We start from the raw sequence: 121,896 nt of genomic DNA on the forward strand, positions 1-121,896 counted from the left end.
TCCCTTAAGTGTGACTTGAGGAAGAATCAGTATCTGAGACACTGGGAAACAAGGTGACCAAAAACCTAAAACTTTAGAATTAGCAACGATATTGGGCAAGAAATGAAAGCTACAACTTTAAGTGCATAGTCACAGATTAGGTTCATGAGTTGAGTGGAGTCAGGACTCAGATTAAATAGATAAATTTCAAAAGAGGATACACTGGCTTACTAACTGGGAGCTCCAAAGGGATGAACTGACTTCAGACACAGCTGGATCCAAGCTCTCAAACAATGTGATTAGCAATCTGTTTCTTCTCATCTCAGATCTTTCCCTCTCCACGTTATCTTCATTTTCAGGTGTGTTCTTCCCTTTTGGTAACAAAGATGGCTACCACCATGTGGCCTTACATTGCTAGAAAGTTAGTTTCAGCTAAATTTCCCAAAATGATTCTGATTCATCTGGCTTAGGTCATGAGCCTATCCTTAAATCAATCCTTGCAGATAAAGAATGTGAGGTATTCCTATTGCTAGACCTACGAGTACCAATCTCTGAAGCAGGGTACTTGAGTTCTGAGGAGAAGTCAACCATAGCAAAGCAGAGAAAAAGGGAATTTGCCATGAAAAATAGAGTTCTGAGACTCTGTTATTTACAGAAGATAAAGCATGAAGGGCAGGTAAAAATGCAACACCAAAGATGATTATGTATGTTTTTTAGAAAATCTTTCACCACCTTGTTTTTGCTACACTGAGTCTCTGCTCAGTGATTCAAGGATCACAAAATGACACACACTTTCTCTTAAGTCTATCATATTTCTTATTAGAAGTTAACACTGAGTAGCCATAGTTTTCTTATAAGGGTGTATCAATAAAAATTTTTCTTCTCCAGATAGACTGTAGCCTGAATTTGTTTTCTACCTTAACAATCACCAGCCCTCCTCTTTGCTTTGCTTTCTGTACAAGTACCCTATATCTTACACAGAAATAAACTTAGAAGGATTACTGGATGTAACTGCAGTCCTTATGTGAGCCACTCAATTGGCAATTTGTTTTTTCTGCTATTTTCTGGACACTTTCAAACACACAGACGAGACTGTGAGAAGCACTTACTTTCCTTTCTCTTAGCTAGTTGCTGAGCTGCTTCTTGTTTCTACATTAATGTGGCGTTATCGTTGGAAAGTTTTCGTTTTGATTATCACTGGTGGCATCGCTGCCATTCTCCATGGCTGCTCAGCAAAGTGTTCTGGAATGCCCTGTTATAATCAAAAAAGTAAAGTAACTTCGGCATTCCTTATAATCCAACTTACCAAGGTACTTTCAGTTTGGCAGATTCTTAACGCTATAACCATTTGCAGGATTGAAAGAAGACATTCATTATTCAATTTTATACTTGTGTCTCAACACTGGATCACAATACCTGAAGCGCCTGTAATTAATAATATTCTTATAATGACGTTGCAAGTAACATAACTCTACTAGATTGTACTATATGCAAGGTCATTACAAGATCATATGTGTATTAATGGCATTTAGATCAATGTAAATAAAACTATCAATTTCATCACTGTGATTAGCCTTTCTTCATTTTTATTAACATTTTTTAATAATTTAAGATTTTCAGCAACTTGTCAAGTAGGGAGAGTGCATATTTGCACTCATGAAGTTTCATGACATCCTGCCCTATAGGCAAGGGCTCAGAGTTGTAAAGTTTGATACAGACCTACAGGATGGAGATGACAGGACCCTGAAATAGAGACCAGATGATGTCTCTCAGTCCTCAGAAGCCAGGTGGACTCAATTTTACAGTGAGTGGCAAGGTCAGGAGTGAAAGGACAGACCTGGAGATAACTAATGGAACATGATGTCCCCAAATATACAGGGAAACAACAAGGGTACAAATCTACATGCATTATGAAAAGAAATCAAAGATGAATGGTCAGGAAGTTGAAGGTAGTTACATCTGTCTGTCATTTTTCAGACAGACCTACTGACAGAAGATGTGGCCAGTTCCTTGGGAGGAGAAAGCTAACAAAACCATGGGAAGTATGTATTATAATAATTTTCCCAGTTATTCCTCAAAGAGATATATGGTCATTTACTCAAGGAAGTGTGCCTTTAGGGAAGACAACTACCCTCTCATTTTGAGTATTGTTGGATACAGGTTTCAAAACAATATTCACATATGCATGCACGCATAAGCTCACATCTGAACCCAGGCAGCCTTACTCCAGAAAGTCTTTGCTCTTAACCATTCCCCTACATGGTGCTCTGCCAAATGAAGGAAGAAACCACTTTTTCTGCTCTTTTTTCTCCCTCTTGTTCTCTCTCCTTCCCAAGAAATACCTTCTTTTTTAGCATCTTCCTGTCATTCTATTTGATCCTGGTTATGTGCAGAGGTAGGGACACTAGCAGTCTTCAGTAGTGATTTTAGTTTAAGCATTATGCTAAGTCTTTTGCATACATTTTATTACTTAAACATCTTAACTTACTGAGCTATAGATTTTCTCCATTGCATGAAGACTGCATACAAGAGCGATTAAGGGTTGAGAGCTTCTACAGGCAGGCTGCCTAGGCTCAGACCTCAGCACTGAACCTTTTTATCCTCATGGAACAAACAGCCCCAAGGACTGGACATCTTTGGATTCCTTATGCACATTTTTTAAGTTTTGGGTTTTTCTAAATATGTCATTCATTCTAAATGCTTCATTATTAACAAGGGAGATTGAAAAGTTGCTCTTCCACTGCTTTGCCCAGACCAGCGGCAATCAGTAACAACAGGGGATCCTTGAAGCAAAAGTGTGTTGTCCTTCTTAGTTCAAACTGTGTGAAAGGCAGAGAATGGCCACCAAAAGGTCCCAATTCTTGGAAACTGTGACTCTTATCCGACATATTCACATTTCTCAATGTAATTAAGGGTACAGAATCTATCCAGGTGGGCCAGTCTAAATCCTGAAAAGCACAGAACCTTTCCTGGCTGAGTCAGAGCAGTGAGACACTGCTGCAGTTGAACATGGAAGAAGAGGACCGCGAGCCAAGGAAAGCAGGTGGTCTCTAGACGCTGGAAAAGGCAAGGAAATGAATTCTCCATGAGCCTCCAGGAAAAAAAGCAGCCATACAGATGCCTTGATTTTACTCCAGGGAGACTCACGTTGGATTTCTAACTAACTTACAGAACTCTAAGAAAACAGACAAGTGCTGCTTTACGTCACTAAATTTGTGCTAATTTGTTCTAGGAGCAATAGAAAAATAACAGTGTTAAAAGAAAAGATACAACTTCTGAGTTCACAGCATTGCTAGCAGTCCTTATAGGGAGAAAAATCTTGACATTTTTTGTTTACTTTTAAAGATAAAATCTTACCAGGTGAGAATGGGTGTTATCTGCATCCATTTTTATCTGTGTATTTACTGCCCTTGAATTCAGTTGTGGAGAAGAATCAATTTCATACTATATATCTTTTGCTTAACTTGTTTGGAAAAAAGTGTTCCACTATCATGATCTTTTAAATTTGACAAGGTGTGGATGTGTAAAACATGGAAGCAGTCTTCCTTAAAACAATTTTTAAAATAAGAAACATCAAAGTTCATTTTAAAACTAACTTTAACAGCTGCTTACCAATTATATAAAGCTGCTTACCATATATATATATAAAATACACCAAGAGTACCAGGCAGAACTGTGATATGCATGGAGACATTTATTAGCTATTTACCATTATTCTAGTTTGCGCTGAACTCTGATCCTTTCAGGTTTAATAGCCTTCTGCTGTCCTGATAGGACTGTATCCAACTGTACAGACACAGAATGTCTCAGGTCATTAAAGGGAGAAGCATTTACTCTAGCAAATTTTAGTGTGCTCTGCACTCCTTTTCAAGTAAAGCTAAAGAATATGCATAAACACAATTTTGTTCTTTATGGGAGCTGTTTTATTATCATTATTAAGGTCTCTGGTTATAACCTCCTTAGGCTCTGTCATCTCTTTTAAAAAAAAATTCCCTTCCCCGATTGGTGTGTGTTATTGTTATAACAACTTGAAAATAAATCATGACACAATGTACAATCTCCCTTCTGTTAATTAAAAAACAAACCAGTTTCATGAAAACAGCTTTTCTCTGAAAAGAAAAAAACCTCATCCAGTATTTATACTAATTATCCTTTCTTTTAGAACTAGAGAAAAATCAAATGCAAGACCAAAAGTTTTTTTCCCATTTTTCCTTTTTATGTTTTTAAATTATTTCAAAATGTTAGAATAAACTTTTATTTACAGCATAGAAGATACTTCTTCCTCCAAGATTTCTCCTAATTTTAAAATTTGTTTTGAAGATGGAGACGAGAAAATTGCAGAAAACTGCTTAAAAAATAGATGACTATGTTAAGAGTTGCTACTTACTGGTTACCTACTTTGTTCCAGTATTGCTATTTGCTTTTGTCCTATTATTTCATTGTACTTTTTTTTAAGAACACTAAAAGTTAGGTGAAATTATATCCATTTTACAAATTAGGAAACTGAGGTTATGATAAGAGACTATGCAAGACCACTAACTGATTATTTGAATTGGACATACAAGATGCAAAGATTTAATCCAGACCTATCTGACAGCAAAGACAATGTTTTTTTCACCAGTAAACATGAGATCATCTGTGACCAGTTTATAGTTATTTTCTATTTGGGGGCAAGAAATGGGCATTGTGCAATAGTGCTGCAAAGTCTCCCTTTAAATAAATATTTTAAAAGATAAAAGTCTATTTTATAAAAAAAAAGATATAAAGTAAACATGAAATGGTAAGTTGCTATCAGGTGATATGCAGTATGGTCAAAATGTTGATGGCAATGCAGGAAGTTTGGGTTATACTTCAGAAGAGAACACTGACACTCTGTTCTACAGTAACCACAGTTAGTTAAAGCCTAACATCCCGCCTGGCCTCTGATGATGAGGCGCTTCAGCATCACAGCCAACTCACCTACATCATTAACTCCTGACTCTCCCTCACAGAAGTCTCAAAAACTGAATATGCCCTAAGTTTATAAATTATTGTTCAGGCTGCTACCACAGATGTTCAAAGAGATCAAACTCTGTCCTATCATTTGGTGTTTCTATGGACTCTGAAATTTTAAGCACTTTTTGAAGACCCAGCATTCAGAAAATAGACACTACATTAATTCTGTGATTCAATTGTGTTGTGAATCATGGAATCCAGAGATTGTGGACTTTAGAGCACTGATTTCATCATGAGAAACCTAAGAAAAACCGATGTTTTTTTTTTTTTTCCTTGATGAGTAAGAGAGAGTGAGCTGTTTTGATAAGTATAACACCAATGTATCAGCAGACCTCAACATAAGACCACTGAGGATCAAGTGTTAGTGTGTATCACCTACTCAAAAAGTCAAAGTCAGTCTTCCGGCTTTCCTAAGGCTACTCGGTTTCTACAATAGTTTTTTCACAAAATCTAAAAACTGCTGGGCCTTTCACTGCCCACTGGGGGAATACACCCTGGCTCTGAATGCCACCAACATGAGGCACTTTCTCAAAAGTGAAGTGAAAGTGGCTTTTAGTGTGAAGTTTTGCGTAACAAGCAGAGACTCAGCTACTACCTAGGGCATGCTTGTAGAGTTCCTAAAGAACCACTTGTGCAAGTCAGGTCTCTCAGCCTGGATATTTGCACCTAAATGTCACCTCAAAGGGTTCCTTAGTCACAAACTGGTCTGGGATATTGATAATTCAATCCTATATTATACGCTTAAATTACAACTCCAGGTATCTTGGATCATTTCAAAAGAACTCTTACCTATAACCAAAGGACATCAAAAATGGAAATAATCTAGTATCCAATTCACTCTTTCTTTCTCCCTCCCTCCCTCTCTCTCTCGCACACATACCTGCACACACTCCTGGGAGAAACAGCTTCCAACGACCAAGAAAAGCAAGTCTGATCCCTGGGCAACCACGGTTCAGACGGCTTATTTCTAGAGCTTAAGCACTTGACACCACTTAGTAAAGTACTACACCCAAGTTTTAAATGGTGTCTTCAGATTCAGAGAGGCAGTAAATTGACAAAACACAGTACTTCCCCCTTATCTAATGGCACAGCTATACAATGTGCCATCCCTGAGGCATACCTGACTGTGTTACACGTGAGTTTCTGAAACCTCTGAAAAGATCACAGGGAAATAGGTGATGTAATCTAGGAAAATAAAGTAATTTCAGTCTCTAAGTGACGGTTCTTTTAATAACTTGGTAAGAGTACTATTAAGATCTTAAGTGGATCAGATAACCTTTTTCTATCTTATTTGCCTTATTTCACAAGTCCTCCATGATTAAATCTGAGTAACAGGTGGAGACAGACATGCCACTGGTATTTGGGAAAGACTGAAAAATAAAGATGTTCATCATTCAAGAATTAAATTTGTCATTTATAACAACAATCTTAATACAACAAAACACGTTCAAGTCAAATTTTCAATAAATTTCCATAGTCCCACCATTGTCGTAAAATATTTGAATCACTTTAGATGTAATATGAATGTAATATAGTTTCATGATTTCTGGGAACTTACTATCTTGAATCTCAAATCTGTAAAGCCTAATTTTTTTCTCATTAAATGATCTCTGAAAAGTCTTTAACCAAAGTTAATCATTGGTCTAATTGAATGCACCAATCTCTTTATTACAGCAAAAACAAGATACAGAATGTAAACTGCAATTAAAACTCTAAAAAGCATTTCTTTAAAACAAACAAACTCAACTCCAACAGAGAATTTAAGAAAACCTCAAAAATGTTTACACTATTTGAGTCTCAGCTGTGGACATGGTGCTACACTTCCCCCAAATACTTGAGTGGGTTCCTTACAAATGAAGGCCATCTTCTATGTAATCCAATATGAAAACTGAAGAAAGGAAATCAGTATTTACACATTACTGATTCTGTGTCCTTTATTTTGCATCCTATCAGGAGTCTCAGGATTTAAACTTGTCCCATTATCGATAATGTTCACTTTGATCACTTGACCAGAGTAATGTTAACCAGGCTTCGTCACTAAGAAGTCACCCTCTTCCCTTTTGTAATGAACACGTATTTTGTTGGAAGTTATTTTGAGGCTCTGCAAAAATTCCATTTCTAATAATAAACTGAATTTATTTGTTTGCTTATATAAATATGAATATAAGGATACCTACTTTATTCAATGAGTCAAGATCCATTTTTTCAGATTTAACCCTTGGAAACCCCATCAAAGCTGGCTCCTATTTACTTTCAACATATCCCCATCATTCATGAACACTTCTTTACTTTGTATTTCAAAAAGGAGTTCCAGTCTCGTCTGGTATGTTCCCTATCCCAGCCCAGGCATTTCTTCATGGATGGAACCCTGGTTCCTTTTGGTGGACAAATGTTCAGAGATCAAAGGCTCTATGTCGCTAACTGCTATTGAGATGAGCTGTTTCCACTCAATCTCAGGGGAGAGAGCTAGGGACTATGTTTAAGTGAAGATATACATGCACACACAGATGTGTGCAAATGTTTACAAATACACTTTTGTCTATTTATTTCCATATCCCATCTTTTGTGCTACTGCTGTCCTTGCTTTTACATATGCTATAAAACCAAAGAGCATTGATGCTTTTGGGGTTTTTTGCTTTTGGTTGATTTTTTTTTTTTTTTTTGGTTTTTGGTTTTTAATTGCTCTAAAAGGTAAGTAAATCAAAACCAAAGATAATTATTTTTTCTTGTTTTTCTGCATCATTGCCAGCAGTTAGTATTATCAGATTTGGGGGTTTTGCCACATAAATAAGTGCATAACAGCATCTCACTGCTGTTTTAATTTGAATTTCTGTAATGATAAATAATGTTTAGCATCTTTTAATATGCATACTCGCCATACATACATCTTCTTTTAAGTATGAGTTTGAACCTTTTACCCATTTTCTTGTGTTTATTTTCTTACTTTTGAGTTTTAACAATTCTTGATATAACTGTTTTGACTCCTTTAACAGGTAAGTAGATTGCAAGTATTTCCTCAGTCTGTTGTTAGTCATTGCATTCTCTTTAAAAATGTCCTTTTCAGAGCAAATGTTTTTAATTTTGATAAAATCCAATCACCTTTTTTTCTCCTTCTCAGAGGTAACATATTTTTTGTGTCTAAAATGAAACTTGAATTGTGCCCTGGGGGCCACGGGGCTTGCTGCTTTCCTCTCCGAAACTAAGGCTTTCCTTTCACAAGGGAGTGAGGCCCCTAGAGCCCCTGCCCCGGGGGCCACCCCTCCTCCCAGGACTCCACCTCCAGCCAGGCTTCCCATCTCCCGCCTGGCCTCCCATCTTTCCTGTGAGGACCCTTTGGAGGTTCGTGGAGAAAAGCCTGTGAATGGGTGCAAATTCCCTTCTGTCCTTGGCAAGATAGAGAGGTTATCCTCTCACTGGAATTCATGCTCAGCCTCTAGGAAGTGGTTACAAAGTTAAACGGATTCTTGCCCGTGTGCCATCCTGCCATATCCTGCACAGTTGTGTCTGATACCCTTAGAGGGACCTGTTTTTCACTAGAAATCAGGTAACTTGCTTGTCCTGTGACTTCAGCTCTCTAGTAGGTACAAAAAAAAGTTTTAATTTTTGGTTTATTTAGTTTGAGAGTGACATACTTTTTGCAACTTTCTATATGCCAGGTAGAAGGAGAACTCTGGATAACCTCTTAAGTTGTTTTACGTTCAAAACTCAGTAATAGTAAATTCTTCAAATAATTAACCAAACATGCTATGCATGCATTTGTGCACATACAGATACATGAAAGTGAAGAGAGGCAAGTTTTCACTTTATTCTAATAAGTAAAGTTACAAAGAGGTTAATGAAGAATTTCAAAAACACTAAAGTGTGACACAATTTATTGTACAATTTAGGCCAATTTCATAGTTGATTTACACACTGGCATTTTTTTATTAGACTGCCAGCGAGCATGAGATATCAAACTATGGGCCCGCATGAAGCCTGTAAAGAGGACAGGAATATATATCAAATGTAAGTTACTACTGGAAGGAATTGCTGATTACCTGTCCTTTACCCTCAATTATTAAAGATTAATGTTTTACAGCACAATCTGAGGGAAGCACAGCCTGGGAATCCCATCTCTGCTCTCTCTACACTGTAGATGAACAAATACCAATACCTTATGAATTCTGCTCTTCAAATAGTCCAGAGTGCTTTTGGTATTTTGCCTCGTAGCATTAGTTTTATGGCTTTGCCCAAGCCAACTACTGAAATAAATGTCTCCTTCAAAAACAAATACTTCAAAAAATAAGTCAAAACCCCTAAAGAAATCAAAAGTAACCATCAAAATTACGGTGTCATCACACCAAAAATGCAGCCAATGATACCATCAACATCACATGGGCTGCAGACAGTCCACCAGCAACAGGGTGGCTGCAAACGACTAACCCGCGCAGTAGAAAACCTGCTGAGAAAGACTGAACCATGCGAACAGGAGGAGGGAAAAGCTGAAGAACAGTGTGAGTGCTCGGCTCCCGGTGTTAGAGCAGGCAGATAGCTAGATATGAGCAGAGAAAGGGGGACACAGACCAAATGGTAGGAATTGGGCAGAAAGGAGGCGCACAGGCCAAATGCAGGAAACCACACATCGTGTAAACAGCAGGGATCCTTGGGCAGAGAAAGAAAAGCAGGAACCTTGGGGCTGATAAGGGATCATGCCTTTTGGGATGACAAGTGGCCTGAAGAAGAACAAAGAAAGGTGAGAAAAGGCAGGAATTTCTAGTGTCTGAATGTAACCTTTTGCTCATTATGCCCTCATTTCAATAAAATTAGCCTTGCAGATCAGAAGTACCCATCATGCACCAACGCCATGACACTTCCGATCCAGACTAAATTAGGACAAAAGTCCCTCCTCCCTTTGGGAAGGTGGAGAGTGGATGATAATCAGGGAATGTGACCCCAAACCCTTCCCTCCCCAATGAATATTCCGCCCATTCATTTTTACACCCTATGTAGCTAACTTGCCAAAGAAACTCAGGGCAGCCGCTCACCTGAGCCTTCCCGCTCTCCCCTTGAGAGTGTACTATCCATCCTTTAATAAATCCTCACTTTACCTTTTTTTAATCTCTAAGTCTTGTCTCTGAATTCTTTCTGGGATGGGACAAGAACCTGGAACACCGGCTGCATCTAACGGCAACACTGGTGCACAGAATACACCAGGGAAAGGGATGCTCATGGTGCCTGGCATCATTCCTCACTCTGGGGACTGGGATTTAAGCCCTTGTTACAGTGACAGCCTGGGGTAATGCATTCCTCTCGCTAAAATAAGTTTCTCATCAGACCTATTCTAAGAGCTTACAACTCTTCACTGCGAGTATCTCTATACTGGAGGAAACGCTCAGTTTATATCATTTAAACAAAGCCCCCTACAACTGAGTTCCCTTACTGAGGTTATGATTCACCTCTCCATCTAAAACTATTCCTTTGTTTGTCTCCTCTGACCTGAATCCCTTTCTTGTCCCCTCTGACCTCAATCCTGTGCTAACTGAACACTAAACCATAGTCAGATGACTAAGACAACTGTTATTGATGACATCAGTGTACTAACATCGCTTTGTAGATATCATTAACATACAGACTCAGGTTTTCCCCCTAGGGCCAGGTGAGTTCACAGAACCACGAACCATGGACCACCCTCACAAAGAATCGTAAACTGGAGACATCCTGACTCCAGATACCACGGTTAGGCAATGTCACAAAAAAAGTCACAAGATGATGATTTTCTTTCACAGTTTCTTGTTCTTCCCCTTTAAAACATCCCTAACTCAAAGATCAAGATGAAGGTGATCTGAGATTTGTCTCCCACTCCCTTACTTGGTGCTCTGCAAAAAAAAAAAAAAAAAACAAAAAACAAAAAACCGTCCTTCCCTGCAAACACCTACTTGTCAGAGTTTAGCTTTCTGTGTCACAGGCAACCCTTGCTTGATAACGTCATGAGAGAAAAGCAAGCATCCTGCATAGTCACCAAGAACTTTAAACTTCAAATCACATCAACAGCATAGAGAGTATTCTGACTGATTAGGATGGAGCAGCAATATATCCAGGACAATGTAAAGCCATGCACAAAACTCAAACTCACACACATACACAAAAGGAATTCATTTTTTTCCCATACAGAATTTATGAAATTCGCCCTTTGTTTTTTCACTTTGATTCCTATCAATCCTATTTCTCCCTCCCTCCCTTTCTCAAAAACTTTCCCATGATGAAAAACTCCTTCTTGTCCAACTCCATTATCTTTTCTAAACGCTGCCACATTTCAATCCCTCTTTACAGTCTATCAGTAAACTCATCATTAACCGTGGAATTAATCTTTCTTTGCCCAATATATACATACTCCCCTTTCCACTACTGTCTTCTTCCATTTTTCTTCCTTTTTTTCAAAGTGAGACTTTCTTTTTTTTTTTCTTTCCAGCTCCACAGATTCTCAATCATCTGCCTCTTTCACATGTCTACCCACAGACACTGATGTTTAAAAACTGGAATGAAATGCTGTCTGTATTACTGCTGAGTCATTCTTAGTGAAAACTTTCCTAGAAGTTAAAGCATCAAAAGGGAAAAGTAGCAGTTGTGAAGACCAAGACTCAGTGACTCAGTTTACTCTAGCTGAACAATCACTACTAGATGTATTCTGCTCAGTCCAAGTGATCTCAGCGTTTTCACCCTATTTGTTAATGAAATAAAACTATTCAAAAGGATAGTACTGACTCATCAGGCTACTGTGGCTTCAAATTCAACATGCAGAGAAAATCCTAGGGTATTATTACAACTGGTTTACAGAGTCTAGGGAGTAGCTTTATTTTCCTACAAACACTGTCTTTAAACACACTCTGCTCAATCGCTGCTCCCATTTTACACATATCACATGACTTCTGAGTCATTCTAAAGGATCAAAATCCATGGTCAGTAAGATTCACCTTCAGGTATTGAAGAACTTCACTGATTTTAAATCAAAACTTCCATCTCCTTTCCAACCCAAAGCTCTCCTCCTCCAGTACGAGCCTGAACCATGGAGCTATAGTGGGAGAGGTAACACCTGCTCTTTCACTTCCACTTGACCTCTTTCCCTGCAATTTTCCAGCTTCTTCTTGAGCCTGCGAGAAGTTTAGAGAAAGCAGATGAAATTTTATATTCACATTTCTCTCTTGCTGACTCACACTGGGTGACCTCTGGCATTCCTCTGCACAGCAGGCACGTGGCCTTTTGAAGGTGCAGCACAGGTGGAGTTCCCTGGAGGTCCTGTGAGGACTTTGGCCTTCTGCATTTTCTAGAATGGGCTATTACAGTCTTGGGATCCACCCGTGCTCACATCCTACCCCCCCCCCACCCCCGAAGCATGCGATCCAGTCTTTTACTTCTGAATTCTCCTTGCCCCAACATGCTATGATATTGCTTTTAACTTACTATCTCTGCCAGTCAGAGTGGAGGACAGAGGCAGTCCTTTTCCATTATGTCGCCTGATTCCAGTGGCTTTCCTGTTTTTAAACTTCATGGTAGTTCTTTGTTTATTAATGTTTTTCCCATGTAAATAAAGTATACTACAGATGAAGGACTGATACTCCCCACAACACTGGCACATATGCTCAACAAGTAAAAGCTGGTATTCTCAGACATACCACTGCAGAGCTGATCAGACTCTGCTTTTCTTTTCTTTATGAAAGCACTTTATTAATGTCCATTTGGAAGGTATCTGGAAGTAAGATTAATGTCTTTGACTCCTTATAATCATAAATCTATCCTTCCAGGATACAGAGAATGCTACCAACGTTGTGACGCTTCTTTTTTGACAATATCAAAGGTAAACACACAACCATAAATTCACCTTACCTAAGGAATCTGACTCTGCTTGTCATTTAAAAGTCTTTTACAACCAAGAACCTGAATGTCAGGTCTATTCAGAATAATGAATTTGAAATTGCCGGTGACAAAACCTCCAACTGTCAGCTTCTATTTATACAGGAAAAAGAACAGAGGGCAGTGGATTTTACAGATTTGACACTGAAGCGTTTCATCACTGCAGACCTCAAACAGTGTCGAAAGCAAAAATGCCACATAATTCACACGTAGGCCAACACAGGCCACAGCATTCAACTTTTTTCCTTTTAAATGCTCCTTTATACAAGTTGGAGTTTGCTTAAAATGCCAGGCTCCACAGCACCAGTTACATATACCTAAACGCCATTTGCATAGGACACTGAATACACCAGGAACAAATATTTAGCTTTGTGTCTCCTATTTGTTTAGAGAATACCTGTCTAGTTCAAAGAGAAGGCTCTTTTGAAGAAGGGGATGTGGTCCAGGGCTGCCTCCAAGGCAGAACTGACACGGGGAAAACCACGGTACACTAACCCCTTTCTCCTGGGCTCCTTGTGGGTGAGGCCACGCTGAGACAAACACTGCATACAGTCTTGAAAGGATGAACACCTGCACACACACCCATGGGGGAAAGCATGAGAGTTTCCTGACATTCTCTACCTTTTGTTTGCTCCTCCCCGTTAATTCTCCAAAATTCTGCACCTTTTGCTCCAGGATGAGGACCTGAACAGAAAATACCACAGATCCCCATGCCTTCTGCCCTTCCGTGTGGCTGAGTCACCTGAGAGCCCAGCAGGCTATTGGAGGGAAAGACAGAGCAGAATTCTCCAGCTCCGGCTGTGAAAGTGCCCTTGGATTGGCAGTACCCTCTACCCCAGTGAAGGTCACGGTTTCTCCCAAGGTAGCTGCTCTCCACACAGCTGTCTTCTTTCAGGTTATAAAAACCACTCCCTTCCCTTGTTTCTTCAGATCAAGAGTATTTACAGCTGTTACCAGCCCCAGGCTACAACCTTCCACCACTTTAAAAACCATTCCCTTTATTGAGTCATCCTTGAATTTCGGAATTTGGAGTGTGTCACTGCTTCCTGCTGGAACCCTGGCTGACCTGAGGGTGGACAAGACCTGCTTCATCCCCCACCACTCACTGAGTAGCTTGATTGATGCATGGCCAGGACACATAATAAACCTTTAATTCATGAATGAATGAAAAAGGAAGGAAAGGAGGAGGAAAAAAATTGCTTACAGGACTGGTTATTTTAAATTAACAGTGGCTTTCACGTTCCCTCCTTTGGTGATGACACCAAAGGGACATTTAGATCAATTATAGTGAGTCTCTGCCTTCCATCTCCCCTCCAACATCTCACCTAGACTCTGAAAATTGCTTTGACTCTCTCCATTTTGATTTTAGATCTCCTACAGTTCACTTCCTGTATAGCAGTCAGGTTGATTTTCCTAAAGACGCGTATCAACCCTGTAGCTCCCAAGGTCCTCACAAGTTTGTAGATCAGATCACCTGACATAAAATTCTCTTTTGTTAGTTTCTTCCATCATCCTTAGATTCATCTGTCAAATCCTTCATGTAAACCTTCAAACCTCATTCCAGCCACACTGAACCACTTCGTTTTCCCAAAGGTATCGTGTTTTTTCTTGTGATCCTGCCCGCATGCTTTTGTTCTTTTTCCCTTCACTCATTCTTTGCCAGAATACTTCCTATAAATTCGTCCAGACCCAAAACAAGCATCATCTAATCCCACAATTTGAGGGCCCTTTCAGGATCCCCCTGAGCTTCCACAGCACCCCATGCTTTCTTACCTCTAGGTACTGCAACGTGCTCTTTATTTCACTATCTCCTTCCAATATCCATTATCTGTCTGGCACACAAACAGTGCACGATGTTTGTCCAGTGGATGAAGGAACCAGTCAAGATGATCGGTATGAGCATAACTGCTACTTGATTCAAACCCTACTCCCCCATCCTGCTCACTCACTCATATATCCTAAAGGCCCTACACTCTGACAATCATCTGGCACGTATTCTCCAGAATAAAGAACTTCTTGTGCAGTGGAGACATGTTCTTGGGTCAAATAAATTATGAACGCACATAAGGAGAAAATATTAGTGATCATGGAGGAAAATGAGTAAGAAATTTATCAAGTGACAAAGTGTAAAACTCCTTGTCTTTACAACACTTAAGGTAAAATAGTTCCTTATTTTATAGTCCCTTGAGGAATGTAACATTTGACATTTTCACGTACTATTAAGGTTTTGAATCAGTCAGAGATTTTGTTTTCATCACTTCAGTATCAAGTGGTTGGCTAACACAATTGAAAAGAGAATTTATTAGAAAATTATCTGGCTACTCATAGCATCAGTGAGAGTAACAGAAGATCAAAAACTGAGTAGAAGGAGGAAAGCAGGGACACCCCTGAGGTCACGGCCACCGGAGCTGCTGAGCAGCCTCAGGAGGCTGCCACCCCTGGAATGCGTGAACTCCACTGTTCTGTTCTCTGTCCCTGAACTCCGTGCAGAGCACCTGGATATACACTGAGATTCTGACACCAGGGGAGGCAAAGATCTCTAAAAGGAAATCAAAAGCCATTACCAACAGAATGGCAACTAGGAATGCTGAGGTAAAAATACAAAGCCACTATGTGAAACAACAAATATCCAGTGAAATTAGGTTTAGTTATTTTTTTAACTTTTAGAAAATTTTTAAAACTTAAAAACACACATTAGTTAATAAGAGAGGTAATGGTGGACTTAGGGAGTTCAAAATGCAGGCCACAGAAATAAGTCTGGTGAAGGACTAAAAGAAAATCATTTTTAAATGTGTTTTACAGAAACAAACTCACAGAAATAGTAGACAAACCTACAGTTACCAGGTGGAAAAGCGGGGGGAAGGGATACACTGAGAGTTCAAGAATTGCTAATATTAACTACTATATATAAAATTGATTTTAAAAAACCAAATTTATTCTGTATAGCACAGGGAACTATATTCAATATCTTGTAGAAAACTATAATGAAAAAGAATATAAAAACAAATGTATGTATATGTGTGACTGAAACATTATGCTGTACACCAGAAACTGACACAACGTAACTGGCTATACTTTAACAAATAATAATTAAAAAAATACTTAGTCAATATCAAAAAAGTGTTCTGTATCATAAAATTCCATTAATCCAGATCTAAGTTACTATACAAAAACTAAAGTAAAAACTCTTCTAAGTATTTTATTATTTAAAGATTTGTTTGTAATATAAAGGCATTTAGTTTTTAAAGGATTTTTCTTCTATTTAAATATCTCAGATTATTTTCCTTTTTCTTTTTTCCCCGGTTTCAGTAGAAGAATATGGCTAATCCAAGGGCAACTGCAGTGGAATAAAGACATCTGATGCACCAAAGAAATATGGAGTGATAGGAACTGTTCAGAAAAGGAGTTTATCAATCAAGCAGGATGTTCTTATTCTGTGTTGTGCCAATCGTGATGCGCAAATCAAACACTGTGCTTTCTGTTGCTGTTGCTGTTTCACATAGCTTGCAGAACATAATTATAGAATTACAGGCTGTCTACCCAGGATGGATGTCTCATCTCAAAATAAACTGATCACACATAGCTTGTCCCATTTGTTTTGGTCCCTTTAACATCAATTACAATGGCTGTCAGTTTGACACAATTTTAGGACAAAAATAAGATTATACCTGGTTATGTATCACCCATGGAAGGAAAATTCAATGTTTCTCAGCTCTATCATACTAGCCTTTTCCATCTACCTTCAACCTCTATGGTCTTCTCAGGAAAGGAGGCATCAGAGTGACAAGGGCCTAGCAGTGAGCTCCAAGACAACACTGACACGTTTTCATGCACACAAGCCTCATCTCTTCGTTACTCTGAGGACTCTCTGGACTATAAACCAACTCACACAAACCTAAGTCAAAAGGCAGTTGTTTATGTGACCAAATGGTAAATGTGACTCTGCATTTTGTCAGAGGTGACTAGGACCTCAAATGAAAAACAGAGACTTTAAACAGTCCCCATTAAGAAGAGTACCCCAACTGTTAGTGAACATTACAGGTTAAAGTTACTGGAAAGCAGACTCTGAGACAGTTTAGGGTTAAGATACTGATAACGGAGCATCAGTTAAATCAACAATCCTGGAAGGGCAGGAATCAGAATTGAGCAGAGGAAGAGGCCAAACTGCTGTAAGGTCTGACAGCCTCACCAGAGCTGAACTGACCCTTTGGAGTGGACCTGCTTTGGAACAAAACAAATGAGCCTTTATACCTTGGCCTCCATCAGTCATTGGATGTGAAATGACCCTGAGAGGACAAGACTTTGTATGAGATGGCTGTGCCACTGAGACATCATTCAATAGGTGAAGACTATTTGCTGCAGCACCTGAGGTAACAAGTCCTCCCCTCAAGAGGGATCTGGTGGTCCACAGTCCTACTACAAAGACTCCCTGTGCACCACTGAGAGTCCTACCTGCCTATATCCTCAAGGAACAGCATCTTCAGAAATCTAGAAGCCTCACTTCTTGAGAGAAATGTAAAAGAAGCTTTGAGAGTGAAACTGCTGTCCAGTCCACAACCGACACTGATTTGCACCTTCTTCCACTACCTCTGCAGGATTCCCCGACTCTCAGCTCCCACCGCTTCTGGTCTCAGGGCTTATTTGGTGACATGATCCAAACTCTGATCCCGGAGAGGACTGGGTCCCCATTTGGCATGCTATTCTCAGGCTGGGGTTGCTATAACTGTTCATTTATAGAATAAAATGGACAAGAGGAATGTCTTACTCTGTTCAGGCTGCCCTAACAGAATACACAGACTAACAGACATTTATCTCCTCACAGTTCTGGAGGCGGAAGTCTAAGACCAAGGTCCAACAGAGTTGATTTATGGTTAGGCCCCTCTTCCTAGCATACAGATGGCCACCTTCCTACCATGCCCTCTCACAGCCTTTCCTCTACACATGCAGGGAGATCTGTGAGCTCTGGTTTCTCTTCCTCTTTTCTAAGTTTACCAGTCTTGTTGGATTAGGGCTCCTCCCTTATAACCTCATTGAACCTTAATTCCCTCTTTAAGTGCCCCATCTCCAAATGTAGTCACACTAGGGGTTAACACTTCAACACATCAATTTGGAGGAGGGGACACAATTCAGTCCATAAGGAGCACCACGGGTACCTAAACAGTCCACTTTGGTTAAGTATCACTCCCAACCCAACTGTGTATCAGAAGTCCTCATCCTCTTGATGTTCAGCATCAATTATTCCTGCCAAGATGGTGTCTGCACCTGCCTGTCAGTCTCTGTAAACAAGGAATTCAAAGTGCCTAGTTGACTGACGTAGATGGTAATCTACAAGGACCCTGGCAAAAGTGCACTCTGAGGGACCACGACATTTAACCCTCAGGGTCCAGAGTTGCAGGGGCAAGAGGCATCCAGCCCCACTCAGATCACTATGAGTGACAGTAACTGAGATCACAGTTGCTTTTCTCCTATGGTTCTGTCAAAGATAAACACAGCTGAGCATTGGTTAAAGTGGCGAAAACATTTTATTCAGTAATTCTTGACAATAGGGGAAAGAGCTGAGCTGTTCTGAGCAATCTAAAAGGAAGAATGAGGGAGGAGGCAGAAATGATGCATATAAATCACACATTTTAAAGTTCTAGTCAACAAGAATTAGCTATTAATATTTTGATTGCATTTTCAAATCAGCTAATCGGCTTAGCTGTGGCTTTGTGACAGAACAAAGCTAACTGGTTCCCACAAGTAACTGCCAATGTAACATCAACTATGAACGTGACAACAAAAAAAAACAGTAATAACATAATAACTAACATTTGTTGTATGATGTCCATGTACCACGTGTTTTACATGGATTATTTCCTTAATCTTCGCAAATTTTCTATTAGTAGTTACTAAATACTTTTAAATTCTAGGTCACATGGAAAGAAACATGGCCTGGACATCCCCAAAAACACACACACACACTCGCATATTTCAAACTGCATGGTCCCAAAATACATGAAACAGTTCTGTATAATGAATCAAGTACCCAAATAATTACAAAGTAAGGCTCATCATATAGCCTCTCCCTGAGAAAAACAAGAGATTCTGAAGAATTGTTAAATGACTTAACTATCAAAGAGTAGGATTTATTGTCCTACAAAAGCTAACTTTTTGGATGGAATTTACTCTGTTCATCTCCCAGGAAGAAAAACAAAATCAAAGTGTCTGCTACTGTCCTCCAGGGACAGACAATGTCATTTGAAACCTTCTCATCACTCTGTCAAGGCTGAAGCCTTGCACCAACCACTATACCTGAGCACATCAGAGTAGAGAAGGAAAAGGCAAGAGGTGTGCTTGCACCTATAGAACCGTATCCTGTTCCATGCGGCATCACTGACTGGGGGTCAGCCATCTCATGAACCACAGCACAGTCAGTCATCCTTCGTGGGATATGGTTCCCAGTCCAACTTAAGTAGTTGCTAAAAGTGGAGTCTACTGTCTTTAAAATTCCCTGAACGAAATAAAACAAAGCCCGAGAACTTTTGGTTTTATTTAAATTGTCACATCGCCATCTTGTGGCTGCAGTTGGTAGAAGAGGAAACATGATCCCTGCGAGGCCCTGGTGTGTCTCCCTCTGCTTTGTCCTTGGGTTCAAACTTTGAACTCATGTTGGGAGAGCGTGATCTCATCTCAAATGTCCAAGCAAGTCAACTGAGGCTAAAAATGCTCTGTTGCTATGACTGGCAGCTATTGGATCTGACAGAGGAGAACCCAACCTCTATATGAGGATATGATTGCTGAAAAAGAAAAGGCACCTCTAAATTAAGTATAAAATAAATAAAAATTCAATTAAAATCTGAAAAGGTCTTGGTATGAAGCATCATGTAATGCTCCAGTGAAGGACAATGAGGTCAGATATTCTCGGAAGCATCTACTATTTTCTTTAACTCAGACAATTACAGAATGAGTGCTTTTCAACAGCATAACAGATGGATTATAGATGGATTATGGATTCAACTGCATTCAATTCATGCAGCTACAGGTAAATTTAAAGTAGAAGCTGCTCGAAGCAGTGTCTCCCTATTTAGCTGATTTGAGAGCTCCACTAAGGACTGCATCAAGACAAATTTTCATGCCCATTTCGTTGATTAAATTTCCAACCCTATTTTACTTTATTTGAAACACGAATGGGATGGCCTAGTATGGCTGCATATTAACATCTGATTATATCTGTTGCGGATTCATTAATTCACCCAAATTTGTCAACTTTAGTATCAGGTCAAACAGGAAAATTATGAATTTTGTCAAGTGGAAGTTATTTTTCTAATATATTCCAGAACAGGGAAATTTTCAAGAGAAAGATGATGCATCTGCGTCACCAACTAGGCTAAGTCAGCTGGAAAAGAGGGGGGTGAATAGTGGTCCAGGGAGCCTGGGAGGAGGAAAGGGGAACAAAAGGCTGAGCAGGTCAGTTAAAGAAAAGTTAGGTGATGTGGAAGATGGTATTTATTTATTCTGCCTTAGTGTGAGACTGCTCCAAAACCTATGACTGACAACTATCTCTATTATACACCAAGAACCTTGAGAGAGAACTAGGGGCAGTTCCCAAGAAGCTGGCACCACGGCCAGAATGAGACATCACAAGGCTTAACAGACTCCAAGACCTCCAGCCTAGCTGGGAGAGGTCTTCCGCAAGCGAGCTGTCCAAAAACACAATTAGCTGCTCCACAGATACATCATCGTTTCCAAAACTCTATTCATCGTGGGAGAAGTCCACTGATGGGTAACTTCAAGGCAAGAAAGAGTTCTTAGCTCCTTCACCTTGCTCCAGCCTGACATCAAACTGTGGCAAAGACCTAAACTGTTTATTAGGTTTGAAGTGACATTTGTCACTTCCTTTAAATCCCTAAATTCCACTAATTCTTAAAATGTATTTTCTTACTATGGTCTCCCATTGACTCAAGATATGCTGACTTTTATAACCAGTAGAAATATATCACTCTATCTCCACTTCAATAAATGATTTCTACCTCCTCTATTTATTGCCTATTGTTAAGAGATATATAGTCCAGATTATAACGTGGAGAACATTCACTGTCCTTAAACGCATGGGTGCTCACTTCAGAAGTTAGCAGACCTATCTATCACTCCATCTCAGATAATGGCCTACCCTTTGATCACTATGATAATTGCTTGACAGTGGTCAGCAGATCACTAGAGACATTTAGAAATTAAATTACTTGCTCTTGAAATAGAAGGAAACAATGAAGAGAAATCATTTTCATAGGAATAGGAATTCTACTCATCTCAAATATGAATCCTCTGATGAGCATTTGTATTACGGATTCAGATAAATACTATTATAGGACTTTCTGCCTTAAGGAAATGGAAAATAATCTATAAAGAGGAGATACTCTGGGAAATTGAAACACTGGCTTGTTTCAAAGGACATCTTTGTTCAGGTACAATAGTTGCTCAAAAGGATAAAGTCCAGAAAGGGTGAATTATCATTTTTACATTGCAAGATTAACAAAATACCAACTTAGGTCAAACTTGTGTGTATTTCTGTTACTGTGTTGAGTCCACCTTGTGTTCCTCCCTGGGAATCAGTTGGCCAGAGGTGGGCAGTCAGGTAAATTTTGTGGGCTGAGCTGATCTCCATGAGAGAAATGGATGCATGAAGTCCTGGCCTCCCCCTAGACTGGAATCTGAGCCACTGGTAAGTGGGGCTACAAGCATATATACTTGAGCCATATTCATGACATACTATGTTTGGTTCTAGTCTTTAAGAAAATATAAGCTTGAATCAGAAAATCAACATTCTCCCCAGTCCTAAACACTCAGCACAGCTGTAGGGGCTGCAGCACCCATCACTTTGGGTCCCAACTTTGTGACTATCAGAACCTAGGTTAAGGCACTGACAATGGCATTGTCGAGGTGGGCATCAGCCACAGTGACAGACACACACCCATGCTTTTCACAGCCAGCAGCCATCATGGGGAGGGCCGGCTCTGCAGAGAGGAATATGGGAGATGTTCACAAGGTTAACCAAAGAGACACAAGCCTTTTACCTCTGGATTTTCACCTTGTTACAAAGTCATATCTGAGCCCCTCCCAGCTGCCTCATAAATGTGTAGAACAGTATCAGTGCCCTTACTCCCTGGAAGCCTTGATGAAGAAAGTGAGTACTGCAAAGACTAGCCCTTTGTGTTCTGATCTCCCTTATGCATCAGTGTAATTGCAAACTTATTCAGACTGCAGAATTTTTATTGTTGGTGATGTGTATGAATTTGAAAAGCATGCATCCTAATTTTGTGATTGTCAGTTGAGCTCACAGGGCAGGCTCTGAAAAAGTTACCCATTTGGTCTGACAGTACAACTGATATGAAAATCCTAATTGGTTAATGAACATAGAACCCTTGGATAACATTCATCTTTCTGACTACTTTCATGGGTCTTCTTCAACTAGTTTTACTCTCATCACATACACCTTTTCATTTTTTAACGTTCCTTTACTGAAACAGCCAAATATTGACACCAACTTGAATAAGCCTCAGAGTAAAAGAAAGGTACATGTCTACAGCTGCCCTGGACAACAACGAGCATGGAGCCGCGGGTATTCTGGCTCCACTCAGGGTCTTATTACCGACAAGTGACACTAAGTCACCAGATACAGAGACCTGAAAAAGAAAGTCACTTTGTCTATTCTTGAGCTGGCTCAGGGAATTCTATAAGTACACGAGCGTCTTCCTCTAAACCTGGTGTCTTGCTTATCCTCTCTTGTTGCCTTTCCCTCAGCAGAAGCCTGAATTGGGCTGGTGAGAAAAGCACCAAGTATAAGATGAAGAATAAAGCCAGAACTATAGGACACTGATGAAAGAAACTGAAGATAACAAAAACAGACAGAAAGCTATGTTGCTTATTAATATTGTGAAAATGACCACACTACCCAAAGCAACCTACAGCTTCAATGCCATCTCTATGGAAATACCAACGGCATTATTCACAGAACTAGAACAAGTAATTCTAAAATTTGTATGGAAACACAAAAGACCCAAGAACTGCCAAAATAATCTAAAGAACAAAGCTGGAGATATCATGCTCCCTAATTTCAAACTAAAGCTACAGTCATCGAAGCATTATGATACTGGCACAAAAATCGACACACAGATTAATGAAACAGAACAGAGAGCCTAGAAATGAACCCACCTTTTTATAAGTGATTAATCTATGACAAAGGAGGCAAGAATACATAATGGGGAAAAGACAGACTCTTCAATACATGGTATTGGGAAAGCTGGACAGCTCCATGCAAAACAATCAAACTGGACTAGTGTCTCACATCATATACAAAAATAAATTCAAAATGTATTAAAAATTTACATATAAGACCTGAGACCACAAAGCTTCTGGAAGAAAACATAGGCAGTACACTCTTTGACATATTAGTAGTATTTTTTGGATTTGTCTCCTCAGGCAAAAGAAACAAAAGCAGAAATAAACAAATGGGACCTAATCAAACCAGAAAACTTCTGCACAGTGAAGGGGAACTATTAACAAAATAAAAAGGCTGCCCATTGAATGCGAGAAGACATTTGCAAATGACATAGCCAATAATGGTTACTGTCCAAGATATACAAAGAACTCATGCAACTCAACATTAAACACACAAACAATCCAAGTAAAAAAAACTACCATACAATCCAGAAATTCCACTCATGGTTATTTGTCCAAAAAATATGATATATGTACCCCAGTGTTCACTACAGCATTATTTACAATAGACAAGATATGGAAGCAACCGAAGTGCCCATCAATAGACGAATGAATAAACAAGATGTCTATATATACAATGAAACAATTCTCAGCCATGAAAAAAGAATAAAATCTTGCCATTCGTGACAACATGGATGGATCTAGAGGATGTTATGAATGGTGAAGTCAGACAGAAAGACAAATACTGTATGACTTCACTTACATGGGGGATCTAAAAAACAAAAATGAACAAATAGAACAAAGCTGAAACAGAGTCATGGATACAGAGAACAAACAGATGGATGCCTGAGGTGAGGGAGGGAGGGGGAGAAGAGATTTATAAGATATAAGTAACTTTGTTTTCCTTTTTATTGTGTTTCATAAAAAAATTACAGATTTTATACAAATCTCCAGTGAAAATCTTCATTGCAGTGTATTTTTTTTAATTTACTGGCGATGGAAAGTGGTACTTTTATATGATTATCAAAAATATATTTTAACTCACGCTGGCCATCTGGAACGATCTTGGGAAATATTAAAATAAGGACCAGAATTCCTTTAATCAGCGCCATCATCTTTCCCCATGTGTTTAGCAGAGTTTCTTGATTTTTTTGGTTTATATTTTACATTAATTTTTTTTAAACATTTATTGAACTTTTTGTGGTCTAGTATGTAATATTTGGCATTGGGGGAAAACATCCCATGAATATATGGAAAACTACTGACTACACCATATAAAATACAACATACATCTATTGGTTCTACTTATTTACTGAAGTATTTATATCAATTTAATTAAAGATTATTTTGGTGCTTATTATACGGCAGGTTCTCATTTAAATTTTATCTACCTCATCAGTCACAGATTCAATTTTTTTTTTTTTACTCTCCAAATACAATACACTTTTATAAATTCTTTTGCTTACAGAAATTTGTTTTTTACATTTTGGTTTTATATTATTCAGCATTAAGACTTCTATTTGTCATCACATAATGATTATTGTTATTGTATTTTATTATTTGTTATCCATGCTTTCCTTTAATTGAATTCAATTCACTGTATCTTTCATTGTTACCTAATGTTTTTCCAAGATCTCTAGCTTGCAAATGCTATGTTGTTGAATTACACTGGTTTTCAACAGTCAAACCTGAGACTCTTTGCTATCAAGAAAAAGTTTGCATCACTTACTCTCATTATTATACTTATTAGGATTGATTTCAGTTGTCCTCTTTAATTCTTTTCACATCCATGTTGACACTTAAAAAAAATTGTGCTCGCTGTATGAACTAGAATATATTTATATTTGTTTTTATTATTTACAAAGCAAATAGTCTAGATATCTTTCCTAGGGATAATTTTTGGGGTTTTTTTCATGATGTTTAATTCTAATTTTTAATTGATGTGTAGTCAATTTACAATGTTAGTTTCAGGTATATAGCAAAGGGATTTGGCTATACATTATATATATATATATATATATACATATATATAATTTTTCAGGTTTTTTTCCATTACAGCTCATAATAAGAAATTGAATATAGTTTCCTGTTCTATATGGTAGGCCTCTGTTTATGTATTTCATGTATCATAATGTGTATCTGTTAATCCCAAATAACACACAATTTTCATAAGTTGTATATTTGTGATAATACAGTAAGAAAAATGACTTTTAATTTACTTTTATTACAAGCCACTATAAAGAACTGTCCTGTTACATATTGTAAAAGAAAGGTCATGAGAAATACAGTGTTGAATTTGCGCTAACTAAATTTAAGAGGGTGTGATCTGCATCACTATTGATCTTTAGCCTAAGAAAACAATTCCATTTCAATGAGGCGGGAAGCCCCATAAAAAGACTGGCAGGACCCCTACGCACGGCCGCTGCTCTCCTCCCACTAGCTTCCGGTTCCCTGGCCCAGAGGCTCTATCTCACTTTTTGCCTCTAAAGCAGCTAACTTACACCTAGAATTCTATTGGTTTCCTGAGCTCACTTTCCTCCACTCCTCATTGGTTATTACTCTCACTCCTGATTGGTTATTACTCTCACTTCTGACTGGTTATTACTCTCACTTCTGATTGGTCCATTTGTAGTACTTCATTTGCATGGACCTCACTCCTGATTGGCCTATTTCTACAAAGCTTGTTCCTGGTTGGTCAACTTCTGTTGTACTTTATTTGCATATGATGTTGCAAAGTGTAAAACTGGCAGCCTATAAAAGGCCTGTGTAAACCTACAGACGGGGTCCAGAGCTTGAAGTGTTAACTCCTCTGGGCCCAGTGGTGTAATAAATCTGAGTTCTCCAACTCTCCAAGTGCTGCTTGGTCTCTCTCCCTGATTCAGGTTGCTGTCACAACTGAGCTGTAACACATTTTTCTGCAACATCAATAGTAAAAAAACATAAGCATTAGCACTGTAAAGAACTCTGCTTTCCCCTTTCCTTGTGTTTACTGTGGTTCCTGATGTCTAAGTTCACTTAGTCATGAAGTTGGACACAAATCCATGGCTTCATCTCGATTCCCTGCATATATGCTATTTCTCTCTCACAACAATGATTGCCATGTTCCTGTTACGGCTCTATTTCTATCTTGATTAGGCAGCTGTTGCAAAATTATGTTAATTCTCGCTTTCATCTTACACAAAGGAAATCAAAGGTGCTTTGAACTTTTTTTTGAAGCAGTTTATATCATTTATACTCTTATGAAGTAGACGGTTACCTTTTCCAAAAGTGCAAATAATCTTTCCACTGTTAAAACAAAAAACAAACAAGACCAGCCTGGAAAATTCCCTGAGCAGACAAAACCAGTTTGCTATGAACAGAGCTTAATTTAGCTGATTTTGCAAGAGTACCTTCAGCTGGGCCATTTCTTGTTTGTGCCTCTGGAAATCATAAGCAAAATTAAGTCACGGCCTTCTCACTATACAAGTTGCTTTATAACAATATACCCCAGAGCCTCATTCCACGTTTTGGTTTGAGTGCTCCTGGTTCACAGACTATCTTTTGGTGTGTGCAAAATGAGCTTTTACTAATTACTACTTCAGCAATTCATTGGTTTTCATTTTTTCTGAGCTTCTGACACCGCCTCTTCCAAAATTTATGTTTTAAAAATATCAGTGAGGGACTTTTCTGCCTCTAACTCCAGAGGATTAAACTGTATCAGATCAACCTTCCTAGTAAGAACAAAGAGAATAAATAAAAATGATTAAAATATTTTTTACATCAAAGGCCCACCATGGCAGGCAAGGCCTGGCATTCTAAGATATTCACGAGAGACTATTTCAGAAATGCCTCGCCACCCTTTTCCCTCTTCCCATTTGTACCCACTCCCTTTGCAATTTGACTTCGTTGATCCTCCCATTTTAAAAAGGGTGGCATCTGGCCCCACACCCCTGTGTACACAGGTGGATGTGGAACTTGCCTTTAGCCAATAGAATGCAACTGAAGACTGTGCTGTGCCAATTCCATGCCTGAGCCTCAAGAAACCTGGGAAGTTTTCCTTTCTCTTCTGGATCCCTACCTCTGCCACGTGAACCGGTCTAGCACGGGAGACGCACGCAGAAGACTAGACACGCGAGCAGCGAAGGCGCCCAGGCTCATAGCCAACCAACTCACAAAGCACAACTACCCAGGCACTTGTAACTGACTTCACATAAACGAGGAAACCCCGCTGAAACAAAGCAAGTCCGCGCAGAGTCCTGCCTGACTTGCACACCTACAGAACCACAGTGAAATAGACGCTTGCTATTTTAAACTGCTGATTTGTGAAGCAGTTTGTTTCCCAGCAGTTGCTACTACCGGAATCCTGACAGAAAGCAAAGTACGAAAGCTGAGGTCCACCGAAACTATCTTTCAACAAGAAAGGAGAAATAAAGACGTTCTCCGACAAAGTAAGAGTGAAAAAGAGTTTGTCACTAGAAGCCCGACTATTAAAGACGGGCTGGGCTGCCCTGGCGCCGCTCTCCTCGCCTCGGCCTCTCCGGCCTCACCGCGCGCGGCCCCTGAGCCCGCTCCCCCCAGCTCGGAGCACCGCCCGCGCCGCCTCCCCTACCTCCAGGCCGGTCCTCTCCTCTCTCCAGGGCCGACAGAGTCGCTGTCCCGCTGCAACGTGGTTTCTCCATCGTCAGCAACTAGGCCTCGCAGCTCCACTGGGCCTCACCTGCCGCCGCGTCTGTCCGGTTGGAACTGAGCTTGGCGGCTTCCCCACGGACCGGAACCGGAACTCAACCGCCCGCCTCAACCCGCAGCAGCTGCGCGGCCCCCGCCCACGCCGCCCACGCCCCACGAGAAGTTGCGCCAGCTGGAGACTCGGAACATTTAAAGTGGTCTCAGAGAAAACCGCCCAGAAAGGGGAAGGTTTTAAAGACATATTGGAGGAGGCAGTAATACGTACTAAGAAACCGGAGAAATTCCAATATAGAAGAAAGCACCATTTCTAAGTCAAAAAATATAATTCTGTTGCTTGAAACAGTTACTGCTTAAAACATAATGTTACACGTTTGACTTGTTAAACAGCCTGTTGCTGAACCAAAACACCTGTCACCACTATAAATGTCAAGGTTTCAGTCTCATTTACCGTTGAATACTTATTTTCTCTAATAAGAAAACCACACCCCAGATTGGAGCAAACTGCAGTCCTAGAGTGATCGCAGAGCAGTTGCTAAGAATACAGCTTTCTCCCCTAAAGCTCGGCCTTCACAGCAATGGATGTTTCAGGTTCGAGGGAAGCCCAAACTTAAGTGCTATATCTGTCATCATCATCGTTTGCTGTCAATTGAAATGAAAACCTTTGTTCACGCACTATACTCAGCTCTCACTCAGCTGTATCATCTCACTGCCAAGGATAAGTCAATGGTCCACACCTGACGCCCTTCTGATAGAACTAGTTCCAAATGATAGGTGTTTGTTGGATGGACACTTTCCCTCCCACCCCTGCCTTATGTTCCATATATCCCTTTCTAACACTCAGGAAAATAAACAGACTAGTGTAGTATTAGGAGAGGAAACTACTTTATTAAGAGTGGAGATTTTCACCTTAACTTTAAAAGCACAATAATAGTTACCCACACTGTAATTAAGCTGACCTTAGATTTAGTAGTATAAACTAGAAGAGGTGTGTATTTGTAGGAAGAGAAAAAGCCAAGTTCTTATTTATCTGTGTCAGTTCATTAGAATTCACTTTTTTATGCCGTTACTCTTAGAACCCACACAGTCCCCTTCCCACTAGACTAGGTCCTAAAGAAGCCTGTTTCCATTCTCTTACCCTTTTTACGAGTGCTAATTGTAGATTATTTTATCACCAGGACACAATGCTACTGCCCAAAAGGAAAAGATGTCACTTCTGCTCAATTAACATCACCAGAAAATATAAAAAAGAAATCTTTCTCTTTTCTAAGAGTCTTGCCCAACAGTTTCTCATTGTTGCACGGTTGGTGGGGTGTCCTTTTCTGCTGGAGGTACTCACACCAGAGAAGGGACACAACTTCTGCTCACACGCTAGGAAGTAGACTCTGGACAGCCAACTTTTCATCTGCCCAACTGTATAACAGCTGCATTGCCCAGTGTTCCAGGTGTGCCAAGTTTGATGCAGGATGAATTCTGTCAAAGTCACTTCCCCCAGAGCTAAAGAGTTGCCATATCTCCGTCACAGTTCTTTATTAAGAGCTCTGTGGTGATGAGGACGTGTGTGATGCTTTTACTGAACTTTCTTCTCCTAGCACATACTGTTCTCTTCTTCCTTTCCCTTACTCCATCCTCATCTTTACTCCCCACACGTAAGCAAAACATGAGTTAAATAAGAATTAAAAGTCACAAGAATCCCACAAAAATAAAAAGAATGGCTAAAAGGAGTTCTCGAACAGAAAGAAAATGATAAAAGAAAGAATCTTGGAGCATCAGGAAAGAAAGAGAAAAAAGGAAAGAACAGAAAAATGGGTAAATGCAATACACTGGCTTTCTTCTCATGAGTTTTCTAAATCATATGTGATGACTAAGACAAAAATTTTAACACCAGCTGACACTCAAGACAATGCTATTTAAAAGCACGGAGAGTAAAAGTCCTCAATGAAACTAAGTTGTCCACACATCACTAGATGGTAGAACGTTGATACTGGCAAACTCTGAGAGGCTACACTGTTCACTGTAACACTCAGAGCAACCACTAAGAAAACTGTGAACTATACACTCAAAAACACTGTAAATAAATGAAGATGGAATCCTAAAAAATGTTCAGTTAACTCACAAGAAGGAATGAAAAAGTAACAGAAGAAACAAAAGGAAAATAAACAGCAAATTTAAACCCTAACATATCAATAATTATCTTAAATGTAAATGGCTTAAATACACCAAATAAAAGATAGAGGTTGGCAGAGAGCATCAAAACAAAAAACAAAAAAACAAAAACAAAATAAAAACAAAAAACAAAGAGAAACCTGACAAATAGCATTAAGGTAACATCAACAGTAATGTGATCTTGATATGATGTGATGAAAATGCCAATTACCTTGGGCATATTTCTTCCCCAAACCCATCACCCAGTCTTCTCTTGACAAAAGCAATAAACAAATCCCAGTTGAGAGACATTCTACAAAATATTTGACCAGTAATTCTAAAACTATCAAAATCATAGAAAATAAGGAAATTCTGAGAAAATATCACAGTCAAGAGGACCCTAAGGAAACATGACTACTGGATGATCCTGGTAAAGAAAACATTAGGAAAAAACTGAGGCAGTCTGAGTAAAATATAGATTTTAGTAAATAATAATGTATCAACATTAGTTCATTAATGTAATAAGGGGAACTCTCTAGTTTATTTGTAAATTTTTTGTGTAAAAACTCTATAAATCTAAAACTGTCCCAAAATTAAAAAATTATTAAAGATTAAACAAACTACAGTCTATTGAAATGATGTCTTATTCCCTCTTCCTTAAAAATCCTGTTTTATATTTCTCATATAAGTGGTATCAGGTAATAAAAAGTAAAGAGGATGTGAGGAAACTTTTGGAGGTGATTGGTATGTTTATGGCGTAGGTTATAAGTGACAGTCTCACAGGTGTATACTTATTTACAAACTCATCAAATTGTATACATAAAAAAGTATATTACATGACAAACAGTGTGATGACATATTCATTAACTGAAACAACTATTCTTAGTCACACAGGGCAAATAGCTTTTTACAATCGTTTTTAGTATACCTGTCTTTACACAGTATTTTACATGAAAAAAGAGAAAAAAGTTAGGACTAATTAATGAAAGAGGAGTGATACAATATTATACATAACAATATACCTGCTACAAATATTATACATAAAAATATATACATATATAAAAATATAATATGTAAAATATACACATATAATTACATATATAATTATACATGTAATAATTCTGTAACAGTACCTATTCTGATTCTGGGGGCCCAGGTATTGGACTTGCTTTGGCAGTTGGATGGGAAAATATGACACTGAGTTGTGAGCCTGGAGTCAGTAATTAAGGATACAATAAAGAGGAATTAGAAAGCATAAAACCATCTTTCCAAAAATACAATGAAAAGTCTTAGTGTTTCAGCAAAGGAAAACAAAAAAAGAAGAAAAAGCTACAAAATATGGCCCTACAGATTCTAAAAGAAGATAGGAGGAAAAAGGACAGACAGTGACCCATTTATTTGTATGTCCTCCTCAAGGCCCAGATAGAGTCAGGGGACAGTATCCTGGATAGTTTCAAAGGAATTGTAAGGACAGAGGAGACTCTGAAAAGAAATCACTTTGTAAGTTGACCCACACTGTCTTGCAGACAGCCATTTTAAGGTCAGATAAACCACATCAAGTCAAAATTATGAATTAAGCATACATCTTATGCTTAGGTCTGTGCTAAACATTTTTTAAAGTGTATCAGAGATAAACAATCTAAGTGTCCATCAACAGATGAATGGATAAAGAAGATGTGGTGTATAATACAATGGAATATTATTCAGCCATAAAAAGAATGAAATTCTCCCGTCTGCAACAATGTGGATAGACCTAGAGAGTATTATGCTTAGTGAAATAAATCAGACAGAGAAAGACAAATAGTCTATGTTATCCCGTATTGTGGATTCTAAAAAATGAAACAAATGAACGCATATAACAAAACAGAAATAGACTCGCAGATATAAAGCACCAAACTAGTGGTTACCAGTGGGGAGAGGGAAGGGAACAAGAGAGGGAGGAGCAAGACAGGGTAAGAGATGAAGATGTACACACTATGATATATAAAATAAATAAGCTACAAGGATATGCTGTACAGCACAGGGAAATGTAGACATTACTTTATAATTTTAAATGGAGTATAATCTATAAAAAAATATTGAATCACTGTATTATATACCTGAAACTAATATAACATTGTAAATCAACTATACTTCATTTTTTTTAAGTTCACAAAAGATAAAATAAAAATACTCTCCCTGCCTTCAAGGAATGCATAGTCACTGTGGAGAAGGACAACACCATCAGGACTACCAAAAATGATCACAGGTAGTCAGATTTAGGAGTCAGAGTCAGGTATAAGGAAATAGTGCTCATGTCTTACTGCAGAGTATGGTGATGCAAACCTTATTGTAACATTAAACCTGATGTTCAAAAAGGAACACCCTGCCAAAAATCTTACTGCAGTATGTTTCAAAGTATGTTTGTGCACAATATTTCATTGTCAATACATCAGTTAAGCAAATTCCACACAACTCCCACTCTCCCTTCTATGAGGCAACATGTTCATAGTTATCAAGACTGAGTTCACATTGACCACCAAATAAGGATGTGTCCACTAGCTTCTTAAGGAACCCACTTACAGGTGAAATGAAGTCAGTTAAGTGATACCTGATCTCAACCCCTTTGAATGGTTTTGTTGATTTTATAACTGCTTTAAATTTGAGGAGATAACTTTAGATGTTGTCTTGTTTCTATGTGGCCTCAGGCAAAGAGTTCAGATTTGGAGGCCACTTCTTCCTTTTTCTTTGTGTGTGTGTTTTTTTTAAACACCTTTATAGTGGTATGGTTCCTGTACAGTAAACAACACATATTTCAGATGTACAATTTGATGAATTTTGATAGATGAATACACCCATGAAACCACCACCACAATCAAGATAGCTAACATTTCCATTTCTCCCCAAGAGGTACAATTTTTGAATTCCCAATTTATCCCTTCCCACCCCATTTACCCCCTGGATAACCCTAAGTTTGTTCTCTATGTCTGTGAGTCTGTTTCTGTTTTGTAGATAAGTTCACTTATGTTCTTTTTTTTTTTTTTAGATTCCGCATATAAGCGATATCATAAGGAATTTTTCTTTCTCTTTCTGGCTTACTTCACTTAGAATGATGATCTCCAGGTCCATCCATGTTGCTACAAATGACATTATTTTATCCTTTTTATGGCTGAGTAGTATTCCATTGTATAAATATTCTACATCTTCTTTATCTAGTCATCTGCCAATGGACATTTAGGTCATTTCCATGTCTTGGCTATTGTAAATAGTGCTGCTGTGAACATTGGGGTGCATGTGTCTTTTTAAATTACATTTTTCTCTGGATATCAAACCAATGGTATGCAATGTACCTGGTGCTTTACTTCTCACAGCTAAGAGAAGCAGAGACTGCTGGAGGGGTTGAGCTCAGGGCACATTTCAGTACACATTATAAACCACTTACAGGATAACAACCATTTTCAATTATACCCTGTCTGGCAGCAATTTTCAAAAAATGATTTTAATAAAAATCTCATCCCTATTCCTCCAAATAAGGAATGCCTTTCATCTAAACCCATCTTTTTCAAGGTGGAGTCAAAAGTTCTAGGGACATGTAAGTTTTTGCCAAGGCACAGAGCTCTGAGGCAGGCTTGTATGGCCTTTACCACTGTTTTATATTCTGAATAAGAAAATCTGAATTCACCAAACAGGCTTAATTACATTTTCCTAAAGACTTATTCACTTTCCATAATAGATTGTAACTGAATTACTTTAACAGTGAAATTTTCTTGTGCGTTGAATGATGTAAAACAAAATATTAAAGTGAAATAAAATAACTTATAAGTAAGTACAACGGACAAATGAAGAGTACAGTACTTTGCCACACAGAGGATGATTACAAGCAGTTTTTTAATTGGAAATAATATTAAGATAGGAGGTTAAGGTAGTTACTCTTTAAAGGATGCATGGTAATAGCCACAAGGATGAGCTGTTTCAATAATGAAATTTCCTCCTCTTTAGTTTTTAAAGCCAAATATGTCCTCATTTTTCATAATGCTAGACATACTATTTTGTTACCTGCAATTCAGTTCTTATCACATACTTTGTTTTTTCAGTTTTATTTCTTTCATGGCTATTTGCCTCTCACTTTCTAGTCTAAGGAAGTCAAGGAGAAATATATGAGAAGTGAAATAGCTTTGAATGAGACACATCATTTAAGATTATAGAAGGTAATAAAGTTAAAAAGAGTTGTTCGCTCAGTGCCCTCAGAGCAGACCAGATACCTGGAAGGATCTGAGAGTCCCCAGGGTATTCTCAGAAGTTCTCCTTCATTGATGTCCCCACCACTGCCTGGAGCCGGACAACAGAGTGACTCACCTCAACCATCTGAAACCTCATCAGACAGCTAGTAAAAAGAGCTTTGTATTTCTCCTTATCTTGACTGGTCCAGTGGAGAGACAGATCATTCTGGATAAATGTGTTTATCTTCACTGGGTTTCAAACATGAAGGTCACAAAGCATTTGTACAATAGCAATTTGAGTGGAGCCATGGAAGTGAAACTCGGGTGGGTTGAGGAAGGAGTAGGAAGGGAGAAAAGGGAGAGAAGGAGAATATATAAGTCTTTGGAGGAATTTTGTTATAAAAAGGAGAAAGCAACAACAGCTAGAGGGCCATGTGGATTATTTTTAATAGGAAATAAAATATTACATATATACATGCATATATATACACTGCTGTATAATAAGTAGCAAATATTCACCCAGTAGAGAAGGAGAAATTGAAGATGCTGAAGAGTATTAGGATAATTACAGAAGGTTCTTGATGTGAGAGTGGAGGGTATCCACTGGTCACATCATGGGCTAGACTTAAGTAGCATCATGGACTATCCAACCAAAGTAACAAAAGAGAAAGCCAAGTAAAAACATAGTTATGCAAGTAGGTGTGTAGATTGGCAGGTGGAAGATAAGATAGTTTTCTTTGAATTGCTCAGATTATTTTCTCAGGGAAATGAGATAAAATTAGCTGAGAACAGGAACAGAGAGAGTGAGCAGAGGTTTGGAATGAGATGAGAATGGGGGAATCGTTTTCTTGGAAGTAAGAGCGAATTACTCTGCCTACTCTTCTGGAAATACAGTTGAGAAATCCATGCCCTTGCCAAGTCTTGCCCATCACGTAGCCAATGGATCCTATCCATTCAGATATGAAGAACCTCCTCCCACTACCTCAGAGCTCCTCAGCTACTTCAGCTTCTCTTTCTCTACAGGGTAATAGCTTTGCTAGATGTGGGTTCGTCACCAGTCGTGGGTTCTGACCAGCAGAAGTCCCAACGAAACGGAATGAATTACTCAAGACTCTGGAAAAAGTCAAGAGACCAATAGGGAATCGGGAGCCAACTCCCCGAACCTCTCAACTGCTCCCACATTTATTGTCTATAATCAAAGGGGAAATCATTGACCATTGTGTGATGGAATGCAGGAATTTAGGGAAAGACAGGGTGGGATTTAGATTGTAGAGTATGGCTCAAGGTCAGAAGGCCCTCTAGGTTTTAGCAAGTCATATTTGTGTTGACATCAGTGAGCCTCACAGCTTATCAGGGCAAAATGTCTGAGAAGTAGCTGCTTTAACATTTTTCTTGGACTCAGGCAGCTGTGCCTGTCTTAGGTTGCCCCCCTCTCAGGGTCTTACCCGTCATTGGCTAACGAGCCTTCTCACCTCTGAGTCTGCAGCTTTTTATAACTTGTATATCATTCCAGCCCAAGACTCATTTCTTTGGGGGCCTACAGTTTACCTTTAGGGAAGTCATGCGGACAGGGGAATAATATACACTCTCATAGATATGTTAAAGCAGACCACCAGCCCAGAAGTGGCTGGGGTCTGTTACAATTTGTTAACCCAGTCATGGGCTCCCACAGCTGGACTGTCCTGAGGACTCATTTGAGATTATGATCATAAATGAAAAATGAAACCAATACATTGGCTATACCTCTCCAGATACGTTCAGCTGATTGGGTACAGGCAGTGAGCAGATAGAAATGTGGATTTACAGAGGTCAGTGTTTAACTAGATAAGTATAATTACAAAGATAAGAGCAGGAGACGTCCATGGGCCTCTGCTTCAAGGCCTCCCAGTTAATCATCACCAAGACTGCCTTCTGTCCCTGGAGTGCCCTGCATCTATGCACATGCACACACAAACACACACACGCACACGCACGCGCACACACACTAGATGAACATAGAATATAGAGATCACCAGAATCCTCGTATATTTGCAGCACACCTGCCCTTGCTGTGAACAATCCTTTTAAAGTATTTAAATCATTTTAAGTTGAATTCTCATGAAGGAGTCAAAGATACAGCACTTGGCTGACAAACTGAAACAGCTCTCAATCAGCCCATGGAAAGTCTAGAAACCAAGTAACAGATCCAATTTCAAGCATATAAACAATGATGCTGTATGAATAATTTATGATGCAAAAATGATAACCAAACCCCACCCCTGTGAATAACAATAAAAATATCAGTGAATCTACTTTTGTAGAAGGTATAGTAGTATATAAGTAAGTGTTGACGGGAGAATATAAATTATGGATTTAAAAAATATAAATACTATCCGAAATTCCTAAGAATTCTGTTAAATCTGACCATGTTCAGCTAAAGATGCAACTAAAAATATGACTTAGACCTAATGTCTGTGGATGGTGGCTTTGATCTTCACTGTAACATAAAATTATGGTGAAAAATAAGTAAGTAGTGTGGTTACAGAAAAACCTCATTCAGATGTTTCCCAATGTTCTGAGTCAAAACCAAAAATGAATAAAGGTATGTACTATCCTCTAAACACGGAGGTCCACTATATTATTTTATAATGATCCCAAATGTAGTTGAACGTCCACTCCCAATTTGTATCGAACTATACAATTTAGAGCTGATAAATAAAAATAAAGATAGAATAGCTATATATCCATTCATGTAAAGAGCTGACAGAACTCATGCGTGATAGAAACACAGTCTGAGGACTCCACGTGGTTGCTAACAGCACAGTATTATGCTTAAGAGATCTTTCTGATTTACTTTCCACGTATCGAGATCATTCATCATCAAAATATTTTACTTTACTTGAGAAAAGAGAAAATTCATGTGAATGTTTTAGTATTACTAAGAAAAACAAAGTAACAATCTACTTTCAACTGCCTGTTTATTGTCATTTGCTTATACAAATGGGAAAAGCAAAAGCGGGCCATGTGGAAGCACAGTGTTTTTTAAATATCTCCTGATCTATACTCTCCTGTTTGCAAGCTTATTTCTCCCTCTCAATCAGTAGTTTGTCCCTAGGAAAGGGACACAGTGGCTGATCAGAAGCATGTAGGATTGGGATCCAGAGAATGCTAAGCGTAGGGACTTCATGGCTGGTGGCAAAAGGTGGGAACCGTGCACCCCAATAGTAAGTAAGTCTCAGCGCAATGCCCTGTTACATTAATTAAACAAGAAGGCTGTTAGACTGAAGTGGCTCGACCGCCCCAGCAGCCTCTGTAAGCAAACCAAAATCTACGCCTGTAAGTGCTGCAAGGTTGCAAAGGGAAGGACAACTAATCACAAACAGCCAACTAGGTGTTAAGTAATAGCTACTCAATAATTTCCTTACTTTGCTTCCACCTTCACTCTGTAAAAATCTCTTCCAAGCTCCTGACTGTCAAGTACTCTTACCCACTTATGGTTTGGAGCTACCCAATTGGAATCGATTTTTGCTCAAATCAACTCTTTAAAATTTTTAAATGCCTCAGTTTATATTTTAATAGACCAAACATCCACGGATAACACCACAGCAAATACTAATACAAGGAATATACAGAACTAGTCATTCTACAGCAGAGACCAGAGAAAATCAAGAGAAACATGACTTGATTTCACAGCCGTTGTCTCCTGACATCACTACGAGGTCACATAAGCCCTATGTCATGTGTACCAGAAGGCATCTTGGCAAACAGCTGGAAATGACAAACAATTTCTGAGATACTGAATCATCCTAAAGAGAATAAGTTACCAACTTACCTAAAGAAACTGTTAAAATTGCTGAATTTGAATGCATTTACTGTACTGTAAGTTACCATAGTAAGGGAGGAGTGGGAGGACATGATCGCTCTGTTCTACCCTGCAGCCAAGGCATTGCAAGGAAAGTCAGACAAATTATAAGTAAGAAACACTTTCAGGTGAACAGGTAAGTATCAACGAATAAATATTCAACCCCATTACACAATTTCACATAGGATATTTCTTATTCCTAGAAAATCTATTTCATAAAGAAAGGATGTGAGTCCAATGCCTATTCTCACAATTCTGCACCCTTCCTACATATCAAGATAGAAAAAGATTTTCACCTAAAAGATCAAATTATTGATTAGCTATTACTTAATGCCACGCAAATTTTCACCTAAAAGATCAAAGATTGATACAAGGTTTAGACTCTAAGAGGAGGAGAAAAACTGAACAAAGAATGTGGTCCCACAGAATAAGAAAAAAGAATTCAAATAGCTTGATTGATTTTTAAGCTTGGGGATCTGCTTTACTTTCTCTTAAAACTAGCATCTCCACTTCAAAATTTCAAATAATAAAATGCAAACCTGGGAATACCAGGAATGATAAAACGCATTTTTTAAGCACACAACTCTAATCAAAGCTAAATTACACGTTAAACTAAGAGAGAAAGTTTGATTTGGTTAAAGTAGCTTTTCCATTCTCAGCAGGCTTGTCTGCTTTTATTACACTAACGGGCTGCCTGCCACGCTGAGAAGACACTTTGTCCTTGCTCTGGATGAAGCTAGTCTGGTCCAAGCCCCTGATGGCTCTCCCATGTCATCTTTGTACTGTGGAGATGTTATGGAAGAAAACACGAAGTTGACTCATCTCATGCATTCTAAAGGCAGTTTTTCTTTAACTATTTATTCGTGGGCCAATTTCTAAAATACTATAAATGAAGATAGAAATTAGAGCCATTTCTCAGATGGCCCATAAAATATCAACGACAGAGACCAGCAACAAGAAACTGGAAGTATGGCAGTACTTTATGGCTAGAAATTTGTTTTCCTTTTTCATTAATTCTAAAGCTTCTCTGTTAAGATATTCCTTTAAAAGCTTAGTCAATGATGTCAAGAACTTCCCAGAAATAATGCTCTATTATTTTATGACTACAATAAAGATTTTGCAAAGAGCCCTGCTACATATTTACTTTTAATTTTTAGGCTACATGAAGAGAAGCCTCATTCCTGAAAGCAGAGATTCGACCTTGATTTTTCTAAGCCATCAGAATATTGTAGAAAAATAAAAAGAACAGATTCCTGGATCCCTAAAGTTACCAGTAAACTAACAGTATATGAAAGAGCAGGGCCAAATATTCAAAACAAAAATAAATGCCATGTTATTATGTTAACTATCATTACAAAGAATTAATACCAGATTGTTATAATAATTAATACCATATTTAATTTAATAAACCCATAACTTTTCTCATAATTTCACTTTAACTGAAGGGTAGGTGAGTGACATGCAAGCATCTAGGTTCTGACCTATGGTTACTCCAAACAAATCCTTTAAATCTCATCATTAAATACATAATAATGACTTCATTTAAGAGCTCATTTTATTTAAGGGCATAGTTAATTAAAAACAAAAGAGTTCCCTTAATTGAGATCTCTATTTCCTAATTACTTATGCCTTTTAACTATCTAATTCTACAGAATATGATATGTCTAATCATGAGAGAAGAAAGACAAATCATCAGACTTTTTAAGTTTTGAACTTGGCGTTTTCAGGCAATTTTCAGGCAATTTTCAGGCAATTTTCAGGGATAAGGAAAAACAGGTCTTTCTCTAATTTCAAGGCTATAACAAGATCTTTAGTATTTCCTTGCTAAGAGAACAGGAAGAACAAAACAGACATTTTTCCAAAGAGGCAATGTAGACGGCCGACAGGAACATGAAAAGATGCTCAACATCACTAATCATCAGGGAAATGCAAATAAAAACCACAACGAGACATCACCTCACACCTGTCAGAATGGCTATCATCAAAAAGGACACAAATAACAAATACTGGCGAGGATGTGGAGAAAAGGGAACCCTTGTACACCATTGGTGGGAATGTAAATTGGTGCAGCCACTGTGGAAAAGAGTATGGAGTTCCCTTAGAAAACTAAAAATAGAACTGCCATATGACCCAGCAATTTCACTCCTGCATATATATATACATAAGGAAAAAACACAAAAACCATTCATTTGAAAAGATACATGCACCCCAGTGTTCATAGCAACATTATTTATAACTACCAACACATGGAAGCAACCTAAGTGTCCATCAATAGATGACTGGATAAAGAAGATGTGGTATGTAAATACACACACATACACACACACACATACACACACTACAGAATACTGCTCAGACATAAAAAAGAACAAAATTCTGCCATTTGCAGCAACATGGATGGACTTGAAGAGCATTATGCTAAGTGAAGTGAAGTCAGACAGGGAAAGACAAATACTGTATGACATCACTTATATGTGAAATCCAAAACATACAACAAACTAGTGAATAAACCAAAAAAGAAGCAGACTTATAGATCTAGACCAACAAACTAGTGGTTACCAGTGGTGGGGGGAGGGGCAATATAGAGGCTGGAGTACAAACTACGGGGTGTGAGACAGGCCCAAAGATGTATTGTACTACACGGGGAATATAGCCAATTGGGGTCATGACCTCAATATTGGGAAGCAGGATACTGAGAAGTAAATCTAAGGAAAAATAATTCAAACTAATGCAAATTTCTTCTCAATAAGAAGACAACAACCCTGTAGGATGTCTCTAAGCATTTTCAGCATCTTCCAACTCTTCATGAAATTTGTCCTATGAAGCAATAAAAGCCTAGAGAATGGATTGAGAAGGTGGGGAAAAAGGTCATTTGGAAATTACGGGAAGATGAAAAGGCTTCTGGCAGGGAAAGAAGCAGCCTCCCTATTTCCATTCTAAACTCCCTGACTGGCAGTGCCGGGCTAGTTATCTCTGATGCAGTAACACTTCATTTTGGATTAATTTTGCGAAGAGAAGTTAAATTTATAAAGTAAACAGTGATAACAATGGACATATTTCACACTGGTGTTTCTTTCAGTTTATCGGGGAAAAAAAAAGTCCAATGTTGTGAAATAATCTAAATGATTTCCTATGGTCTTCTCCTTACCTAGGATTTCTGTTAATATGCAGTAAATTTTACGATGAGTGCTATTATTTCTAAGTATTGAAACTCATTACCTGGACTATGCTTAGTTATAGAACTATTCAGAACAATTATTTACTGGATTTAACGCTGCTTCAGAAAAGATACGTTGTGTGTGTGTTGTGTGCAGAGAAGAGAGGTCTTCGTGTTACTATGCCTACAAGCTCTAAAATGTATTCATTCATTCATTCTGTAGTGCATGGTTTGAGTAACAGTCATTTAACCTTCTCAAACCTCCATTTCTTCATTTATTAACCCCACCCTAAAAGGTTTGTGTGGACTAAAGAAGTTAATATGTGTGAAGACACTTGGATTAATTTTAGGAACATAACAGGTTCTGGATATATCTGAACTTTATTGATTAATTAAGTACCAACCATGAGATCGGTGATTTGAATGTATGCAAAGATATACGTGACATCTTCTCTACCCTAAATTTCTGAGGCACATTCGTGACTAGTTCAGTAGCAGAACTTGAAACATGACCAACGAACTTGTTACATATTACCATCTGTCCCTGACAATGATTTACAAGAGGTCCCTTACACACGTCCTGCCTGGGCTACGCGGAGCTCTTCTACCAGGAGTCCAGAACTTGGTTAGCACTGACTGGCCAGCAACACCAGTGCTGTGTGCAGCACAGGAAGACTGACAGTCAGCTGGGCTCGAGATCTGTGTAAGGCACCCTGCGTCAGGTTCCACCACAGCCCTCTTCTCCCCACTCACAGTGTTCCATCATCATTCTAGTCATGACCTGGCTTTACTGCTTAGGGAAAAATCACTAACAGGTCATGGATAAGCCACATATAAACTAGCAAGCCCATCATAAATATGCCGGGGAACGAATGACTGGCAGCTAATGCCCTGGTATGGGAAGCAGGTGGAGAGGGGACCCATTCACTAGATTTGTGCGACAATAAATGTAATTATTATGATTTGAGGCAGGGATTTCCACACCTTCTTTAAAAGAATGGGCAATACGATAAAAGAAATATATGTTTTATGCTCACACTATGAGGACACTTTGACATGTCTTTTCATTTTCTGACAAATGTTCTGCAACTTTCTCTCTAATATTTCCATAAATCAGTAGCTGAGTTTATAAAATTGTGATTATGTAGTCTCTGCAAAATCACTGAAAAAACTTCTTTAGGGGACTAAGTTCAATATTTTCTGTATATTTGACATATTTTAAACATTAGTTTAAATTATAAGCAATCAACTTCCTGGCATTTCCAGCCTGCTCCATACCTGAGTCAAACCTGCTTCCAAGACCAGAGAATTCCCTCAGGATGCCAGCAAGTAAGACAACTGACTGTGCGTGAGCTCCTTGGGATGGGCCGAGGGCTGTGGCTTAGCAATGGCAGCATCTTGGTGCAGGAAGGAAGGGTAAAGAGCCCAAAAGATTTAAGGAGGTTTGGATTTGTGCAACTCAAGGCAAGTAACAGAATAAGTAGAGTCAAAAAGAAGAGCGATGTGTGTAGACTCTGCCTCTAGTCTTGGCAGCGCTGTGTATGTGACGCTTACCGGACAATCAGAAGTGTGGCTCTAGAACTTGAGAACTGATTTGGGTGACTCTTCTACAGCAGAAACAAGAAGACAGGCTGGGAACAGGAGAAAACTGGGCATCTAGGAGGTGAGAAGAACAGCCCCCCAGGAAGAACCAGCTTAAAAGTTGAGGAGAAACCAGGTCTCAATGAATTATCAGCATTAAACTAACAGCAAGGAAATTTGCTTCTAATATTAATTTGGAGATTACTAAAAGTTTATGGAATATTTGGTTCTGCAATATTAAGGTTCATCCATCACTGATGTAGGGGTGGCTATAAGAGGCAATATACAGAGTAATTTTTACAAAAGTAGACATTGTTCCCTGAGACTTCAGTTTTCAAATATTGCTGAATAAATACTTCCTCGACTTTCAGAAACAATACCTCAGGAAAGCCTGAGAACAAATGTCAAAAGCTTAAGTCAAAACTAGATTTTATTTCCATTAATTCCAAGTGATTGAAAAGAAGATAATTTGTTGAAAGCTACCTTGTCACCTTAGTTATTGTATTCATTATCACATCCCCCGTAATCACATAGTCATTTGGTCCAAATGACTGTTTTTAAGGCTGTGTATTAGTAATGGAGAAAAATGATTACTTTGATTTTCAGTGTGTTTCATTAATTACATACAGATTTTTGATTAACAAAGCTGTGGAGCACAGAACTCTAAAGGCACACATCGAGCTAAAATTTATCCCATGTCAACAAATCATAGCGCTTGCCTTTCTCACCAATTCCTGATTATTTTCATGCCATAAGCTGCCAGTATTTGGTTTTCAATCAAAAAAAGGTAAGGTTGTGCTTCTGATCATAAAAAGGAAGTTTTCTGTTCCCATGTATTTCTATTACTGTGGTCAAGAAACTTTTTTAAAACTCAGGATTTGGCTACTTCTAAGAGAAAAAAAAAAAGAATATGTTTGTGTGTGTATATGCAAAAGCTTACAGTTCTGTTTAAACATTTCATAGCAAATGTATTAAAATACTTTTATATAAATGCTATAAAGCACTGAATTTGTACCTATACGAGATGGAGAAAACCTGGCAGTAGGTTAAAAGACTTTTTGCATTCCCTTGACTGACTAAATTCTTCCCTTTTTAGTTTATTAATCTGGCATCTCGTGCAGACACAGTGTATCTATTCCAAATTTTCAGACAAATCACAAATTTCAGAACATTTTTAAACTGTATGTTTCACTTTGAGATCCGTCTATCTCTGGGTATCTCTTTTCCTAAACTCACGGAAAAAGTAGAGGCAAAGAGGAGACGCCATGAAAATTCTAGCAAAGTTTAGAAAAGTGTAACTGAAGGAAAATTTTAGATGTTCCATTGAAAAGCCCACAAAACTCTTTCTAAGTGGATGCTTTAAAAAAAAAAATCAGTTTTCCTGTACAAATCAAGAGGTTTTTAACTTTAATTTTTATATGAGTAATATATCCACAGTTTGAAGTGTCAAATAGTGCTGAAAGCTTAAGAAAAACAAAGAGTTCCTAGGAAACACGTCAGACAGAGGAAGACAAACAATGTATGATTTTACTTACATGTGGAATCTAAAAAAAAACAAAACAAATGAACACAACAAAACAGAAACAGAGTCATAGATACAGAGAACAAACAAGTGGTGGCCAGAGGAGAGAGAGGTGGTGGGAGGAGAGTAATGGGTAAGAGATATTAAGAGGTACAAACTTCTAATTGCAAAATAAATGAGTCACAGGTAAGAAATGTACAGTGGGAGAAATACAGTCAATAATAATGTAGTATCTTTGGATGGTGACAGATGGTAACTAGACTTATCATGATGGTTATTTTGAAATGTACAGAAATACCAAATCATTGTGTGTGTAACAGGAACTAACACAGTGTTGTAGGTCAATTATACTCCCAAAACAAACAAACAAACAAAGAAGCAAACAAACAAACTCACAGAAAGAGATCAGTTTGTGGCTACCAGAGGCATGGGGTGGAAGAGGGAGAAGTGTACAAGGTGGTCAAAAGGAACAAACTTCCAGTTACAAGGCAATAAGTACCAGGGATGTAACGTACAACATGATAAATGGGATTAACATGGCTGTGTATTATATTTGTACATTATTAGAAGAGTAAACCTGAGTTCTCATCACACAAAAATATTTTTCTGTCCTTAATTCTGTATTTATTTGAGGTGATGGATGTTCACTAAACTTGTCATTTTATGATGTATAGAAGTCAAATCATTCTGCTGCACATCGTAAACTTATCCAGTGTTGTCTGTCAGTTATATCTCAATAAAACTGGAAATAAATATATATAAATAATTCAAGCACATTTCCATGGGAAATTATTTTGTGCACTATGAAAGTTAATCTTTTTTTTTTAATTGCACTGGAGAATAGCGAAATAATATGACAAGAGTATGGCTAACATTTGTGAAATGTGTCAAGCTGAGGGTTAATAAATCAATGTTGTCCCTAAATGCATCATTTGAATGTCAATATTAAGGCATCAAGGAATTTCTGTAGAACTTCCAGACTTTCTGTGAAGCACACTGTTTCTTAAAGGTATGATAGAAATGAAAAGATAATGTTATAAAAATAACAGAAAATTGTAGAGCTAGATGGAATCTTGGAGTAACTGAAATCATTTAGGCAAACCTCATTTTTTTCTGACAAATAATTTCAGGCTCAAAGAATTTATATCCGTTACAAATGATTCCAATAATTTCTACTGTTTCACAGTTAAGAACTAGACTGAGGAAATTTCCCTTTTGAATCTAAATAATAAGAGTGAAGAGGAAAAAATAAACCCACAAACCTACAGTCAGTTAATCTTCAACAAAGGAGGCAAGAATATAAATGGAGAAAAGACAGTCTCTTCAGCAAGTGGTGTTGGGAAAGCTAGACAGCTGCACATAAATCAATGAAGTTAGAGTACTCCCTCACAGCACACACAAAAATAAACCCAAAATAGATTAAAGACTTAAACATAAGACACTGTTGGTGGGAATGTAAACTGGTGTAGCCACTATGGAAAACAGTATGGAGATTCCTCAAAAAAACTAAGAAAAGATTTATCATATGATCCAGTAATCTTACTCCTGGGCATGCATCTGGAGAAAACTCTCATATAATTTTAAAAGACTTGAAAATCTTGTTTGATTTTTTAAAATAAATTAGCACTTTGTATGTCATATTTTAGTATAACTTGATATTTCAAACCATTTTATTTTCAATTTTATAAAGACTTATGACTCAAAGTTATATAATTTCTTTTAAAATTTTATCTACTGACAGTAAATTTTATTTACTAAATGCCTTAATCTCATGTGTCTTTACTAGGGTTCCATCTATAGTATGTTTTTTAAAATGCTCTGTGGTCAATATTTGTAAATGCTCCTGTGAGAGAGCATCCTTCATGCTTTTTAAAATTTATTATGTTCTTCTGTAATTACTACTGAATGATTTTAAATGCCACTATTTAGTCTTTATTCTAGTATAATCTTGAACCCTTAACACTCTGTTCAAAATTTATTTCTTAGAAATTTTTCTGAGATATCAATCAATCTCAGGTCTATGAAGTTGGAAGACATGGTTTCAAAAATATTGACAAAGAGACGTTTTTAATCTTCCTCTAATTTCCTTCAGTGTTATGTTCTAAAATGACTTTGTATCCTAAAGTATCAAATCTACCAGATAGACCACATTATATACTACCATGTAAGCCTGTTTAGTCTCTTAGTAACTGATAGACTCATCAATTTCATCTCCTGTGTCTGGCAAGAAATGCATTCAAACCTATTTAAAGATACTGGCCTGGCATGATATTTTTAAATTACAGAAAGAAACACTAAATTAATCATGATAGTCATACATTAGAAATCTATGAGGTTGTTTAAAAACTACGTTAGATCTATCTAGAGAGACACTGATGATGTCCATGACATAGTAAATGGAAGAGCAGAAAAAGTTGTGTAAAATTCTGTGTAACACAATTGGATTTTTCCAGTTTTGTAAAATTAAAGAAATAAATGAATAACCAAACAAATAGGAAAACTCTGTGTGACCTTGTGTGTCTGTCTGCCTGCAGGAAAAAAATTAGAAACCCTACACACTACAACACTAGCTAATTAGGGGAATAAGATTGTGATATGTGGAAAGATTGAGAAAAGAATGGTGAAGGGATGGGAAGATGACGCAATTTATTTCAACAGCCATACAGAAACGTTGTAAGTTAAATTACCAATAATCTCCTGAAAAAAATAAAAACAAAAATTCCAGAACCTTACTTAAACATGATTTATGATGTCTTACAAATTTTCACGCAAAGGAAGTTTTTTTCTCATAATTTAATCATATTTCTTCTTTGTTAGTCATTAAAAAAAAAAAACCCTTCTTTCATAAAGCTATGGAAAGTGTGACAAGGTACTGAAATTAAGGTGCTGAATTTGACCTTTGGGCAAATCTCATATTCTGAGTTTGTTAAAATAATGTTAAAAAAAATAGTTATCATACCTACCCTAGGTACTAACCTTGTCATCTTTCTGGCAACTCATGTAAATAATCCTTGTTAGATTGTTCTTTGTCTCCAAAATCAATTTTTAAAAAGGAGTGTGATGCCTGCCTTCTAACTTTGAGAAGGCTGTGGTACTGTCATGGGATACAAACCATTTCTTTGACATATAAAAAAGTGAAAATGTCTACAGGTATAGATCTATGATAATCATAATACATTTGTAATATTTGAGTCAGGTCAAAACATGGAAGATTACAAACTTTGTGTCTAGGATCATATTCTGATACTCAGCCCAAAAGCTTAGAGAAATACAATTGAAAACAAAACCTCATCCCTACAGGAGGAGACGGAAAGATTCTCAATTACAAGTTTTCTAAAGTTAATGCTCTTAGAAAATGGAGGGAGAAGTTTCTTTCCTTCTTTTCCACAGGGAGAATTAAACATCTAATTTTTAATTTATATTTGCTCTCACACATCCCAGTATGCCATAGCAAACTCAACAGGCCCCATAGGATATTTGAAGTTTTTAAGGAAACACAGCAATAGTCAATATCTGTTGTACTCTGTACAAACTGCAGGTTTGAGAAATTCAAAGTCTTAATATTTGATTGCACTGTCTTCCTCGAGATGAAATCGTATCTTTGCAAAGCTGGGTTTTCAGCAATCACTGTGATAATAAAAGCAAGTACCTGTGAAACTCAGTGTAAGAAAGGAAACAAGGATGACAGTGTCCAATCCAATTCCAAGGTTTGAGAAGCTGCACAGTGTCCAACAGGTGCACACATTAATAAAGGTGACTATTGAAGAACGAAATAAAAATATAACTCTCCCATCAACTTACATGTGTTTTTTTTTTTTCAAATAACTATTAAACTTTTAGGAAATAAATATTTATTAAATTTTGGAACTATATCATTAAGATACACAATTGTTAGCCATCTTGGGTCTAGATGAGCCATGAAAAAAATTACTAAGACTGTTTTTTATGAACTAAGAAAGTTTGGGAACCCCTGGATCAGTACTTACTCTCTGCAAAACTACTCTGCAATGTAGGAATACAGTAAAGTCACCTCAGTCTGTGCCTCTTTTCCTCATAAGTTAAATGATAGAAAGGAAGGTAACTATGCCCTCCCACTCTCTGAGAGTTAAGTGCATAGTCACTAGAATGGAAATGATTCTAAGACAATCATTTTATCTTGGACAGACCAGAAATGGCACCAAATTTAGGTTTTGTTTCCCCTCCCTAATCACAGGATCCACTGCTATCTTGTCACAGGAATAATAATAAAGTATATTATTCACATTCATATGTGCATGAGAATGAATTAATGAAAAAGCTACTTTTGACCAAAAGGGAGACATCCACCCTACAGAGGGCCAGACTTCCTGGGCCTAGAAATTCACTGAAAAGTGGGACAGTGCTCTGACAACCCCTTCTGTCATCAATTAAACAGTTATTAATGCATAAATCCAGCAGTTTTGTGACTGATGAAGAGGATATGACGTGGGAAGTCCTGTCTTCAGCAAGATAAGCATAGCCTATTGCATACCCGTTCTCTAAGGTTTCATGTGTGTGGACTGTATATCTGCAAAGTACTTAATTTTCTAAGCATTACAGAAAAAAGGATAAGGAAAGAAACAGAGAAAGGCAAAAAGGAGCCAACCTGTGTGCCACTGTATGTGTCTGTGTTCTCTTATAAATACTGGATTCACGGACTTCATTGCCAAGGAAGGTCATTCACTTTAACTGGAATGAAACACAATAGCAATGTAATTTTCTTAATCTTCTGTGTGACTTTTCTTCTATGCATTACATTTCCATCCCTCATTTCTTTTGTCTCATTTCATGTCTTCTTTTATAGTGGCTTTAATATGCTTATTCTCCAATCTCTTATTGGCCCATATTCAAACCATTTACTGTAGGTAATTAGCTTTAGTGTGTCTGAGCCTGTATTATCTCAGCCTACACTGTTCACAGCAGTCTTTTATAAGTATTCTTCTGACATCAGAATTTCAAAGAGTCAAAATAGGATCAATGTCTGTCTGTTGAGGACACTACAGCTTATTTTTTTCAGTTTGGTCTCTCTCCTTTATTGCAACAGCCTTGAATAAAGTCTTCCTTTCCTGTTTAATTTTGCTGGTGCAATTTTTGCTTTGACACCCTAATGTCTGATAAAATTGTTTTTAAAAATATTCAAAACCATAGATTTTGTTTCATAGCTTTTCCCCAGGACTGACTCTAGCCAATCAGTTGGGTATGTGGAGCCAAAAAATGAGAATTCAAGAGAATAAGTATTTCAATTTCCAGTTTATACCAGCAAGTGATTCATAATGTCAGATTATTAAATTATCATACATTTACAAAATAAGTAATGAAAATAGAAATTAAGCCAAGAAATTAAGTTTAGTGTTTTGTCATTTTTGACTTTTTAAAATTCAATTGTTTCTTGACAGTGCATATAAATAATGAAGAAATAAAAATTTAGTCTAGATGTAGACATGGCATATTGTTTATTCTACTTTCACAATACATATTTACCAAAGAAATTTAAAACCATATTTATATATTATTCTTTTCTTAAAAGTATAGTCATTATATGCAATGTTTGTGGCTAGTTTATAATCAATTGTTGAGATAGGAATTGTTTACGGTTTTAGAACAGGACCACTGATGGGTTTAGACTGCAAAGGCAGAGGTCTGGGAGTCAGCTGGATCCAACCATTAATCAATATAGAGAAAACAATAGTTAGAAAGGATGGAGAGGCAAGGTGGATGGTGAGCTCAGCAGCTGACAAATTGAGTTTATGATGCCTGCGATTTAGCCCAAGGGATGTCCACTATAACCCTGAATATTTGAAGGCTGATCAGAGCTGAATTTCGGCATTTGGAAGGCATGAGGGAGGAAGATAATTTTCTACAGCAGAAGGACATTGAACTCTTTAGATGTGAAAGAGATGGGACAGAAAGAGATTAATATATTCCACAGAACAGAGGGAAATTGCGCAAGGTCCTGAGAAAGAAGATCACGGGGATTCAGAATGAAATGAAAGGACTAGGTTGATGGATTACAGTTAAAAGGACCTCTTTTCCACTGAGGCAGAATGAAAGATAGATAAATGTTAATTTGTAAACAGGGGGTAAAGAGATGTAAATGAAAGCTGATAACAGTCCTATTTGATAGTCTCTGTCTTCTCTGAAAATTAAAAAGCACTATCACTTGTGGAAAATGAAGTCAGGATGCATAATCAGGGTTTCTAAATGTCTGCTCCACTAAGGTGATAGCTCTAAACTAAACTAGTTTGGGTACAGAGCTGTGCAAATCATTTGTGATCAGACATTGCTTTGTAACATTATGTGAATCCATCACTTTCTAAATCACTAACACAGCTGTCACTCCCCTGCATGAGTTGTTGAATCACTACCATTGTGTGTTCTGGTAACAATTTGAACACTATTATTCTTCCATAGATTTACCGTAAGCATTGGCTTGGGAGGGGGGTGAGAAGGGAAGGGCTATATTTCTGTGTTATCAGTGCTGTGCTTGACATCAAACTCCTTTACAAAAAACACCTGGTAATAAAATTGAACTGTATTTTAATATAATTGATTGAATATAGTTCTAGGTACAGAAGTCCATAAGCCCTTAAGGAATAAATATAGACAGAGTGCTTCTCTCTCTCTCAGTCTCTCTCTTTCCCATCCTCCCACCCCACACCCCTTCCCAATTTTTGGAGCTTAGAACAGTTCCTGGTATTAAGTAAAGGATCAATAAATGTTTCTGGAAGCTGAATGTTCTGACTTTTTGTTTAAATCTCTTATTGTTTTACTTGTTAATGCTTCACATACTTGTGATTTATTTTGCCAATAAGATTCCAAGTTTTTGAGGAGAGTAACTTCAGGCACAAATTGCACATTAAAGCCCCAATTGGCTTAGAAAGAAAATCTTGAGAGAGGGAGTTTTGTAAGAAAACTACATGTAACATAATGCATTTCTTGGCTAGCCAAAAGGATTTGAGAACTATAAACACAACTGAAATCTTTGAATAGCAAGCATAAAGTAAGTATGAGAGCATATTATTTATGTTCTCATCTCAGATCAGTTCTTTTTAATCTGATTCTGAGATGATCTCATAGAAACTGATGGAATGAAATGCCAGAATTACAGTAAAAAATAAATGTTAGTATGTTCAGAATTCATGCTTACCAATGGAAAGACAGCCTAAACAAAATTTTGAAATTTATTATTTTTTGGTATTTTTTTCTATGCTTTTTAAGGATCAAATTCTTTTTATGGAAGATAATCTAAATAGCTATTTGGTATTTTAAAAATATAGAATAATGTGAAAAATTCACTCCTGGACAGTATTTAGAGAGAAGATTCATGAAGTCAGACATATGTACCATTCTATTTCTAAACAAGTGAAAAATCAAAATAGTGAAAACTTTTGCTGCAGTCACCAAATAATGCTCATTAGTTTCTGTATAGTTTCTCTTCTAACTGAAAATCTTCCAATGATCTTCAATGAGAAAAGAGTTCTGGCAAATTTATTAAAAGGACAGGAAGTGAAAAAAATGCAAATGCAACTTTCACCAAAGTCAGAATTACTCCATCAAGAAAAAGATTCAAAAAGCAAAGCGTCTTTACGGTGGTAGCAAAAGCACCACCACCACCAGCTGGTAAAATCATAAAGTGCAAACCTGGACAGAATATAAAGGGATTTAAATTTAACACTTTTTCTTGAGACCAGCACATTTTTATGTCTAACTGCCTCAAATTTGCTTACTGACTATAACTTCATAAAATATAATATTAAGTATTGAAAGACAATGGATAATCCCCATAACTAATACATGTTTGTTTTTTTTTTCCAAACCTGTGTAAGTAAACCTCAGCATGTTCCAAGGAAAAAGAAAAAGCCTGAGCTTTGGAGCCAAAGACACCTGAATTCAAGTTCTAGCTCTGACACTTACTAGCTTTTGGACCTTGATTAATTTCCCTGGGCTTTCGCTGTCTCACATGTCCCACAGTTGACAGGGCTACAGTGGGTATAGAAATTCAGTAGTAAGCTAGCACAATTCCTCTTACCCAAGAGATAAGCAAGAACTGATATTTTCAATAAGCAATAGCAGCCTCATCTTCACTAGAATTACCTCATCTTTGCTACGTTTTTAAAAGTGTTTTCATGAGTAGTGTTTGTTACTCAACAGGTTTTACTGCTTATAATTTTCAGACCTTCAAATTCCCTGTCAAAGACCTATAGTAATTATCGTTACACCACTTACTTATAGAAAAGTAAAGCCAACAACAGACTGACAATCTAACCGAGGCAAAAGCAGGATGTATATAAGACAAGGAAAAGAGAGAGGAGGAGGAAAAATTTCAGATACATTTGATACAGTGATTTATTTTTTCTTTTCCTTGGGCAGGTTTCTGCTTTGCAGCAAGCAGTAGAGACCAGCCAGAGTATCTCGTTATTGGGAAGCCAGATGGGACAGTTGTTTTCATATTCTTTGAAAGATCTCAGAAATACAGTTGAGGAGCACGTGCCTGGATATCTTCGTATTATGTCTGTCATTGAATTTGAATCTGTACTTAGTTATGTCAGATCTGCTCCATTTTATTTATTAGAATTTCTCACAGGCACATCACAGCACTATGCCATGCACTCAACCCCACCACCCTGGGATCTCTCCATGAAATAGCCTGTAGTATGTTTCACATCCACATTATTACTTAAGTACCTCACTAATGTAAGAAAAGAAGAAATTTATCAATTGCTGTTCTCTACTTTTTTACTTCTGAAAGGAAGAGCCTTGGGAAAAATTTAAAACAGGTAATTTCTCTCTAGTCCTTTCCAACTTAGCACTCTTTTTACCCCAACTCACCTTGCTGTATCCCAGAGAGCATAGTTTCCCGTATTTTCAAAAGAAGCCCCAGCAGTACCTCAACCCTCAACATTATCCCATTATTCCTTCTCTCTCCTTTACTTTCAAACCAAATTTTATTCTCTTAGAGATCAAAATTAGAAATAGGAAATCACTGACAACAAAATGTAATTCTTGCCCTTCCCCTACCTTTTAAATTAACTTAGTTTATATGCAGAAATTTCCAGCCCTGATTTCACTTTAACAATCACCTGGGAAAATTTTTAACAAATTTAATTGGTCCTGGATGGGGCCTGAACATTGTTAAGTGTTAACATTCTACAGGTGACTTCAATTTTAGTCATCTTCTTCAACAATTCTACCCAGACACTAGTTAATGAATTTCAGAAAGTTAAGAAATAGATATTTTCACTGGCTAGAGAGGAAGAAATATAGTAAAACCATAATGTTTATTTCCTCTGAATAAGTAAAAGGAGGATCAAAAATGGTAAAGGAATTAAAAAAGATGAAACTCATGAAAAACAACATTTTTATCTCACTGTTACTTTCAAATTCATTCTGCAGGAACTGCTAGCTCCACCCCCTTGAAAAGATTTTGGATAGATTCCTATATGGCCATTTTTAGGTATCAGAAAGGTTCCATTTCTCTCAGCCCCCAAATTAGAACTGACTTGTGGAAAAGATCCTACAAAGGGGAGTTGGATACATTCCTCCCTACGGACTGTCCCTAAATGAGGATGGTTCACCTTACCGTTTTTCTGACTTTAGGATGGTGCAAAAGCCATACACATTCAGTAGAAATTGCACTTGGAAGTTTGAATTCTGACCTCTTCCCAGGGCCGTGATCCGCGGCGGATACTCTCCCGCTACGCGGGTAGCGGCGGCAGCGGCAGCGGCCTGGCAAGTGCTGGCAGCTCCGGGTTAGCCACGTGACCCCAAGGTAAACAACGTAAACAACGGGTACTTAACAGCTGTTTTGTATTTCTACAACCATGCTGTTTTTCCCTTGACATATTCAGGATTCAGATGAGTACTTCAATTAAAAAATTTTAATTAAATAAATTACATGAAATGTTTAACACTTTATTATAAAATAGGCTTTGTGTAGATGATTTTGCCCAATTGTAGGCTAATGTAAGTGTTCTGAGCACCCTGAAGGTAGGCTAGTCTAGGCTAGGCTATGATGTTCGGTAGGTTAGGTGCATTAAACGCATTTTTGCCTAACAATATTTTCAACTTAAAATGGGTTTATCTGTATGTAACCCATTGTAAGTCGGGGAAGATCTGTAGTCCTTTTCATCTTCTGCATTCTTGTGAACGGAGCAAGGGGGTAGAAGGAAGAGAGGAAGAGAGGCAAAAATCTTACACCATCAGGACCTACATAACTGTCTCTTGACCAGCACTGGCTGACCTCTGTGCCCTCCATTATGGAAGGTCTCCAAAAGCTGGCTTAACTACGCGGTGCAATTGTTGGTTCAGACTGATGTTTGAACTGATTGATTCCCAGACAGGTTGATGCTCCCTGAGCTGATTTCTTACAGACCTACCCACCTTAGTTTCTGCCTCTAGTAGGACCTCACAGCAGGCAGCTCTTCTGGGCAGAGTCCCATGAGGACCTCATGAGAATGTCACAATTTATGACATCTCATGATCTCATGGCATGGGAAATCCTCATCTTCTGATGTTATGAGTACAACTATTCCTCTCTGTGTATTGTGGTCTGTCAGCTTAAGCCAGGAACCCAATTTTGTGTGCCAGCGCTCCCTCAGCATGCTGGGTACATACTCCATTCTGATGGGAGGGACTGAACTCAGCAAACATCCAACTATTGAGGAGATATCAGCCTCTTTTCTTCAAACATCCTCATCAACAACCTGATTCTTTTAGGGCCTTCTCATTCGACTTTGAAACACCCAGTTTGGTTTTTTAGCATTGTTTCTAATATCATTTCTTCTTTGCAAATGAACTCTTTTGGGGCATAATTTATACACAGTAAAATGCACCATTTTAATGTGTACAATTCAACACTTCAAAGACAGGACCAGCACTGCCATCATAGGAAATAGTTCTACCACGCTATTTTACAGATGTAGTATTAACTATTTTTCCTATGCTAATTTCCCAGTTTAGGTCACTGTTCTATGGATACGTGAAATGTCAACATTAGGGGAAGCCGAATAAACCTGATAGGGGAATTGTATGTATTATTTTTACAACTTTTTAAAAGCCTAAAATTATTACAAAATTAAAATTTAAGAAATAAACTCAGACATGTTAAATCTATCAAGAAAAAATTTAGAATGTCAATTCTTATGGGTAATTTTTATAGGCTACATTTATTTTAGCTAAAATACTAAAATGTTTTGATCTAATTCACTGACTCGGTTTTTAAAAAAGGACTGGTTATTTATTTTTGATTGCCATTTGTATGTAACATGTGTCAGTGTTTATTGTTTTGAGTACAAAAAGGCTGAAGGAACCTGATTGTGCTGCAGTGAGGGGAAAAGAACATTGTATCTCAAATCAATGTCCAATCTGACTTCTTTAAAAATATCGTACTGAGTATTTTAATAACCCAAGATGAATCAAGTATAACCTCCCCAAACACATTACTCTTGCAGTGTGTCAGATATTTTACAGCAAACCATCTGCAACACGTATATCCTACTCATACAAACCCTATATATCCATCTGTCACAACTGTTGTGTGAAAGAATTTTAGTATACATTTCATAATGAATGCTCTTCATATGGAATTTAATACATCTATTGAGATACCAGAAGTCATTGGATTAATTTACATTCTCCAAGTTCAAAAGTACAGTGATTTTCCCTCTCCCAACCATCTAATATGCATGTATTCATAAACAGAGATAAGTCATATTTCAAAATATGTGTCATTTAATAAGATTAAACACTTAACCTAGTATAAAAATTTGATTTTTAAAAATATATATACATCTAACATAATTATTTACAATAAAGAAAATCTTGAAAGCAAATAGAGCTAAAATTTTATCTGTACTTTCCTCCAATTTACATAGCTAAACAATTGTATAGAGTTCTTTCCATGTATAAATTTTACATTTCCTACGTACAAGAAAATCCAAATGTTAAATTTTAAGACATATATCCAATTATGTACAAAAATCACCACAGGTCAACTTACAGATTCAAGCTTACTTAAAAATCATTATAAATTGTGAAAAATACATACTATGAAAAAATACATTCTGAAAGTAGCATAATACCAACTCATTTAGGTGAATCCAAAAATATAAACCATGTGTATAAATTACAGTAGTGTCTATACTGCCTTATTATGAAAGGAGGTATTCTTTGTAAATATGTATGTTATAAATAAGAGCCTCAATTCTTTCACCTGCCAAAATTATTTTCACTTTAATCATTTTCATCATAAACTTTGTAAAAATGTATCATCTTATAAAAACTGAGTAAGCTGAATACAATGAAACCCTTGATAACTAAAAATCATCATGAATGCCAATTATTTAGTGACTTAATTATCAAACTTTCTATGAGTGGGGTAATTTTTTTTCTTTTCTCTAAATTATGCAGCCTTAGCCTAATATGTTTTGTAGTTATTGTTTCCTCTCTTACTGTTGTTTCACATCTGTATCAGTGAGTTCCTGAGGATTTGCCATTGTTGTACAGCTAGAAAATGTTTCAGTTCAGTTCCCTGCTTCCTCCAATAGGACACAGAAAGCCTAAGCTCCTTTCAGCCTTGGCTCTAACAGGAAGAAGCATTTAAAGTGTGTCTGGCTGGTTGTGAGGGAGATTGCTTCTGAATCGATGTATCATGTGTGTGTTTGTTCTCCTGTTCATCACGAACTGTCTCTTTGGTTGCTATGACTCCTGCTTCTCAGATACCTGGGTGCCCACCTGGCTTTGTTCTCTGGAGTTTCTATGTTCCTGGTTTAAGTCGGTCGGTCTGATAACTACTGATCCACTGTTCCTCTACTTCTCTAATCGTCAAGTGTGCTCGCTTGCCCAACTCTAATTCATTCCTTCTTGCATTTCACTTTATAAATGCTACTCATTTCTTGAATCACCCTTGGCTGCCGATTACCACAAAACATAATCTCTCGAATTCTGGGAACTACTGGTGCTTCTGAGTGAGGTTTCCTCCCAGGCCTTTACTCTGTTATTCTGATCACAGTGTATGTAACACACTGCTTGTAAAAATGAAACCCAAGGGAAAGCTGATAATAAAACTTAGTAAGTAACCTTATTGTTATGAAATTTCAAATGGGTATGAACTTCAACATTTTTTTAATCAGTAAAATTCTTACTTTTGTTGATGCTCACTGATCTATTTCTTCCACGTTCTAAGTAGACAAAGTTGGCCCAAGTCTGATCTGAAAAAATGGAATTATAATGTTATCATATATGTGAAATACTTAACCTTTAAATAAATGGATCAGTTAAACAGTAGAGTTTAATGTTTTAATCAAATAACAATAATACATGCCTTCTAAGACCAAAGCACTGTTTAAGTGCTATAAGTAATGTTCTAGGTGATCAGGTTTTAAAATGAGAAAAGTTAATGTACTGAGTATATAAAAATTAATCAATGGTTCATTAAGAAATCTTTTCAAAGAAAACTAATAAAATGTATGTGAGCCATTGGGAAAAAAGAAATCTTTTCAAATCTGTCTAACTGGCACTTTACTGAAGCTGGTACCTTCCTCTGGAAGACATGCAGTTGAATAATACTATCACAGAATAATAAAAGGTAAGTGTTAAAAATCAGCAGTATCAACAAATCACCTCCTGGAATTCTTGACTTAAAGTGAAAATATCTGTATACAATGCTAATGTCTCAGAATTCAATATGTACTGGGATACAAGAAGGTAATTAACCTATATTCTAATAGTTTAGTAACTTTCTGTGATAAATCAAGGACAGACTAGTATATGTAAATTTAAAAACAAATAACATTATTTAGGCAGCTTTAAATTCATGGTCTATCAGTAAGAGTTCTTGAAACTCAGCACATAAACTTGATGAATTTGAATTTTTACACCATAAATTTTCTAAACAAGCCCAAATACTGGCAATAATAATTAAAATAAAACAAGTTGTAAGAGGGATAGAAACATCACTTTGTTTTTAAAATGTAAACTTTTAATTAATCATTGGCTTTTTCTTTCTAGTACAGTTTTTTATTTGAAGATTTCATACCTCGATGTGTGTGTGTGTGTATGTGTGTGTTTGTGTGTGTGTTGAGGTTTTTGATGGGTTTTGAAGGCACAGGTATGTTTCTTAGATTAAAACAAAACCAAGTAAGAGTCCATACATATACAGAAAACATATTTAATTATAAAATATCAATTTAAAAAATATGATTATCCATATTGGGTATCAAACCTACAGTGACAACATCCATTCTTACAAATGGAGGCCAGTTTTTGATCAAGCTGTAGAATAGTCTTCTCTTTCTGTTTCAGTCTTCATTTCCTATTTTCTTGAGGTCACATTCTAATGGAACTGTAGTCACAACCGTATTCTGATCTAGAAAGGGCACATCTGTGCCTGACGGTGGTGGTTTATACAAAAAGATTGCAAACCCAATGAAGAAAATGGTGATAACTTTACAAGTAACACCTAAATAAAAAAAAAAAATCATGCATTTGGACCTCTAATAATTATTACAAAAATTAATTCTCATTTAGAAATTCTTCATGACTAGAAACTCACTACTTAAAGAGAAGAAGTATATAGGCAATTATAGCTGTTCTGAATTTTTTAAATTTTAGTGATAAAGGTGATATTCTGCAATAGAACATTTGTATACGATTCAATGAACCAGTCTTTCTTTTCTAAACAATAAAAATATAAATAATTCTTCTATTCTTGGTTATGATTGTACCTTCTTAACCAAGGAAAACAGCTTATAACATCCTTGAACCTGAATAATAAGTTGCAACATTTTCATGCCTTACGATGAAAAGCAATTCTAAAAATAAAAATGGCTTTGGAGTTCTTAGGATAAAAGCCTCTATGAGAATGTATCACATTCAGTACTCAATAAAATTTACTTTTAAGCATCAACTAAAAATATGAAACATTAAGATCCACTTTACATGATGTGATTTGTTTTCAAAGAACTCTGATTTTGAAGTTAGCTCAGTTATTTGAAGAGAAAACTAGTCCTGGCCACAGTGCAAGAATCTATGCCAGTCAAATAAATTAAATGACCTCACAATGTAGTGTTTACAGTAGCTAAATTGTGTGTTAATCATTAATATTTTACTCAAAATATGTATGTGAAAACCAAGAATGCTCATTGAGCTAAGCATTTCTAAATTTATAAGACCAATTACATAGGTACCATAGTTTCAATATTTTTGGAGTATTTAAAGGTATATATGTTTTGGGGGGAAAATTCTCATATTCATCACAGAGTAGGTAAAGGAACAACTCATTATATATATATATATATATATTTGGCCACAAAAGTACAAACATAACCAATTAAGTAAATTTTTAATCATAAAAACACTAAATAAAAAATGTCTTTTAACAGGTAAAAGTGGTGGGAAGATTAATTTTTCCTATTCTAGTCAATATTTACTCTCTCGTTTTTCTGGATTTATGTATTTATTTCTTCAGTGAATAATTTATTAGGCTGTCATTATAAATTCAGACACATATTCTGGGTTTAAACACATGTAGGAAGAAAAAAGCTATCTTGATACATGTGCCAAAATGATCGCAACCACAATCACAATGAAAATCACACATTATGTTAAATACACACACACACACACACACACACACACACCGTTGACCCCTGAACAACGCAAGGCTTTGGGGTGCCAGCACTCCATGCAGTCGAAAATCCTCATATAACTTGACAGTCTGCCCTCTGTACCTGCAGTTTCAGATTCACAGAGTCAACCAACCGAAGAATGTGTAGTACTTCTGTAGTATGTATTTATTGAAAACAATCTGCATATAAGTGGACCTGTACAGTTCAAACCCAGGTTGTTCAAGGGTCAGCTCGGTGTGTGTGTGTTTCTATCTAGAACTCTCCAGTTTTAAATATTCTAATTTCTTAGTTTTTTTTTAAATTTTAAACTTTATCACACTCCTACAAAAACTAGATGCATTGCTCTACTTCCTTAATCTTAATTTTCATGGATTGCTTAACCAAGACTACACAAAACAGACTACCAAAGGCAAAAAGGGTTAAACATCATGGCCAGCCCTTGTGAACCATAAAAAGGTTTTTCACAACGTGCCTTAGAGCCAAAGAATACTTCCCTACCTCAGCTTTACGTGCTTTCCAAAGCCCAGGTGCCTAGATGACAATCAGTCCAGAGTTACTCAGAAATCTCTTTTAGCTTTTGCTACACTTTCCAAAAAAAGTTTGAGAGAAGTTGTTAAAAGAAAATCATACGATATATGATGTGATGAAAGCTGAAATGTTACTCCCTTCTATTTTAGACTGAGCCTTTCAGACTCCAGGTAAGACCTTTCATAACATGCTATGATCACTGATCTCTGCTTCACTATAGGACAGTCCAATAGCATGGACTGAACGTTTCAAAACCTAACTAAGTTAACAATAAGATTTTTTGTCTGTTGACATCATCAATTTATTCTAGAGTTATTAGGAAATCACCACTTACTTATGGCCACTAGCATATGGGCCATCCTGATGTTATTATAAATCCAGCAAGCTCCTTTAATTCCACATTCATTAATATCCCAGAGAATACACGTGCTGTCTATTGTGATGCCAAATATAATGGGTCCAGGTATTGTGCCTAGAAGAATTATATGTGAAATATACATGGGTAAAAATTAGTTCATAGTTACAGATTTTTTTATACATGGTTATGTATATATTTTATATAAAAAAGAATTGGCATTAATCTATCCATATGCAAATTAATCAGCTCATGCAAATATAAGAATATAAAAAAACAGACAAAACAATCTAAAGTAACTGTACATTATATTTCTAATCAACTCAAAAATTATTTTAATAAAAATCTCTGGCATGTATTACGTTAACATTTAGTTAAGTAAATATTTTAATTCACTGCTTTTCTAATTTAATGAATTTGTCTTTGAAATTAGCTATTATGCTTTAAAAAATCAAAATAAATTACTAATGCAGACTAAATCTGCTCAACTATAGTATATGCATAATGTGCATGTGCATGTAAACTACTGTGGGCGTGTGGGTATACATATGCATGTACATACACACACTGACATGTCTGTGCGTGGGAGTGCACATGTGTACATGCACACACACACATTTATACTAATATGCCTGGAAGTGCTACTATCTCAAACACACACACACCCTCCCCCAGAAGAGGTCATAAGGCAATCAAGTTCCACACAGTTAAGGAGCTTCCAGCTGTTACAAAGCAAATACATGGTCTGAAGTGGTATGTCTTAGATTTCAGCTACGCCCAGCCTGTTCTTCCATGACTGCAGCGTGGAAGAGTCAAAAGAGTACTGGACTGAGAGTAAGGAGAGTTTTCCTAGTCTCATTTTCACCTTTAATTGTGCAACTACGGGCAAATCTCTGAATCTCTCTGGTCCTTAACTTACTCCTCTGAAAAATGGGTAAGTTGTTCTCTGGTATCACTAATGTTCCTGCTTTTGGTTTTTGTTTTTATAAATAATCTTAATATGTGTGTAACTAAGTTTCTGTCTTATTATTTTTCCTACATCTGAAACCTTACAAAATTTTCTGCCATAAATTATTTCTTCCATCAATTCTTAACTAGACACACTATCTAAAGTACAGTTTTTATTGAAATATTTAAACTCATTATTTTTCATTGCTAATGCAACATAATAATGTCCCAAATGTAGTTAAATGCAGAGAGAAAAAGGAATTACAGTAGTTATAAATAAGATTTTAGCATAATTTATGTTGGTAATAGGTTTTATATGGATAGAAAAAAAATCTGTCTTTTACTAAGTTCTATTAGAATTATTTTGATGATTATATTTCAGATAAATATGATATACTCTTTAAGGTTATATTTGCAACAGAGTTAGAAACAACAGTTAACCAATCAGGTAGGTGAATACGTAAAGTTATTATTTCCCTATGTGATATATAAATAATACTATATCTTGAATATTAAAAAACAGCTTTCTGCAATGGCAATTATGTAGTTTTCTTCTGTAGTCAAATTTATTGTTTTCTTGGCACATACTGTATGTAAATAAGTCAACAACAGTAATGAACAAAACTAACCAATAGTTATCAAAAAATTAAGAAAAATGGCATACCTAATATTCGAAGCAACATACACTGTATTCCTAATGCTAGAGACCGCTGCTTATGATTAACACACCTGGGGATATTAAACACATATGAGACCAAAAAATGGTTGTATAGTATATTTACTCTTTGAGCAAATTCACTTTTATACCAGCTTAGCACTTCCAGATTAAAGTAAATATTATACACATGAAATAAATTATTTATAACAGCTTACATATAGTTCAACTTTTCTGGAATTATAAGAGAATAAAAATGTTACCTGAACTAAACTACTACAAATAACACCAAAAGGAATCAAATGAATGTTAACAAATGTAATGGAGAAAGGAAAGTCATTAATAAGACTTCTTTTTGACTAGCCCTTAAGTTACAAATCACATGACTTAAGTCGCAAGCAAATAATTCTTACTCTCTTGCTAACTTTGAGCAGAAATCATACCTGTGAGTTAAGAGAACAAATCTGAGGCAGTGTGAAACAGTTGCTGATGCTCAATTTGATTGAACAAAAACTTTTTACATGATGACTGTCAAACATGAATGAGATGTGATGTTGGCACATGAGACTCAGATGGGAGAGAAAAGAGAACAAGTAGTGTTTAAAAACATAGATGTAGGTGAAAGGTGACAGATGTAATAGGTGTAATGTTAACAGACTGCTTAATATTTTTATACAAAATCCCTAAAGTTTCCACTTCTCAAAAAGTATGTGAAAAGGTAGTGAGAGAGTATCAAAAAACAACAATTGAAGAGGGAAAAGGCTAGTTTGTTAGGAAATCTATAGAAAGGCTGATATTTTGAGAAGCAATGGAGAAGGAAGAACAAATAAAAGCACAAAACACTGTGGATAGCCAGGTGACAGGCAGCATGTTTTACTGTTTACAGGAAAGTTTAATATCACAGCAACTACTGTGTAAGGCAGAAGAGAATGCAGGTCATTCTGATTCTGACATGTGTGGAATGCACTGTCATTCGCATCATACTCAAATACAATTGAGCACATCTCCAGCTTACAGCTGAAGACTCATGAAAGAAGCAGAGAAACTACCATCGAGTTAAACTAACACCAAACAGGCAATGGTAAGACACTTTCACATACATGATCTTGTGTAAGCCTCACACATCTCGGGTTCAATAAGGCAACTGTTCCATAGAACTAACGATCCTATAAGGGCTGAACTGGTATTGGAGCCAACAGTCAATATAAACCCCAAATGAATCCCTAAGTCCATTTTCTTTTCACTCAACATGTTGCCTTAGGGATGGCAAATTTCATAACATAACACATACCTTAGGATGGACACAGTTATAGGAGTACCAGCCATAAAGGTAAACACAATTGTAGCAAAGAAAATGACAAGAAATATGGGCAGGTTTGCACATCGAGTTGGACATTTTCCTGCTTTAGCTTCAAAAGCAAAACCTGATGGAGTAGGTGTTATTTCTATTTTCCTTTCAATACACGAGCAGTTATAATATACCTGGAAATGTCAGACATAAAAATACTGAAAGTGCTTATCTTGAAAACATACTATCATTTTAAGTTAGGTGATTTCTAGACATGGCAAACACTCTTACACAGTCTTAATTCATATACGAGAAATAATTATGAGAAGTAGTAATTAAGCAAGCAAAAACAAGGGGCTATATTTATGAAGTAGAATAATCTATATTTGACTTTTGTGTCCACTATTTTAACTTGTAACCTAGTATTGACTCATGGCTTATAAAATAAATTGACAAGAATATAACAATCAGATGATCTCACACACTCTAGACTGCTTTCAATAGACCATAACTGTTCGAAGATTTTTCCTGCTAATTTTCTTCTTTTCAATTATTAGGACACAAAGAGAAGCATGCATAATAACAATTTCACTATGCTAGTTTGAACACACTATAATTTTAATAAGTGCCACAGTAAAATTAACTAATATGTCACACAAGTTTTGTGGAAAAAATACTACTTTAATCTAAACCTATAATTTTCTGAATTTTTTTTTTGCTTTACTAAAAGCAAACTGTATGTCTCTTAAGATGACATATTTATGATAATCAAAAACTAGAAGTTATTAGATTATCCTGAAGGCTATTTCATACATATTAACCATTTAATATGTATATGTATACATATAAATTAATAATATGAAATTTTGGAAAGTAACATGTTTAAAAATTACAAGTATTACTTTTTAAATTGAAGTATAGTTGATTTACAATGTTGTGTTAGTTTCAGGTATACAGCAAGTTGATTCAATTATACATATTTTCAGATTCTTTTCCATTATAGGTTGTTATAAGATATTGAATATTGTTCCCTGTGCTGTACAGTAGGTCCTTGTTGTTTATCTGTTTTATATATAGCAGTGTGTATATGTTAATCCCAAACTCCTAATTTATTACCCCCCCTCAAAACAAGTATTACTTTTGTAGGAAAAGAATTCAGGTATTTGAAAGTTAGGCATAATCATTTTTTAAAGGCTTTTTATGTCTCAATTCCATCCTTACTGCAAGTCTTTTTATATGTTTAAGGCCTCAATAAAGTCATAGCAGAGCTAGAAAAGTCAAAGCAAAGCAGCGCTTTTATTGTTCCGAAGGCCAGAGACTGCTGGTACTGACTCAGGAAACCCAAACATGCAGGTGACACCCCTAAAATGAACTATTACATACTCAGCAATCAGATATATCAAATAATGAAGTAAGGTAGCTTTTAAAAATTTTAAGAAGAAAAACTGAAAACAGTCATTTCTATCCTGATGAGATTTTACTACTCTCTTACATGAAAAAAGTATACATTTGCCTACAATATAGCTAGCTGTTAGTCAACATCTGTTTTTGTAGTTTGGATCACTGGTATGAACTACATTCTATTTCTGTGAACAGGCGTGCGTAGGTGTTTATTACATTATTATCAGTGCATTTTGCCTATGTGAAATATTCCATATGAAAAAAAAATCCTGTGAAAAAAATGAGTTGTTACATGGACTAGTTAGACATAAAAAAAGCCAGGACAAATAGAAAATTTGGAAATCAAAATAACGTGCTTTTCCTAAACAATCCTTAGAAGACAATTTATTCTTTAAAATGGCAATGATAGTATTTGGTGACAAACATAAGTAGCAAATTAACCATATCAAAACAACCAACACCATTTCAAGTGTGTCTAGGAATTAGATTTGCATTTATTCATTTATTTTGGTTTCCTTGCACATGATGGTATTTGTGTCTGTACATTTTGTATGTGGGTAAAACCCTTCTAATAATTTAATTCCTTGTCATAATCTTCTAATTAGTCAATAGCACTTATTGATTATATTTTATACACACACAAAATGCTACCTGCTTATCTGCCTCTCAAAGGAGTAGTTTACCTTCTAGGTAGTTCTGATTCAATAATGTGTATCATGCTCGCTTTTGGAATTTGATTCTTTATAACTGATGGAAACACCTAATTTTCTCAACGTGTTTTGAAACTAAAGCAACCCCAGATGTCCACTGGTTTGAAGGTATGACAACCTTCAGTTTGGGGATCTTAAAAATCTTCTGATGTCTTTTAGTAAACTTTCATAGAAATTTTCTGTTTTATTCCAAGGATTAAAACTGCACATGTCAATTAGATCTATTAAGTCTGAGATGATTCATCACAGACATTTTTTTCTGGCGTATTTTTCAATGTTCTTAGATGACTATTTTAAAATCTATAAGCTAGGTAATATGAAAAAAAAGTCTACTGTTTCTCACATTCTGGTTTACCCCTAGCAGAAAGATCAAATCCTACATCTCTGTTGAGATAAATGTTTAATGTATTTATCACACATCATTAAAGATATGTATACATATGCAAAGACAATATTTATGTGTGTACATATGAACATATAAATGTGTATAACCACACACACATACAGATATCCCTGTTAGTTCTAAAAGAAATCTGAACTAATTTTACAGATTATTTCTATTTATTTATGTAAAAATCTTTTCTTTGCAATTTAAACTTTACATAGGAAAAGGAATGCGATTCCACTAGTCCATATTTCAAATATCCAAGACTGTGCTGTTCTGTTGTATAATTCTTTATATCTTTATTCATTACAGTCTCTTATATCATACTATATATTTCCCGCAGGTCTTTTAAAACTTACCACATTATCTATTAATGCATAACATAACTTAGTATCACAAACTACTAGTAATGTGAATATTATTTCTTCCCAAGGCTCTTAAACTTAGCTAAGATAGAATCTTTAGATTGTAGGTGTAGTACAATAAAATGTTATTGAATTCTCTTAACTATCTAATTGTATTAAAAAGAAATCATATTTAGGGAGACTAATAAACATTCTAATCCAGAACTAAAAGTAAATTTGTATTTGAGAATGAATTAGTGATTTGTATATTTTTTAATGTATCTATGGCTTATCAAATAAAAGCCACAAATATTTATTATATTTTTATTATACACACTGTACTTAGTAAGAGAAGTCCCCTAACTTCGAAGGGCATAAAGTCTAGTTGAGAGAAAAAAATGTAAAAACGTAAATAATATTTCACTACTATAACAGAAGTAATGTTATAAAGATGTATGTGAGGAACCGCCAAATTGATTTTTCAACAACAACTGATTCTGAGGTATAAAGGAAGAAGAATCTTTTTCAGTTGGGGTGGTCAGGGGCCTTTTTTTTAAAAATTAAGGTGAGACCACAACAAATCTTAAGCATCACTGTTGACCACAGGTACAGTGTGTGCAGCAGATCTCTAGAGCTTACTCATTTTACTTGACTGAAACTTTACGCCTGGCTTCTGAACAGAGGAGGCAGGCCAGGACAGGGCGAACAGGAGCGGCATAACCCCACTAGCGGGATAAAGCAGCATCCGTAAATACACACACGTGCTGCCTCATTAGGGTAAAGGAGCCGTACAAGTCACCTTGGGATGTCTTTTGGAAACGGAATTCGTACAACCTGCATAGCAGGGAGAGAAATACTGGACTCCATCTCCTCCACAGAGAGGGTAATAATAGGACCGCAGGCAGTGACAATTGGCGTTACAAGGAGCGGTCAGGTTCCCCAGTTCTCCTGTCCTGTCAACGAGAAATGAAAGACGGGTAAGTTACCTAAGTTATCACTTCTAATGAACAGTTCAGAAGCATTGTCGTGTCTTGCCATTCAGCCAGTTACTCACTCACTCAACACACATTTAATTACTGAACAAATAAAAAAACAGAATGTCTGCCTTTTCATACAGAGCTTCACTTCTTGTGGAAGAGACAGGCAGTGGAAAAAATAGTACATAACATAAATTCTGTCAGTCATTAAAAACAAATAGGCAGAATAAGCACATAAAGCAGTTTCTCATTTGGTACCAAATAATTTTTTTTAATTTAATTAATTAATGGATTGATTGGTTTAGGGTAGGGCACAGGGGAGGGCCAGTTCTGGGGCCTGTAGGATTTTAGCAGCGTCCCTGGCCTCTACCTACTAGATGCTAGTAGCATCCCCGTAGGTGTGACAACCAAAATGCCTCCAGACATGGCCACATTTCCCTGGGGTGTGGGCAAAATTTTAAACCTAGAATGATGAGTAAAATTATGATGTTGAATTTACTCACTTCATAGGAAAACTGAGGCCCAGAGAGATTAATTTACTTTTCTTTCTTTGCCAAATATAATACTCCTGGTTCACAGGCTCAGTGTTGTTCCATGTTGCCTCTTAATAGAAAGCATCATTTTTTAAAATATAAAGGGATACCCTAGCCTAAGACACTTCTTCAATTCCTTCCTTATTCATTCATTCAACCAATATACCTTGGGCAGTGCTAGGCCCTATGCTGGGTATCAGGAATACAAAGCTGAGTAAGACAGTCACTGTCCTCAAACACTTCACTGTCTAGGAGTGGAGATGGATACAGAAGATTAAACAGGAATATGGTGAGTGTGGTTAGAGATGTGGACGAGGTGTATTTTAGATACCTGCACTGAGGAGTGACACTTAAGATAAGCCAAAGTTTAAATAAGAGGGTCTGAAGGAGCTACTGCCTGAGATGAGACTTAAAGGATGAGTACGAGTCAGCTGGGTAAATGGGGGAGGCGAAGGGTACTTCAGAGAAGCAGGGAAAAGGCATAAAGGTGAGCAAGAGCATTCTATATGGAGAAATGTGAATGATGTCTGAGGCAGAAGTAGACAGGAAATGTAATCGGAAAAGAGTCAGGGACCAGATTATTGAGGGCCTCGTGGGCTTTGTTAAAAGCCATGGGCTTTAACTTACTTTGAAAAGGTAATCAAATATTTTTAGACAGAAAAGTGACATCGTCAAAGCACATTTTAAAGAAATAATCCTAGGAGTTGTACAGAGTTCGAATTTGAAGAAAGGGGACCAGTTATAATACACCAGGCAATAGGTTATGGTAATGTCTAGGAGAACTAAAAGAGAGCATCTCAGGAAAGAAAACAGATTTGAGAAATATTTTGGATGTAGAATCAGTATGATCTGGTGTCTAACTTGGCATTTTGGTAGAGAAGAACTAGTTTTGGGGAAGAGAGAATGGGTATGGTTTTATACATATTGAGATTAAGAATCTCAAATGTGGTGAAGGAATCTGGCCTGGAGCCTGATATCTTAATGCGCATTTGCACACAGATGTAGCTGAAACCATAAGAATGATAAGCTCAACCATATAAGGAGCATAGAGTGAGAAGAGGACAGAGAGGTCCTGGGAGTTCATTTTTTTCATGAATACGTAATGAGCTCCAGTTACGTGCTGGACTCAAAATGGTGGAAATATATCTAAAATAAATAAAGCGATAGAGATAAAGACAGAGGAACGGAAGAAGGGAGGAAGAGCAAGCAAGGAAGAAGGAAGGGGGAAGGGAAGGAGCAGAGGGAGGGAGGAACAACATTCCCAGTAGCCATGAAGCTAAATCGCTTGCACTGCGGATCAAAAAAAGTAAATGAGTGATTTATCTAAATATTAGAGAGAACAATTGCTATGCTGCAAAATGATGATACTTAAGGAGTAGATGGAGAACAAGAAGCTCATGAAGGAAACAGATTAAAGAGAAGGACAGAAAACAAACAAGAAATAAACCAGTGGGGAATTTGAAGGGAAAGGGTATTAAAGAGTAAATTTTAAGTAATTCGTCACTCTGCCTGGAGTCTTTCCTACTTTGAACATATTCCACAGGCTGCTGCTAGATTTTTTAATCAAGCACGATTCCCATTCACAAAAGCAAGCATTACACTCTCCGCCCACAACCAGTTTACAATAAGGACATAGAAATAAGCTGGCAGAAGATCTACCCCAGCAACTCTAGAAACAGCCTCTACATGGTAATTTTTAAATTAAATTTTCCAACATATAATTCTATCACTGATAAATGATTACTGAGAACATGAAACTTTAGGACAGTATGCTGGAAACTACAGTAGAAACAAAGAAATAGAGCATAGATTCCTTATTGTCAAGGGCCTGTCACTTTAGTCTATATATTTTATAAAGATTTATTTCATGAGGTAAAGGGGAAACGATTATTCAGAAACTAGCCAAAACTTGTGAAATTTACTAAATTTTCTTAATTTACTCATGTTATTCTAAAAAATTTTAAAATATATATATATTTAAATATATATTACTTGAATATAGGCAAAATACATTTTAAATATTAAAAAATACACATATAAGTATGTGCTTATACATACATATATGTACACATAAGAAACAAGTTTATCACAGATAGTAGAATTTAAACATTAATTAATTAGTTGTTATTCTATAATTATGCCTCTATAATAAGCAGAGTTTCCTAAATCTTCTGCAACTCTTTGATAGATACGCCTCTTTAAGGTGCTGTTTCAGATAAGCAATGAAATTCTAGCTACAGGCCAGACAGAGGAAAAAAAAAATGTGTACTTACTAAGTATAAAGTAAAACACAAATCACCATTGCCAATACTGATTACCAAAACAGACCAGAGATCCTATAGATTATCAAGGCAATATAAGGATAAAGGCAAATTTTAATAACTAATAGAGCTCTAGAAATACACTTGACAATCTCCTTTCAACCGAATTTAGTGTTGTGCTTATATTAAACATTTCATAACAAATTCATTTTAAATATTATATTAAAAATATCTTCTGAAATAATCAGTATTATTGATCTTAAACTTTCAGTATATACTGTTAAACAGGGCTTTAAATGAACTTATTAATAAGCCTAACTCATTAATTCAGAGTCACAAAAACTCTTTTTAACCACCTACTATTACACAGCAAAGGGCAAAGACTCTGCACCACTCTGCTAGAAACCCTGTATTCTCATACCCTCTTCTTCCTCCCATTCACTAAAGAGGTTTTTCTTGAGCTCCTTATTCTGTTCTTTCCATGTAATTTTTCCTCCTACATGTGTTTTTTGCATAAGGCTATTATGACTAAGCTGCCCATGATATGGACATTTAAATATGCAGAGTACAGAGCTAAAATTAATATTTTGTGGCCACAGCCTTTCACTGTGACTTTAAGATTTACCTCTGTACTTATATCTGCACACATATACTCACACACATGCCGTGTGTGTGTGAATATGAGTATGTATGTGTGTATATTCACTTTCAGTTTTTTTCCATCGCTAAGAATGTGTATGTAATTAAGCACTATTTCTGTGTCACAGAGCTTGATATTTCTTGATGACCAACCACCACAGGCACCTCAAACTGACACTGTCCCACTTTCCTTCCCTTCTGATTATGGAGTCCCTGACCTGGTGCACCATCTCCCTCAGGAGCCTCAAACACATCTATTGAAACAAAGCAGTACTGTGGGCTACACAACCCACCGCTGGGCAACGCCCTCCTGCCTGATCCCCAGCTTGTAGCTAGGGTTTCAAAGCAAAACAGACAAGGCAAAGAAAGGTAATATGGTCAAACCAGTTATAGATGGAAACATGTCTACAGGTCAGAACAACAAGTTATTTATTTCTCTGCAATATACATGAACTTCTAAAGTAACTACAATGATTAGTATCACCTAGTACTAGCTTCATTTTAATTTCTCTCCTAGTCTAATTTCAATAAGAAGAGAACTCACCATAGGGAGTTTTAAAATTTAAATCAATAAACATATAATGTGAAATTCTTCCTAGGATGTTGAATCCATTATGGACAAAGATTCTGTAATATTAATCTTTGTATCCTTGAGCATAGTACTTAATACAGAATAGCTGTTTCTTAAATGCCGTCTAAAAAAATACTCAACTTTTAATATGATTTCAATTATTGAAACTAAAAATAAAAACTACATAGTCTTATATAGGAAAAAGCAGCCTTCCAGTTAAAAAAAGAAGCCAATGTCTCATCATTTTATTTAAGAAAGTACACACTTGGAAATATCCACGTAGTTTATTGCTCTGATACTAATATCAAAAAGCAGTAAAATATATTTACCTATTATATGATTCAGACACACCCGCAAATGGCTCATTTTCACAGTTGGCATAAAGAAATACAAAACTCAGCGTAAGTGCAATTACGGATGTGAGCAAAGCAAACTTCATTATGTTTTTACACGTCATTTTGAATTTTGAAACAAGGACACCACCTAAAATCTGACCAAGAGCAGCTCCAGGAACTAAAACAGCCCCTAATGAGAAAGAAGATACAGTAAGAAAACACACAAGTGTACTCAGTAACTTATACCAACAACTGGAAAGCATCAAAAACAAGTATCAATATGGTTTTAACGCATGAAAGCATTCACGTGATTTAGAAGCATATGAGTAAATAACTTATATTAAGTAAGAGATTAATACAATTAATGCTTTGAATATTAAGATTAAGATATATTCTCTTCAACTCTATGTATAGCCTCTGTACCTCTCAAGTCCACACAACAGATTGTCTAACGTCAGAAAATTGGGAGCTTTTATCAAACACAGTATAAAATTTAAACTTCTAGGAGTGGGCTATCAAAAATTATATACTATTTTAATAAACATCCAATGTGGCCAAGTAAAATTATTAGATTAAGTTAGAAAAAAGAAAACGTTTTACCTCCAAGGGTAGCTGCAGAGCTAGAAGACAATCCAAATTGATTTTCTATAAATTTAGGTAAAAATGTAGCAAATCCAGTAGTAACTAAGGCTTCTGAACAAGTTGATAGAACTAAACACATAAAGACAGTATTCCTCATCAAATTCTAAAGAAAAAATACAGTTCACCAAATGAATAACTATGATTATACTGCAAAATGCACCATTAGAAGGTAGGTAGCATGATGAAATAGCAAATCTTAAATAAATACAATATAATTATCTGTAAAATTTCAGCATTTCCTCTAGCACAAAGGTATAAATATTGATTATTAATAGCTTTATATACATACAGTGTTGAGAACATTCATACATTGAGCACCTAGAGAATTGACAGATGATTGATCTACTGAATGTGCCTTGATCATATGCAAGGGACTAGGGAAAAGAGGTAAAAGCTGGATTGGAAAGTTCTCTTCCCCAGTCTTACTGTAAATCTCCATTCAATAAATCTACCCCTTATTTGATTTTTTTTATTGTGTTCTGAATTCCTGCGTCCAATAAATGAAGAACAGACTGTGAGCAAAGATAAGAATGGTCTCTAAGTATCAAACTTGCAGTATTGTTTCATGAGTAAAGGACTCAGTAGTTAAGAAACTTGGATAGGTATACAGCTCAGCAATTTTAAATAAGAGTCTGTACTGCTGGACTTCTCAGAACCTTATTAATCTCTCAGAGGGCAAATATAAAGATTCAGTTATTTTACTATATTTAACCGTAAAGTGAAAAACCATTAAGTGTAGTTCTGAAATATTCAGTGCAAAAAAATTTCATAAAACCAAGCAAAGCACACACACACACACACAGTAGAGTCACAAAAAGGCAAGATAAGAGATTTAGAAGTCAGAGCCAGATGATCTAAGATAATAACAATACTACAAAAGTAAAAGATACGTTAACAAAAACATGCAATAATTTAAAAAATAATGAGTAGAAAATATTTAAGTTTTCAGATTGAAAAAGATATTGGACTCCTAGTAAGGATTAGTGAAAAAAGATACATACTTAGGAATATCCTAGTAAATTTCCTGAAATCAAAGATAAATTGAAAAATTTTACAAATTTGCAGATAGAAAGAATAAGAATCACATTAACATGGAACTTCTCAACTGCAACATATTTAATTAGAAAAGAGCAAAACAACACCTACAGACTACTGGAACTAAAGGAGTATGATCTAAAAGTATTCATCCAGTCAGAAATATCATCTTGACATTCAAGGGTACTTAGATACCATCCTATCTGAGAAAAACCAGCAATAAAATGTTGTATACACAGAAATCTGAATCAGAATTGAGATCTCAAAGCATGAGAACATGAGGATAAAAAAAGCTATGGTGAGTAACGACTCTTGATGGTTTTATATGTACACACACATACATATATATGAGAATTTATAAAATAAATTAAATAGAAATATATGAAACAGAACTGCTCTGAAAGAAAATAATAATACTTGAAATTTAAAATTATAAACAATATTCGCAAAAAACAAGAATGTGCCCGTAGGGGAAAGGAGGAAGGAGAGTTACAAGGTGGGATGAATGGCATAAATACACTTTAAGGCTTTCATGAGAGATGCAAAAAATCATGAAAAGTAAATGATTTCAAATCTTGAAAGGTAAAATTATAAACTCCCTTATGTACAAAATTTTTATGATGCTAAATAGAATACTTTTCTGCTGAATTCAATAAAAGAGATCTTAACACTTTTGTTTCTTTAACCTCAAATTCAAAACAAGCAACCACTAACAACCACTTCTTCCACAAGGGAAAAATACTATTTTGGCATTCCCAAAAATATATTTACAATTCAGTGATAACTGGCCAACCCATTACATAAGGGAAATGGCATGGGATAATGGGCTGCAGTGCTAATGAGGAACCCCTGAAAACTGATACTGTCAATTAGGAAACTCAGGTTCTTCCAACCATTCTACTATGGGATAGTTTTCATTTACTCAAAGCACAATAAAATTAAATCTGAAGAGGTTTTTACAAGAGCTAGAACTATAGTAAATAAGCACATACGAGTGCATTATGATAATATTTGTGTGTATGTATATATGTGTTAATTTATTTGTAATATATACATATCTCTACATATGTATGTGTGTATGGTGTGTATGTGCAGTGTTATTTTACCTTTAGAGCAGCTGGAAAATCTTTAAAACTTTGTCCAAAATTCCCATCTGTATTTTGTAAGGAATTACTCTGATGAGTCTGGGAAGTTTTTCCATCTTGAATTTCTGCCGTACCTTAAAAAATGGTACACTTCATTTACTCACTCAATCACTTCATTCTTCATTTTAAAAAATGCTCACTTTATTTGACACTTATTTATACAAGTATATAAATTCCATAACACAAGAAACCAGTTCCTCTTTTTGTCAACAAATCTGTATGAATATCTATGACTGTAATCTGGCTGTTTTAAGAGCTAGTATTATTACCACTAGCTAAGGAAGTTCCAACCAGTCTAAAAATTCAGACAGTTTATGCTAATCACATATTTGTTCTCCTTATTTACACTCTCTCTAAATTTTTTCTTCTTTTCAAATGGTTCTTTCTCATCTTTTATGTAATAAATAAAGCATGTTTAAAGCTTTTTTCTTTTACTCTAATTCTAACATGCTTTACAGATAAAATAATGTTTACTACCATGTCCTTTAATGTTTAATAATGGTACTGTGAATACATCTGAGAAAGCAGTAAATATGTGGAATTCTAAATTGGAGGGTCCAGGATAGAAAGAAATCAATGAGTCTACGTACTTCTTCTACTCTGCCTACTTTTCTTTGCCCACCTCCAAAACTTAATCATCTATCGTGTTACGTATAACAACACAAATAACTAAATGCCTTCAGCCTAGAAGAAAATATTTCTATAGATATGTATTTGAACCACATGAGTATACGGAAGTAAAATCTCACAGAGAAAGGAATGGATATTCTTTTCTACGAACCTTTTCTTTTTGGACAGATTGTTAATTTTGAAATGTGGTAAAAAATATAAGTATACTACAGCATGACTTGGGTGACAACTGAAGAAAAAGTACTTGTACTATCATTAACAAATAATTAACATTAATAAAAGGAGATTGGCTCTTGAAGTTACTGGATATACACTAACAGTTTGAAAGACACTGTATTTTTCATGAACATAAAGCAGGGTTCCAGATAACACATAAAATACCAATATAGTAAGTATTTGAAAAAGAGGTGAATATGTGCAGTTTTACTGGGTGTTAACTGAAAAGAAAAAAAACCATGAACATTAAGTTTGCTACCCAGTATTTCCTAAAATAAAGACAGCCATTCAAAAGTTTGCATAGGCAGACAACTGAGATTCTATAAAATAAACAGTGACTTTTCTAGGGTTCTTATTAAACATATAGAAAGCAACACTTGGCCTAGACTTGGAATAAACCTTGTTTTAAAGAAAACATTTTTACCTGGTAAATGCTTTGGAAAGCAAGAAAAAGGTATTATCAAAGACCAAGCAAGGAACCAAGACATAAGAAATCCAATCCACCACGCCCCCAACCATCGTGGGTCGTCCTCAGTGATATCAGTGCTGTGACAGAAAAACAAGAGGTAAATGTCAACTCTATCTTGTCATTAAACTAATTATATAATTTATAATTCAAATGCATATAGAGAGAAACATTATTATAATATCCAAAATTTTAAGTGGAGTCATTGTGCTAAACCACAACAGATAGCAGGCATAAATGAGAGCCCTAAGAATAAGAGTTTACAGAGTATTCCAAAGGGCAAGTATGACATAAAAGTTTTTTGTTTTTTGGGGTTTTTTTGGGGGGGGGTTCATAATTCTTTTTTTCATTTTTAAATATTTTTTATTGAGTTACAGTCATTCTACAATGTTGTGTCAAATTCCAGTGTAGAGCACAATTTTTCAGTTATACATGAACATACATACATTGTCACATTCTCTTTCACTGTGAGCCACCACAAGATCCTGTATATATTTCCCTGTGCTACACAGTACCATCTTGTTTATCTAAAAAGTTTTAAATATTTAATAGTAAATGTTAAGTATGTTTCTATTTGAAAGCATACATGAAATTTCTGAACATTCATTATCTAATTTTGGCTAAATTTTTCTTTTCTATTATACGAAATACATCTCACAGCAAATTACTGATTTTTTGCTAAAAGCCCATTCACTGTACTTCAATTATGGCATTCATTTAAATGTAAAATTCTTCTTAAAGTGATATATATTAAAAGTTTCTTATAATGGTTCTCATATTTTTCTATCTACAGGCTCTTCCCCAGAACACACCACTCCTACAACTCATGTAATTCTCCACTGAAATTAAAACGTTCTGTCTTAAAAACCCTGCTCTCTGCTCATGAGCTTCTTCTGAACAGCTTTTTATACAGTCCCTAAAAGATCACCCTAGGACTACTTACATAAGTATCCTTGTGTAGTACCACCTTCTGAATTTTTTCTTATTAACCTATGGTCTCTAAAAGATTGATCTAGTCTCTAAAAGATTAACCTGGGACTAACAGCTACAGAACAAATGACACATCATGATCGTATTTTCTTATTCATTGTTCAGTCACGCAAAGGCTTGTGCAATTACAGTTAAATGAGAAAATATGGGCTAACCAAAGGTCACCAACTTCTCCATTCAGGAAAAGGAGAAGATAATTCAGTGAGTGACAGAAGCAGTTTGGAGTTAAAAAAAAAAAAACAAACTATAATTCATGCCTTGGCCATTTACCAAGTTCCGTATATCAACTATTTCATAAGATTATTAAGAGGATTAAATAAGATGACATATAAAATAAGGTTACACACAAAACCTACGTTGTCTGGTATGGGATGGATAAACATTACCTATTATTACCCCCCGTTGCCAATGTTGTTAAAACTGAATAACTATGACCTCTATGACATTATCAGAGATACCACAGAACTCAGTCTGAGAATCACAGACTCTTGACACTCTTCAAGCTCTCCACCTCCAGGTGAGCCTACCGAAAACGTAACTAACTTTAATTACATTATTCTTTTTGCACAATGCATGCAGTCTTAGGTGCTTTTTTGGAAAATTTCACCAGGTAACTATCAAGCATCCTTATGGATGAATAGATGTATCATACCAAGAGATGATATGGTATTAATTCATGAAGCAATGCAGCCAAAATACTACATAAAAATTGTGTGTATTCAGTTTTATTTCCTGAAAAATCCCTCATGATATTCCGAGGAAATACCATAAAAAATGTTCCATGATACAAACATGATTAAAATAATATAAATTTAAACAAAAGAAAAATAGATATTTCCTTGCCTTTGTCCCAAATCAACATCAATGTACATGGTTAGCAACTGTCCTCCCAACACATAGCCAACAGCAGGGCCTAATACTGACATGGAATATCCAATTCCTAGAAGAACAAAGACATTGAAAATGGTCATTTGTGCAACTTTGCTTTGAAAGTCTGACAAGTGAAGAAAGACAAATATTTTATGGTAGAAAAACGAAATGATTAGAATTACATCAAAATTACACACATTTTCACTAAAAAAAATACCATCTGAGTGATATCACTTAACAAGTCAAGGAGCTTAAAATATATAATTCAACATAGAACATTTTAGACTATATTTAGACTCTCTTTGATTTCAATAAATTCAATAATTACAAATCCACAGAAAGTTTTATCATGTTAACTGGCAGTAGGGGTAGTAAGTACATCTACTATTACCCTTTGAGAATAGTGATAATAATTGTTAGCTACAATTCTTATGGAAGAAAGAATGTGAAATGAGAAGCCTTTTCCATTCTGCGCACACTCCAAAGGCATACTTTATTTTGGACTATGGCAGCTGATTTAAAACCTGGATCTGGACAAAGTCTGTTTCTTCAAAGCAAACCATTAATGTAAACTCTTGCCCTTAGTGAATCTCCCATTTTTATTTGCAGCAGAATTAAACTGACCTTATTTCTCTCAGATATTTAAAATGTTGCCATATATAACTTTTTAATTTTTGTAAAAAAATTACGCACACATCAGTATCCTTGTATATTACCACCTTCTGAATTTTTTTTATTAACTACTGAGATTCTCACTGAGTAGCACTGTCTAGATCACCTGCTTTTTCCAGTGTTCAGCAATTATTCCACAGTTAGCAACAGAGACTGCTTTGCATATGTTCACAAATAAGTTCATGAAAGAAATATATCCAGCAAGCAAAAAACTTAAAGTTTTCAATTGATGAAAGGTGAATTTGATATGACACCAAAATCTAAAATTCTGGCAACAGTGGATGGACTATGGTAGACTAGTGTTTCCAACCAAACTGCCCACTGAGAAAAACTTTAAAAAACTATAAAAATTACTTTAAAATATATGCTCGAAGGCAACAAGATAAAAATAATGAAGTATCACTGAGTTAAGATTCTGAAGAAGAGAGATATTCAACAAATATTGGGCCTGACTTTTTTCCTGAGTACATTGACTGATTCTACACGAGGCAATGAGGGGGCAAACTGTCCTCTGCTCTTTGTCTCAAGAAGAGAAACAAAAGTTGCAGTTCAGGGAGTGTATCTTGTAAACGCTTCCTGGCCTAGGAGACTCTACTCTAAAAGTAAGGATGGGTTAGAAGTAGACTGAGTCACAAAGTACGTACAGCTTAGCTTCAAATAAACTCAATCCCTGAAATTAAATAAAAGGCATCTCAGGTTGCAGTGTCCCCAAGTAGGATGGAGATTGGAAAGTTTAAAGACACATAGAGTGAAAAAAAAAATTCTAGAACTATAAAATATATTTGTCAAAACTAAAATGAAATAGATCTACACAAGATTATTCAAAACTGAACTGAGTATTACTAAACTGGAAAGTACATTATTAAATCAGTAAATATTTATGAAGGAGCACAGAAAAAAGATATAAAATACAGAAAAAAGAATAAGAGGCAAAGAATACTTTTTTTATTTTTTAAAAAGACCTAGAATGCATGTAAGTGGCATAATTAGAGTCCCAGGAGAGGACATAATAGGGCAGGAGTTATGTTAATAATCATAGGAAATATCTCCAAACTAGTGAAAAATATCAAGCAACATACTCATGAAGTCATTTAAATCCAAAATTAGATAAAAGGAACTTTGCACCTATACACCCGTAATGAATAAAACTAATGAAAGTCAAATGCAAGAAGAAAAGAATATTAAAAATTGCAAACACACATAAGAAACAGTGGACGTAAAGGCAGTGGAACAGTACTTTTAAAGTACTGAAAGGAAATTAATGGCCAAATAGTCATCTGTTCCCAATGAGAATATTCATTAGGGGAAAGGGTAAAAAAAAAAATCATTTTTAGACAAAAATACTGAGAGAATTCATCATGAGCAGACTGTTCCAGTAAATTAACTCAAGACTGCTCTTCAAGTTAAAGGAAAACGATCCCAGATTGAAACTCAAGAGTTGCCAAAGAAAGAAGAGCAATAAAAAAGATAAACATGTTGACAAAAATGGATCATTATTTTTAAGCAAAACATTAATAATACTTTATTTCAGGAATATGAATATATAAGGTATTACAGTACACAGAAATAATTGAATAAATGTTGGGAAAGGAAAAAATAAAGTTAAATGGTTCTAAAACCTTTGTGATGATCAGGAACGTGGTGAAAGTATCAATTAACACTAGAACTTCATAAAATCAAGTTTGCATGTAAGGTAATTAGTAGAGGAACAGTAAAAGAGCATACACCTAGGAAGTTAATAGAGGGGAAAAATGAAAAATAAATATTAAATTATCAAAAAGAATAAAAGGGCAAGAAAGAAGAACAAAGGGCAAATAAGAAGCACATATTAAGATGAAAATTTTAAAGAAAAAATAACACTAAATGAATTTAAAAGTTCAATTTAAGGGCAAAGATTGTAAATCCAAGAAAAGCATTAAAGACAAAGACATGAAGAGTGAATGGCATGGGAAAGGTTGTGAGGCTCCAGGCGCTGTGTTAAACACTTTTTTTTCTTCATTCCAATAGGGAGCAAGTTTTGACTGTTTCTATTTTGCCCATGTTTGTCTTGCTATGCATAAAATGTGTTTCACATAGAGGAAAGCCTGCTAACAGTAATAGATATTATTTTAAAAGAAATAATGGAAGAAGATCTTGGAAATGGGCTAATGTTCAAATATAAACAGCGTAAGAAAGGAAAGATATCATTCAACAAAACATAATTATCCAATGAAAGGTATCAGTTTTCTGAAATTGAAAAAAAGTAAGTTTCCCAGTTTTGTTACTTTTGTTTTTTCCTTTACTCTTAAAAATTACCATTTGATGAATTTTTAAAATACAAGAAAACGTTAACACAGCAGGCTTGTGGCTTCCATCTTTAGAAAGACTTATGAAAGGCTGGCCCTTGTTTGGCATCTGGGATCTTAAATGTCCAGAGGGATGCCATCATTCCCTAACTAATAGAGGTGGCTTATTGTGCTGAAGCTGTTCATAAAAACAGTGTGGTTTTGTTGAACACCTGTATTCCTTCTGAGAGTCTAGAGCTTTGCTACATGTTAAGGCAGAGGGTTCCTATATGATCAACTCCCAATAAAATCCCTGAGCATTGAATCTCTAATGAATTTAGCTGGTAGAAAACATTTCATACATGTTGTCGCAAGTCCTGACTGGAGGAATTAATTCTACCTGTATGGTCCACTGGGAGGGAGTGGACTCTTGGAAGCTTGCACTTGGTTCTGTCTGTACTTCACCTCATGCAACTTTCCCCTTTGCTGATTTTTCTTTGTATCCTTTTGCTGTAATAAACCATAGCCCTGAGAACTGTCAGTCCTAGAGAATATCAAATCTGGGATGGTCTCATGGGTCTGCAACCCCCTTGCCATGCTTAGTTTTTGAAAAACTTCCTATTTTTGTGTGTTACTAAAATATAAAGATTGAAACTGTCTTATGAGAACTATTGATCAGGAGAGGACCTCAGGAAGAACATCTGTGAATTAGAAGAGTGAAAAACACCACTATTAGCTAACTGAAATAAAAGCATTGTTAAATGAGTAAATGCAGAAGCTGTACAGATTAGCCAGAACTTGTAGAGAGAGAGCATCAGATCTTGTGGAGAGACCAAAGCAAAGCACGGAGAGAAAACAGGTTGACATATAGTGGTTTCCTTACTAGGGATGAGCCTAAGGAGAGTTAGTTCTATCAGGGCTGCACTGAACACACTTGACTTCCAGTGACTATAGAGACTGAATGTTGTGTCACCCCAAAATTCATATACTGAAATCTAACCCCCAATGTGATGATATTTGGAGGTGTGGCCTTTGGGAAGGGATTAGGTCATAAGAATGGAGCCCTCATAAATGGGATTAATGCCCTTAACGAGGAGGCCTCAGAGAGCTCCCTTGTCCCTTCTGCCACAGCAAAAAGACAGCTGTCTGTGAACCAGGAAGTGGGACCTCACCAGATAATGAGTCTGTGGGCACCCTGATCTTCCCCTTCCCAGCCTCCAGGATTGTAAGAAATAAATTTCTCTTGTTTATTAGCCAATCTGTGTTTGATAATCTGTTATAGCAGTCCAAATGGACTAAGACAGTCCCCTACATTAGAATAATAGACTGATAAAGTAAAAACTCATGTGCAAATAAATTATGCATCAATTGGATGTAGGGTCATGCATTGTCTAGTTAACGCTCCCTTCCAGGAACCTCAGGGATGGAATTTAAGAGAAACTTGTGCTGCTAAAAATTAGATCACAAAGGAAAAAAATCGAGTCACAAATAAAAAGCATTAATCTGAAATGGAAAACTGCACAGGAGCTTCTGAGTACTATTTTGTGATTTCTTTTGTTGACTCTAGTCAAGCCCATGGAGGATGAAGTAAGTCACGCAAGATGGCAGAGCTCTTATCTCCACACCTGTATAAAGTAGCCCGCCTTCATTCAAGCAATCTAGACAGCCTACTGCTTGAATGGCACCTCCAGGAAGGCTGGCATGTCCAGCCCAGGAAATAAAGCAGGATGTCAATAAAAATCATAACTGGATTTATCATGATACATCAGTATATAATTAAGCAAAAAAGTAATATTGTATTTATCTAATGTAAATACCTATGAAATCACAACTAACCTTTTAATAAGCATATGTTATGCTTTACTTATGAATTAAACATGCAACAAGATGAAATGATACTGAGATGTTTACACTGGAGAGCAAACTTACCTATATAGAGAGAAGATTTGTGTGTGGGCACAGAATCATCAATGAAGGCTGTTCCCAGAGTATACAGAGGAGTTCCTCCTACTCCCAGCAACAGTTGTCCCAAAATAAAGACATACAAGTAGTTGAAAAGTGAAGAACTTGAAGTGGTACAACTGGTTCTATTCTTTGGTGTTAGGCAAGTATCTTTGTGGAAAAAAATAAAATCGTGAATTTATCAAAATTTAGCTAATAATTTAAACATCTTATAAATTATACTTGCCTAACATAACCTTCCTTATTTCTTCCAATCACTTCATTCTGACTACATTTAAACTATTTTAATTAAATACATTATTAAAAATATATAATTATGTATAAATACATTAAAGTATATTTTATTAAAGAAAATTTATGAAATATTAACCACACCAAAATTTAGAAAATATAGAACAAAACTGAGAAACATTACTTTAAGAAGCAAAATTAACAAATTTTCAGGTAAATTAATGTAAACACAATTGAATCAAATGGTGCCGGGGAGAAGGGTTTTCAGACTAAGGAGAAAAAAACCCAGTAGACCTGATTTTTTTTTCCAAGTCATAAATACAATCTGACCACCATATTAATTTTATCAATCAACATCTTTAACAAATTTGAAAAGTGTACCTAGATTATAGGACATTTTGGCCCAAACCATAATTCTCAATACTCACTACAAATTAGAAATACTTGGAAGTTATGTCTACTTCTTTTTTACAGCTCAAACTATTTTATTAAGTTTATTTTTTGAAGCACTCTTTGGGTCCCTAGGATATTTTTTGGAATATCTTCTAAGAAAAAATGGTTATCTTCAAGATTTGATTAAAATCTTTTTTAAAATCACATTCAAAGCCTGGTTATGATAGTAAATCCATATTTCCTAAACTCATTATATAACATTAATGAACTAAGAGGCTTGTTAAAAAAATATATTTCCAACCCTTTCCCTTTGAATCTGGTGTAGTATCCAGGAATTTGCATTTTAACAATGCTCTCAGCTAATTCTGTTTTTATTTCCTTGATATTAGACCAAGATTTATTTTTTTTCTGACTGATGAGACCTCAGGCCCCCAAAGCACCAATCCTGAAGATTCTTTAACTGTTCTTGGTCATCAAATTTTCAGATGCAAGTTCTATGCATTAAAATGTATTTTAAAAATTTTGTACTTAAGATACACCCTATAACACTGTGTATATTCATGTTATAAGAGGTTGATGGCTATTTTGGCATCAACCTCTTAATTTGTATTTATCACTAGGGTAGGTCTGCAATTATTTGTGATACTTCTCTGGTCATATTAGGCATTTGAACTATAATTCTTGATTTCAGTATTCACTTTCCTGGAAGTAACAGATTAGACTAACAATCTGTTATTATTTGATAGATTGTAAAACTGAACATACACACATGTACTCTTGGTTTACTGTTCTGACTTCAGCTAACAAGTGTAAACATTAATACATGATGTATCAACATTCATCCATTGATCATAAGAAATGTAGCACACAAAGAAAGACATTACTAATAGGTCAAAATGGTTAGGGTGTATATGGAAACTATATCTTCACAATTTTTTGTATATCTAAAACTGTTCTAAAAAAGCAAGTTTACTAAAAAAATTTTTTAAACTATAAAATAAAACAACCAATTACAAACAAAGGCTTAAACTTTCATAGAAATAATAAATAAATAAATAAATATAAGTAAAAATAATATACAGCACCAATTTTAATTAAACATATACTACCAGAAATACAAGAATAGACAACAAAATTAAAACAGCAGATTTTAATTTTCATCTTTCTAAGTCTAAGATAGCAAATTGCTAAAGATAAGTAAGGACAGAGAATACCTAAACAATATAATTAGCACCACTGAATTTAGGAAAACAAGTCAAATCCTAGTCTCCAATAAAACTGTGCCTTCTATTTTTAGATTCCATGGACAATTCTTTAAAAAAAAGGACCAAATATTATGATACAAAAATACCTGTATACATTCCAAAGAGTAAATAACAATAATATTCTATGACCAAAATGGGGGGGAGGGAGCTAGAAATTTGTAAGACAACAGAAAATGAAAAGGCCCTTCTACCTGGATTCAAAAAAATTAAAAACTATATTAAATTATTCTTGAATCAAAAAATCATAATTCCAAAATTTCTCAGGAATGATGATACTACAAACAATCCACATCAAAATTTATATTCTATAAATAAAGTAGTATTTGTAGAAAAAGCACCTCATTCAAACAAAAAAGAACTCCAAAAAAAAGGAAGTCAAAATAAAAAACATATAAAAATAAATCACACATTAAAGAGGTGTGACCAGCACTAACACCCCTGGGGCTAAATGACTATCATAGAACATCTATGGAGAAAACAACATGCAAAAGAATGCTTAGGAAAAGAAAATACTGAAAAAAGCAAGCAATTAAGAGGTATCTCTAATAAAAACAATAAGGGATTAACAAGTGAACAGAAATCTGATTAATAAAATGTAAAATAATAAAGTTCACAAAAGTAAATCCTTTGAAACAATCAGTAAAGTAAACCACTATCTAACATAATGAAAAAGAAATTACATACACACAAATAGTACATGAAAAAAGGAAGTGAAATGTAAAGAAACTTTTCAAAAAATCACAAAAGACTACTTCAAGCAAATTTCTAGCAAATAAAGTTTAAAATCAGTTAATACCCAAGACTAGATATTTTAGAAATTAATTTTACCAAAACTTTATATATTAAATAATAATAAGATGATAATAATAATAATAGTAATAATAATAATAAGCCTAATGCTACTTAAATTATTTCAGAACATAGAAACAGGATTAAAAATTACCAAATATTTTTGTTAATTGAGTACAAATTGATAATAACAAGTGAAAAAGATTAATAACAAAGAAAACCACAGACCAATCTCCTACATAAATATCACTGTAAAAAAATAAACAAAATATTAGCAATAATATCCAACAACATATTAAAACATACATCATGACTTTTTAAAAAGCACATAAAGAAGTCTATTAAAATTTAACATATTAGATCTAATTAGAAAAATCAAATAACCACTATCATAGATTTTAAGTAGATAACTGATGTCAACCAAATTAAATTATCAACATAAAACTAGAATAGATATTTCTTTAAGATGATCAAATATGAGTATATAAGTGTGTATACATACATGTATAATACATGCACACATACAGATTGCTAAAATCAGGAGTCAGACAAGGATGTGCACTGTCTCTGCAGCTTTTCATATTGTATTACAGGGAGAAACAAAGGAACTAGAGGCCTGTGAATTGGAAATCAAGAGGTAAAATCATTTCTATTTGCAGAAATTATAACTGTCTTTTTGCAACATTGAATTGGTTCCAGAACCAATGGAAAAACTACTAAAAATAATAAGGGAATTTAGTAAAGTAGTAAGATACAAAATTAATTTAAAAAGAGACAAAAAATAATACACTGAAAAATCAGTAGGCTTCACGTACGTTAAGCTAGATGATGTGATGGAAGAAAAACCAACGTATGACAGGAAAAATAAACTAAATACACTAAGAAATACATGTGAACATCCTATATGAAGGATACTTGTCTACCCAGTGTCACTGAGAAGCAAGCAAGATGGGGCAGAACAAAGAACAGTATGTCATAGAGAAGAGATACCAGAGAAAGATACTTAATCTGAATAGCATTCTTTCTATGTGGGGAAGTAAAAGCTAAAGAACCTACTTATTCATAAGGAACATCTGTCTCAACCAAAGAGAATCCCCACTTGTCCAGAACAGGGTTCCAGTCCCTTTCCTACATGCATATTATTTTATGCAGGACTCTAAGATGGTCCCCAAGATTCCCCACCCTAATTCCTGGGACTGTGAATATGACAATATCACACCTCTGATTATGTTACAATGGCAAAGGGGCTTTGCAGAGGAATTTAATCTTAGCAATTAACTTAAGTTACTAATCAGTTGGTTTTGAATTAACCAGAAAGGAGATTATCTGGTTGTGCTCAATAATCTAACCATGCGAGCCCTTAAAAAGCAGAGGTTTTCTCTGGCAGACAGCAGCAGTGAAAATCAGAGAAATCTGAAGCAAAATGATACTATCAACCCTTCCTGGCTTTGAAGATGGAGAGGACCATGTGCCAAGGAATGTGGGGAGCGTCTAGAAGCTGAGAGCAAGCCCTACTGAAAACTGTCAAGGAAATAGGAATCAGTTCAACAATTCCAAGAAACTGATACTTCACAACAGTTTAATAAGCTTGGAAAAGAATTCTTCTTTACAGTTTCAAATGAGAACGTGGCAGCCGACACTGAGTTTGAGACTCTGAGCAAGAGAACCCAGAGCTGTGCCAGCCTCTTGATCTATGGAGATGGTAAGATAACATATTTGTGCTTTTTCAAGTCGTTAAGTTTGTAAAATATGTCATGCAGCAATAGAAATTGAATATAAACATCTTACAAAAAGCTGGCCAAGTTAGAATTCATCTTATTCTAAAGTAAATAATACCCAAAAATGAAAAGCAAATGCATAGGAGGACAATTACTATATTTCCATACTTAAAAAAAATGATAAGAACAATTGCTTCTTAAAATCAAAGCTGAAAACAGGGATTTAATAAGATCATAAATGTGGCGAGATACAAGATTTAAAAAAAGAAAAAAATGGGATAAAAGAACTCTGGAAAGACATGAAATAAAAATGAAAACTATCATATAAATAAAAGTCACACTGCAATGGGAAAGAGAGAACAAAGATTATGGGAATTACAAGGACAGACAGAATAGGCTTGAGAAATATGAACAAAATCAAATGAACAAAAACTGAGACTTAAAAGATTAGAGAGAAAATTATAGAAAAGATATCCAGACAAAGGAAATCAAACATAGACAGAATCAACAGAACAGAAAATATATATATATTCAAGGGTAAAACTTAGGAAACCGTCCTGAAATAAATGAAGACTGATCTATAATTTAAAAAGGCATAGAACGTGCCTGGAAATTTTGATGCAGGACTTTCAACAAGACATTCCCTTGTAAAGTTACTGGATTTTAAAGACAAAGAAAGAGTTCTTTGAGCAGTCAGGAAAAAAGATTAATCCCATTAAGACAGTAAAGGAATGATAAAAAATAATCAATGAAAGATAATGTGCCTCAGAAATTTTATGCTCAGCCAAGCTGTTATGCATATATAAAGGCAAAAGATAAATATTTAACATTAACATCTCCTAGAAAAACAAACAAACAAACAACTACCAGAGGGTATATTTTTGCCTACCATAAAATACTGAATTCAAAGATGCACCCTGAGGACCTCAAGAATTATCAAATAACACAATATTGTAAAATGATTATAAATCAATAAAAAATGTTTAAAAAAAAAGAATTATCAAATAATTTATTAAATTGCATCTGTTATAACACAGCTTAACAAGATAGCCAGATTTACCTATTATGTGAATTCTGTGGTATTAATAGTTGAGGAAACTATCTGAACCTTTAATTTCAACTTCTAATGGGAAATCAAAAAACTTCTAAGGGAAACACTTAAAACACCAATTTAAAAGCATGTGATTTGACAATACACCACAAGAGGGAGCGTCTACATTGTTTATGAACATAGAGGAAGACTGCCAGTAAAAGGCTTAGAATTTCACTTAATGAACAAACCAGGGTCCATTCCTACCCACTCACATGTGCAGGAACTGAAGGCAAATAGGTAAAAGAACAAAAGAAAATTCACGTAACAGAATATTTACAAGTTAAATATCAAGCTCACTCTCACACCGAGGCCCACGGCCTGCTCCTCCCCAGGCACTTCCCTTCAGAACCTGTAAGTGGAAAGGAACCACGGTTTCCTGCTGCCAGAGGCAGGGAAGGATTCTGCAGCCTGAGATGGGACTCCACTCCCCCGCCACAGTTTTCTGACAGTATTTCCAGGAGGCACCCATGCCCCCTGAGAAGCACAGTTTTGCGGGCACCTGGTCTCCCTAGTTACCTGCAACAGGTACTTTGAGGCAGCTAATTTTAATCAAAATCAACCTCTCTTCCTCTCTCCTCAAGGAAGGGCTGTGCTTTTCTTTCACTGGCTCCACCTCCCATCTCTTAGCTACTGCCCTGAAGAAGGAGAAAGAGCTGTTACTTTTGTTTAAACTTGGCCATCCCCAAGTCTACACAGCACCCTGTGACCTGGAGAGTGTAGCTCACTCCTACATTCCTCTCCTAGAACGTAGAACCTGTTACCAATCTTCCAAAAACCTTCCTTACAAAACTTTAAAGAGAAAAAACAAATTATCTTTGAGTTTCAGTGTCTGTGATATGGGTCCCTCTAAGCACAGGGCTTAGGGTAGGACTGTTCTTGCCCAGCCTGATTTGAGAAATCAGGAGAGAAAAAAAACCCTCTTCTTGAAGGTGAGGAGCAACACTCTGAAGTCCAGACTTCCGTTGCCTGAGACAATTGACGTAGGAACAGGAGATAAGACAGGTGGCAGCAGGGAATTCTTGGGCTGCTTTGGTTCATAAAAATAGAGAGGGTGGGTGGGAAGAGGCAGCACAAGGAATCGCACAGACAATTCAGGTCTATATTTGTGGGAACTGAACAGCTGAGAGAGCCTTTGCCACCAACCCGCCAGGGAGGCTGGCCTGATCACTCACCTCCAGTGGGAACTAGCTGAGCCAATAAAGTGATTTCCAAAAAAGCCTACTACAGCATCCACACAAAGATGTAAGAAAAAAGAGGAAATTATTTTTATTAAAATTAAAATTAGAACACTGACCACGAAAATATTTTCACAGAGCAGATGAAAAATGCGAACACACGTTGCATCTTGATGGCAAAGCAGAAATGAAATAACTTAGAAAAGAAGTGGTGAGAGAAAAAGAGGAGATGAAAGCCCTTTTCAGGGACACCTAAAAAAAAAAACAAAAGAAAAAGGAAACAAAAAAGAAAGAGGAGATGAGACATATGCTAGCAGAACTCAGGAAAAAAATAAAAGGGAAAAGCTGAAACTCCATAGAAAGGAAGGTAAAACTGAAAGGGCCACAAGGGTGCATAGACTGAGAAAACACAGTAACGGGCACAGGATATAGAAATTTTAAAAGTGAGTAAAATGAATGATCAAGAAAAAAGGCAGAAGAATGTTAAGTATTTAAGGTGGCCAAAGGAGATCATATATACTCATAACTGAAGTATCAGAGGGAAAAAAACGAACATCCTGAAACAAAATACTCAAAAATATAATTTAAGAAAATGTCCCTAAAATGTAAAAATATGTATGTATATCTTTTATACTTCAATCTTCATAACTGGATGCCAGGGAAACATGACATCAACAGTTAATACCAAGACAAAGCTTCCACCGGACTTTGAAGAGACACTCCAAATTGCATAAACATATGGACTCTTAAGAATATTCTTTGTAGAAAATGTGAGCTGGATATTGTATATCCAGTGTCACGGGCAATTCTAAATTATTTCAGGAAAAAGAGGTGGACAAAGGCTACTGAGTACTTAAATAATATAAGAATATAAGATAAGAAATTCCTAAAAATGTAATGTTCAACTGAAGTCACAAATATCAATGGCACCTTGGGAAAAATAACACAGTAATCTTTCACTGAAATGAAATCCATCCTATTTTACTTACATTGTATTGTTCAGGAGGAAAAACACCATATAACCACAGTTGGACTTTACAATGCTTCTCAATACTCAAAGCTTTCACATACATTTCCTAGCCTAATCATCTTTACTTTTGTTTTTTAAATAGTTTTTTAATTTTTTTAATGGGGGGGGGGGATTAGGTTATTTATTTACTTATTTTAAATGGAGGTACTAAGGATTGAACCCAGGACCTTGTGCATGCTAAGTACACACTACCTTCTTCCCTACCTAGCCTAATCTTTACATTAACTTTCTGCAATCGTTTTACAAGTGAAGAAACTGCAGCCCAAAGTCACACCCTATGCATTGTCAGATTTTGCATAGCCCAATAACCAGATTCCTAGTCTTCTGATCCTCCCATGTATTCTCCATGATCTTTGAGCTATAACATAATGAGCTGAACCCTCATCTAAAGAGTTATAAAGCAAGATGTCCCCGAGCATAATTTATGGAACCCTAGGCTTCTGAGAATTTCCATGAGCAAAAGGGTGCTTTGGTCAAATCAGTTTGGGAAACACTGTACTCTATTACTGCACCTCTCCTCTTAGATTAATACGCATGCATTTATATGTAACATGATATAGTTTTACACAACATCTATCATATATTCAAGTTACTTTCCTTCTCCATTAATGTTTAACATCTCACAGAACTAGTGCTCCATAAAACACACTTTTGAAAAATACTGGTTTGAAGTATGATAAAGGTGTCAAGTGAAACAAAACAACCCTAGGTAAATAAAAATTTTAAATGTAACCCTATACAGACAGACTTTAATCTTAAAGGGTCAGTATCACCACTTAATGATTCCTAGTGCCAAACTTCAGGATTTTGCTCTACATCTTCTTTCTTAATACCCATCTCCTTTGGAATAAACATCCAGTGTCATGGATGTGGAAGCTGTGAAGAGGACTTCAAATCTCAATTTTGAACTTTCAATATGTCTTATGCACCAGAGCTATATTTCTAATGACAAATTTCTACCTCAAATGTCTAAGACAAAATTCATAATCTTTCTCAGAAAACCAGCTTCTCTACTTGATTTTTCCATTATCTGTTCATAACATCCATTTTTTAGTCATCAAGTTTAAAACATAAAAAGCATTCAATAATACATTTCTTGTCTATAATGACCGTATCATATGCTTTTCCTACTGCTATCATACTCATTGTTTAGCCCAGCTAAAATTCTACTTCTAGTTAAAAGTTCTCTCCTGAGTTGCCCAAAGGAGATTCTTTCTGCATTTACTAGTGTCTTTCTTCATTCAGTGACTATAAACCTGTATGACTCACTGGGTTCTTGGTTACCATGCCTCACTTTTATCTTATCTTCATTTATGTTAACAGCAATAATAATAGTGATGTTTACTGAGTGCTTATCTTATACAAGGTCCTTCACTGGCACACATTATCTTATCTTATCTCATCCTCAGGAAAATCCCATGCAAGAGATACTATTACTTTCCTCATCTACACATGAGTAAACCATTAGATTAACTTCAAAGAGCCCAAGAACTTTTAACAGATTCATCTCATGGTTAATGGTGACATAAAATAAAATTAATTGGTTACTTAAATAATGAGGGATGTGAATTCAAAACATTTCTATAAGGGCTTCTTACTAGCAAGATAAAAAGACAAAAACTTTTGCATGCACTCTACCAATGAGCAATATCCCCCGTTCCTGAGACAAAAACTTTTGATATAAGATCTAACAATCTCTACATCTTCTCTAAAACACACACCCCTGACCTAACAGGCCATTATCACATTAAAAGAGAAGAAAAACAGAATTTAATACCATGAATATAATAGGAATGACCACAAATGTATAAAAAATTTTTTAAACATTAGAAAATTCAATGTATAATCATATATCAAGAAATTTGAAAATCTCTTAAAATAAAAATATTAATTATAAATGACATATGAAGCTATAATTCTGGAATAAATTGAAATGGGAATCAAAAATGAAACTCAAAAATCAACCTACCTGAAATGATTTTTCTGGAGAATTGATATCAAAGCTCAATCAACAACAATCAATCCTTATATGTTATTTAAATTGTTCTAGTACAGAGAAGAAAATAAAGAGTTCCCCAATTTGTTACGAAGTATTAGCACAATTTCACTCCAAAACACAGTCATTTGGAAGGAGGAACTTAAAATATTTCTTCAAAGATTCAATTTGGATAAGTATATAGATATTTTTACATATGAGTTAAAGTTGCAGCAGGACAGAGACAAAAGAGGTAAGTGAAGAAAATTTAATATTTTTGTATGGATGTGGATTATTTTATGGGTGGATTTTTTTTTTTTTAACAAAAGCAGAGTTAAGGGGACAAACAGCAGGTGCTACCACCACTACGCGGTTATTGAAACCCTGCAAGAACATGGACTTAGGTAGAGGCACAAGGCAGCCTCCACACCTGCTCTGCTGGGGAGCTCACCAGGGAAATATACAGGACAGCCTCCTTCTTCCCAGTGTGCAAACTCCGATTGACTGAACCCAACCAGAAGCCAAAAGGCAAAAATGCATGGCAATGTAGTCCATGGGACTTATTCTACTAAAACAAAAGGACAATTGACAAGCTCTTCAGATCTTCCATCTGTAGCTGGTCAGAAAGCCTGAGCTGACAATCATTTCTTTTTCTATTATTCGGGTCGCGTTTCCCTTACCTCCTGCCTGACCTTCGACTGGTGAGGGATTTTACAGTCTACACTCGTCTTCAGCTGTTCTGTCTCTACCGTGTTGCCGCAGCTCTCCTTTCAGTAAGTACTATGGGGCGTGGGGATGATAAGAGGCCCCCAGGTGAATTCCCTCAGTCCAAAATACGTTCCTTTTTGCTACTGATCAGAAAGAACCCAAGCTCCGCTTGGTAACAAGGATGCATCACTTCTGCCAGTTCAGTGACCATCTTCTCTTCCTGTTGATTACTGAGTATAAAGACTAAGGCAGGAAGCAAAAATTATGTAAGTGAATTTTTAGATACAGTAGCAAGAGGCACCAGTCCACTGCTACTCTCTAGTTCACTACCCTAGGTATTCTGGCTATAGAGAACCCAGCAACACAGAACGGTTTCTGCCTTATCTATCGCATATACCATGTTCTATAGAGAAGGAAGTCTTATTCTGCAACTGATAACGCAACAGACACTATCCTAGCAAGTCAGCAGCTTCTGGGTGTTGGGGTACCTAGTAAGACATGCAAGTGAATTTCATGAGCACAAGTTTGTTACCATAATTCTGCTGCAAATGAAGTTTCTTGATCAGAAGTGATACTGTAGGTTATAATCCTGAATAAGGCATTTTGTAAGTGTCTGTAGGAGCACTGCAGGCAGTGAAAACAAATTCATATCTAGAATACATATTTATTTCAGGAGAACAAACTGCAACCAGGAGAGAGAGATTTTGGTTGCCCTGGGGTATACTCTTAGCCATGGGGAATGTTGCCAAACCAACCAGCAGCTATCAGGACTGGCCCTGCCGCTGGTGAATCAGGCAGTCATTCTGCAATAGAGGTAGTTAGACCAGCCTTGAGGAGCGAAAGGACATGTTTTTGAACCCATGCTTAGCTTTCTCTTATACTATATGGCCGACCTTCACATGGGACAATTCCACAAGTGCCACAGTGGCTGGGGAAAAATACTGATTAACACTCACTGGACAGAACATCTTTTCTTCCTGATTGAAAGCGTCTTCCACAAAGGATGCCCAAGTGATCATTAACAAGTGGCAAAAACAGCTTTATATTCTAGGTCCATGCCCAGAAGCATATTACACATCTCTTTCATTTTGGGTTTTTTTCCAAGCTTCTAACTGGCCAGAACATTATCTGTTAATGTTGTCCATGAATCAGTATAAATCTGTACCTCAGGACTTCTCTTCTATCAAAAGTGAATTTCCACTGACCACTGCCTTTTAGGGACATGCCTGACTGGGGCTATTTTCTGAGGGATGTTCACCTTTGGTGGGTGCCAGGACACCTTGTCCATCCTCTGTAAACCAGGCTACATTTCTACCTCCTGTGTTAGTTAGCCATAAGGAACTCTGTGAAATCCTTATAAAAAGGACACCTAGGTTTTCGTAGTTAAGGCCATGCTAACTTCTGCCTATAATGATAACCCTTCTCCATTTGAAAAGAGGTAAGTACAAGTCAATAAAAACAAGCAGATTAGTAGCGTGAGATGCTTGCCTATACAGTCATGTGTGCCTTTCAAACCCACTTAGTTCTACCATTCCATTTAACAATGAATGGCACTTCACATGTCTAACTTGACGATTTGTTACAGCAGACAACACACACTTCATGATGGAGAGTTCAGGTCACATAATATTCATAATCACGTCTGTGTCTAACATACCAGCGTCTGGGAGCAAACCAAGAGTTGCTTTTTAAATGGAGAATAATTCAGGTGGAAAAGCATGGTCTTACTAGAAAAACCTAGGGGTCTTTACTGTGATTTCCCTAAGGAGACTTGCCAGAGGCTCCCTACATTCCCCCTGTCTGCCATAAACACTGCCCATACCTGCTGCAAGATCTTCCGGAAGTCAGAACTCAGAAAGCCTTTGAGCAACGAAGGTCAATTAAAACAGGCTGTGGCATGGATAAAATCAAGGGTATGGCCCTGCTCATTGTTAACGACATTGAATGGATTTAGGAGCCCCGAGCAAATACTTTTAACTGGAAAGTACGTTTCAGAGAAAAGTACCTAAGGGTACAACTCTCCCATTAAGTCTGATAAGCTTAATTAAGTCCAGAGAGAGAGGAGGTTAAGAAAGACAAGATAATGCAAAACTATGAGTGTGGTTATTGGCACATTCACCTGAATCAATTAGGTAAGAAACCACTTTTTGAAACATCTGCACTATCAAATAAACCATTAGCCTCTTCTAAGGGATTATAACTGAATGAGTGTTAAAATGACCCTTAGTCCCTTAATTTCTACAGGCAAGAAATAGGTTAATACAACTTCAAAGCATCAAAAGGAAATATTCTCCATCTGCCTGCCTTAATTCTGAAGACAAGGATAATTACAAAAAAAAAAAAAAAAAACCAACAAAGAACAATGAACAAGCCCCCTCCCAAGAAGCAGAAGTAGGGTTTACTCAGGGAACAAGCATGACATCTTCCCAGTGGGATTTTGGGATTCCTCTGAACCAAGTGACTGCTGTGTACTTTCCCCTGTCCAACTGGTAATGGTTATTTTCTTGTGACAAATATACTTCTTCCACATTTGGGTTTTTAAAAGAAGGAAATAGAGAATGCTAACTGGAAATATAAAGAGAGTCAAATGAACTCATAATGTATCACAAAGTTAAATGGAAAACTATAAACTTTTTGAGAAAAAGAAAAGAAAATCTTTGGGATCTAGGACTTGGCAAAGAATTCTTAGACTTGACAACAAAAGGAAAAGAGTGATAAATTGAACTTCACCCAAATTCAAAACATTTACTCTGTGAAAAACCCTGTCAAGAGGTTGAAAAGGACAGGCTACAGACTAAATAGAAATATTTGCAAACCACCTACCTGAAAAAGATCTAGTACTTATAATACATAAGTAACTTTCAAAACTCACCAATAAAAAATAAACAATCCAGTTAGAAAATGGGCAAAAACCCTGAAACAACATTACACGAAGGATAGATGGCAAATGAACACAAGCAAAGACGCTCAACATCATTAGCCATTAGGAAAATATAAATTAAACCATAATCAGACTTCACTACAACCTATCAGAGTGGCTAACATACAAAATAATGACAGAACCAGATGCTGGCAAGGCTACAGACAGACTGGATCACTCATACCTTGCTGATGAGAATGTAAAATGTATAGTCACTCTCAAAAATAGTTAACCCTTTCTCAGAACACTAAGTATACAACTATCATATGATTGAGCAGTTTTATTCCTGGACACCTACCCCAGAGAAATGAAAACTATGATCACATAAAAGTCTGTACACAAATGTTCATGACTTCATTTTTAATATCCAAAAACTGGGATCAACCCAGACGTCCTTCAGTAGGCAAATGGTTAAACAAATTGTGGTAAATACCTACTAATTAGCAACAAGAAGGAACAAGCAATTGATAAACTCAGTCCTGATGAGTCTTCAGAGAATTATTCTGAGAGAAAAAAGTCAGTTCCAAAATGTTCATTACTGTATAATTACCAAAATATAGTAAAATCTTTAAACAGAAAAATGCTATCATGAAGTCATTTATAATGGAAAATTTTTATTATCTGATTTTTTAATCCCCTTGTTTTTTTGTTTTTTTGAGGGGGGAGGTAATTAGGTTCATTCATTTATTTATTTTTAGAGGAGGTACTGGGGATTGAACCCAGGACCTTGTGCGTGCTAAGCATGCGCTCTGCCGCTTGTGCTATACCCTCCCCCCAATAATGGAAAACTTTTAAAATGTAAATATTTAACTCTGTAAGGATGGTTAAAATATAAAATGGAATGTTATGCAAGAATAAGAATCACAGGTTGCAAATTATGCAAAATATTACATTAATTCTATAAGAAACAGGCACAATAAAAATATTAACACAATCCCTAAGTTGTTCTTCTTAAGAAAAGAATAATAATGAATTGGGTTTTTCTCTTCCCACTTCTTAGTATTATTCAAATTGTCTGCAGTGACCAATAGAACTTTTCTGACCAGAAAAATAAAATGAACTAATAAAAATCACAGCAAAAGAGGGTTGATTAAATAGACTATATATAAGATGAAATAATACAAAAGCATAAGTATTCTGCAGCTTTGTCTTTTTAAATATATAACAATGTCCAATGTATAGTCTAAATTAAAAAAAGCAGATATTCTTAACTTCAAAACCTTCTTTTCTTAAAATGTGCATTTTATGTGTAAGTGTAAATGTGATGTAAAGATGAATATGTATGAAGGTTAGCGCGAATGTGCGGGTACGAATGTGTGTTAATAACTATGCAGTGTAAAAGTGTAATTATGCGTGACTACTCGAGAATACATGTATGATGTGTGTACACATTAAAAAGGCTTAACAATATTGACAGTGTGTTATCTAGGCTGGGTTATCATGAGAAATTTTTATTTCCTTACTTTTTTATTCCTTTTTTTCCCTTTTAAATACCATTTTTGTTTGTATGTTTCTATCTTCTGATTGTATTCCAAAGGGAAACATCATGTTTAAAATTAGGGGAAAAAAATTAAAGATATTTTAAAAGAGGAAACTTGGCTATTTAGAAAGCAATATTTTAATATTTTATTTTGAGTGGATCCAATTAGTCTGAACTACACCAAATAAATTCATTTTCTTATCTCATAAAGCAGAGACAATCCTGGAAACATATCTAATTAAAATCTTTTCTAATATGTTACTTGGAAAGTATTTAGCCAGACTTTGGGATATGTCAGTATCATGTGGCACCTACAAAAAAATGTTATCATACTGAAAGTATTTAGTTGTACGTATCATCCTGTAACTACCACTGACAATAACTAAACAAACCAAGAAAGGCAGTTTTTTTTTTACATTAGTATAGCTCTTACTTAATTATCATGAATATCATTGTTATTCATTGCTACTATTTAATGAGCACCTAGCTACACCTAGCACTGTCTTGTCACTGTTTGTGTATAATTTCCTATGAGGTAGCAGTTATTATCATCATCATGATTTATAGTTGAAGAAATGTGTGCAGGGTCATATAGCTCTAGCATACAGCGTTCAAGCAAAAATGTAAACTCTTTTGCCTGACCTTAACATCCCTGCTATGCTGCTGCATATTTCCACTCAATGTAATGTGCTAACAGCATTAAAATAAAAGAGAAAAAAGTACATTAAAACACATGGCTAATTTGTGCATTTTTAAGAACAGGGGCTAAGAAAATAGAATTTCCTCATTTCTTTCTCGTCACAAGCCACATTTTTACCAATCTTACAGGAAGCTACAGAAAGCATTGCTTAATCATCAGCTCCCATACATTATATCTGGTTAGACACAACTACTCCTACGGTCAACTTGACTGTCCTATCAGAGCATTTCCTTTTATTTCACACGTGAAGATAAATAAGGGTAATCACTACTAACAGCTTATCAAAAAATAATTCTGAAATTTTAGCACCACCTTAGAAGTGCAGTAGACACGTAGTGAAATCAATATTTTGGCAAGTAATTAAGACAAAAGTAGAGTATCAAAGCATTTTGTTACTATTTCTGAGTATGCTTCTCATTTTAGCTTCCTTTTTTTCCTGTTGCAAATTTTTCAGATCCCAAATCTTACCCATAAAGATCACTCACAGCAAATAATATTTGCCTCTGATAACACAATTCTTCCCAAGTCAGTGGCCAAAAAAAAAAAGAAAATGTCCCATTATTCTTAATGGACTATATTCATTTCATAAAGTCAAGTTTATGGAAAATGTGAACAGAGAATCCCAAACTGCTCTTATCTGCCATTACCTACTCATACTACCTTCCATGGAAGGATAAGTCATCAGACTTGTAATATGCCTCCATTGGAGGGATCCATTCATGTATTTTGACAACCCAACAAACATTGCTTAAGTACCTACTGACGATCACATGCTGTTCTAGGTGCTGGCCATAAAGAAATTTCTAAATTGAATAAGGGTTTCAAAGTCACATACTTAGACATAAGACAGCATACAGCAAATTTTCCCAAAGCCTGTTCCCTGAAACCTAATCTGGGGAAGAAAAGAAAAGTGAGTAGTGGAAGCAGGTAAAAGGGACAAGCAAACCAATGAAGTCCCTTGGTCAATAAGTTCAGAACTCTACACATCACAAGAGTCACACAATGCATTCATTTTTACAGTGATTCACCGCTCTTTCATCTTTTCCCAAACTAACTGAACTACGGGACACATGTTCAACATACTCTAAATACCTACAGAACTGTGCCTTGCAGATTATACTTTGGGAAATGTTGTTCAAGGCCATGGATTTTCAAATTTGTACGTATGTGCAAACTATAGCTGTGGGCAGAACTGAGTTTGTGCTAACATCTCATTGACACATGCTTTCCTTATTTCCATATTTCCTTATTTTTCTCTGTGAGTTTCCTCTATTTCAGAAGTTTGGTCATTTGAATTTCAACAAAACCAGCTGCATTAAGGTATGTAGTATTTCATGATGGTTGTGAAACTCCTATTTTAAATGAAAATATAAAGCAATAATCTTGAAATGAAAGAAACCTTTCTCTTTATGCCCACAGTCGACCTGACAAAATAAATAAACACTAAACTAGAAACATATCTCCCAAAATAGAGTGCTAAAATAATCTGGGTAATTTTTAAAAATTTAAATTCCTGAGTTCTACTCCAGACTTACTAAATCAGGATCTCCATGGGACATGAAATAAGGGTAGCAATGATCCAGGATAATTCAAATTTTCTAGGAACTCTGCAGAAGAGTAAAGTGCCTCTGATATTAAAAATCATGACAGTTTTCATCTGCAGTACTGCATATCCCTAAAAGTTAGCTCTAGCTTTTTACTGTATATATTAAATTTAAAAATCTTTTCAAATAATTAGTTTTATTACATCATTATATCTTTTAGCCTAAGAAATCACCTTTCTTCTTTATTCATTTCATTACACTAAAATTAAAATATAAGAAAAATAAAAGTGATTTCCATAAGGAAGAAGCAATATCAAGAAGGAAGAACACTCAGGGGCCAAGCAAAATTAAAGCATCCTGTACTGAACTGGTGGTTGAAAACTCTAAGATCCTTGGTCCTATGTCTTCTCCAATCTAGGCTAGCATTCCCTATTTAAAAAAAAAAAAAAATCCTTAATAATAAAAGGCAAAGACAAAACAAAATAAAAATTAAGTCCAACTTTGAGTCCCACTCTAATCATTTTCCTAGTTCAATTCTCTTAAGTAGTTACCCTATGTAACCAAAGTCCTTGATGCAGGATTCTCCCAGAAGTACCATTTCTAAAACATTAGAAATTTAGTGAGGAAGCAAATGGGAAGTGTTGACAGCTACATTTTCTGGAGAGAAAGGGATGGAAAGGAGAAAACAAGGAAAGAATAGAACTTAGGAAAACTTATCCAATTATTGGTCAATAAAGAAAAAGAGCTTTACTAGATTTAGTAATTACTTCTGTACAATTCCCAAGTATTTACTAATGACCCCTGCCCCAAAGTCTCTAAGAGAAGAAAAGATTATTTTGCTTAGCAACCTTAAATTAACAATCTTCCATAGGAAACTAAAAAGTGCTTGGATGAAAACAAAGTTTTATGTGGTAAAGATTTATTTGTTACATTTTTTAAGCATTTAAAAGTTAGATTAAAATAAGTTGTGTTATGTCAATGTTATGTTAAAATATATCAAAAGTGAGTGGCAAATACGATTTACTTGAAAATGTTTTATGACATTATTCTGTTTTCAGGTTAACATATACCAAAACTAGCCCTTAGAAACATTCTACCTCCCCTAATTTTAATTCTTCCTTTTTGGGGTGTGTGTCTAATAACCAACAAAATAACAAGCAAAACCCCTGTTGGGTAAATGTTATTATCTCCATTCAAAGTTAGATACTCACCTTAACCCTTATGTCTCCATAAAAGCTTCTCTTAAAAAAATGCTTTCCCAAACCTACTTAAATTTTTTTTAATAGAACAAAAGAAAATTCAAGCTGTTTCCAAACACACTTGTTTACTTTTTTGCTAACTCTTAACCTCCTTTTGTGTTATTCTCACACCTGTGGAAATTATACATGCTTATCATATTTCATATATTGTATTCTTCTACTTACCAAATATATTATATTACTTTAATCTTCTTTTAAAGAGATTGTCTCATACAAACTGACTTTGGTTTCCCTCTAGTTCAAAAAACAATAGCAACAAAAAAGTACACAAGGGAATATGTTAATTCTCTCAATGTCAGTTTCAAATTAAATTATATGTTGATTTCAATTAATAACACGACTTCTTAATGTTATGCTCTTTAGGTCATTTATGTAATATTACCTAAGAAGATTGTACAATTCCTTGCTTCTAATTTATTTTCAGGAAGCTTTTAACTCATTTGCTTTCCTTTTCTCACTTAAATCTTCAGTTTTCTTCCACATCAGAGTTGGACAAATAACTGAGATTTTTGGTTACAGGACCCCTTATTTGCAAATGTGGATTGATTCACTTGAGCAGACAAGTTATTATGTTTTTTAAAAAGTATAGACCATTAAAACTGACTATTTGAAATTGGGGAAGAAATGGTTTAAATTCACAAGAATTGAAATTATTCGATTTAGTTAATAAACCTATGAGTAATAAAAATTTTTAAAACATTAAACAAAACATAAAAACTAGTATTAATTTTAATTGTTACTGACTATCTATGAAATCACTATAAAGTTACTTCACCTCTTGTCCTAAGGTTCTACACTATAAAAGAAGGGATTTATAATTTCTAACATTTCTTCTGTTTGTAAATGTCTAGGTTCCTGTACATATGTAACGTAATTTTAGTCCTGAGTTTTGTACCCATTACATTGTAAACACCTGGACATACACACAAACATACCACAGTGACATTTCTATTAAGGAAAACTTTCAGGAAAAAAAGAATGTAAAAAATTCAAAACAGCAACCAGGCACTTTCATATATTGGAGAGTAGCTGGTATATCCCTTCCTAAAAGTCAGCGTGACATTATCTACCAAAAATTAGAATGAGGAAGCCCTTCAAACAGGTATTTTCATTTCTAGGATTGAAGACTAAAGAATGACTTGCACATTTAAGTAAACACATAAATGTCCAAAGATATATATTGCAACACTGGATATACAATACGCAGTTCATACTTAAGCCCAAACCTGAATTCTCAATTTTCATTCCCATTTCTGTTCTACCTAGTCTTCCGCATTCTAGTAAACGGCCACAGTAGGTCAAGCCAAACTGAAGGAGTCATTATTTATTCCTTTTTCACTATTAATCCACTACAAAGTGCCATCTCTTTTTCCTCTAAAATACATTGAAAATCAGTCAGTCCTCTAGACCTCTCCTGCTACCAAATCACCTTTATGGCTCACCTGAACTATAGTAAAAAACTCCTGGGCAATTTCCTCCCGTTTACTCTTGTCCTTCAGAACAAAGAAGCCAAATGACCATTTAAAAACATAAATAAGACCTGTACTTCCCTGTGTAAAACTCTCTCAAGACTACCAATTGCACTTAAAGGCAAATTCAAGTGCCTCATGCTGGGGTCTACCTGCCTCTCAAGTTCATCTCATGCCACATTCTCCCTTGCTTTGATCATGCTGGCCAAAACTGACAATTCTGAAAACCTACTGAGCTGTTTTTGGCTCCAAAGCCCATGATCACTTTTTTTCTCCAGCCTGGAAACCATTTTCCAAGGCTGGCTCTTCAATATCCACTTTTTAATCACAACAGCCTTCCCCTGCCCACATATTTTCCCTTTTGTACACTATTACTTCACACTATTTATTGCCTTTATTCACTCACCTCCATCTTCCATTAACTTGTTCATTTATTTTCTATTTCCTCCCACTAGTATATCAAATCCAAATGGCATGAAACTGTGTCACCTCTATTTTCTCAGCACCATGTGTATTCCATATCAGTAAATATCCATTATATGAAAGCAAACAACATAAGGGCAACCTGAGTTTTTGCTTTCATCTGCCACAAACTATTATTTAAATTATGAATCTTAATTTAGAGTAGAAATTTTACAGATCAGCCAATTCCTTTACCTAAAATAATGAAAAATATCAATATGAATTTGGTGAAAACTTGCACAATATACAATAATGTACTAAAAGTGTATAATCTGGCTTCAATAATCTTCTTGGCTTCATCTCTGGCCATACACACATCTTAATTTGTGGCCATTTCCCCTTGGGAAATATAAATTGTTCAGACTGACTGCAGTTCAACACGTGTACTGCAAGAGATGAACCTAACAAGACTGCTGAGGACAGATCAGTCTTCTGTGCTGGAGTAGGTGCTTATGTTTTAGTTTAGAGAGTCAGATCTTTTAACAAAGTTGACAAATGGACTCATTTACAAAACATAAACAGACTCACAGAAACAGAAAACAAACTTATGGTTACAGGGGTAGGGGGCAGGGATGGGAAGGGATAAATCGGGAGTTCGAAATTTGTAGATACTAACTACTATATATAAAATAGATAAACAACAAGTTTATATTGTACAGTACAGGGAAATATATTCAATATCTTGTAGTAACCTATAATGAAAAAGAATATGAAAACAAACATGTACATATATGTATGACCTAACTATTATGCCGCACACCAGAAATTTACAACATTGTAAACTGACTATACTTCAATTTAAAAACAAACAAACAAACAAACAAAAACAACAAGCAGGGCATCTGACCAACTGGAAGAATGAGGGATTAGATTCAATACTAAGATTACTATGTAAATGCTATAAGCACAGTAACATTTTTGCTGTCATAGAATCAGTTTTGCGCTTCTTTGTGACAGACTAAAATTTAGACTATCCCTTATTATTAAGATTTCAAAGGTACTATACTGAAACCTCCATATCTTGTTTCTAAAACTACCCCCAAAGAAAGTATGTAAAGTTGGCCTGACAAAATCTTGTCAAATCTTAGATAATGTAGAAGAATCTAGTAACTGTTCTTTCCGCTGATAACATAGTCACCTATTTCATTCATTCCAAACTATACCACATTTTAAAATTATCTTCTTTTGACCCATATGCTTGCATATTCTATTTTTATTTCCAAAATGAAGTCTGCTTACTTACTAAGTGCACTCTTAATACCTTACTATTTGTTGTTGTTCTCTAATTGGAAAATAGACCTTGGGAAATGTTAACACTTTAATATTAATTATTCAATGTTAATACAAATATAACAATCTTAAACTTTTCAAAATAATGTCTACAGTACAGCTGGCCCCAGTTCCCCTTTCTTCTTACTATAAGATTTTACTTCACTTACCTAACCTCTTAAAGCTTCTGATTTTGTAGCCTTCTGATTTTATTTCAGTATTTGCTATTAAAAGTCTCGGGAGGAACAAAAAAATGTTAAGATTTACTTTCATTAGAACATTCCTCTGACTCTAATATAATTGTTTTTCCATTAAAAAGGATTCTTTGGGGAGAAAAAAAAAGGAAGAAATATAAATAATCAAACTTCCTTTCTGAGACTTTAAATAATATAATAACCAGAGCAACACTTTAGGTAACTCAGGAAGTTCCATGTCTCTAAACTAGAGAGTCAAAAGTAAAGCTAGTTTCAGTTCTCAGGAAAAGCTCCACTCCTTTAAGAGTCACCTCTTTTTCTCAAATCAGGAGTCATCTTGTCCACAGTGCAGAGCTGTAAGTACAGCAAATAAAACCACAAAAGGAAGACTAGAGATCTTAGAACCCTAATGAGGTCACAGCACCTGCAAAGCAAAACAGGCCATCGCTTTTTTGAGGAGGATTGTGTGTAATGTGGGGAATGAGTATTACAGGATTAAAAACTTGGAGAACCACTGAAGCAATGGATAATGCACAATCTTATCTGTAATCTCCTACTTCACACAATTCACATCACAACAAAGCAGTGAGCAGTGGAAGAGACTTAAGCCCTTACCCTAATTACCTGTACAAGTGAGTGACAATAGACAGCTAATGGCTTGGTTTCACTCTGCTTCTTAAACTAAAACAAACAAAAACACAACAGGGACTTACCTTCAAAAAGGGAACCCAACTGGTATCTTCCACTAAAAAATTTTGGCAATGAAAATACAAGTGCTCCCAATCCTATCATAAAGGATGCAAATGCAAGCCATCTTGGTTTGTGTCCTCTTTCACCGAAGAACGATACAAATAAAGACAATAAACAGAATGAGATATCATAGCTTGATGATATCAAGCCCGTCAGAGAACTCTTCATTTCATAGCGCTTCTCAATAGTGGAAATGCTAATATTTACCAGGCCATTTACTACAATACCTAAAAGAGAGAAGATGAAATTTATGTGCGTCATTTTAAGTGTACCATGTAGACTATGATTATTAACATAACATACTAAAGCTGGATTGTTCCTTTCTTTTGATATTTCTATAATTGTACCAATTTTAAAAGCCATAAAGTTTCAAAGCTAAGCAACCCAAACATACTTCTTTATGAATCAGTTCGTTTTTAAATTATACCCTTATGAATTTTCAGATGTTAAATAAAATTGATGCTTATCACATACTGAATGACAGTACACTTCATTTTTTTCTTTAAATGACAAATAAAAAGACTGGTCTTACGAAGCTGGTTTGCTAGAGAGTTTCCAAGTGCCATGTACTCCCATGGATCTCACTTGGAAAAGTACAAAATGTACAGGTGACCCGAGAGGTCAAATTACTCAATTCTTAAACATACTTATAACATGAGATCTCTGACTTAGTTTTAAGAAAGGTGAAACTGAGTTCTGAAACCTCTTTTTTTCTTCTAACACTCTTATAGACATTACAGCTATCATTTAAAAGTTCCTGGGGCAAAAATAAACATGACCTAAAACTCTTATTTCAACCAGTGGCATTCTAAATCATGTGCACAGTAAAAGAAAAAACTTACATTTCATCTGCTCATTGTAACTATGATAAATGAATATAAGGTAAACGTGGAAAAGCTGGAAATCCAATTTTGACTGACTTTACAAAAATGTCCTGTTTGGATATAGATGAAATTTACAGAAGTTTAAACGTTACTATAAATTGAAAATAAAGAGCATCTGATCAAAATACGAAGATTTTAACCGGTTATTCCTCTCTCTTAAGGGGCTACTGTGTATTGTTTTCATTCATTAATCAATAGAAAGAGTATACACAAACCTTGATCTCTAAAATTTCTTCACATGTTGCTTTATCAAGACTGTAACTGGAAATATATTTCAAGAAAATTTACACAACAAGTTTTAAAAGTCTCAACATGATTTTTACTTTTATGCCAGTTTAATAAATCTATAAGCCAATTTATAATTCTTGATGTTTCAAGATAAAATTTCTAAAGTATCTAGGAATGACATATTTATAAGATTTATCTGAGAATTTGAAAATTTCCCATCCAAAAACCAAATTCCCAACACACTTGCCATATTGATTAAAAGTCAATCATTAAAACTCATTGTCTTGATGGTAAAACTTTTTGAGAAAGGAAATTTGCAACCTCTTGTCGAAAGATGGCATTTTAAGCCTATAATCCTAATGTGAATTATATGCTACACAAGTCCCAATAACTCTGCTTTTAAAGAAAGAAATTTCATGAAATACTACATGGCATGTCTATTGTAAATGCATGAAGATAGGAGGCACATTGGGAAATTTAGTGCTAAGAGAAATCCTGTTTGATCTGAGAAATGCTAGGTTAAGTAAACTGACTTGATAAGTTTGGGGGTTATTTTTCCCCATTAAACACCTATTAATATATCATGGAAATACTCTTCCGTTTTTCCAATGTTTTCAGTCATTCAAACTTAAACTGAAACAAGAATTAATTTATCAGGTCACTTTCATCTCAGATTATGCTTCTTAAATTGGAGATTTCTAGGTAGAGTAGCTCCAAGCTAAACTTGACACATTTTTCTAAGAATGTTAATTATAGCTGCTAATAACTTTAAATAACATTTTATATTAAACTGATGTTTATTATATATATAAAATGATGTATTCCGGAATAATATTGAAATTTCAGAATACGTTTTAATATAAAACACAAGACAAGAAATTTTTTACTTGTGTCCAATTTCTTTGAACTTTTCATTCCTTTGTCCTTTGACATCAAGCTGCTTCACAATCACTAATTTTGGGTAACTAAGATCAAGACATTGAAAGACTTTGGCAGAGACTAGAAAGGTGGAAGGGAAGTAACTCAAGCACAAAACTGTTTTGGTAGAAGAGATGTGGTTGACTTGCCATCAACAAATATTTACTCAGCACCTAACCTGTGCAAGGGACAGTGAGTTCCCTTGAGACAGTGGAGCAGGAATAAGAAGAACAGGAAGAAAATATTTAGATTTAGTCTTCTGTTAAATCTTTAAAAAGAGCAATTACCAACCCCTTCCCTCCAAAATACATTTTTTGGATTACATTTATTTTAATCAGTCCTTGATTGCCTCTTTACAAAGTATTTTTAAACTATGACTCAAGTGACCAAAAAATATCTACATACCATCAAATTCTAACTAACTTTCAGCATGTCCTTCAAGATGCTCCACTTTAATGCCCCTCCCCTCCAAATTTGTCACCTTAGTGCAATTTCTCATTTCTTTCATTCTCTGCATGCTTGCTTTCTTGGGAGCCATTGTCCCTCTGCCCTACTACTCACTTCTCCAAACCAGGCTTAGACTGCAAACTCCTGAGGGTATAAACCTGGACTTCTTCAGTAACTCACAAAAGAATCTAAAAGAGGTTCTGAACAAAACAGATACAGTGTTTGCAATGCCTTACCAGTCAGTAACGCCCGAAGACTTTGCTGATTTACTCACTGGGCTCCACCTGTGCCTCCAATATACTCAAACTATATTCACAAAACATGTATGCTTAGATCTAATCTATACTATATATTTTCAACAAGTTTCTCCTTTGAGAACTATCCTACCTTCAACTGCAAATTTATTAATTCTTCTGTTGCAGAAACAATGTAAAAAATCCCTTTAATAAAGGGGTTTAGCAAAATGTACAGTTTTGTAATGTACCGTGAATCCCCCCGCGCCGCCCCCTGAGCAAACGGTTCCCAAGGGAAGGCTGCAGTAAATTCCATCTTCTTTGCATAAAGTTAATCTGCTAGACTGAGGTAGAACACTAAAGAGAAAAAGCTTGTATGGCAAGTTCTAAATGCTGCGATAAAAGAAAAGCTAAAATGTGGGAGCCTGAACCTGGTTGGTTGACGTCGGTGCGAGCGCTTGCGAGTCTCAAGACCGCGCAAGACCGCGCAAGACCGCCTCAGCGCGTCGACCACCGGCGCCCCTGCCCTCTCCGCCCCGCCGGCTCCCGACGCTCCTCCTCGCGCTCCGCTCGCCCACCGCCCTCTCGAGCCCGCGCTGGACCTTACCTTGCGTCAGGGCCAAGAGGCAGTAGTGAAACAGAAAGCCCTGGGGCGTGTTGCAGCGCTGGAGGCATTGAGGTTGGAAGGTCCCCCACCCGCAGGGCCCCTCCTCAAACTCGGACAGTGACTCTGGCCGGGGCCGCTCCTGGGAGCCAGCGGGAGTTACTGAAGACAGAGGTGGCTCCGGGGACTTCTGGGGGTCCTGAGGCTCCTGTGGCTGCGAATCCTCTCTCCGGGTATTGGTGGACAAGACAGAGACCTCGACGTTAGAGGGCGATGCACACAAACGGCGCGGGGTGTCTGGACTGGAGGCGACGAAAGCCGGGTTCTCGATACCTCTGCAGCCCTTCATGATCCGGATGGGTTCTCCCGACTCCAGTGCGTTGGAGCAGCGAAAAACCGGGTCCCGCTCTGGCTCCTCCTCCGGGCAGGTGGCAGCGCCCCCGTGCGGGGAAGACTTCCCGCCTGCCGGTCGTCCCTCTTCAGGGGGCTCTCGCCGCCGCCGCTGGGACCCTCCTCCTCCAGCTCGCGGACGCCGACGGCGCAGAGCGCGGGCGTCTGGCCCCGCAGGCTGTGCAGCCGGCGCTCTGCCGCGCCTCACCTGTCGTCGCCGGGGCCAACCGGAAAGAGCGGCGTGGACGCGCGGCCCAGCTGCCACGAGGTGATGGGGTGAGGGCCCCCAGCCCCACACACTCCTTCCCAGAGCCCAGGGACTGAGAACCAGAGGTTCAGTGGTGACACTAAAGCTCCCCCTGGGTGCTGCCAGGAAAGCTGTAAACACAGTTACATCAGGAGATCGGTTTAAAAAAAAAATCCAGCTGTTTTCTTCCTCTGCCACCTATCAAACCAGGCTAGGTCTGGACTCCAAGAATCAAGCAGCCTCCGATACAGTACTTTGGACTGGATTCCACGAGCGTCATCGTAAGACTTTTACCTATCTTCCTCCCTAGAAACGGAAATCCCCCCCCTCCCTTCATCACCACAGCCATGGGCATCACAGCATAACCACCTGTTAGCGTCCACTTCCCCAAAACTGAAGGAATAGAAATTAAGGAACTTTAAAACCATTTATGTGTAATATTCTTTCTGGTGTACATTGCATACCTAAAATTAACAACGCTAATAATCGTGTAAATAATTTCTACCTGTGGAATAAATAAGAAAACCCCTTTGAAGAACTCAACATCACTATGCTAATTGTGTTTACAATACATTCATTCATTCATCAAAATATATTTGTTTCCTGGGTGCCAAACACTGTTCTAAGCTCCGGGGGTTCAAGAGAGCACAAAAACTGACAAGTACCCCTCCCTTTATGGTGCTTACATTCTAATGGGAGACAGACAATAAATACTAAATACGTATAGTACATCACTACAAATGCTATAGAGGAAAGTAAGCAAGGACAGGCTAGAAAGTGTGTGTGCTGGGGGAAAGGGAAGAATTTGATGCAATTTTAACTAGGGTGGTCAGGGGAAGCCTCAGTGAAAAGGTGACATTTGAGCAAAGACACGAAGGAAGCCTGCTGTGTTGAGGAAATAGAATGGCTGGGGTGGAATGAGATGGTTAGAGAGGGGTAAGGGTTGAAGGAAGGTAAAGGGGTACGTCTGGGGTAGGGAATAAGTGATTGGGGCCAGACCCTGTAGGCCATTATAAGGACTTTGGCTTTTATGGTGATTAAAATACGAAGATTTGGAGCTGAGGACTGACATAATCATGATATGATTAGATTTTCAAACGACCCATTCTCTCTCCCCTTCTGAAGATATACTAATTGCAGACAAGATTAGATACTCTTCCAAAGTCATATAGCTAGTAATATAGTTTAAATAAAGACATTTTAAAAATTATGCATCACAATCTCAGAATGTTTATCTTTCCCTAAATGAAATGTTTATTCCTAATAGGGAACATAATAAAAACCACACATATTTTCTTTTCACTATGTAATCAGGGCTACATAGACAAAGCTGTTACGCTTCATAAGACTGCAGATTGTTAGGGAACCCGCTTCCTCAAATCTAATTATTGGTTATAAAACATCTCAAACAATATGTCTGGGCTACCTTTCGCAACGTTAATACAGGTTTCAGATGTTACTGGATATTCTATTGCTATATGATATCATTTTCAGTACACTAGTACTATTATTCATTTATAAGGGCCCTTTCATTCGAAAGTTCGAGTACTTCATTAAATATGAATTAATCATGCTATCAGGTTCTAGAGAGAGTTTTCAAGTCTTCCTATCCTCATTTAACATCTGGCTGATCGCCTGCCCAAGAAGCTACTTCTAGATTCAGTGCTAATACCTCTCAAATAGCAATGATTGGTAGCATATTACGGTCATATCCAAGTGTAGCCTTAAACCCAGAAAAAAGAATACGGTGATGGAAAGGTTTTACCTCTCATCCTGAAACAAGGTGTTTCTATTTATTTCAACTGTAGACAGTAGGCTCATTTAAAGTGGCCTAGAGGACTGCTTTTCAAACACTATTCCTTGTTAATGAAATAAATTAGAATTCAGAAGAAAGAAAATACACAGTGCATGACACGTAAGTACTATTTTGTGAAAATTTTGTTTCATTTATATCTGCCTAATTTACTGAGTTAAAGGATTGAGATATAAAATAGTTACCTTACTTTGAACAGACATATATCCTGTTCTTTATTCCCTCACAGTCAAAAATGTCTAGACTGGCCTAGAACTTAGGGAAAGAATAGAATTAGGAACTAACATGCGTAAAATGTGTGTTGTATATCTCATTATTAATCCTTACAAGAGCAGTATCTATTATTATCTACATTTTACATATTAAAGAAATTACATTCCAGACAAGATTAGATACTCTTCCAAAGTCATATAGCTAGTAAATGGCCAACCACTTATTAAGGATTTGAACTTAGTTCTCTCACGTAGATATCTTCCTTGGAGATAATCTTCCTTGGACTTTGCATTTTCTCTTTTTTAATTGCCACAGCCTGTCTCTGGGGTTAGAATTATTGCATAGCAATTCTGAGAAATCAAGACTCATATTTACCTCATGCTTATGAGATTTAGAAGACTGATTCTGCTCTGAATTCCTCAGATTTTGAAGATATTCAAATTAGATAGACTTGGTTTGTAATCCTCCTAGGCTTTCTATTGAAAAAACTTTCAACAAAAAGTGGTGTTTAAAGGTGTAAATAGAAATGATCACCATTTTATCTATGAAATACGCATTCAACCAACCAGCAAAGTTTGCTTTGATGAGATGTACACACAGTCATGGCTGAAGACTATTTTGCAGCTTTGAATGAACAAATTCAAACTATATTATCAAAATCAAAGTAGCATGATTGTCATGCCCTTAAATACATACTGTTTAAGGAGAAATCTCCACTCTTGCAGTGTTAGAGTAGAACTTTGTTGAAAATTCGCAAACGTGCTGTTGCTTCATCTTAAATACTTGCTCTTCCTGAAAGCGTTATCAACACCACTTTCCTGTTTGCTTACATACTTTATGCTGCAATGATAGTAGGGAGGGGGTTCAGGTTTGCAACAAGGACAAAAAACAGAACAACTTCATAAGTCTTGTCTCGGATAATTCTGTGGAAAAACTGTCATTTTAAAATCCTGGTCAAACTAGGGTAAATTTCAGAGGGTAATTAATAAATCCCTATTCTTTCAGCAAATTTTATTTCCTATATTTTAAAGGGTGGAGAAGGTTAAAGTAAAACTCCACCAGTATACATAGGAGCAGATGTCCTTGTCTATGGCTGTCACTTTCTGGGCTGTGCAGGAAGTCTTCCCTATCAGGAACTGGATCAACCAAGGTAAGGTGGCTTAATAACAGAAGGTTTTAGAATTATCCCACTAACTCCCCTTGCTCTGATTCCACACTTAAAACCAAACTAATGATTATATTTTTGCCTTCCATGTAGCTATGCCTATTGGATGAAAATGTATTTATATGCCTATCTTGAGTACTTTATCATATTCCTTTCTGTTTGGTCTTAATACTTTATTAGTTTCCTTCCAGTTTCAGATTGGATGTGAAACCTTTAGCAGTATAACACCGACTCATAGAATATTAAGTTGAAAGTTTCTGAATAGAAAGATGGTCAGATGCAAATATTGTTGAGGTAATTTAAAATCCCAGCATTAAAGATCTATTAGCACCGCTAGTCTTATATTAACTAAATAAAAACATAAAAGCAATGAAGTGAATCTAAGTGATCTTTCTAGTATTCTTCCTTTATCTTTTCCATTTTAAATGCTCTACAAAATGTACATTGAAAAATAACAAATTATATCTAAGAAAAAAATTTAATGCTGAACTAGATTTTTAATACTACTTTGAATTGCAGTTTCATCAAAAAATATATTTATATTGAGAAGAAATGTAGCTGTATTTTTCTTTTAGTAATACTAGTCATAAATCAAGAGATACATCCATAAACATGACTGATCATAATTTTAAAAAACTGTAAACATTTAATACAATAATCCCATAAGAAAGCTAACTTAGTAGGAAATGAAAAATAAACTACCAGTGCAAAATACACTACATAGTATCAAGTTAAGTTTTTCACTGTTATATGATTATTACTATAATTACTCAAAACACCGTAAACTCTATAAAAGCTACTTACAATACAAATCTCACATTAGATCTAGTGAAGAAAGTATAATTGGATTTATATATCAAGAAATGCCTTAAGTTAGGAGAAATTATCCTACTGTAAGTTAGTAATTAGCATTATTTCTAAAACATATTTCTGTTCGACTCAAGATCTGATTTTGATGCCTGGAAACAGTCTTCAGCATGCTATGATTCTGTAGGATATACCTCATCACATTGTTGTCATCATGACAAAGTGCTATCCTTACTGAATAGAGGAACAGCCATACTGCCACTATTGATGGTCCCATCACACCCACAATTTAACCACTATCTGTTGCTTAACAAAGGAAAGGAGATCATGAAGGCTGTTAAAATTTAGATGTATGAAACTATGAGACACTAAGGTATCATTTGTTCCAGAAGCCTCCTTCTAGCAAGATTACTGTCAAATACACCCCAAACTCAATGACATCAGAAGTAGAAAACAGGCAAATAACAGATAAAGTGATAATGATGAGTGAGGAATTTTCATATATTCTTTTAGAGTAATTTTTTCACAATTTACTGGGAGTTGGGAGGAGTCTACTGTGAAGTTGAGTGAGCTAGCAGGTTACTATTAATTAGCAAAATTATTTACTTGTAAATACAAATAAGAGCTTTAATGAACAGAGTTCAAGGCAGTAGACATAGATAAAACAAAACAAAAACAAAAACAAAAAACCTCTTACATTTCTACTTTACAACTTGTGAAAACTCTCAGAGCTTGCTCCTATAGGACAAGGACAAAGATTTTATGCTTTACAAAAGAGATATGAAAATAGAGAATTGCTTAAATGAGTATCAGAAAATTCACAGTGTCAGCTGTCTCCTCTGACTGAAGAGGAGGGACAAGGATCTCCATACCCCAGCTTATCAGGGGAGATGAAACTTTGCTGGACTAGAAAAAGAAAATAGTACTGAAGGACTGTAAGAAGTAAAAACGTATGAGGCAGTGCTAAAACAAAGACAATTTTTTTAAATGTAAAAAAATATATATTTAAAAAACTGGCATTAAAAGAACAGCCAATGAAGGGGCTTTCACTTCCAACCAGGATGAAGTAACAGAGGCTGGATTTAACCTCGACTTGAAACACACAAAAGAGAAAAAACATATGAAGGAAAAAAGATTTTTCAAGACACTGGATATCAGGTAATGAAGGACAATCATCTCTAAGAGATGGGAAGCAAACAAGGTGAACAGTTTACTGCCTTGAGAGAGTTTTCAAGTGATGGTGTGGATAGAATGGGGCAGGATGTGAGATCCATAGAAAACCTAGCAGACTCTGAATGGAGGAGACAAAGCTGAAAGTACAAGATGGCTAGAATGTGCAGGACAGAGCACTGGGGAGGAGAAAGCTGGACAGAGTTGATGTGCAGAGGATCCCCTCTTGTATTCAGCAGAATACAGATAGCACATGTGTATGAAGAAACTATCCTAGTGTTGTGGAAAAATATGTTACGGCTCAGTGTTATAGCTTGGTGTTACAGCTCAGTAGTGACAGCAACCTGGACCCCAGCGAGAGACCAAGCAGCACTCGGAGAGTTGGAGAACTCAGGTTTATTACGCCAGCAGGCCCAGAGGAGTTAATACTCCAAGCTCTGGACCCCATCTGTAGGTTTACACAGGACTTTATAGGCTGCCCATTTACACTTTGCAACATCATATGCAAATAAAGTATAACAGAAGTTGACCAACTAGGAACAAGCTTTGTAGAAATAGACCAATCAGGAGGGAGAGAAATAACCAATCAGGAGTGAGAGAAATAACCAATCAGGAGTGAGCTCAGGGAACCAATAGAATTTTAGGGGTAAGTAAGCCGTTTCAGAGGCAAAAAGTGAGATAGAGCGTCCTGATCAGGGAACCAGATAGTGCTGGCAGGAGAGTAGTGGCCTGGGGGTCCTGCTGGTCTTTTTAGTGGGCTTCCCGCCTCACTAGTCCAGGGAACAAACCATATGAAATAGAGGGACAGTGGCCAATTCAGACATGGCAACATAAAGGTGAAATAAAAAAGCTTTCAGACATTAAAAAAACAAAAAACAAAAAACAAATAATTCATCACCCAGAGCGCCTGCACAAGTTATAGAAGTCCTTCAGGCTAAAGAAGAGTGATGCCAAGTGGAAATAATGACATACAAAGCAATAAAGAGCACCAAAAATGAGGAAATGGAGCTTAAGACCCACAGAGAAATATGTATGATTTTTAAAAATTATTTCAGTCTCATTAAAAGATAATTCATTGTATAAGCAAAAATAAAGAATTATTGTAGGATTCATAAGTTATATAAAGGCAAAATGTATGCCAACAATAATGGAAAGGCCAGGTAAAGAGAAATGGAAGTGCTATTGTAAATGGCTTGTATGTGAAGTGATAACATGTCAAAAATAGAATATGATGGTGACATACCATGAGCCCTAGAGCAGCCTCTAAAACAGCAACAACAATTTAAAAAAAAGCCAAGAAAGAAAAGTGGAATCATAAAAAATATTCAATTAATCCAAAAGGAGGCAGAAAAAGAGAAGAAAGGTAATAAAAATGGGTAAGACAAAAAAGAAAACAAGTAACAAGGTGATGATTTACACCAAACTATATTAATCATCACACTAAATATAAATAGGGAAACATTACAATTAAAAGGAAAAGATAATCAGGTCTGATGCAAAAGGCAAGAACCAATTAAATACTGCCTACAAGAAACACGGTTTAAATATAAATGCTAATGGGCTAAAAGTAGAAGATTGAAAATGATATGCCTATACTAATAAAAAAAAAGCTAGACTGGTTACATTAATAACAGTCCAAATAGGCTTCAAAAAAAGGACATCTGAGATAAAGAAGATTATTTCTTAGTGATAAAGGGGTAGGTTCATCCAGAGTATTTAAGAATCCCAAACAATTATGCACTTAAAAATAGTGTCTAAAAGCATGAAACAAAAAGTGACAGAACTGCAAGGAAAAAAGGCATATCCAGTTATGCTCAGAGGTTTTCATACTTGTTCTCAATAATTTGTAGAACAAATAAACAGAAAAATCAAGAGTATAACAGACTCAAATAACACTATCAACAAACTTGACCTGACACTTATAGAACTTCCCTCCAATCGTGGTAGTCTACAGTCTTTCAAAGTGCACATGGAACATTTATCAAGATAGACCAGATCCTGAGCCATGAGAAAAGTGTCAGTAATTGTTAAAGGATCCAAGTCATACAAAGTATGTTTCTGATCACGATGGAATTAAATTAGAAATCACTAACAAAGATATCTGGAAAATCTCTAAATATGTGAAAACCAAGTAACACACCTCAAATAACTCAGAGATCAAAAATAAAGTCAAAAGGAAAATTAGAAAGTGTTTTGAACTAAATGAAAATTAAAAAGAATCAGAATTTGCAGGATGACACTAAAGCAATGCTTATAATACGCCTGTATTAAAAAAAAAAAGTTCTCAAATGAATTCAAATTCTACCATAAGAAACTGAAAAATAAAGAACAAATTAAACCCAAAGTAAACAAATAAAGGAAATAATAAAGACCAGAGAGGAAATTATTGATACAGAAAACATGAAAACAGTAGAGAATTCAATAAAACCCAAACTGACTTCTTTTAGAAGATAAAGAAAATTGATAAATCTCTAGCTAGACTGACCGGAGGAAAGGCACACATCGCCAATATCTGGAACAAGAGAGGTGATAATATTACAGATTCTACAGATACTAACGGTATAGTTATAAATAACTTTATGCCTGTAAGTTTGACAGTTTGGATGAAATGAACATAATCTGGTAAGTCAGATCACAAAAGAACTCTTAAGAAGTGATGATCATCCAAACAAGCCTAAGTCTATTGAAGAAATTGCATTTGTGGTTTCGAATCTTCCCACAAAGAAAACCTCAGGCCCTCTGACTTTGGTGGTGAATTCTACTGAGCATTTAGGAGAGAACTAATTCCAATTCTAGGCAAACCTTTCAAAAATCAAAGATAAGGGAATACATCCCAACTTATTCTATGATGCCAGCATTACTCACCATTTATCGAAATTTCACCGTAGCGTCTACCAAAAAATATCTTATATTCATAAGGATATGATAACTAAATGTGGGGTAAATGACAGTTCAGTTAGTACTCTTTGCATTGCTGAGGTAGTACAGTCCTTTTTGAGTGAGTGACTATACCAAAACAGTAACTGAATAACAGACTAATGTCAATATAGAGAATTTTAATAGGGGCTGAGAACATTTGTTAGGGTAGGCTATCAAAGAATTCCATGATCTTAAAGCAATAAATAACAATTTCTTTCTGGCTCATGGAAGGTTTAATGTGGATTTTCCTTTTCAGGAGGCTGTGCTGGAATGTTCTCCTTCAAATGATGAACTCAGGGATCCAAGTTCCTCCCACTTTCTAGTTCTCTATGAGGTCTTGTCTTGCAGCAAGTCAGTTGGGGAGAGAGTGCAAACCTTTACACTGCATGTTTCTGGCCAGCACCGAAACAGATCTAAGGGCACTTCTGCCTATATCTTACTGACAAAAACCTGATCCTATGCCTAGATGCAGGGGGAGCACAGTATGTAGTTGTGCTGTATGCCCAGGAGGAAAATAAAACAATTTGGTAAATACAGCATTGTATCTGCCACAAATATTACAAGTACTTTGTGTAACAGCATCAGGATCCACAGACTAAAACCATGATCCATATCTAACAAGATAACACGGGTTTAAAAAAATTCTAAAAACCAACTTGTATCAAAATGGCAAAATAACAAAGATATGACTGAACATCAACTAGTTAAAATATGGATCGAATGTGTATGAATTTGAGACATTAACTGAAGTATGAAATCCAGGTTAATTTAAGATTTTCTCTCTGCACCATTCAGACTATCCTGAAATAATCGTATTCAGTCTTAATTGTTGCACCAGGAGAGCCACTGACTAATGGGCACAGGCCTAAGGATAATATAACTAAGATGGAAAGAAAATCTGAATTTTTTCACATTATAATTAGTTGAAAGAACTAGGAAAGTTTATCCTGAAGGAACGATATAGGGGTGAAAAGAGAGTTGTCATAAAATATTTGAGGGCATCATTTGAAACAGAAATCATACTTATTTTTTATGATTCTTGAGATTAGTATAAGGACCTTTAGAAGGAAAATGAGAGCTCAAAATAAAGAAAATCCTTTATAAATAATTGGAGCAATGGTTCCCAAAATGTGATTGAGGAACCTCAGGGACAATCTGAGATCTTATCAAGGAATCTGCAAGTTCACAACTTTATTTAAAATAATACTAGGATGTTATTTGCCTTTTAGATTCTCATTTTCTTACCAGTGAACAGTGAAGTTCTCCAGAGGCTACTTGACATGTCAAATCACAAAAAAGAAGATGTTAGAACCCCTTATAGAGCAAGACATTAAAGAGATTTGAAAAAAGATAAAAACCATTTTATTTTTCTCACTATAATTTTTGAAAATATAATTGTTTCAACTTTATTGAGGTAAGATTGACAGATAAAAATTCTATATACTTAGGGTGTACAACATATTTTAATATATGTATACACTGTGAAATGATTACCACAATCAAGCTAACATACCTATCACCTCACCTTTGTGCGTGTGTGTGTACGTGTACGTGTGTGTGTGTGTGTGTGGTATGCGAACGCTTCAGGTCTATTCTCTTAGCAAATTTCAAGTGTACAGTGCATTAGTATTAACTGTAGTCACTATGCTGTACATTAGGTCTCCAGAACTTATTCATCTTAAAACTGAAAAAGCCAACATCTCCTCTTTCCCCCTCCCACCTCCTCCAGTCCCTAGTAGCCAGCATTCTACTCTTTGTCACTATGAATTCAACTTTTTAAAAAATTACACATATAATTGAGATCATGCAGTAGTCGTCTTTCTATGTCTAGTTTGTAATTATCAAAAACTTAAAATGTTTGTTAATACCTAATGGGATTATTATTGTTATTTTTAATGAACTAATTATTTAAATACCTTATTTTAATTTCTAATAAGTCAGTGGATTGCAGATCTATTAATCTCTATCAATAGTCATAGCTCTTTGTGATGCTTAGTAAGTTCTAACAGTATAAATGGATTGTGAGACAAAAAAGTTTAAGACCCACTGAATTAGAGCTATACAAAATGAGATAGATTGCCTCAGTAGATAATAAATTCTCTTTCACTGGAGGAGCTAGCTGGTCAGTTTTTAGGGATATTGTGGGAAGCATTCAAACTACAGAGATTGGGGTTAGACAACCACTGAACACTTTTCCAAATCTGAAATTTAATGAGGCAAAAGCTCTGTAACCCATTAGTTTCATAAAATATAAACTTGATTAAAATTTATTTTGTCTAACATCCATTTAGTGTCAGAGCCATAGTTAGAATTCTGGTGTCCTTCTCCTAGACAACTATTATTCCTTCCCCTAATCCTATTCCCATAGCTAACAACCTTGTGTTTACTTCCAGGCCTTGGCCAGACAAATAAATGGACTGTGTTCTATTCTAACCAGAACCATTCATGAGCTCACTGGCTAAGATGTTTGTTGACTTTCTTAGCACTCCTTAACTGAATAGACAATAAATGTCTTGGACTTCTCACGTACTGTTTACCCTGACTCTTGCTTTCTATTTATGTCTAAGGCATTCAAAGTACAGGTTAGCAAAGAAAGACAGATTGAATTCTGATACGTGGGTGGGAAGAGAACAAGAAAGAAATCAGGTGATGATATTACCTAGTCTTTGGGTCATTCATGGCGTGGTATGAGTCATAAAACACTAAAGCACAAACAATTGTACACCAACAAATACTTTCCCAAATAATGGACCTGAACATAAAAGGTATCTCAGATGAATGCCATGCAACACTTTCTGAAGGGACTGTAATAAATCAGTAAGTATGGCATGCTCTGAGTATGAAGATACTGCAGGCGCAAACCAGTTAGGTACTCTCATGTAAGTGTCCTAATATTCAAGCATCATTGTTGGTGTCAAAAGTTTGGGTCAATTACATATTCCTTTATAATGTCCATGGTTCAGAAACTTGTACCTACATTTCATTGCCAAAATGAAAAAGTCAAGAGTAAAGGCAAAAATCCTAAGGTGAAATTCAAGCAATAAAATAAAATTGCCCAGGGGATACTTGCAATGACACCAGACAGCAGGGGCTGATCTGAAAAATAGTTTCCCACTAGTCAGCAGGTGTGATTTCATGGTTGTCCCAAACTTAAACAGTAGAGATAATTTCAGTAGTCACCAAAAATGTATGAATTATTATCTGAATACGTAAAGAGAAAGTGGTCTGAATATTATGATCCCTGGTCGTCATATGGTAGGTATGGAAAAGTCTTCTTTTGAATCCTAGAAAACTAAAGGCCAGTATACCATTTTAAATGTTTTGATAATAGATTTGCTTACAGAGAGCTGGCATTGTCATAATTTTCACTCACATACACAGAACTTTCTTGCATCGTTCTTGCAAGTTTTCTATAATTTGCAATTAGACAAAAATTTATTAAAATAAGATCTTATCATTACCTGTCATAAAACACGCCAATGCTTTCCATCATACTTAGGATAAAATAACATCCCTCCCATGGCCTACAAGGTTCTGGAGACTTTAGCCCCTGCCTATCTCTTCAACATTAACTGATAGCATTTTACCCCTTGCTCAGTATACTTTATTCATAAGTTTCTCCTATGTCCTTCACATGGCAAATCTTCTCTGCCTCGTTGTCCTTGAACTTGCTAATCTCTTCCCAAAATATTACTTTCCAGGATCTTGTAAAGCTGATGTTTTCTCAAAATTCAATCTTAGCATAAGTGTCATCTCAAGTAGGCTTTTTCTGGCTTGATTGAAATAATCTAACACACACACACACACACACAAAATCACTTTGCCCTGATTGCTCTCCTTGTATCATTCATCACAATTCACAAACATTTTCCTTACCTATTTATTATTATCTCTCTTCTAAACCAGAATAGTTTCATATTTACAGTTTTAGCATGATAAAGGTTTAATAAACATTTGTTGAATGAATCAATCTGAAAGAGAGCCACAGAATAGTTATCATTATAATTATCATTAGGATAGCTACCATTTATTTGGATAGTAACATGCTAAGTCCTTCATGTATGACGTTATTGTAGCCTTACCTTACCTACTATACACTTACTTTCTATATTCTTACCTTACCTTTCATAGTGTGATGGGCAACTTCTGAAATGACTCCCAGTGAACCCTACCTCCTGATATTTATGCCATTATGTCATCTCCTTCCCTTGTGTGTACTGGCTGGTCCTAGTGACTTGTCTCTAATAAACAGAGTATGTCACAAGTGGTGGTGGTGGGTTGATAAAAAAAATAGTAACTTCACTGAAGTGAATCCTGATGCATACAGCCTTCCAAATTATCAAATTTAATGACACTGACAATGTATACTGATGTCATGTATCCATGATATGATACAATGGAAAGAACAAATTACTTCTGTGTTATCCTTTTCATAATGCAAAACCTCAACAAAACCATGATAAAATATCAACTAATCCAAATTGAGGGGCATTCAACAAAATAACTACCAGTTCTTGTAAAAAATGTCAAGATCATGAAACACAAGGAAAGACTGAGAAATTATTACATATCAAAGAGACTAAGGAGACATGACAACTAAATGTACTGTGACATCTTGAATAGGATCCTGGGTGGAAAAACTGTGAAATCTGGATAAAACTGTACTTGAGTTTTTTTTTTCTTTTAAGTGATATGTCAATTCCAAGATTTGGCTATAGAAGACTATGACTTCCATCTGACTTGTACTTACTCTTGGGCTCTTCCTGCTTGCTGCCCTGATAAAGCAAGTTCCATGATGTAAGCCAC

At 35.9% G+C, this 121,896-nt stretch overlaps 1 protein-coding gene and 1 long non-coding RNA gene across 3 annotated transcripts; one reads left to right on the forward strand and one right to left on the reverse strand.

Moving 5' to 3' along the window:
• Positions 1–55,749: 55,749 nt before the first annotated feature.
• SLCO4C1 (solute carrier organic anion transporter family member 4C1) lies at positions 55,750–109,420 on the reverse strand. Of its 2 annotated transcripts, XR_010379353.1 has the most exons (14): positions 108,370–109,420; positions 105,016–105,279; positions 82,596–82,778; positions 77,704–77,800; positions 75,829–75,950; positions 74,520–74,632; positions 72,337–72,481; positions 71,731–71,926; positions 67,220–67,373; positions 63,584–63,774; positions 62,302–62,366; positions 60,669–60,806; positions 58,406–58,638; positions 55,750–57,388 (listed from the first exon to the last, which is right to left on the reverse strand). XR_010379353.1 is itself a non-coding variant. In XM_064482777.1 (13 exons), the coding sequence occupies exons 1-13, from the start codon at positions 108,713–108,715 to the stop codon at positions 58,478–58,480; spliced, it is 2,175 nt and encodes a 724-aa protein (XP_064338847.1). In that variant the 5' UTR covers positions 108,716–109,420; the 3' UTR covers positions 55,750–58,477. The 2 variants fall into 2 exon arrangements, 1 of the variants encoding a protein (XP_064338847.1); XM_064482777.1 differs by having other exon boundaries at positions 55,750–58,638.
• Positions 109,421–111,893: 2,473 nt separating this feature from the next.
• On the forward strand, positions 111,894–118,420 carry LOC135321068 (uncharacterized). Its single transcript, XR_010380492.1, has 3 exons — positions 111,894–112,179; positions 114,062–114,159; positions 117,347–118,420. It is a non-coding gene; the product is annotated as an uncharacterized LOC135321068 (long non-coding RNA).
• The last annotated feature ends 3,476 nt before the right edge of the window (positions 118,421–121,896 follow it).

This window comes from Camelus dromedarius, chromosome 3 (assembly GCF_036321535.1).
Source record: "Camelus dromedarius isolate mCamDro1 chromosome 3, mCamDro1.pat, whole genome shotgun sequence".
In the NCBI taxonomy this organism is placed as follows: Eukaryota; Metazoa; Chordata; class Mammalia; order Artiodactyla; family Camelidae; genus Camelus; species Camelus dromedarius.

Coding starts and splice junctions, on each gene's coding strand:
- SLCO4C1 (XM_064482777.1), bottom strand. CDS start 108,715: ATGAAGGGCTGCAGAGGTATCGAGAACCCGGCTTTCGTCGCCTCCAGT. Junction 77,801..82,595: donor CAAATCTTCTCTCTATATAG/GTAAGTTTGCTC, acceptor TTGTTCTTCTAG/GAATTGGATATTCCATGTCA. Junction 74,633..75,828: donor CTTTCCAAAGCATTTACCAG/GTAAAAATGTTT, acceptor CCATTTTTTAAG/GTACGGCAGAAATTCAAGAT.